Consider the following 140,780-nt stretch of genomic DNA (forward strand, 5'->3'; position numbering starts at 1 on the left):
CTATGCGTCGCACACGCATGCGCGCCGTACAGTGCGCAGTAAAACGTTATTTTACATAGTCGTAATATTCCCAGCGGCCGTAAAGTGGACGCTGGCGCGGACACACTGACATACGCTAGAATATTTTTATATGGTTATGAAGCTTGCATGGTGTATGGTAAGCAGAGCCTTCGAAACCAGTTCTAATTATGAAACAAGAGAATTGTTAATTAATAATAAAGATATGTGTTATGTTTATTTATATCGTCGGCGAGTATCCCTAGTTGCTTGGTACTGCTGTATGGTTTTGAGGACGTGCCTTTTAGGTCCGGGTTATGCAGATCATTTCGATTCCCATCTTAAAGAGAGTCGGTATTACAAATGTGACTCTTTTAATTTTACTGTCTTTAGCTGCCTGTTTAATATCAGTTTGTTTTTTTTTTACGCAAATGTAGGTACTTTACTCAATGATGCATCAAGTGCATGCGATTCGGATATTTGTAATGAATGATCATTTTTCTTTCATTCAAGACGTGATTAAATCTTACAACTTCAAGCAATGTAACTTCACAATAGCAGATTAAAATAATGTTTTAACTACTTTATGAAGTCGTAATAGTCAGTCAAGTTCACCATTACAATTATACATTAGATAGGAATACCGTAAATTTATGAAAACACAAGACTCTCCCACCGCCCTATAACCAGGACCTACACTCAACTAGTAATTCACAAAACCTTTAGCATAGCACTTACATATAACAATCTAAGCAACACTAACCTCGACTTTATCTCTGTAACATATAATAAAACGTATATAAATGACAATTTAACATTACGATAACGGTATGGGCACTAAAACAACACTGGGATGGGTTTTATTTGGACGTATTGTGATGTTTCGATTCCTGCAAATCTAGATGGCGCCAGTTGTGAAAGTAGTTTAATAGTAATGGGAACATAGACTGGCGTTTTTAAGGACTTGTTTGGATGTAATTATGGTGTAATGGATGATTGTATCGCCTGTGGTCCAGAGGTAACTCGACCACCTCGGGTTCCTTGTTAATCTAGAGAGCTTAGTTTTATTGGGAAATTGCATGTGTTTTTGGTGTTGGTTGTTGATGAAAATGAAGTCCGAGGGTCTTCAGCGACCTACCGCTACGTCTTAAATGTGACTTCAGTATTTAGTCTTCAAACAATCAAGCCACATGCACAAAGCCATTAAGACACAATGTAAGCCTTCGTAGATCACACAAACACTTGTCCTATACGGGATACGAACTCGCGACTCATACTTCACTGTCTGTTCAGTGTCACTTTATTGGTTTCATGTAAACCAATAAAATCATTTTTAGTACTATTTTTTGTTTGGAACATAGACCGAAATGAAGGCATCATTTTGCTAGGGTTTAGTGCATTTTGTGTATAACCCCCTCGTAAACCTCGGTTACGATTTCTAAAGACAACATAACCGTGCTTAAACCATCTTCTGAAAGGATGCAATATTGACTGAAGTACTAAAGATCTCAGATTGGGATCGCAGGAATGTTTTCACCTGTGTCTTCCACCTTTTGTACATTGTCAAGCACTGAACTGAGTTCGATGGCTGAAAAACAGCTTTGGCGAGATTCTGGTGACAGAAAAACTTGAAAGAGTCCAAACAATTGCAAGAAACTTCATTTACACGCCCGTCTGCTTCGTGTGTTTCCGGAAACTCTTGGCTATTATCGTAAAAGTGTCATCGTTCTATGTGGGATGACCCCATAAAGTGAGTGATGGCTGGTGGGCGTTTATCCGTCGCGATATTTATACTTTCTATGTTCAGTACTTTCAATGGAATGGTAACTGAAGGAAGTTTTGATACAACTGGGTCATTGTATAAATTGCATTCGATGGTGTCATTTTGTTCCAGCTTCGGAAAAACTACTTTGCGAATGAGGGTTATCGGTTAAAATGGATAGGCGACGATAGTTACCTCAAGGCAAAGGTTTGTTATTTTGGAGTAAGCAGAAACCGCAGAGGGCGTCTTAGGAAGTGGTGTCAAGACACCTGTCCAGTCATTTAGCAAGACTTTTTCAAGGCTTAGCAACCCAACAGAATCAGATCTTATGTTTTTGTGAAATCATTTTTGAACGAAATAATGCAAATAAATATTCAAACTCTACCCACATTTTGACTCGTTATAGCTTATTAAAATACAGTTTTAAAAGAGACACCATAACTCATAAAGATTCTACTATTGGAAGACAAAATATGTGTTAGTGTAACATGAGACTGCTGTAGACCAGAATTAGTTCGAAAACAGCTACTAACAGTAAATTTGTAAGTATTTATCATTTATGGAAATAAAAATGGAAACTTTATTTATAAGTAATAAAGTTTATGAAGAATTGCAGGGTTTTTTGTAATGTTTACATATTCATTTGACCTATAGATATTTATTCCTCTCTTAATGTTAACAATTTTATCGTCCACGAGAAAATTTTCCAGCTTGTTCCAGGGTAAATTGTGTAGCGCAATGATTTTTTAATAATGTTCTACAAATTTTCGTTTTTATAAATTATTTTATTAATTGCTTTGGATTTTAAATTAGGTTTCTGTACCGAAATATGATACCTATTGTAAGAATGTGTAGGACCCCAATTTCAAGGTTGTTTCGTTTTACATTTTTATGATGATGATTTAATGATTTGTAAGTTTCTCCTAACTGCAGATATGCAAACTGAACTAAAAATCACTTTTCATTTAAACAATTAAAAAAAAATAACACTAAGGAATTTAATCTTTGTGTCGCAGGGGCTTTACAAACATACAAATCACATGCACAATGACACCCAGACTCAGATCAAGCATTTGTGGATCACACAAAATAGTCCTACGCGGGAATGGAACCCGCGACACGACACGCACAGTGCCATTGGTGACCTCAACCACTCGGCTATCCGTGCAGTCATATATTTCATACGGTACCCTCACTAATCCTGGCCACTCACACTCCCCTAGTACCTATTAACACCCACGCCCTTCTCCTTAACGGCTAGAACAGTTAACAATGACGTGTTAAACCTATTTATTATGAATTTATGCCAACATTGCCATCTCTACATATTAAATAAATAAAATTGTAACTTTATAAAAACTTAATTTTGACTATAATGCGGACCGCGCCCTTTGTCTTTGTTTTAAACATATTTTATAGAAACGTCAAATATAACATTTATAAGGCCATTGACCTAAACGTTTTTTGATAAAATTTTGTTTATTTAAGGTTTGAGGTAAGTTTAGTACCTTTTTTTTAAAATAATTGGATGCTATTAATTTGAGATTTTGATATATCAGAAAAACTAAGGTAGGAGCCGTCAAATAACTAATGTTGAAAGCTGTTGTCTTAATTAATTATTGATTTGCAACAAAGGAACTATTTTACGAAATGTTTAAAAAAATAAACGCAATGTATAATAATTAATCTACCTATTTAGGTTAATATTTGAGGTAATACCTAAACTTAACTATTAACAGTGATACAACCGCAAAAAATAAAAAGAAAAACATACAATAAAAACATTTCCCAGATACATGAAATTATCTGCATCACAAATATCATCGCATTCACGAGTTCACGAAAATAACTCACCCTATATATAACACTAAAAAACAAAACAGAATCGGGAACACGTAAACCGTGACTTTGGCACCCGTATTTTTGTCGCGCGACAAAAAAAACGCAGCGACATTTTGTCTCAGGCTCGTGTTATGTTTTTGAGATAATATAAAACGGAATGCTGAAGACGCGATTCCGTAGGGATTTTTTTTTCTATAAATGAACACGTCCTGTATTTTGCATACAATGCGCTCGGGTGCAATATGCGGCCGATAATGTTCTGCCTCTAAGAGAGATATATTTTCGTATTTGATGGTTTCTGCTTACGGCGTGATTGTGGATAGGAAATATGGGAAATGGGAGAAATTATATTTCATATTGCATATAAATAAATAATAAAACTAACATAATATATAGTGAAAATGCAAAATGAAATGCTGTGAAATTATTTTTTACGGAAAATTGTACAGTATGAAAAAGATCCGCTACAGATGCAGATTTCGCTGCCTTTCTAATTCTTTGGTAAACAAATCAATAAGTATAAGAAACGCAATTGTTAACATACAAGTGCGCCTATCCCATATCTAACTCTAAACACAGTGAATGCACTTAAAGTGACGGTAAACTCATTCAAAAGCTATTACGAACACGGGTTTGTGAGCTCTCTGCATCAATACCCAACATTTACATGACACAATCAGCTAAATCTTTCCAAAATTTCCTTACAACAAATAAAAAACAAAACTTATGCACCGATACCGAACAACGATACTGAGCTTCTCGACAAAAATGCCGACATTATTTATGTATATAAATATATGTTAAACAGATAAAATGTAACCGATTGAACAATACCCATCGATATTGTCGACTTTTCCCATCACTTTTACCAACATAACCTAACGAAACCTCAAACTTTCGACTACACTTTGTTTTCTACTAAATAGGGTTGATTTTCCATTGTCATTAAAATTTCCAACTACAGAAATATATTTGTAACATCAAAGTCACCTAAAAGCGGTGACCTTTGACCACGAGTCTTGCTACACAAATAATGTCAGGAAAAGATTTTCTCTTAGACAGTTAAATGAACATAAACTGATTTACATCCCGTTTGCATGTTAACGGAGTTTAAAAATGTCAATGGGTCACGACTCGTATGTGCGCTATTGGTAGGAAAGTACTGTCTTACAGTTATTGTAATTTTTGTATTCAATTTACTGAGAAGGAGGGAAAGAGACGGTGAAACGAGGAGTAAAAATATTATGGAGAAAGATTTAAAAATGGCCAAGTCATGGCTAATGCGGCTTGGTTAGAAATCAACATCATAAAGGATGTTGTTGGTTTCTAATGAGCATGGGAAAAAATACATTCAAGAAACATTTTCACCATCCATGATATGCAGAAGGGATTGCGAGCGTTTCTCAATAAAAATTCAATGAAATCTATTTTATATTTATACTGGCTGACCTAGCAAACGTTGTTTTGCCTAATAAATTATTTCTAGCTGTACGGTTTTTTTTAATGCCACATTACAAAAAAAAAACAAAAAAAATATATATTTTTTTAGTGTGATCAACCCTTAACACTTAGGGGTATGAAAAATAGATGTTAGTCGATTCTCAGACCTACTGAATACGCATATAAAATTTGGTAAAAATCGGTTAAGCCGTTTAGGAGGAGTACGGTAACTAACATCGTGACACGGGAATTTTATATATTAGAAGACTAAAAGTCGGTTTTTGTAAAAACATTTATTTCGATTATTCCATCGGTCATACAGATCTTCATTTTTCTGTTCAGACAAAATCAACTAAAAATAAATATTCCAACTCTATGCATGATTTTGCAATTGCTTGCGTCTTTTCACTCTACACATACACAAGAACATCTACTTATGCATGAATGGAGACTACTAAACATCAACGACGACCGACTACTGAGTTTCAAGCTGTGACTTACGATACCTCCAATCTACAGCATCAAGTAGACCACCAAACACATTATACCTCTAACCCCGGTAATCGGTTAAAAACGCACAAATCGCCCACACAATATCTTGCCGTACAAAGCCGTTTGTCCAACGCAAACTACATTATTGAATATTCATGGACTCCGCACGCAATGGCATTCGACAAATTGACATAAAATTTCACACAAACATAAGGAAAAGAGGTTTTTTTTTATATACACAGTGTTCGCTGGCGCCGCAAAGAATTGATTTGGTTAAATTTGAATATTTTTAAGTTATGCGACGGATGAGAGGCGGTTATTTATTCTCTGTATTAATCTTGGTATTATAGGTGTTTCTAGTATGTGAGTATTGCTGCGATTATGTGTAAATGTGTGCTTTTTTAGATGAATAAGACGCGATAAGTAGTACATTAATAAGGTTTTAAATTAATTGCTCGCAATCAATATTGCTTTATCCCTTTATCTGCCTGTAGGCCTGTTCCCTTCTACTTTTCCAATCAGTTGACTTGCTTTTTCTGAAATAACTTTTATGTGTAAAAATGTATGTAAAGCTACTTGATTCCTGGTTTAATTTCATAAAAGAGTAGAAGTTCCATGAAATTAAAAACAAAATATTATTTTCATTTTACAACTTAATACTTTTGTATAGCCAGTTAAGTTGCACCCATCAAATTATCCCATAAACGTAAACGTCACACAAATATAACAAAACACGTCATATCCATCATAGTTATGTCATCAAAATAAGTAAATGGAAATATTAAAGCGATTTTGAACTCTATTGCATTGTCGTAACGCTTGCATTGTAGGTGATAAAACGGTAGCACAGATCCATCATACGATTGTTAAACGACAATTTGTTAAAACGAATCTAATGTTGATGGATCGTTTGGACTTTATTGTAGTCTAAATAGAGTGAAAAAATTGTGAACTGACGTCTAGTTATTTTAGTATCTGATATATTTGCGGAGAGTATTAGCCTTTTAACAGATCTATGGATTTCGTATATGGGTAGGATTTAAGAATTTCATTCGACTATTAAATAGAAAATAAATTTTATAAATGAGGCTATCAGATGCCTCACAATTTGAAGAAGATCCTTTACAACGCTTGGCTATGTGAACCTCCGATTTTATGGCCACTGAACATGAAAAATAACACGAAACAACTAAACTTTTTCCTTTTTAGCCCACCGTGTCCCTCTGCTGGGCGAAGGCCTGGTCCAAATTCTAAGTATGTTCATTTTCCCCTACACTATAGTATCTATTTCTAAGCAAGAGTCTCCCTTAAAACCTTCCTCAAACTATCTATCAAAAGCCAACTAGAACTTTTTCCACGTCAAAAATCATCAGTTTATAGTAATATTTTTTTACCTTCTCGCCGAATACTGTTTCTACATCCCTTATCATAATCCATCAATTTAGTATATTATCAAACAAACATTTCAGCTTAAAAAAAATGAATTTACATTCTTTTCCATCCTTCATCGCTCTCCATGCAATATTTCACTCCCCAAAGGAAAGTCTTTTATAATCAGCGCTACTTTACAAGTATATAGCCTTGGTAATTAGTAGGATGAGCAGTAAATACAGGCCACACACGTTTCTCGAGACTCATCGGCTGCTATGAATCAACTTGACAATACTAGACAATTTATTGATTGAACTACGAGCTTTAGATTGTAGGGAGACTGTTATTTGTGGAAAATTTGGGAAAAGTCTTAGTTCTTATGTTGAATACTGCAATGAAGATGAAGAACAGTATTTTCAAAAAGAAACATTTTCTAACATATTTTGAGATGTTTTCCGTGTTTGACAGAATGTGTGATGGAATCGATGAGGCCGGTTTTAAATACAAACTGAAGCTATATGAACTAATTTGTCTGTAAATAGTGACCGTGTAAGTTACATTACTAACAAAGAAACAGACAATGAGACTTCCGATAATTTTGGTGATTGATAAAATTACTCTATCTAGTAATCTGCTGAAATAATCTGCAGGGTTCTATCAATTTGTATCTGAAAAATAATTATGTTTTGTCGAGGGTTTGCCACATTGCGTGTGTTGTAATGTCAACTAAACAATGGTCACCATACACTTGTCACTTTATACAACACTTCAACAATTTTACGATTCGAATTCCGTTCGAAATTTAATTCGTATTTTTTAACTTTACATCGCAGTAATAGTTCAAAATAGGTCCGTATTAAAAGTGTCCAGTTTATTTATGATTTGGATACAAATGAATCAAGTTTTATTGTTGGTTCAGCGATTTAGAGTGACTTATAGACATTGATGAGCGGGCATTTTATTTACGAGCAACTCTTGATCCCATTTTTTAGTTCGTTACACGTTTTATTCAGTCGTAAAGTTTTCGGGGACGGCGCCACTGAACAATGAGTATAATTTTTAAATCAATTGTGTTAAGGACTCGTTGGGTAGGAAGCAGTAAATCTTGTTGGACATTGATGGCTAGTTTTACGTAAGTTTGTTCCGAATGTCCTCGTAATCTTCGTTAGAGCCTGCTTTATGTTATTGAAGCACCTCTGTAATTAACGTTATGTTAGTTTAAGTGGATCGGTAGTAGGATTCTGATTTGTGGCGCTTATTTTATGTCAGAGTAATAATTTATGATAATAGTTAGCTTAAGTACTCTCTGCGGTCACGTTGAATGATTTCCTAGCAGTTTCACAGTCACAGCCTGTAACTTGTGGTGATTTATATCCTTGTGTCAATTAATTTAGATAAATTGGCATGCGACTACAAATATTATTATTACCTGTTTCAGGAAGATTTCTAAAAAGAATTAGATATTTTTTTGCGTTTTATCAAATTGATGAAAGATTACGAAAATCAAATGTATCAATACCCGTAAAATATATGTAAGTGAGGGTTAATAACGCCACTTGTAAGATTATTTTGTCAACCAGCCAATTGAGGAAGTGGTCAATATTTTGTTTCGGCTCATGAAGGTGCTGCGACAGGATAATAATTTAAATAATCTATTCATTTAATAAATAAATAATAAATTACTTTAAAATGCAATAAAAATGAGTTTTAAATGTATATTGATAACTATTGAGTCGGATGGTTTGATTTTTTCATGACTTCCTATATGTTTTAGGGTTCCACACCCAAAGGTTAAAAATCGTGAGACTATTACCGCGGCTCCGTGACTCGTCTTTAGCCATCACCAGGCTGTATCCACGAACCATGACCATTTTTTAATTTATTTATCATAATACTAATCTGTTAATTTTTAGTCTGATTGTCCGGAATCCTCTGTGTCACGAGTCCGACTCGCACTTGTCAGGATTTATCAACACTGCAACCGATTGAATTAACCGAGTCACGTCCACCATTCATTGTTGAGTCAACCTTTCACCGCCAATATCTGTATCACCTACCATCTCTACCCCATTATTCCCTAGTCTCAACATTTTTCTCTAGTGATTCCCACAGCGCATGCGTCGCAGGTTTACAGGTTATCTGCGAGTAGCGCGTGCGCGTTCGCGGGGCGATGCGCTCGTAAATCCGACGGTTAACGCGCGTGTCGCGACCCGGGTGGTCCAACCCGCCGCGGTACGGACCGACCCGCTCCGTTTTATTTAGCGTGATGATATGCTGCAGCAATGAGCCATGAAATATATAACCTGCTATTCTCGTACATGTTTGAATAGGCGTGGGAACTCTAAGTTACAAGAATTACAGAAACAAAAAAAATATGGTGCGATAAACGGTTGTGACAAGCTCAATTAACTATCTATACGTCACTTTCTTTATAAATTAACTTAAATCAAAGTGTAATGGTTTATTAATGGCTGTCATAAGCTCGATTTGATGTCTCATTTTAATCTTAATAGTTAAATTTACATGAATATTCATTAGTGGTTCCACAATTTACAGGAACTTTCTTATGCCTCATAATTATTAAATAACAAAATATTAATAAACTTTGTGGTATTATCCAAATTGGATACACATACTTTTTTGCTAGAAAATATCTAGATTATATTATAGCTTATACAGGCGCCCCGCAATAGATATACATATATTGAATCTTATATTAGACTATGGCAATTGTAAGGAGTAAGTATAATACTATAATATATTATTATTCTAAACTTTGTTTTTATATCTCTAAATCTGGGAAAAAAATATAATGTCTACTTTGGGCACACAACCTGCAAATATTCTATAGTAAATAGTTAGTTATTTCAAAATTTGTCAGAGCACTTGATGTTTACCCCAATCAAAAAGAGAAAATCGAAAAAGCACTACAAAGCTTCTAATTTATTTTAATAGATCTTTCATAAATATAAACTGTATCATCCCCACATAACATTATCCACATTGACGTGTCATCGCGGGCCCCGGCGGTGCTATAATTCTGCGATATCACATTGTTTAATGCCCCGGCGCTGTCCGAGTGCCATTCCGTTAATCAACACAGGTGCACACACAAACCAACGACTTTGCATATTGTTATAGACTGTACTGTTTATAATGACAGAAATAAAAATGTTTCTATATACTGTTAGTAATTTGATTCTCCCTAGCAACAGTGGAGGGTTATATTTTATGGTTGGTTTTAATTAGTCTCTGTAAGGTCTCAATGATAAGTATAGGCCTCCAGGCCTAGGCCTTTCTATCCTCGCAATTTTCGGCAACGAGAATCCTACATTATTTGACTAAAAGAGAAGAGGAATACGTAATCAAATTAATGATATTGTTTCTTTTTGCACTAGAACGGTGTTTTTGATGTTTTGTTAAAAATAACTCTTTTCTAGCATAATAAGTGCAAGTATTTTTTATTTTAGATAATAGTCAAGTAAAAGATCTCTGAAATTTTATAAACTGTTTTAATAACAAAACATTTCTCGATTCAACAAAACAAATCGATATTTATATCCGTCTCCAAATGGCCGTTTAAATCTCCAAAAAATTCATTACACATATCCTAACTCTACTATTCAAATCGATTCTCTAGTCCCATCTCTATAATTATATCGATAAACCAAGTATAATATTATCAATTTATCCAATCGCAATTACCGACTCAACATCTACTTTACCATAAAGTTAAGCACGCACATTCATAACATTTAAACTGCTCGCTAAATCACCAACAGCGGGTGTCGCGTCACTACTCATTAAAAAATAAACACATAAAATTAATTCTCGATCGTCAACAAATTATCGAAGTCCCGTGATGGTTATCGCGGGATCTCGCCGGGGCACGGTAGCGCGGGATTGCGTATCGGCCGGCTGACATCACTAAATATAAATTTAGTACTGAGTCCGACCTCGGGTTAACAACGTAAGTTGTACCGCACTATTTCTCGCCGATCCCGCGAATCCGTTTATGTAACAGCCTGGTAATGCTAAGGGAAATAAAGGGATCGGTAGTAAATACAACTATTAAAACCGCTGTAAACCCTGCTTACTCCTAATCGTTAAATTAGAGAATTTAAATTATGTATTATGTGTAACGAATAAAATTTACTATCATTTAATTCAAGTTTTAGTATACTGTTAAAATACTTTAAATTTATATTTGTAACGACCTAAGTTGTTAATAGGTTTAAGTTTAGCCTAACCATAAAAAAACGTAATAAAAATATTGCACCGTAAACACTACAAAAAAAAAACGAAAAACTTGATAATACTTTGAAAACCGTTTCTAAGGACCACACAAAAACTACGTCCTTTATCAACAAGCCCAAAAAATCGCAGTCCAGTTTAAAATTCCGATGATAGAACCAATAAAGTAAAGCACAAAACGACCGCAAACAAACCTTGAGTTATTTACTATAACTGGCATTCTAAATCATCACTGCACGCCATTTTTATTGCTAATACTTGTTCGCCACAAAAATGCTGGCGATTTACGATATCGTCGCGGCATTTGTCCTTATATACTGTATATAGCACGAAGCCTGGATACCACGGTCGTAACTTCGATTTTTCGAACCGATCTCTCGATATGTTGACTCGATGTAATTTATATTTTTGATTTTCTCGATATTAATCGATATTTGAGACGGTTCTAAGATACGACTTGAGAGAGGATGATAAGGACTGTCTGCGTGTTACTCGTATTGTGGGCTACGCTTTTGTTTTGTGTACTTTATTGCTTCTGATGTATTAAGTTTTGCTAAAATTAACTTATTACTTTTTAAATACCAGCTTTTGTAAATGGATTATGTAGAACCCTCTATATACAATTTCTTATAATTATAATCAATTATATTATTAAAAAAATATCTACATTTGAATCTAAAACAAATACTTATCAATGATGCCTTTCATTTGATCCTTCAAACAATTTTGCACCAACTCGGTAAGGCTTGAAACGTCTTCCTCAGTACACAGCCTGGTTCACTCACGTATTTATTCGCAAGCAGGAACTTATCTATAAGCCTTAACTAGACATCGAGAAGACACCGAGCTTGTTGTTTTTTTCTCCAACTTAGTATGCGCAGATAAAATCAATTAGGAATCGTAGTGGTGATTTGCTTAGTGGCGAGATCTGTGCGAGCGGACGCGCCCCGTGCGATGTCGTTCCGTTATCATCCCGGGATCGCGTGCGAGCGCCTCACTACAACACAGTGCGTCCTTTTAGTTCATTCCAGGGCTTTTTCCAGGATATATTTTGAAACTCCGATGAACAAACTGCGATGTTGTAAGTTTGATGTGGTTGTATGTTTGTTTGTCGGTCTGTGGTATTAGAGCTCCCGAATGGGTTAGGCGATTCAGATTTAATTTATTTTGTTTTAAACGTGAATTATGTGCGAGTGAGAGTAGTTTCGTTAGAGAAAATCAGGGATTTTTTTACCGAAAGTATTATACTTTCATTGCCGTGTAAATAAAATAATTTTCGATATTTGGATTATGGGATGCCCTATTATTATTTTTACGCCTTGTGTCCAGAAAATTATCATTCATAAAGAAATGAAAGCTAGAGAGACAAAATATCTACTACAAACAAAAACAGTAAATCAAATCTAGACCCGATCACACAGTTAGAAACTACAATAAATCAAAATCCGTGTGAACGAGACTAACGTAAAGTCCGGTGGAAACCAGATCGAACCAATAAGACAATAAAACCGACGATAAATATAAATCTACAAGGAAACCGTTCGCAGACTTCCTATCAATAACAATTCGGTACAACTTGTATGGACACCGATATCACATAACTGACGAACAATTATTTAGACACACATCATAAAGAATAAAAGCTACTTTCCTAAGGCACGCACTTGGTTGGTCAATCGCACTGTTTGAAAAGAAATACATAAATATGAAACAGATAATTTACCACGTATTTGAATATTTAAGTAGAGACTTAGAGATTAGACAAATATTAAACAAAAAACTACATAAACTTACCGCGTTTAAACTCCTAAAAATGTCATAGACCAGAGTACCTGGCACCATGAAATGTGCCAATAAACATAAGATCGATAAGAAAAAAACAAATGGTCAAAAGGAAAATTAAAACTAATTACAAAAATTTTCAGGTTTTCAGAGTCAGGAATTATTTATACGTGAGAAAAAACTTCCGCGTTTATAAAACCTAGTGCGTAAATACGATCTCAATGTTACGAATTCCCAGACAATCGTCCATTCAACGGAATCTCTAATAAAATCATTAAAAAATCATCTATAGAAAATTGTAATCGATTTTAACTGGAGTCTGTCCACGATTCAAATATTCTAGAAAGAACAATTGGGCTGTTCTACATATCTCAATTTGAAACAGATATATCAATTGAAGAATCAACATCGTTCGCTGAATAAATCGATTAAAAAATTATATCGATGGAACGATTAACGATAGAACACATCTGATATCGAATGTAATTGCTAACGATTATTGAAATGATCTATATTTACATATTGTTGCTCTTCCTAGGTTGTAATCTTAGCTGTTTGATTCGATATGGTTATGATTCTTTGTTTATATCCAGTATCTACGACTTATTTTTTAGCTTGTTTTTTTGTGTTCAATGATTTTGGTTACGAAGATATTAATTAGACCACTAATCCAGTTTGAGGAAAAAAGAAATATGTCAATTATTACTTCCACCTCACTTATCTCCAATGTTTTTAATAAAGAAAAATATTATGTGCGTAATTAAATAAAATAAAACAAAAAATACTCCCTTAAATTAAACAAATTTTCCAATCCAATTTCTTCCCGAAATCGAAAATCGTTTTCAAGAAACAAAACGTCGCACCCATATCGGAGTGAGCCTACTATAAACGTATGCGCGACCCGTGATTTACAGACGAGCGGCGGCGATGCGCGATAGCGTTTTACTTATTGTTACACAGCATTGATCGGCTAACGACGCATGCAGATACGAACATCTCGTATTTATGCCCTGTCAGCGACTTTTATTGCGATTAATGCCATTTTTGAGCACCTGTTTTTTGATTTGCTGGTGTAGCAACTCTGTACTTTAGTGATCCTTTACCTTTTGGTCCTTGTGTACGAAGATGCTTAAATTACTGATGTTAGAAAACCTGTCTCGTTTTTCAATTATAAGAAGTATGTAAGTATACTATTTAATAAATATGATATAACGCTCGTAGACGTGTTAAAGTCTGCCTAACTTTCCATGCGTGGGTTTGTTTCTCACGAGGTATTTTAGTTAGAATATTCGTTATCTTAAACAATATGTTTGTAACTTAGTATTATTAAATCAAAGTTAGATAAACAAAACGAAACGATATGAAATCACATATTTCAAGAATGCTCGATTTCAGTTTCTCCAGCAGACCGACATCAAATGAAATAAATACAAACTAAATGTGTAAAATACTATTCGGGACAAAGGACCAATAGCTTTAATTCCCCAGGTTACTGATCTGTTAGGTCATTCCCGTGACCAGGTGTTGTTCCACCTTCGCCATATCAATCAGGCCACTGACTGGGACAAGTCATCAATAGAGCTCGGAGTCACGACCCTCAATAATGAGGCAGCGGAGCAAGAGGAATGCAACAATAGGCTATTACCTGAACCTAATCCTGGAGCTTAGCCTAATGAAGAAAGCCTAATGATAATTGCTGTTTGTTTTCAGTTTGTGTGAGTCCAAAAATTCTTGTTCCTTAAATAAATTAAAACAGAATGTGAAATGTGATGTGTGTGGTAAAGTTATCATTCATTTTAGAACACCTTTTACTTGAGGCACATTCTTTGAATATATGCACTATACCGTCTCTATATTATAAGTAAACCATGAAAAGTATCTACTAATTAAATCCTTGAACCATTATTAACCGTATCGCTCACACCATCAAATCCTTTTTCAATTACCCAGTCCGCTAATTAAACCACAATAAAACAATACACAGAAGCCTATTCTATTTTTTAAATCGGAAACACCGTCGTTTCAAGGCGACGCATAGGCCTCGCGGTAACAAAGATGCATTGTCAGTGCATCGTTCTTTGGAACAAATCCAATATTGTTGACTGTCTCTACTGTTAAGACAATCGCGACCTCCAAATTCCACATTTGAATTTCTGAGACATGACTTAGGACCTAAGGACCATTCTTTGCTGCGTTCAATTTTCGAGTTTCCCTTGTTTGGCTTTAGGTTGGATTTGCTTTGTTCGATGTTTGGATTAAGTGCATCAAATATGCCAATTAGTTTTAAGCATTAAAAGGCCAGGATGGGCAGATCGACGCCATTGTTTCCCGACCTCGACAAAGAAAGGCTTGATGACAAATCCCATGGTCTGGTCTGTCAAGGTTACTCCGCGTTGTTTACGGCTATGTTTGGTCGCTTGTAGTAAATTATGTTTGATTGGTGTCTGATGCGTACGTGGTCCTGTCTGCAGGTAAGACTACACAATATACTACTTAGGGCACAAATTATAATGGCCTTTATGTTATGATTAGTAATTATTGTTTAATATTTTTCCTTCATCCGAAAATATAATATGAACATATTTTGGGAACTCAATAGTAGTAATTCAATTTTCTTGGTTTTACCTGAAACCTCCCGTACAAACCGTCTAAAAAACTCTTTAAAAATTCACACTGTAAGTATGCGATCGACAACAAAAACTTGACATTGACCCAAAGGAAAGTTCTAAATCCGAAGTGACACAAGGCCCCAAGGACCAACAATAGAATCCAAGTTCAAAGTCAAGTCCACACTATAATAAGTGGCACCTCGATATATGAGATTAGCAGTGTCGTTTGTATGACACGACATTACATTGTACGGTACAATCACCCGGGCGTAACAAAGGATTTTACGATGAAATCGAAAGCATATGAGGTGAATTTTAACACCTCCCATTTTGTACCGCGAGTACTACTATAATACAGTCTGTGGTTGAAGATTACTCATGACCTGTCTGGTACATATTTGTATGGAGGATTGTTCGATTCGGTGGATTTAGATGGAGGGGGATGTGATGAGCATGTCAAGAGATTCTTGTTTTATTTTTGATGATTTGGGAGTAAAGCGTGACGATTGTGGCAAAAACCATGAAAACCGATGCGAGAATTTTTCAATAAATATTTTTGACTGATTTACTTAGTCTCGTTTAAAGAGTTTTGTACTCAAGTTTTGCGGATAAGTTTAATAATAGCGGCAATATTTTTTAATAGAAATGAAAACAAGGGACTTAGCTTTCTGAACATAATTTCAACTGAAACAGAAGTAGAACAGAAACCAGTCGAAATCTAAATTCTTATACCATTAATAGAGCAAGAAAATCCGATTTAAAACAAAACCGTCCATTGCAACACTTAGCTCCCACCCACAACAAATGGTTAACCGTAAAGTCCCAGTAGCGAGCAGCGAGCAAATAGATCACAGCAGTGCTCATTACCAAAAGGCGCTACTAGTTGCGCGCGCGCAGATAGCATCGCGGCCGCGCGCGTAAATCACGATAGCTATCGCGCTGTCCCTGCATGAGGACCAGACCTAATTGTAGACGAATTTATAGAGTGGAGAGAGGTTTTGTATATTCTGTTACAGTTTTTCCTTTTAGTAAAATATATTATTTTTTTGCGTTAATGGGGTGTAGGATCATAAAGCCAGATTCTTCAATTTGTTTAATGGTTAAATGGTACAAATACTTTTCTTTGTATATACATTGAAATCCTTATAGGAATAAATACTCAATCTATTTACATAATACAGTTAGATACTACGGCTTAATCGGGCTCAACGAAAAAGAAAGATGCTTTTGTCCATATTCCAAAGAACTAGTAAAACTTATTAACCCACATAATGTTTAACATGATTGTTTGTTCTAAATCTATTTTCTTTTATTCAGCCTGTCAAGATCCACTGCTTGGCATAAGCCTACCCCAAGCTGTGCCACATCACCTCGTTCTCTAGCTCCGGCATCCAATCCGAGTCCGCTACCTTTCTTAGTTCATCGGTTTATCAGACTGGTCCTACAATGCGTTTGCTGATTCGTGGTCTCCACTCAAGAACTCGCCTGCTACAACGGACATCCCTCCATCGACACAATATTTGTTCTTAATATGCTAATATTATTCAAAAAAATAAATGAAGAGCGTTTTAGATAACTCGGAACATTTTTCTGTATGCCAATGTCACGACATCGCGTTTCAAAAAGCAAGCTATTAATCAAGGTATAGTATTAATGTCTGCATCGACCTCCAGTTTCTGATCCTTAACAAGTCAAACATAAGCATTATCGGCATTATTAACTAATAGCTTCAATTATAATACGAAACAACGGACTTTCCCAATATCTAATTTCACAAGAGCACTGTCCACTTGTACACAATCGGTCTGCGATATCCTATCTGATGTGTCAATTTAATGTCAATACATTTATCAAAGGGACAGTCGATTTTTAAAACATTAATTTACTTTCCTTACGCGCAGACCAACTTTCTACAATAAATTTAATTCACACAATATCACAATATTCTTTATCTAATCACAAGAACACTATGTCCAAAAACGATAGATTGATATTTGATTTCCCTGCGCAATAAAACACCTGGTATACACATAAAGAAATGTCATAAATTGATTAACAAATCAATATTTAATGTCCATTCATAGTTTAGACAAAATTAAGTAGACGAATATCAACCTTATGGCGTGTGGTGTAAAGGTGTCATAAATGGGGAAAAAACTGTGTCAGGTTTATGAAATAAATAAAATATTGGTGCGAATATAGAAAGCAATACGGCACGTTTGGTGTTATATGGTGACAAACTTGCTGTCAATCATAAATGGAGGGTACACTAGCAGAAACAGCTTTCTCTGTGAGTTAGCTACCTATATTTGTTTAGCATTAAATCACACTCCTTTGTTTTATACGTCCAGCCATTCTTTTGTTTTTTGATAGAAACTTGTGAAGTCCGAAAAAGCACTAACTTCGGCCTTATTTTAATTTGTGAAAAAAATGTATATGTTTTTCTCGTTTTCCTTAATTATAATATGTTTGTGTGTAGGTATCTTTCTCGTATTTTTTACATTCGAATTTTAATCAGGTTTGAACAATGATTACACTAAAACTAAGTAAATACTTTCAAACACAAAAATCAATAAAAATAGACTTTAATAACCTCTACAGGATCACATAAGATGTACCGTTACTAGTACAAATCGATTTCAAAACATCGATATCATAATCGATACTCCCCATCGATACCACAACCTTTTAAAACAAGGCGTGGAAGAAGCGAGACGCCGACATACACTATATAGAGTGCTTTCTCTCTCCCACAACAGCTAAGGTTACTTAATATGATAATAAGACGATTTAATATCACTAGTTTATGTGTTCCCCGTCACTACCTTTGGCACTTGTGTGGTCTAACCATTCTTTGTTTTTGACCATAACAGTATAGAATTATAATTTATTTAACATCGAGGTTTGGATGACATCTGACAGTGGTTTAAAATGTTATGTCGATGTCAAGTGTAGTTGTGTTGTGTATGTAAATTTTAATGATTCGAAATTAATATAAATCAAGAATATTTACTTTAGTCAATGTTTTAAAGTATGTTTGCTGCGACAGTTTTACAGATTGTATTTTACATGAATGATATAACTTAAGGACAATTTATATTGTTAAATTAATCTGGAATTTTGTGGAAAATTAATTTCACAAATGCGGTAAAATTTAGCTTTATTACTATTTTTTATACGAATATTAAATTACTTTTTACATTAGTTTGAATTTGACAGAAATTAAATACAAATTTAATTCTAAACTTAGCCTGTAGATCTAAGTTTGTGCTCATTTATTACTTTAAAATATATCGTATGGATAACTTTGTTTATCTTTAAGCCCTCGTTGTTTTATATCCCCCGAACTATATTGCTCATGACGATCCCCCACAAATCAAATAAATATAACCCCAGAAAACCAAAACCGATTCAAAACCAATATTCTGTATCTAATTTGTCTGCCTTCCCATCCTTGTGTTCAACGATTAATCTGGACTGATTTCGTAAATACACACCAAATTATCCATACACCTCGAAAATAATAAAAGAGATCCTATTACGTTGTAAATAAGACTGGTTTTGATGTTTCTGGGTGGCATAATAGTTTGTTTAAGTCCCATGAGTGTTGTCAACAGAATATTTTTCAAATGTACGTATATATTTCGGTTTTATAACGTCCATGTTTCGACACGAACGCTAATGGTTGTAATCAATTTGATGCTCTCACACTTGACAGTGGGCTACGAATTGTTTTGATAACATTTGACTTTGGTTCTGTATAATGGGAGTATGAGGTGTGTGTGAAAAATCTTCGAATTATCGGCTGGACGTGGGAATGGTGAGCTTACAAATTAACCGACGCTTAGACGTAGGTGTCGGGCTTAAATAGATGCACGTGCAGCCTGTTGCCACTTTTATGTGTAGGAAATAAATTGAGAATACTACTTTACGAGGATTTTAGCTTAAGCTTGACGTTGATGGCGTTGATGCTTTTGTGGACGGGACTTTATTTCCGCTGATAAACCTGGTACATTATTTAATTTACGTTTTTTTTAATTTAATTGGTAAGTAGTATTTTAAACTTTTGCTGGCCTTGAACGATGATCTTATCCGCCATGTAGTTACCGTAACTTTGACTAGGAGCTGACTGTCACATCTTGATGTAGTATTATTGCAGATTAAGCGAGAGAGGGCACTCCGCAGCGTATAGCACTACCTCTTTTCTACAGCTGCAATAATAATACTTCAACAGGTGGCAGAGCCTCTGAACTTTCATCTCAAAAATTCGAGATTAGCATCAAAATTTGATTGCACCATCTCCACGTGAACAAGGACTTCTTCAATCTTAGATCGTACAAACAAACAATAATTATGTTAAAATATGTTCTCTGCGGGGGTCTGGGTGGAGCATATCGACACCAGCACTAATTGAACCTCTCAATTGAGCGCATTAACCAAAGGGAGGGATTACACGCGACGGATGATGGTAATATATCCAATGTACAACGGTACGGGGAATTTTCCCTTACTATTTGTAGAAATCAGCGATATAACTACTGTTTTCAGTGAAGAAGTGAGAAGCCTCGCGAAATGTAGAGCGTTATCTTTTTTCAACTATGGAAATTATAGAAGCACTGAAGGTTGATGTTATTAGGTCATAGTGTTTGCTCCTTTAATGTGGATGTGGACTAAGGATGAAAGTAAAAATCGCCTAATGCCATCTAATGATAATGACTATAAATTAACAAATATGAGAGACGTTTTTGTCTTGAAAAGAGTTCATGATATCACTATCTAAATTATTTCGGTCGTTTATATTTCGTCGGTACATAGAGCCGAGCTCTACGCCAAATCCTCTGGATGCCACGTCTCCAGGGTCCGAAACCCTCGTAGGCCAAACGATTATGTCCTCCACGAATGCTTGTCTTCAGTGACTTGCATGATTGTGCAACCACCAGGCACCGTACATTAAAAAAGTCAACACTCCCGTTCCTTTGTATCGTGCCGTGCAACAAGGATCTAATGGAGACAAACAGCTACAATCACGCCCACGAGTTGGTTTTTGTATTAATATCTGATAATTGTGATCTCGTGGCTCTTATTAATTGGTCTACAACATGTGGGAATGATGTATATATGTAATTTGATATGTATTACGCATTACTCTGCTATTGACTTGTTTATCTTATTTTTAAAGTATTGTACCAATTTAAAATATAAATATAACTCATAAATCTTAGATTTTTCTAGTTTTTTTTTTATTAATTGTTTTGTGCTTGTTTTGATGCCTAAAATAAATTACACAAGAATTTCTATTTTTTTTTCTATTCAGTGTAGTTTGATTTAGACTTGGCAAATCTAAAACTGTTTAATCTATAATATCAAACCCCGATGGAACTTCGGAGTGATTATTGTTTTTTTTTAATGTTATAGCGGCAACTGCAACAGCGGCAGCGTGAGAAGCAGAATCGAGTCAGCGTCTAAAGTCAGATCTTCAGTAATATCCGTTTTTACCTTTTGGGTACAGAAAATAACAAATCAACTAAATTCGAATAGATATCATCAAACAACTACCCAACAGTGAATGCGAGACCTCTACACAAAAACTCTAATCAGCATCTCATCAAATATTATAATCAAAGTGTGACATTAGGCGAACAATACGATTGCTTAAGATGACATTCGCACATGACCTCCGCGGGGCCTTGCACTAAATCGTAATCATGCTTTAATTATATTACCGAGCGTTATGTCACAGCTTCCCACGAGTGCCGAGGCTGTTGTTAAGCCTTGTCTTATAAGAACAATGAGCTGCTAATGTTTGGGATGCTTGACATTTTCGTTGGTTTGATTTTTTGATTTCTTGGTAATTTAATGACTAGATTTGGTCTAGTCATTAAATCAGTCATTAAACAAGTCAGACTAGGTCTTTTTTAATTTCTGCTCCACAATTTTCCATGTACATTTTCACCATGGACATTTAAAATATTTTCCCTCGTCCCGTACTTTTTTAACTCCCGTTGAAAGGATTTCAGTCTCAGCTCATGATTAAGGACTCCGGTTGGGTCCGAAACTAGATGGGCAATCCCGATAAATACGCGTGAGTAAACCGTTGGATTATTGAATAGTGAATCATCCTCATGAAAGTTACTATTAAAATATAATTAGTATGCCCCTTTTTGATGGCTACTAATTACTTGATACCTTTTGATTAGTAGGTTTTATGTTTGTTATACCTACAAAATTAAATCTTGTTTTCTGAAACGACTCTGAAATTAAAATAATCACTGTATTAAAATACAACCTAATAATAACCTAATTAAGACTCAAAAATATTTCATGCTTACTCAATTAAAATATTTTGGGAACAATTATATCGTTAGCATGTTAAACTGTTTCATACTCATACAATATTCTTACTTCAAATTTGGCATATTCAGGTAATTTTCAAATTATAAGTCGAGGTAATTGATACCAAAAGTACTGACGTAACAAATGATTTTGAAAATTACGTTTTTTATTTATTAGGATTGCTATACATGCTTTGCGCTATCGGGTGATCGAAGAAGGGTCGCAAATGTTAAATGAATGGTTCGCTCACCCTTATCGTGCTTCCCAAGTATATATAAAGTAGAAAATTTATATAAAAGGGAAAACAACTACTTTGGAGTAAATACGGAAAAACTTTGAAATAATTCTACAAAATGTAATAACAATTTAGTGTCTATAGTGTTGTCTCTGGTCAATCTAAATCCAACCAAAACTAAGCTTAATAATAGATAATAATGTTATGTATGTATATCATAAAACGTATGAAAACAGAAGTAGTTGCGTTTAACAGCCCGTATCGGCTCCCACGGTTACCCATTACAATAATAAAGCGAACAAAAACCATGGTTCGCGATCAACCAGATATCTTTATGACCTACATTAGTGTGAACCTTGGAACAGCTCTTATTAAAGCCCAACTAATAATTAATAGACTTTAAAAACTGATTTAAATTAATGTGCAGGTTGTCTTTGCTTTTAGGGCTCGGCAGATAGAATTGTAACGCGTTCTGTACATATTTATGTCAAATTTAAAAAGATGTCGGTAACATGAAAATTTTCACCGTCAGAAAATTGAAAATAAATAATACGTATAAGGAGAGACAAAAAGACATTCCTTTTAATGTTTTTCAATATTATAAGCATAAGTAAATTACAATAAAAAAGTGTTTTCGTTGAATTCGCGTCGCATGTTAGCAGCTGAAGATAGATCTCGATGGCGTGCTATCGGGGAGGCCTATGCCCAGCAATGGACAAATATGATGACACTTTATAATTCTTAAAAGATATATATTCTGCTTATAATATTACATATTACTACGAGACTTTAGAAATAGAGCTTCTTATACAACTACGGGTTCTCAACTTCTCAATAAACCTACACTTGACTGATATTTTTTCGAGTTTCTGAACAAAAATCTTCCTTCAAAATACGTTTGTTTGGGAAAAATGTAGTTCGACCTTCAGCGATCTTATTTACGCGAGCGATCGTAAACTTAGATAAATAATTATGTATATTTTGTGCACGAGTTTGTGTGTAATTATAAAATTGAAACAATAGAATATAAGTTATTTGGCTCCGGATTCGGGTAATAAATATTTTTTTCTCTGACATTTGGTTTAAATTGTTACCTATTATTGTAAACTATCAGTTGATTTGTATGATTTGAATAGTTTAAGTGCACTAATTATTGCTTTAGGAAGATTTATTTAATATCATTTAAGTTTAGTAATTGTGTTTTTTTCGACGCGGACTTGAAAAATGAGCTTGCAGCACGCCGATAATTATTCTGATCCGTAAGGTCGCCCGCGGATGTTGGCTATAGTGGATAAAGCTGGTGTCTTAGATAGCTTAACTTTTTAATTTTAAAACCTTGGAAATCGAGTTAAAAATCTTTTCTGGCGTTCTTTTATTTTTACACCAGAATGTCAATAATGCTTGTGACAATCCAAAACGTTAGTTTGCAGCTAAAAAAGGTAGTTAGCAGCACCTCAAGACGTGAAACAATCAAAATATTAACCGTCAAAACTATGATTATTTCAAATTCATGTCAAAAACCTAAAGAATTGGGTGCTCAAATTAAATGGGTTTTAGAGTAAATTAGTTCAAATGTTAGATTAAACTTCATTGTTATAATCCACGTGTGTGTAAATTTTAATATTTCTCACATACATTAACGTTGTATTTAGAATGCTCGAAATATAGGCTAAAATCTAGCGTAGGTATCTACATTAAATAATACATACAATCAAAATCATTTTATACGAAACTAGGTACTAATATGTATCGAAAGAAGACCCATACAGATAGATACTTAAACGGTGAATCTCACCACCACCCTAAACAGTTAGCTACCGTGGGAAAATCTTTGTTTCAGAGAGCACACGGACTCTGTGATGACAGACACCTTGCCGCTGAGCTTCAACACGTCAAGCAAGTACTGCGAGACAACAAGCTCCAAGTTCCACGGCCCCGTCACAGAAACCGAGTGAAGCCAGCCACGGTTGATCGTTTGCCTGCTGTACTACCATATGTCAAAGGAGTCACTGACAAGATTGGTTACATCCTGAAGCAAGCTTCAATTAAAACATACTTCAAGCCGCCCAAGAAGATTAGCCAGTCCTTACCATCCGTCAAGTGTCACATACCTCTACAAGATGCAGGAGTATACAAACTAGATTGTGACTGCGGCCTCTCTTACATCGGTCAAACCAAACGAAGCATAGGGACCCGCGTTAAAGAACACATAGCTGACGTCAAACACCGCCGCTCAACGAAGTCTGCAGTCGCCGAACATGCTGAAGGTTCCAGCCATTATATTAGATTTGACCAACCACAGATCCTCGCTAAAGAATCCAAATTCCTACCTAGGATGTTTCGCGAGGCTATTGAGATTAAAAAACACCCTAATTTCAATAGAGAAGATGGCTGGAAGATATCACCTACTTGGGATCCAATAATAAATAAACTCAAGGCCAAACCCAAGAGCAGCGATGCAAGACATCAAGACACAGTGAGCTCATACTGCGTAGGTCGGACCACAAATAATTAATTAAAATATGAAGGTAGAACGAGCAACATCTTCTGTCAAGACGAACGCCATCTCAGTCTGCCCGTCACCATGATACCTGCAAAGGTTTCGAAACGTCGGGAACTAAAATCTAAAATTAAACCGCGATATGACAAGTTTCAACTTAAAAAGAAGATTTTAAACATTGTGTGACCTTTAAATTCCAATTTCTTTTAGTACTACTTCATTCAAAACACAATCACGAAAGGAGAAACCTTTTTAAATCAAGAACTTATAACATATTTTCATTTGACTCCAATATTCATTATGTTCTAAAGCTCTCATCAGGCATCTTTAACAGACATACCAAGAGCGTTGTTGTTATTATAGCAAACAGAAGTTACGCGCAATATTCGGTTCCTTCTCACTACCAAATCAGCGAGAGTCCTTTTTCCTACCAAAAAAAGTATCATGGCCTTTCTCCGCCCTGTTGAAAGCGAAGAGGTAAACCAACTCTTTTTTTCACCCTTCCCTTGTACCAAGGACTACAAAATGATAACCGGGAAGTTGACTTTTAGGGAGTGACAACATCAAATTGGCGACAGTTCTCTGCTATGTCCATTACATAGTACAGGCCATGTTCGTCAGTATCTCCTCGTACAATACAAACTGCTACAAAGCTGACACACGTCGCATGTCACTCATGTGTCATACAGGAAGTCTGCACTACTATGTATTTCCATTCGAGTCTGAATAGTTTTATAGTTTTTCTTGCTAACGTCGCTACTGATGCTATGGACTTGGTATTTTGCTTTAGTTGTAAGTAACGGTAGTTGTATGTGTTGTTCCGGGATTTCCTTGAAGTGGTTTCTTAAGTTCATCTATAATTCTGAATACACCACTTATATGTCTAAGAATTTAATGACCTTTTTTTGAAACACCATTGGGCCCACATTCAATATATGAAGGGACTAAAAATCAAAAGATTTTAAAACAGAATTCTTAGAGGACAACACGACACAGTGATCATTCTGTGGACCACCTTATCTAGACTTTCATTTACAATAATTTTGTTGGTTAAGTCGGATTCATCCTAAGTCCACACATACAGTACTACCGTTGCAGTCTACTCGCACTTTCTTAACGCAATAAACCATTTAGTGGGCAAACGTTAAGTCACTGGACTTAACAACGGGACTGAGCTCTTAGTCTTCAACCTCACCTTTAGGATACACCGGATACTAAACTTAGGATAGAATGTAATTATGTAAAACTTTTGTCCATTTCATAACAACATAACAGGTACCTAGATTTTAGGAGCTCAGACTGCTACCGCGGCACAGGGCCCAGTGTACCAGTAGGTATTCGAAGGCGAAGGAAGGAACGTGGGTGTGTTTTAGTCTGTAGAAGTTAGACGATCCCTTCCGTTCAACCCACAGCGGTGATTTTTTAAGCTCATTTGATGATTTCCCATCCTAATTTGAACGTTATTAATATAGATCAAAACCTGCACGGATAGCCGAGTGGTTGAGGTCACAACGCTAAAACCACTGCACGCGTCGTGTCGCGGGTTCGATCCCCGCGTAGGACAAGTATTTGTGGTTTCCACAAATGCTTGTTCTGAGTCTGGGTGTCATTGTGCATGTGAATTGTATGTTTGTGAAACCCCCCGCGACACGAGGATTAAATTCCTTAATGCGGGAGTCGTTATTTAAAAAAAAAACCGCCATAAACATTTATCACGAAACTATTAAAAATCGAGCTTTCCGGACTTTTAAAACTATAACGATTAGGATAGACACTATCTTGACTATAACTCAGTCTCAATTGATAGCATTACGACCGATATTGGTTAGACAGTGCAAGCCCGTCCTAAAACCAACGTTTTTTTTTTTTTTTTTTTTTTTTTTTTTTTTTTTTTTTTTTTTTTTTTAACTTTCACACAACGCCGTCTAGTCTCAAACTAAGCAGAGCTTGTATTATGAGTACTAGACAACTGATAAACATACTTATATATTTCTAATACATACATAATATAGATAAATTACACCCAGACACAGAACAAATGATCGTGCTCATCACACATTCATTTGTCCTGGGTGGGAATCGAACCCACGACCTCCGGTATAGCAGTCAGGGTCACTAACCACTAGACCAACAGGCCAGTCAACGTTTTGTATAGCATGCCATTTAGACCGCTACGAATGTATGAGATGTTAGTTCTAGCAAGTAAATTGTATGTAATTATCTTAGTCAGACGCTTTGTTCGTTCTTCATTCGCTAGATTTTCAATTTGTTGTCTCAAACTAGTTATGATGCAGTTGTAACATTGCGAGCTAGCTTCGCTTTGAAATTAAACCTTTTATGTATGTGACCTGGACTTTGAATGGGTTTGTCAACTAGATAGCGCGGTTTTGCTTATTTTATTTGTTTAAAAATGTTATTGAGAAAAGACCATTTCCAGCCATAATATTTTAATAAACAAACAGAAAATAAAAACTTCGTCTGTTAATACGCGTTAATCGTTTTAACTCTCTTTCTCTTCTTGTTCTTAAATGGGGATTTATTCAGGCCAGCATTCACAGCATTTCGGCCTCAAAACAAATCTTGATCAGAAATTGAAATAGTCTACTAAGACTGCACAGACGAAGTAGCACTTCGTCAAATTAAAATGTGACGGCTCCCATATTCGCCCATCCTTCACCGCTTATTAGTAATTTTGCTGCGACTGAGGAAACAGTGCAACAAACTCCCCAGCAGCACATCTATCGTCGATCAACTTTTTTATACAAACTTTATACTTCTTTAACACATTTTAAAAAACGAAAACTTTTAATCTAGAATTCGAATTCGACCTTGATTTCTCCCAGCGCTCCCACGACCGGCATCAACAAATTTACATTCATTGTTTAATTGACTAAACTGAACACACTAGAAAACTAGTTACGAAACAAAAACAGAATATATTTTCAAAATGTTTATAAATAGACTGCATTGGGTTTAAAAAAACGATAAACTACAATATCTAACGCATGCACCTGTATCTTTGACCCTACCTACCATGATCTCTTAATTCAAGACTGTAAAAACGAGACGGTGCTATACAATACTCGTAGCGATGTCTCACTTTCGTGACGTCAATAGTCCTGGTTTTGTTTTTTAAGTAAGCTTGCAAAGTCTGTGCTATCAAGTGCTCAATCAGATGTTACGCTTGATAATATCTCGCTAACTGCCGGATTTATTTATATCCTGCGCCTAAACAGTTCAACAGCCGATTTTCGACCACACGTATCGATATATAAACTGGTATGAATTCTTCACATAGTGTTTCCCATATTCGTTCTCACGTTAATCAATTTTATAATTCGCAATACTAAATGTAAAACAAATCGGTAAACAAACATTCACACCATCAATCATAGAAGAGTAAAGACAGAAGATTAACTGACAAACGTTTTTGAATCGGTGTAGGTATGGTACTTTTTTCTTATCTTTTGTATACACCGTCCACATAGACTAAGACAAAGGTATAATTTGAAAAGATTTGGAAAAAGTTTCTAGACTCTATTCAAATTACTATTATTGATATAAAAATAATTTAAAGAGGTGGTGTATTAGTACATAAGGAGTGCAAGTCATTTGCTGACAATTTTATTCATGCCGTTTAAAAAGCGAATAAAAAGAACTAATTCTTTATATTTTCTTCTAGATTGTTGAATTCAACACAACCATTTACATTATCATAGCTATCCTTTAACAACCTCACCATCCTATTACAATAGTAGAACTTCTGTATCCCACCTAGCCAGTAACAGAACGTAATCCGCCTTCAGTTTACGAGAGCGGCATGATGGATGCGCGACTTACCGACGCGAGACTAAACGGATTCGCGCGACTTTTTGCCGTCTGCCACCACTATTCAATAATACTGTGACGGTGTTTGTTCGAGTAATTGATACGTCGTAATCTGTTCCTAGTTCTGGTTTACAATCGTATTATAAATTTAATTTAGGGTCGCAGTTGTCGATATAATACTTTATGTACTATGAGTCGTATGAAATTTGACGCTGTTTAATATGAAGAATTAAAACAGGCATAATTTGTCAATTTGTGATATCAAAGAGTAGCGTTGCAGTAAACTTCGTTTATATTCGTTCGTATTATCCTTCGTTTAATGACTTAGTTAAAGTCGATTTTTGTGCATCAAAAGAACACAATAATATGAACTGTCTGAAAACTTAATAATCATATTAATCATTCATGGAAAGAGGTTCATCAACATTTATTGGACCATTAAAAAACTCTGTTGATGCACAAAAATATATATTAATCTGTAAACTTGTTACTTTCAGAAACATCTAATTTATTATAAGATCCAACCGAAATCGGATTATGCCTCAACACATAGAATACTAATAAATAAATAAGATGTACCAACAAAGCCAACCTGGTGATTGATTCAATTTATTTCAACGGATTGATTCAATATATTTTAATTGATTGATTCTTGTCAGTGTTGTATGTATTGCGAGATAATGATTGGTAACAAACAAACATGGAGCATGTTTCATCGATAACCGTATTTATTACGAAGTAACGAGCAATGTCATAATTTCACTGGTTGTGGAAACATAAGGAAGTCTGTTTTGTGCGTGACTGCGCGAGTGTGAATATTCTTAAAACCTGATCAAGGTTAAATACGGTGTTTAAATCACTTGGTAAGGCTAATTGTACCATTAACCAAGAGTGAATCGGTCGATGTAAGGGTATAGCAAAGAATTGAAAAGTCCGTTTAAAACGCAATATGAAAAATAATTTGTCTTAAATAACAACTTTTTACTCGATGAATGAAAGCGCACTGAACTAGAATATTAATGACTTTATCAAGAGAATTCTTAGCTTCGTTTGATTAGTGGGGGGTTTTGTAAATTCTAAATTTTACCTTGTATTTAACCACAATCAGTAGAAGTTAAGCGAAATGCAACATACATTTTAATTCGTAAAATATATAACATGTTTTCAATTTATCTAATCCCATTACACAAATGCGCAACAGACAGCACCCTACATACTATTTCTATATCCCTAAACCACCCCTATTTACGCAAGCCGGGCCCGCCCATTGTCCGCCGCCGTATAACTCAACTAATCGCGTTACCTTTCCACGATCGTAACAAAAAGGTCAACCGTACACAAGGTTCGCGCGTAAGCATCACTAATTGGTCCAAATCAAATACGAATCATCTCACTACACATCTTATTAATCACCAACGAAACTTGACCTCAGAGAAACCAAGTTTACGAACAGTTTTTGGAGCGGAATTAAAAATGCGAGGTCTAGTTTATCTGGTTGTATCGTTCGTTATACAAATTGGTTTTATTTTTTTTATTTGTGTAGGTATTGTGTCGCAGTCGGGTTCCGTCAAAATTGAATCGTCATAGTGAAATATTGAGCGGTTCTAATAAATAGGCGTTGAATGGCGGCGCGTTGAAAGCTTATAATCTCGTTCGTTATGTTCCGATGCGCGTACGCATGTGGCTTGCTAGTCGCTATGAAATAGTAATGTGTTACGAATTAATAAATGACAGATCGTGGTTCTCAATTCTAAAGTAAAAAATATTATTGGTAATCCTTTTTTGGTGATAGATTTCTTTTTAATGTTTAGTTCCTATCCGTATAAATTTAAAACTGATAAATTCATAAAATGAAAAATAATAGATCATTCGTTGTAAAATTTTGAGTAAATTAAACATTTCTTAAAATAATGCAAATTAATTACCAATACATATAAAATTAAAATCACGATTTTTTGAAGCTACAATAATTAAAGTAGATTTATTAGTAGACTGGATAATAGCGTAAACATTTCAAGTCCAATTGTACAGTCAAAATTACCCGACAAAAACAATATTCCATAAACTATTTTACTCCAACTTCAACAACCAATCTTCACAACTTATTTATAAACCAACAACTAATATCCAAGCCACACAAGTTGTTGGAATCTGTACATGCACTAATTTAAGTCAGTAGCCGCGTAGCGCGCCTCAGCTAATTTGTCCGGGTATCGCTATAATTACCTGTGAGTGATCAGCCATCAGCGCGGAGTGCTCACGTAGCTTCATACTTAATCGTAACTTAAGGTACTATTAAGTTATGAGTGGACTTTAAGACATTTTTACGGCTGTCGTGTTAGATTAGTTTAAAGGAAAAAGTTACAATATAAACTCAAAAAAACAAAAAAGGTTACCAAATAGTATTTTTTTCAACGTCTCACAAAACATCTATAGCCAGCACCCTGTATCGACAGTCTGTCTTCGCTACCTAAGTGCTCTAGTTATGGAGAAGAAACGGCGCAACAAACTCCACAGCACAGCACTTTCACAGTTCATTGGGCACCATGGGAAAATATCAAAAGTCGCTCCTTAATTCTCTCAGATCTATTCTTAAATCTGAAAATTTATTTCTACGATCAGCCAGTAATAAGTAAAATTATTTGAGGCTTCCGTACTCAAAGGGAAAAACTTGAACCCTATTACTAAATCTCCGCTATGTTTTCTATAGGCCGCCTGCCCATCCGTCTGATACCAGACAGCATCTCTTAAACCGCGACAGTTAAAATGTTCACTAGTGAAGTGTTTCTGTTGTCACTATAACAACAAAGAATAAACTTGAACATCGAGGTTAATCAACGGGTTTCTCGGTCAGAAATTCGATCAACTTTGCTTGCTGATTATATGTCTTTGTAACCTTCTGTTTCACGAGTTTAAACCACACTTGACCGGTTTCTTGTAATTATATACCTACCAAACAGTAAGAATAGTAAATCGCTGTTCTTATAACAGGCTATTTGATATAAACAGATACCAATCAGAATGAAAACTAAACCCATTACAAACAAAAACACATATTTTTAACCGCCATTTAAAACTGTCATCTTAACATTATCTCGAATCATCCTAAAAGAATAGCAGACCGTTACACTCGTGCCCCTGTCGGGAATCGAACCCGCATCCGATCATATCTGCGATCGTGGTGACGCATAAATATTACACCGAGATACGGCAGAAAAAGTGTCATATGTTCTCTATAGTGTTATTCTAGTGTCACACGATATTATGATCGATATCAAACTCGATATATTTGTTTATGATATTTTATAAATGTATTTCTTGGATTGCTAATACTTTTATCGTAAAGTTCAAAAAGTATTTTTTTAATTTTTACTATATTCTTGTTAAAGAGTTTTGTATTTGATTTCGTTCAATTATTTTAATTGAAGTAATAGCATATCATACGATCAATTACTTACATTACGACTTGCCAAATTAATATATTTTGTGTGAATATGACTCTGTTCGTGATAACCAAAATCATCACGAATACATATCCCATCATACATCTATTAGACACTGTTTATTCATAGCCAAAATATAATCCTCAGAATAGACCCCCATCAAGGTGCGAAACATCATCCAAAAAACGGACGGACAGACAGTTACAGATTATACGCAACCCCTCCTATTATAAACATATTAAGATATTATCACTGTACAAAAACATTCCTTTCAACATTTATAATCCTTTCATTCTTTGCTTTGAGAATTGACACCAGATTTACGTGCACGCGGAAATAGATCTTGTTCCAACGTGTTAAGAGCGCCATATGTTACAAATTAAGACATTAAAGGGTTAGTTTATGTTCATATGAAATTGAACCGTATGTTGATCGGCATAAAGTTTGTATTCCCGTGTTCGTATCAAACGGATTTATAAGTCAAAATCATCTATTTAAGAAATATAAAAAGATGTTTATTCGCATTAAGAACAATAGCGTTTGGTGAAGGGAAGTGACTTGTTAGGGAATATGCGTAGACGCACCGTACACACTGCGGACTGTTGAGAACATTTAACGGAAATTAATCACTGCCTGTATTTTATTATACAAAGGTAGGACAACAGAAATAAGACACGATATTTTTAGATCCATATAAGACCTATCTATTATAGAATACCTACTAACGACACCTGTATATTGGTATTACTGTACTCGTTCCAATATACTATTGTCATATTTGTGTTCAAGAATTTATCACTTGTCCCCATACCTACTAGAGGGAGAGCTCAATAAAACACTTTCTCTCGCACGCTTTGTGTTACGGTTCCAAAAACTGCAGGTTAATGTTGAACCACTTATTAAAAGGAAAACGACACAAATGATGTAGACAAACAATAATTCACGAACTCTCTTACGTGTTCTCGACATCCACCTAAATAAGCATACGGTTTTCTTTTAAATAACATTATTTTGTAAGTTATGATATACACAGATAATGTAAATAATCACCAAAACTTAAGCCTTATTGAAAAGAAACTCTTATTTTTTCTTCTTCTTCTATTTTTGCCTAAATTAACGGGCTGCTGATATTTCTTTTTGATCTATCTATCAATCAACTAATTCAGCCTATTAAGGTGCTGAACATAAGATATTATGACACTATTAGGGGTGACCTATGAGTGCAGTAGATCCCAACTAAGTTGATTAAATATAGGATGAAAGCACGAACTGCATTAAAAAAATTGCATACCAAAAGTCAATATGAACAATTCTATAAAAGCAAACATTGAGCCAAGTCCCAACTACAAGTGTGCAAAAGATCGTTATAGATAATTATTAATCCGGCGCGATAATTGTTACCACAATAATAATTATTATTTGCAGCGAAACAAAGGGTCTTTAGCCTAACGAGATGTTATCTGCGAGCAGCGAGCAAGAAACATGTGGGTAAAAGTGAATTTATATGGAATATGAAACAATTAGCACAATGAGGTAAAGTCGTTTTAATTTAATGATATGAAGTAGGTACTTAGCCGCTTTGAAGGACGTGCCAACAGACGAACGTTCATTGATTGTCGTTTGATAAGATTGCAAAAGTACTACCTACTGTTTTTTGAGGTCCAATACATAAATAACCTAGAACTTCTAGCCTTCACTGCCAGTCCGTCTATTACTAGGCTGTATATTAAGAATAATAATAACAAGATAGTTCATATTTTTACTGTTGATGTATTTCTGTTGCCTTTACAATAACACATTGCTTCTATTCATGAAACGACTTTTACACGAAAATGATCAATTGGAAGAACATGAATTTACAAAATGGTCATCAGCTGATAACTTAGTGTTGGAGAAACAAAATTGCTTTCTTTGAGAAAATATATTCAGTAGCAGCATTTAATAAATAGAACTCCCACACTTTGTTGTAAGACGTTTTGTCCTCTGCTTGGCGTACGTAATTTAATTTTGAAAATAAGGCAAAGACTGGTTGACTGCAGTACAAAATTGTTTTATTCATTGGGTTTCGATAATTATCTCTCCCAATGATATTGTAAATCGCACAATAACAGAGATCAAAAAACCTCACAATGAAAATACAAACTATCAATTTTAATCAATGCAATATTTTAATCATTCATGTCAAAAATGACAAATTAAATGCGGTCAAATTAGACACGGTTACAAAAAGATTCGGAGTAATCAATTTTAATGTGTAATCGAATATTATGAGAAAATATTTGATAAAGGATCAATACACTATGTCTTATTTGTTAAGAACTGTAAATAGGTTTGAATCATTTCATTACAGGCTGTTGTAGGTTTTATAAAGTTAAAGAAAATCTTGATAAGATCTCAACGTACAATAATTTTCTGTATTGGTTCAGGGTTGCTAAGTACCTAGTACTATTACCTAATGAAAATCATGAAAAAAGATCCGAAGGCCGAAAATTCAGATAAACAGCAAATAAAGGTAAAAATAAAAGTAAGTAAATAGAAGTTTTTATTCATCTTAAAGAGAAAAGCATAAAATACTGCAAGCAGTAAACGTGAATTTAGAGCACCCTGATTGATATGCATGGTCAAAAATTGTGCGAACATAACTAGGCCCTCTTTTCGCTAATGAGAACATTTAGGATATCAGTGATAACTTCGTGAGATATTGGGCGTGACAAGACATTAATTATTATGCGGTTTATGCGACTATTGAGTACTAACTTTAGATTTGGAACCACCGAGAGAAAAACATGTAGCAACACTTGACGTGCCTCACGTATTTTACTTTCATTTACTATGAACTATATTTCTCGTGACTTTTTTAGGTTTTGTACAAAACTATTAGCCGCAAACTAGCATCTCAGTTAATGGAAGTACCTGGTTTATTCTAGATATTTTCATACAAAAGGTCAAAGTTTTTACACCTAAGTCTAATTAAAAGACCTCATGCCGAGTTCTTTAGTAATATTCTGGCATTCTACCCTTGAAGTAGTTTTAGTTTATAGTAAAAACTGAGCTAAAGATTGATTAATTCTTTACAATGATAAATCATTTATTCCTCGGACACGTTTAGACCAATTCGTTTTTTGTGTACATAATTATCATAATTTTTAATGTCCGCAAATTAAATAGGTACAATATAAATACGAACTTACTAATTATTGTGCTGGAATATTAAAGCTGCAACATTTCTAAAAGTGTGTTTATCGTGTCTTGAAAATCCTTATCAATTGTTAATCAGTTTCTGACGCGTCACTCCTTGCTAGTATCGATATTCGTGAGAATGAGCAAAGCATTTGTTCTTCATAAGTAACTCATGTCCTTAATATTAGTTATGATAATATTTTCATATCACGCATCTATTGTTTAATTTTAAGTTTCGATTAAAATTATCATTAGTGTGCCAGGTAATGAAAAATTCTACAGCTTATTTATACCCACCCCTTATAACATCTCCAAATAATAAACTTAGCTCCCCGTTTCTAAATCAATGGCGATTTTTTCGTACCGCCACACATGAAAAAAAATGGCAAATCTTTAGTACGAAGTAAAACAATCGCACATACAGACAGACAATCTAAACACTCACACGTCAACGCTCAGCCTTGTGCTCCTTAGCTGAACAATGCGCAGATAAGGCGCAATTACGCTGCGCCCGGGCAACGGCGATTTGGCGTTAAATTCCTTGCGCACGCGCCACTCATCTGGGAATCGTGGACGAGGCAATGGTGTGGGGTGATTATATGTTGGGCATGATCCTGTTACAGCTCATTACCTAATAGCCATGTTAATAAAAACTATATAGCTCAATCATTAAAAACGAGAAGATATGTATAGCAACATGAATCATGTAATCAGGAACTATTTAAATACTTTTTGTATACATTGCAAAGTAAACTAAGCACTATTACGACAAGTTTTCTTTTAACATGTTTTTATTATATTTATTTAGTTATTTTTATTTCGTGAAATGCAGTCATTTTATTCATTCCCCAGGGTGATGATTTGCCACATCCAGATTTCGTGGCTTTGAGGTGGACAAGGGCTAGGTGCTCAGCGATAGCATCGCCGGCGGAACCCGCGGTCATCTCTGATTCGCAGATTCCATTCACGCAGAATTTTAGCCCATGTTTGATTTAACACCAATTATGGACTTCCTTGTTCGAAGTTTTGGTTTTATTGTCGAAGAAAGTCTTTCACTTTAAATTTATGTTTTAAAGGTAAAGGACCCTTTGGATAAGTTATTTGAAAATTAAATGTGGAGTAATGAAGTACACGATGTTAAGATAATAAATGTTATGCCTAACAATAGTTTGCGTGCGAGCTTAAAATAATAATAGTAATGTAGGCACTAAACTAACAATGTGTTGCATAATACACACTTTAGCAATTGTCTATACAATTTATATAGGATATAAATTATACACATCTCATTATTGTGCATTGAAATAATTGTTCAGCTATTGGTAAATTTCAAAAGTAATAAAAGTATAGACAATCGGAACATCAAAAGCATCCAAACAATGCTTAGTAAAAACGCAGCGGTCCTAACATTCAACCTTGAAGCACACCCGTTTCCCAATTCAATATAAAGTCAACAATAATCAATAAAGTGCATATGAAACGTATGTAATCGATTGTCTTGTCCTGAGCCATGCGTGGCCGTGCTATTGTCGTGTTTTTTCCACATTTTCAACAGTGAAGGGACGGTGTGAACTATGGCACTACAAGGTCGCCACTGTCAAAGGCTTTTGATAAATCTTGAACAACATCTTTTTGCTGTAGAAAAGAAAAAAATGGGCTCTATTTTAAGGGCATAAGGTTTGTGTTACTGTAATTCTTAGTCATAGATTCGCAAACTAAGTTCTTTGATTCTTTGTCAACTAAGTTCATTGTTTGTGGTGTATTTTATGCGTCTACGTAAAATCAATTTTACATTACAGATCTTTTTGTTTCTTAGTGTGTATTTTAATGTACAGTTTATGGATATTTAATCTGGTATTTAAACTGAGGTTCTTCAATGATGCTGTCTTGATTATGACGATAGGAATGCGTCATAAACCTAAGCTGTGTAAATTACATTCAAACATCTTTATAATTGAGACTACTAATAACTTCTTTAAAGATCACATTTTTGCATAATTAGTATCATGTTATTATGTCATGTTCAAAGTACCATCGCATTATGCCCATAATTGAGTCATCTATATTACGTGGGAGGATACTCAAATGCATTTCAATATATTAAATTTCCTATCAGATCACCGTACCATTAATAGAAACATAATTGAGTGACTTTCCAAAACTATGAAATTCTACACTAACTCGTTTCCGTAATCGATATGAAATATAACCGATGCATCATAACCGTTAATTAATCATTCGATTATTGAATCGACACACTGGAGCTTAATAAAATTAAAAATATAAATAGAATTGAGAATGTAGAAATTATGGAGGGATGTGACTCGATCGTCGGAGATGTAGTGGGCGTAATGTGGTTGCCGGCATCGATTGCAGTCTATTCGGTATAAATAATCGATTTAAAGTCGTCATATAAGCATCATGTAACTTGACACGGGGTTAGAATGCTGACTGAACTTGTTGGCATTATGAGCACACGCAAAAATGATAGGTACAGTGCGTAACAAAACTGTTTAGATTAGATAAAAAATATATTTTTTTTAAGTTTTTATATTCAAACTAAGCATACGCAATGACATTACGGACTTGTAGAAATGAAAAAAAAATATGTTACTTGAAATACACTGAAAGGAAAAAATACTCGAAGGTAGAGAAAAACACTTAAACTCAGCAATAAATTTGACATCATCAAAGGTCTTCAATTTTCTAAAATGCAATATACCCGTAGCCATTTCAAGTTAATGGTTTCAGGACTTTTATCAAAACTCTTGTGCCCACCAGTTCATCCCAGGATTTTATTACATTCTAGGAAACGAGTGCTAGTCCGGCGACAATTATCAGAGATGGGAACAGTCGCAACATAAAATGCCATCGAGATGCGCCAACATAGGACAACCGATCACTAAATATTATCTTAATATATATAAATCTCGTGTCACAATGTTTGTCCTCAATTGACTCCTAAACCACTTTAGCGATTTTAATAAAATTCGCACACCATGTGCAGTATGATCCAACTTGAGAGATAGGATAGTTTAAATCTCAAGTTATAGTCGCAATTTCTTCTAACCACGCGGACGAAGTCGCGGGCAACATCTAGTACATATTATAATTTAGAGCTGAAATAGAAAAGCAAAATTTCCGGTATCCAGGAATATAACTTTAATGTAAAAATTGTGTGTTTTCGCAAATCAATAAAAAAATGTGAACCGTTTTTCTCAACAAAAATCCCTCCTTAGGATACTTCTAATGTTCTTTAAAAGATAGGGTTACGTTCGTAACCAAAGCACACGATACATGTCCATTGTCATCAAAATAAATAAAATAATTAAATTATAATTAAAGACTTCATGTCCGAGTTCACACGATAAATAAATATTCCAGAAACTAAAACAAAAGTTCAACACAACATTTTCCCATCCCTAGTGAGTATCACATAACACCAGTACGTTACAGCCGCTCATCAATATAAACAAACGGGCAAATCGGTTTGTTTGTCCAGATCACAGATAACGTCTAAATATAACCAGGTCAGGATCCTGATGGCTTCTTGTCGAAGCTAGTTGCATCACTGACACACATAGTCTTGTTAAAATTCTTTACATATTTTCTTCGGTCCATTATTTGTCTGGATTGGATCGTGTTATTTTTTTTTATTGGGTCGTACTTTTCGCTTAGATGCATGTGGGTTATTATTATTTAACAAATCAAAATGAAAACATTTTTTTCCTGAAGGACGTTTTCCAGGCACTTCTGTATGTTATAGTGTTGACACTAGGTGAACGGTTATAAATGTCCTTCCTATAGAAAAGAACCGACAAAAACTTCATAAAAAAATTTAGCACGCTCACGCTGTTTTTTACATTTTTCAGACTAAGTAAAAAGGGAGTTCAGTGGTTTTATTTTCTTAACTATTTTTGAAGACAGCAGAGACGACTAAAAAGTGAATTCATTAGAGAAATCTAAAATAAACACGATGAAACATTGGAAAGAGAAAACTCTATACCTACTGACAAAAATAATAAGGGCGCTATCACATAAGAGTCCTTCTTCAACTAAATGATAATGCACAGACATCATGTAACGTATTACTTCAATCATATAAAACAATACGCTCTATAAAGACCCTATAAACATAGCCTTGGAAACAACCATAGCGTATGACTCAACACCACACAGGCGTCTAACCACATGTAATGTCAACAATACTTAAGAAAAACAGCAATGGTACCGTCGGCGTCGCCTGCGCCTGCGCAGCGGCGATTGTCGGCGCATGTGAACGGGGGCGCGCCTTGACCGTCCGCACAATGGCCCAGCCTTGAGACGCACGAGGATATCCGTATCATTCAAATTCATTCAAGATACTTTTTAAACTAGAAAGATAGGGTATAATACTTTTTGGAAAAATGAGTTCTTTTTCTATTTTTATTTTAATGCGATAGCAATTACGCTTGCTAGCTCCGGAAGTGGAAGTTATTCCATTGCAAAAGTGCAGTGCAGTGGGAAGTCTCGCTTTCAGATTGACAAACACCCTGCTAAGCGTTTGCCGTTTGCGACCTGCATTACACACGCTTAGCTGTGCTGTCTTCCCTTTAATTTACTTACTTGTCTGAAAACTTATACATACATGCTTAATTAGTTAAGTATAGCGGATATATACAATAACACGAGTAAAAAAGGAAATTAGCTTTCTGGATATAGACAAAGTTTAGCCAGTTTCTTGACAGAACAGCATATTTCGATTTTACGTTTCTACATTATTTTAACTGCATTAAGGTTTATTTTCGCATATCATGCTTGCCTCTGTGCGGTCCACAAAACATTAATCTATATCACTCATTCATTTAAAGTAACAGAACAAAATTATAAATGCAACGGACCATATAAATTGTTAGCAATTAAAACTGTAACACTAATAGAAACCCAGGCCTTAATTACATATAATAAAATTAAACTAAACTCATAAAATAACTTCCAACTATCTTCAATAATCGATAAAAGATATTATTAATTATTAATTCAATTATTAAAATAGTAATTAGCGGTAACTTCAAAGACGTTATAAAAGAAATGTTCGTTATTATAATAATGTTATATTAAATGGACTATATGTATGTAAATATGTATGATTGTATGTTTAAGGTTTTAATACATATGAGATTATAATCATCCATCAAGTGGGTGATGTGGTTCTGTGCAGGTAATGAGGCGTGTCGGGTCTTCAAAATGCAATACTTGATGAAGATTTTAAAGTAAAGAACTAGTTTAGTAATTCCATTATAAAAATATAGATTAGGATAAAATAGATCAAAAATGAGTTTTTTTTTACTTTATAGTGATGAACTCTGTCGGTAACTACTCTTTATATGTATATTTTTATGCATCTACTTAAAAAGATAATTTATATTTCTTAAATGTTTTTGTTTCCTTTATTTAAAGATTATCTAACTTATTAAACTACAGTGCTACATCTTAAGAATTTTTAAGATTCTCCCTGACTCCATAAATTAACCATACATTCGCTTGGCTAAACTTTTCAATGAGTATCTTTAATTAATGAGAACTATTTCAAATCATCCTCTGCTTACCATGATATAAGAACCTTGTTATAAATAAGACATTTAAATTAAAGCAGAAAAACATGTTTGATTTTATAAAATAGGAGGTAACGAATTATACGAAATTTTAATTACATGGAGTAAAGAGATATGACTTCCTAAACACATTTATTTTTATCACGCATTTTTCTAAACCAAATTACCTTCATAAACCAAACTTAGCAAACTGGATCTTATCTCTCAATCATTTAATTAAATATTGATATCATAATTCATTTAGAAAATATTTTTGACTATTACCCACGCATGTTATGCTCCAAAACTTATCATAAGGTACAATCTCTCACAAAATCGTTACATAAAGGATGTGAGAACAGCAAAGTTACAAATATCAATCAAAACCGGTTGTGTGAAGATTCTATCTTACAGTCATTGATTAATAACAGCGTATTAAAATCGAACGAATTAAATAGCTAAAAATATACCGAAATAAAGACGTCACGATAATCTTAAGATAAAGTAGCGAACGGGAATTATCTGAGCGATCCGAGGGAACCGCATTCAATCGGACAATTGATAAATTGACAACATTTATCTGTAAGCGATTGTATCAAAATATTTTAGACGATGTACCGGATAAGTGTCACGGCGTTGTGGAGATTAGGCCGGCAGCCTCGGACGAACAAACGTTTCGCAGCTTTATTGTGACCGATCTAATGGGCTTCAATAATAAATGAATAAATAAAATATTATGCTTAAAGGAATTGGAAACATGACAAAAGCCGAAACAGATATATTACGATCACTTTTTTAAGGCTTAAATAGGCTCCGATTTAACGAAAGCTCAGTTCGTTTATGTAAATAGAAGTGCATTATATGTACACACGGTTTTACAATTGCCTATCAAATTCCAAACTTTCATAAATTCCACCGAATTCTTTAATTGAATGCTTTTTAATCATATAATGTGTAATATTTCTTTTTGTTTAAAATAAAACAACATACGCATAACCATTCAACAATATACGCACTTATTATATCGCAGTTAATATTAAAACTATGTTAGATAAATAACATGTATACGTAGAAAAATAATCTTACAATAAAGTATTTTGCTTCAATACATAGGCTATAAGTACAGTCTTTTCAGCTTGTTATGTGATGAGAATTTCTTTGCAGTTAATAATCAGTATTATGAGAATTATTATAATTTTAAAATACAAAAAAACTGTACTGTACTTTGTCTGAATGATGGCTAAATCCTGAATCGTCATTCATTAATCTCTTGCTATCTCTGTTACTCTAAGGTGTGTGGTAGCGACAGATATACTTAATAAACGGGAAGGTAATTTGTCTAACGTTACAAATCCTTAACAAATTGGTATCCAAGAAAGCTTTTCGCAAGTCAACCTCTTAAGGATTAAAATAGTCATGATGACTACACATAAAATCGTAGCTGAAATCATTCATTTGTAGGTAAAGTCGCAATATATGAAGAAGTTATAACCTAACTTAAACCTATATTATACCCGGAGGTCCACACACGACCACACTGGAGTACCAAGAACTTCAAGAAGACCACTCCATGAGAATTCAATAAAACTAACGGCATCCATTATCTAAATGAATAATTTAGTCGGCATGAAGATTTGCGCGCTTACTCATAACCAGGCTATAACTTGGAGGATCTAAGTAGTCGTGTGTTACTTAAGGTCACCGGTTCAAGCGCCGATAAAACGAAGAATCCGTTAAATAAGGAAATTTGTTGTGATAATAGTAAATTTCGAAGGAACTCGCTGTTTAATGCTGAAATATTTGTGTTGGGCACGTTCATCAAGTGTGTTATGGAGTTATGGAAGTATATGAATGTGATTGTTTGTTTTTGGAGTTGTAGTCCAGATACAAATCGTTTACAAATAACAATAAAAATCTTCACATAGAAACGAACAGTTGACCACTTCTTATTAATCACCACGCACTAATTTAAGTATATCAACCGTTACCAATTTCCAGAAATAATACAATTCAGAACGGTAAGATTACTCCGGTAAGATTAAATCCTATTTAATATATCACCAAGAACCCGGTAGCAAATTTAATCGTATTTAAAAAGCAACACCAACAATCATTTAAAATATAAATCTTAATAATCTCATCCAAATAATTTTAGACGGTTTTCTCACGAATTACTTCGAGACAAAACAAAAAACCAAACAGGTTTCTTTCACCCTTTAGAGGATTATAATAAACAAAAGCGAATCGTCACCACGCCATTATTTGTTTTGATCCTGATTAAATGTATCGTTAACAAGAACTGTGGTCACATTAATGCTAAGCTGTTTTTTTTCTGTTCACGTTTAAATCAAATATTTGGGTCAGGTAGAGAACGCGTGCTGTGTTGCCTGAGTTATAAAGGAAGGTTTAATGCAGACCGTCCATCCGGGTTAAGTCAGCGGGGAATTAAAGACAATAACTGTAAAGGGATCTTGAATATTCTCAACTTATATTCAAAGATGAAATTGTCCTGTCCACAATAATTCCAAGTTTTCATTCGCAGTACTGTTTTATAGTCAACTGCTTTTATGACTTGATTTTATCCGCTTAGAATTTGCATAATGTAATTTCATCGTCATTTTTCAGATGCTTTCCTTGATCTGCTTATGTGAAATTAGTAAAATAACTTTGGATATTACTTGCTAATATATTAATAGTAATGACTGGGGATTAAGATAAATCATTTAATCTTCAAATTAGATGCTGAAATATATGTTTTTTACAGAGCAATTTATAGTATGCTTACGCATCATTTTTAGGTATGTCCAATTGTTAACTATAATAACACTAGTAAAATGGACATACTTTTCTGAACACAGAATTCTAACAGCACCCAAATTAACCACTACCACCTAAGAGCTTTTTCTGTAGAAGAAAAAGCGCAACAACCTCCCAGCTCCTCACAATCTTTCCGTTTGCAATATGTAAATAACCAATCACAATATTATTACAAGAACGTAGGTATAAGACAGTCCTATTAAAAATATACTGATCACGACTGAGATCAGTGAGATCAGTCAGACAAGTGATTAACAAACTTTTGTGATGTCATCAGCGGCTGACGAATCCGTCTATTGATCGATATAGCTCATCTCATCAACATCAATTCAGCCTATCGAGGTCCACAGCTGGACATAGACCTCCTCCAAAATACGCCACAACACCCGGTCCTCCGCTTTGCGCGACGAATCTAGTCTGAGCCATCCATTTAGCCATAGATAAATTTATTACATTATTTTGTATAGATACTGTATCTAAATTCTATAACCGATAAACGAAATGATTGAAAAGACACGTAAAATTACATAAAAAACACAAGTCTTGTATGAAATGTATTCTAGTTAAATATATCAAACTCTATGTTGCGGTGTCTTCATTAATCAATGGTTAGTTCATAAATCGCGGCTCCCTAAAGCAGCGTATCGGATTAACAGCCACTAACTGTCGTACGTATCTACACGGAAATGTGTTAATACTTACTGGGAATGCATCTTTAGGGGTCCGTATCACTCTTTTATGAGTGTTTTTAAGAATTTAAATTTGGTAGAGGTTTACTAAAACTAGTTTAAAAATGTTAGGTGTCTTACGAATGGTTTGTAAATAAATTAAATTCGAGTTATGTTTGTGACACAATGAGAGTACTGACTAAAATCATTATTATAATGAAAAAAGACGTTTTATGAAGTGAAGTGAAGTTTTGAAAACTTCATATAGAAATGTTTTCTTTTAGTCGTGAAAAGTGACAGACGCGCGAGCTGACTGCGTTCAGCGGCAAATGTTGAAAAGTAGCAAAAAGAAATTCTCGGCTCATTTCTTTTCGAATACCCATAATGTATAAAACTGATGGACGTATTAATGTTGTCTGATGTAAGTTAGAAACTTTACGGAGTTAGGTTATAGTAAAAAGGTTTTATATCGATTTGCTATCCGCATGCTTGTGTTTATTGCTCAGTAATGCAACCTTTTACACAGCTTTTGTCAAGTTTTATGGCATTAACTTACAGTTTTCTATAAATTCTAGTTTCTCTAGAGATGAGAACGTTTTGTATGAGAAATATTATTATAGAACTTGAGAAAGCATTTTTTTTTATTTAATAAAAAAATGCGGCAATTAAATTAAATTCACGATATACATTATTAAAATTAAATTCATAGAGTTAAATAAAAACTAAAACTTGAATGTAAAAATTTAAAAAGTCGCCTTCATAATTTCGTCTATTTTAATTGAAATAATATAGACGAGATTTAATAAAGCATATGAATTTAATTTTAATAATGAATACAGTAAATTATATTAATGGACTGTTTAAGATGTATTGTATAATGAATACAGCTCCTTACAATTTTTTTTGCTTTACAACCTGACGTCTTTATTCAAAAACGTTTCTTAGACTTCCGTCACACGTGATTTACGATATTATTTTTCCTAATTTAACAGATACGGAATTAAGTCTGCTATATACAACTTAATGTTAATAAAACACTAACATTTTACATAAAATCGACATATTTTTTAATATATTTGTCACTCTGTGTGTGAAATTTGTGATACATTTTATCGGAGTTTTTTTTTGTATGAATATTATTAGATACCCATTAAGATTTCTAGTTCTTTTTATTAGGCTATATAAAACTACATGCGAGTTTTATGAGTTTAATGAATAATTATAGTAGGTACTTACACGGGTACCGTAGTAAAAGTACTGAATCAATGTATTATTATTTTTCATTTTTTCCTAGTACAGTAACATAATTGTTATTGCTTCATATTCAGTTTTAGTGAGTATATTAAGAAGGTTCCCAAAAATCAAATAATTTAAAATATTCATGAGATAAATATTCACCATATGCACACAATTTGCATATACATTCTCAAAAAACAAATTAGAATGATTTGAAATATAATTTAGTTTTTATACTTTGAGATTAAAGAATTTAATTATATTTTATTTTCAATTTTACAGAGTTAAATATTTACAGTACAATCATTTGCTATATACAAAAAAATAGTATAGTATAGTTTTTATACTTTAATATCCACTGAACCACATAAAAGTGAAACAAATACAGTTACCGTTACTTGCGTACAGACATTATCGTCTATAACGACGTATTAGGTACGATGCCATAATAAATATACGTGCTACACCGACACCAATAAATTTATTGTAAAATTGAGACGTATAAAGATCTAATCTCGGCTCGGAGATTTATGTATCGAATAGATTTATTAAAAAAAATGTCGTATTTGTGGGGAAGCCGGGTGAGTTAGTGGTGCGGGCGACGTCCAAACTGGACTAGCTGGGACGTCTTTTTATTTATTTTGTATGTACTTTTTAATGTTTCGTGTATGTTTTTTTAGGTTGTTGCTTTCGTGGAACATATAGGGTGTAAGGATGCAAGTTAAAGTTGGAATATGGAATTACAATTAAAAAACTCTCGAGAAATTCCTCAAATTCCAATCAAACAAACCGTATCTACGGCTCATTCGGATCCGAAAACGACATTAAAGTGCTTCTTGCACGTCGTCTTTCAAAACGCTCTCGTCAACTGTCACCAGGTCCTAACGATCCCTAGACGAGAACGCATCACCGGAATGTAAACCTCAAATACCACAACACAAAACAATACATCTCAGAGTTCTACTTACCCCGTATGGTAAACGGTATGAGTAAGGCAGTGTATCAGAAATCCCCGCGAGTTCGCGGATGCACTCACAATACTGGCGAGATGCCCGCGTTGCCTCCTTAATACATAAAACATTATCAACAAGGAAATTAAATTATGTAGAAAATAATAATATGTCAATGGTATGTTAAATATTGCATTGATAAAGTGAGGTTAGTGGAGGCGCCTAACTAGATTCATTTTTATATTACTTGTCTTGCGTCCTCATACTGAATATTCAAATCATTGATTTAATTTCTGCGGTTTTAGATTCACACCAAAGCTAGTTTTGAGTTGTATGTAATTTGTGAATGTATTTAAAACTTGGTTTGGAATTTCAGGTCGAAATTTAGATTCTTTGTTTTGTGACTGCACGGATAGCCGAGTGGTTGAGGTCCCCACGAAAACACCACTGTGCGAAACGTGCCGCGAGTTGGGTTCCGTTTAGGCATTATGTGATCTTTGAATGCTGAATCTAAGTCTATGTGTTTTGTTCATGTGATTTGAATGTTTGTGAAACCCTAAGCGACATAAATGTTTAACTCCTTATGGCGGGAGTCTAATTTTTTTAAAAGATTCGCCACCCGATTAACCCGATTATTACGATTGTATAGCTTATACAATCGTAATAATCGGGTTTCTTTCATATTTAAAAAGGCCTATATGTAAGATATTTCTGGTCCGATATGATATACTTACTACCATCCATTAAATTCGTATATAACTATGAAGTCAGAAAAGAGAGCTACTTACTATAGTAAATTCAAATTGAAAAGAAAGGGACAGCGCTATTACTTTTCGTTTTTTAAAAGCAAGTGCTTGGAGGGGTATTCGGTGATCGGTGCATCGAGTAGTAAGGAGGTTTTAAACTGAGAGTAACGTTCGCAGAACAAATAACTCTGGCTGTATATATTTATTAAAAAACGGTTTAAGTAAAAACATATGTATTGACGGCTTTTCTTTGTCATTCAACCGATTTGTTCTTGAACACTCGGTGCCACGATTCCGATTCACGGTTACGAGTGCGAAATGTTGTGTTAATAATGTCTAACATGTTTTTAAGCTTTTTAAAATACTTGTAAAATAATTATCACTTCTAAATGGGTCCCACTTATCTTCCCGGCCTATGTAACGCTAACGATAGCAAATTCTAAAGCAAAAAAAAATATTAAACACATAACAAACAGTTTTGGATGCAAACCGATATAAAAAGATGTAACTGATTATCTTTAATACATCTGAACTTGTCGCTGCCGACGCTACTTTAAACCCAAGAGCGGCACAAATTAAAGTTTAATTTTCAATTAATTAACCTCTAGGTTAAATACCCTTTTTATATCCCTGTCCTAATGATCGTCATGGTAACGAACACTACTAGCGGATTAACGAAAATCAAAGAAACCGAATTTTGTAATTATTTGGCTGAAAACTTTCGCTTAAATCATTTAAAGGTCTGTTAAAAGATATTTTTCGTAACAACTGCTCTCGAACTAAGGAGATATATGTTTGTGTCAAAAGCAACAAACAGTGAGGCACGTTTACAAGGCATCCTGACTCAGAACAACCTTTCGTGGATCACTCAAATACTTGTCCTACGTGGAAATCTAACCCGAGACTCTCCCGCCCCGTGGTTTTGGCATGGTGACCACTCGAAATTTTGAGGTATTTATGGACCATAGTCACCGTTACCCGATGTAAATGTATTTGAGGTTAAGCGATAGATGTTGCTTGCATAATGAATTTGTCGACTATCGGAGACTTGCGCTGTTTTATGCACCGAGAGTTAAAAAATATTTTTCGTTAATTCACGGTATAAAATGCTCATAATTTTGCAGGGATTCTAATATTTTTTTAGAGTAATATACTTTCTTAACGTAATATATGTTTTTTTTATAAATATTTTTACGAACTTTTATTAACTATTTTAATTAACCGTCTCACCTTCACATCAAAATCAAAATCAAAATCAAAAATCCAAAAATCCATTCCGATCTTATTAAAATCCAGCTATCGATCGTACAACGAACCCGTTTCCGAACTTCAAAAAAACCTTGTCAAAAAAGCCGTGACGTCAGAGAGGCCCAAACTAACGGACCCATTAACACCGGACTACCCTTGTAATAAAAAGCGTTAACCGTTTGTAAAATAACTGTCCGTAACAGAGAGACTAATAAAACAATTATAAAATTGTCTTTCTTAGTGTTGTGCAAAATTTCTTTTCTGCGAACCGTTTGTCGGCATTTCGCAATGTTTTACTTATATTATTACATCTTTTATTACCGTGTATTTTAGGGTTGCAATTTAAAAATGGATCATCATAGTGTACTTTTTTGCAACGGAACAGTATAAGTCAAGGCCCTATTACTTGTAACAGTTATTGTTAATAACGTTTTGCAAACGATACTGTACTTCTTTCATTTAATTAACCTTTGCTTGAGATCAAGCTAAAAATACTTATTGCTTTGTCATGTTTCTAATGTAAGTAGTTTCTATTTATGAGGTCTATGCAAATTGATGTCTAGATATGCGAAACCGTATTCTGCATAAGTGTGATCGTAAAAATATATATATGTATAATATAGGCTCAAAATATGCTAATTTTTCTAAGTATGCGTGCGGTTAATGACAAATTATATGTTAATGAAAATGGCTAATTAATTACATAATTATACCGATATTTATCAAATTGTCGCGAGTCGCGATTCCGGGATGTTATCAGCTAACAGCATTACACAACATAAATATATTAGCTAGTATAAATTACGTACGTGCATTATGGTAATACTAACATATCGATACTATGATAAATACTAGGTAGAGATCACCTGTTATTTCTAACGTTGATCCTACGTATTCATGTATGCAGAATATTACGATTATTTTCTATGTGCAGGTAACATCAACATATCGAGGATGGCGTCGGGAGGTTACTTAGTGTTAAAAAGGTCACTGATATAAAATATAAATTAGGTTTAAGTAGATATGCTTGTCCAGTTTGCTTTTTGATCGTAAATAGGAGGTCAGAGCGTTGTCAGAGTGGTACAGTTCATTTGATACGTAATACTACGGTGCTCCATCAAGAGTTAATACCTACTAATAAGCGTAATATGCGTAATATGCTTCTTAGGTCAAAATATCAACTAAGAGCTGCAAAAATGCTAACAAAGTTAATTGTGTAAAAAATGTATATGCAAATACTAGACACATTCTAAGAGGGTACGCAGAGCAGGAATTAAATTGGAACGTCTCGAAAATAATAACCTACAACGGTAACTAAAGGTGTTCTTATTTTAGTAAGTAATCGGTTAGTAAAAACAACTGTCTTTCACGCAAACATATGCCAAAAGAAAATGTTATCTCAAATCACACAGTCATGTACGGTCATGAAATATCTTCCGCAGCCCAAAACTACTAACAGCTTCCCTATTATCGAATATTTGCGAAAGAATCACCAAAAAAGTACCAGCAGCGTAAAAACGGGAATGAGAAACGAAAAGTAGATTTTTATCCAAAAAAAACGTCATAATTGCTTCCCCAGTGTTTTAAAGTGAAAAGAAAAGATTTCGCAACAATAAAGCGTTTTGTTTAAAAAACATTATTTACAAAAGAAAGTTTTATTAGGGTGCACGTTAATGGATTGAAGATGAGATTTGGTTCATATTTTAAAACGTTTTGTACCGTTTTGTTTCACTCGTGTTAAATATTTTGTTGGAAATAATTCTTGCGTATTTTTAAGTGATTATGCGTTTTCATTGAAAGTAGCTAGTGATAAATTTTGTTAAATTTAGTTAAATTAATGCCTAATTAATATGTGACAATTTTATCAATTAACACGGCAAACATTTTTTGTCACTTATTAAAATAAATTATTTTCAAGATAACTATTATTTAAATTACAAAAATAAACGTATTTTTCTAAACTTTTCGAAAGCTGCAAAAACACAAGCCTAAGAAATATCAAATAAAAAAATCCGCATACGTTATAAAGGCGACGCATTAACTGTGGAGTTAGGATAATCGCGGCGCGATCTATAACGTCGCGTATCGTTTTATTAATCGGCGCGGGCGCAGTGGCAAAGTTCACGCGATCCCACCAGACCGGTAACGCACCGCCGTTAGAGAGAGAGACAACAACATGTCAAATAAGGAAGGTCAGAGGGAGATGGAATGAGAGATAGATGTTGCGTTAGAAGTTGGCCACGCCCCCTCAGCGCTCGAAGCTCCGAATCCACCTCCGAGAGCATTCGTGCGCGCGCGCCGCAGCAGACACACGCCACCCGTGTTTCATATCATAAATCCTCGGAAATGAAATCGGCCGCGCGATTTCAATCCCATCATATCAAATGCCAGTGTTTTACTCAATTTTAGAACTCATTAAAGACACCAAGAACTGTTAAAATGATGTGCCAATAGACAATAAATATAACAGTGCGGTTGCATAGACGTTTTCAGTTTGCGCTTTCAGTTATACGTTACATGTAAATTGAACGGCGACATTCCGTTTGTTTGTTTTCATCGAAAGTGACTGGACTGTGACATTTGAAATCGATAGTATTCGTAATTGAAGTACCGCGTATGCGGGTCGCTTTAGTGAAATTTTATTGACTTAAAAAATTGAGAGCGAATTTTGTGAAGTGACAGTGGGATTTTTCGGAAAACTTCGGGCTCTAATTGTGCTCACACCAAAGATATTAAGGTAAGCTGTGTTCACTTAAATTATGTCTGCGTTTGTCCAAAAACGATACCAATACTTTTACACCACTATTTTCCATTCAATTTATCTCTATTTAAAATCCGCAGCTCCACATAAAATCTATTTATTTAAGAAAAAAGGAAAATGAAACAATAATTCAAGACTAATTCTTAATTAACTCATGCAATTTATGTGAGCGGTACTTTCCTCCTACTTTCCGCGGAACACAATTGTTCCCTACAAAAGACATCAACGGGTGTCCCAAACACTCCAAAAATAAAAATAAATGAAATTCAATTTATTGTTATTGCATCTAGTTTTATTACAAATATTTGAAATAGTAATCGTGAATTTTAGTGCATACACACACTTTAGACTATAAAATTATAGATAAACATTACATGTAGGTGCAAATAGCCTTTTAGTAGACAGTATGTCATAAATGACATAATATCAAGGCTTTGTGAATTTATATATAAATATTGTATTCAAATATTTGCAATTTCTGATATTCTTAAAGATATTTCTTACAATTAAATATAATACCTACTGAGCAAACAAAATTAAATAAACTGTATTAGATACAGACAAAAATAATAAATAACCACTGAATCTAATGAAAAGAGGCGTAAAGTATAAAATGATATACCTACATGGCGGAACCACCACGCCCACCGGACCAGTGACCATGTTATATATTATTAATAATTTCACCTTTAATTTCTTCAATATCACTATTTAAATCGAACATGTTTAATTTCCAATCAAATAAATACTCGGATTAATATTAAAACTACTTTTAACTCGCGAATGTTCATAAAATCCGGAATCGATGCGTTTATGTCTTTTGAACGGCGAAGAAAGGCACGCGTTTCAGAATGAAATTTACGTTTTCTACCACGTAATGTTTTATTTAAAAGCAACTAATTAAGGTTTATTAAACGTAACCTGATTTGTCTAAATGGCGCTAAGTGTTGCGCGTCTGGCTTTTTAGATGCATCTCTAGAAAAGGCTTTATAGCCATAATCTCGAGTTAAAACCAAGGCTGTATGTACTAAAGACGATCCGATTAACGTAGTGGTTTAGTAAACAAGAAACTGTGGGTTCGATTCCTGTTTAGACAACATTTTATACTAATGAGTGTACGTGTTTTTAAACTTAAATGTGGAGTATTTTGTTAAGGTGCTAATAACATTATTATGAAACTACATGTAGTGTGTTAACTTTAAACTAAAACAAGATTTAAAATTTAGTTACAGTTAGCTTTATAAATTAGTTTTTCTTATCTTGCTTACATATTTTTACCTCTGTCTCTATAATGCATACTTTATCTTTGTAAATGAGGAATATCAATAATTAATAAAAAGATAATTCAATTTTAATTTTCAATATGATATGAGAGCGTTTACTATAGTATCTTACGAAGTGATTGTTTAGTGTGTGATTTCTATTAATTAGAACAGCACAGCGACCGTGCTCATCATGTCTCCATGTATCATCTAAAGTTGTTAATTGGGAGTACCTTCTTTGAAAATTATTTTTTGTGAATGTAATATTTTTATTTGAGAAATTTATATTATAAGCCATAACTTTTACTAAGTTCATGTGTAACAAAAAAACAAATACTTAACTTTACCCGAATCCTTTGCAACTTTCCTAATCGAATCGTAGGTACTACGCCCGCCATCTGTTGGTGGCTATAGTAAACTCAAGTTATGCTAGAAGCTAAGGTACTACCGTAACTACCCTTTTTTATAACTTTAAATAAGTTCATATCAAATGGTATATTATTGTATAGTGTTATAAAAGTTAATGTCTATCAAATTAAATTAGTACTTCATGTACATTATCCGCATGGTACCGCGTCAACATGACTTAAGTCTACAAACTCAGTTTGCGTTTATCTTGCATAGAGGAGAGTATAGTAAAAAATAGTTTTTGTAAGTATTAAAACTAACTTTTCTTCCGGTAATCAGAGACAAATTCAATTTAATAGTTGAAATACATAAAAAATATGTCTTGATAAATTTCTGAAACATTTGTTTTGTATGGTAACACGTATTTAATCTTATCTATTTAAAAGCACTCGTTAAATAAATGTACATAATAAGCTTCATAAATTACAGTATTTAATTAAATCTTTTTATCTCTTTTTTATATCTTTATATCCAAAAGATAAATCCCTCAAGATCTCCAAAACAAAAGCCTATCAAAGCCCAATCAATTGTAAAACAAATCAAACGATTGACAGCAAACAATGCTGTGAACGAGTATCACCAAAACGGCACCCTATCACACCGACCTCGTTCAAAAATCGAAATTCTATTGAACAATTGACCATTATGCTTATAATAAAGTGTTATTAAAAAAATAACGAGTAATGAGTAAAACAATAGGGCGTGGGAACAGGTCCCACGCCGCTATAAGAACATAACTACACACGTAACAGGTTATACAATGGACAATGACAATTGTTTTGATAGTCTATGTGTTGAATCGATTTACAGTTTAATTTGGGTCATTAGTTTCGATGATGTTAAGTTTGGTGTTTTATTTCTATGTAACCTCAGCGTCGGGCACCAGCCGCTGGCGCGTCGCTCCGCCATGGAGGTATACATTTTACATTATTTTTAGTTTTATTTGACATTCATCATTATTTACATCACATTATTTTAATTCGAACTTTTTAACTTTGATAAAAAATATATAGATTCTAAAAATAAAATACTGTCTAAATTCATAAATATATTAATACTGGTAACAACACATTAAAATGGCACTAACTTATATTTTTTCACAAACTTTATTAAATTTATGATCGACTGGACGACATCCATATTCCATATCTACATTTCACTTAGCCCCATCTTATACAAAGGCGTTCTGTTAATAAACTATTCCCTACATACTAAAAACGTTAAAAAATACTAAATACAACTACTTAAAAAATAAATACCCTTTTAAATATTCAGTTCATTGATCTAAAGAGGTCGGTAGTGCGCGGATCGGGAGCGCCGCCGTCGGTAGCGTGCCGACAATTCAAGCTATCAACAATTGTATGCAATACAATTATGAAACAAATCGGCCCATTATCACTCAAACATGCATCTTAAATATTGCATAATTTGCAAGTTTCCCTTCAAAGGATACCCGTTTTTTAATCACTTCAAATACTTCTTATTATTGTAATCGTTAAACGCTATTAACATACGTGATTAGAAATTGATCATTTACGTCGTGTGATCTATAATCGTCAAATTCTTTGAATATTGTCCGGCGAACAAAATCGTATCTTTATAAATAGCTGCTCAACAATAAGTACTAAATAAATCACGAACGTTCGAAGTCCGAAAACGTTACAAATCACATTCTGTAAGACAATTCTGACTCACAAATTATTTACCGTAAACCCGCTAACTTACGAAAACGCAAGTAAATAGAAACGAGAATATGAATCAACAGAATATTGCACGACTCATCGACTCAAAGATATTTACAAGTTTTCCGCAACACTTCGAAAAGAAAAGATCATCCATCATCAATCATTTAAGTCAATCAGTCGTTAAGTATCTGAAAATCAGTGCAAAGCTTAACATTTCGAAAACGTCTCGCGCTAACGACTCGAACTCTTTTCAAATACTAATTACTCAGTCGAATTATTGGTTGGCCAACTACCATTGGTTGCCAGAAGTCGCCGGTTGTCGCAACCTCCGATGTCGCCGGACTCAGTCTGTTTGGAAATTTGAGAGCATTTAAAAACGTATTAACGTCGGAGAAATTGAAGTGGATTTTTGAGATTACTCTTTGTAACTAGAGTAGCTAAGTGCTTGAGTTAATGCGAAAATCATGAGGGTCAGCAATATCACACGTAAACATAAACTTTAACTTGGTAGAGCTTAAGGCTAATACGTCTAGACAACTCATCTTTAATAGCAAAATCAAAAAAGGTTAATTAAAGGAATGACGTTACTTCAGTTACGCCGGCTTCAGCAATGATCAGACACCTAACAACAAGTTTCGTTGCACTTCAAACATTTGCGGCTGGATCTAAAGTTCCGCAGTGCCTGCCTCTGGCGGCCCCCTCGCGCCGCGCCGTGAACATAAGTAAACAGCGAGTGCCGCCACTTGTCCAGGCACTTATTTCACCACAGACGCCGTAGCTGACAAAAAACTGTATAATTAACTGATCTGCTTTCATTCAAGTGCACCGCTTTGCTCATATAAGGCACGTTAATTAAACTGTTCTAGTATTACGAAAAAAATGTCTTTTTACTCCTCTTCGGTTTACGTTTGATCTAAAAATCATTAGCAAGTTATATTAAGTCTTTTGTGCAAGAAAATACAGTTGGTATTTGTTTTGCGAACAATTATTTTAGTTTTTGTGATAATACCTATAGGGAAATGTTTAAATAAAATTTATGACTTTATTTAGTGAAGGCTACCGCCAATTATAAACTATATTCATATTTGGCTATAATTATTAAATTAAAAAATGTCATTTGTTGTCGGTGGGGTGTTGACATTTTTTCTGGATAAGCGTGGATGTTTTTACGTCAATAGTGGTAACTTTGTAAAAGTTTGCGATAGAGGACCCTTTAACGTTTCTTCACCTCACTGAATTACTTATAAGGAGTCTTAAGTCTTCCGACTTTGCTTGTCTTTACAAACTAATTAAAAGAATTAGTGAAGAAAAAGTTAAACAAAACCTTAAGAGTTTTTTCTACATTAAATAACTTGAGCCGATGACATTTAAGACAAGGTAATGAAGAACAGAAGAGTTTAATCTTCCCGACAATCAAAATTTTGTTGTATCACTTATTGCAAATATCACATCTAGTCATGTTATCAGCGTACATTCAAGGTAACAGTCGGGCTGCTATAAGTCTTGGCCTCAGCAGTCCAGTTCCCACGCGGCAGTAATGCCACCTAATGGCAACAGGCATCATAATCGCGGATCTTGAGGACCGTTCACACTTGCCGCCGGATTTAAATAAAACGGGATAACGTTACCGGACTTGAAATGGCTATGATGAGATTTCTCCCTAACTTTTGTTATGATTATGATCTTAATTTACGTGAAGAATGTTGGACAGTTGGACAAAAGCCATAATGTGATTTTCTGGAAACATGAATAGCTTGTGATAAGAAAAAAAAGCGCGCAAAGGAATTCACTCGTGACGTTGAAAAAATATATTTCTTTCCTTCCTACACATCATACGGCTTATATTTTTTATAGCAACATACAATTCATTTCCCGTTAAGCTGTACAATCGAAAACATCACTTTAAATTAGCTATAAATTAATCTAAAACTAATTGCCGTCATTTAAATTTCATTCATTCATTTATCATATTCTGAAAATACAAGCATATGAACGTACGGAAAACATTTAAACACCATTTTACACGGGGTTTGATAACATTTCAATCACTCTCTCAATAATTCTACCGGATCCCCGTTTCCGATCCGTCCGTCGCGTGTACAATCAACTTTACACAACAAAGACTGATACATCGCGTGTGTGATTTACTTTCCGTTTCATATGGAATAGTGCAGCAATTTCATATTATTTTTATGCAATTCTAAGAATGATCGTTCTAACATTACTGTTAGGAACGTATCAAAATAAAATATTTCTTTTAAGAGCAAGAGTTATGAGCTAGATTCTGTTTGTAAGTAGTTTAGTTCTTTAGTTATTTTTGATAGCCACTTAAGTTACTTCTGGTATCTAAAAAATGATAGCATGTTGATTTTTTTCGCAGTAATTTATTTTCAGTCTTAGCAATTAGCCTAAAGTATTAAAAAACCTACCTTAGCAGACGACGCCTATAATTTATTATTATACTTAAATGAGCATTTGTCGCCATCACCTGTCTATGATATATCTTCAGGTCCAAATATAGACATCGATAGGCCATTAACGATCAAAAACCATTTGAATGAGAAACCATCAACGCATGGATAATTATGATAAAAGTCAATTATGATATTCCTCTTAATAATTAGAAAGAGTATGGACGTAATCTTTTGCCATTTAGACAATATGTAATTTAGTTCTTTGGATTATATTTTATTGAGGCTTTTAAACGTTTAAAAAGCCAAGATAATAAAATGCTGAAACAAAATCATCAAAACTCCTTTTTTCTGTTAATGATAAATGTATTAGGAATATAACAGTAACTTTATGACGGATGCTCTATAAATCTATTTGACCATTATCAAAAGACATTCGGAACAGTTCCTCCTATTTCACCAAAACGGAGCAAAACTTTATATCGACGTGTGGCCAGCGCCAATAAATCGCGCGTACCGTTAGCAGCCGCGACACACAAGAACAGACAGACAGACATAGGTACAACTTCATTCGGGCAAAATCGTGAGCGCTCGGAACCACTCGTCCTCGATGTAACATCGCGCGCCGTTTTCGGTACAATCTAGGGATGTTCTCCCTCCGCGGATATATTAAAAATATCCGAAAAATATGTACAAAAAAGATGATTATGAAAATTAAGTAATTAGCACGTTAAAGTATCATAATTTTAACGCTCATATAGAAATGATGATATAGAATTAGCCTTTGAATGTCAGCTTCAATTAGCAAATGAACGGACGTATGTTGCCACACTTGGTAAGTGGGTTGAATATGGTCATATTATAGCTAATAAATGAGTAGGCTTAATTCTTGCTTCACGCCAATCAAATAGTCAATGTGACTGGCACATTGATGTATATTATTAAAAAATAAATGGAACTTTAAATGACACCAAAAACGACAGTAGCTAACAACTTTCGGATACCACAGAGTACATCCCTATTGAGTTTTGTATTGATTGTCGTATTGGCTACAGATGGCGCCCTTGTTTATGAACAGGAAGGTATATTTTATTGGTATTTCGTGATGTATCCGCAATATTCGGATTTGTGTCGATTGTAGCTGACTCTAGGGGAATGTCAAAGAATCACGATCGATTTTCTTTAATACTTTACTTAGTCGCTCTTGATCCGCTGATGTCTATACTTACGGAGTAAATGGAGGAATTACTTAAAGCGATGCTTAAACTGACGGAGTATTTGCTCTACGGGTGGTCATATAATATCGTAAACGTTTTGATGGCCGGCGACAGAATTGCAATACGCAGACGTTTTCTCGTAATGAGGACTTTAGAGTTATTGAAGCAAACGTCATAAAAATAGGATTTTTTTTATTGAGTCCTTTAGATTTCCGTTACATATCCTATAAAGTTATTGTCAATACGAAACAGTAAGATAATTAATTAAATTTCTGTAAAGCAATAAACCATTTAATTATCAAACTATTCTTCTGTCAATTCAATCACATTGTAACGGCTTGTCTTCTAAATGAGATTTAGTTAACAATTAATTGAAAAAATAAGAAACATTAAAAACAAACGGACCTGCCGCTCAGATACCTATTAATATCAGAAACAGTAGTACAACATTCAAAGAAATAAAGTAATTATGACGAACATTAAAATCTGAGTATCAATCGCCACTGTATTCAATTTGGTATTAATTTCACTCATCATGCGTTGTGCCTTAGGGGCACCGCACACAGACGCGCGCTCCCGCCTCCGACCAACGTCACTTAACATGGCTACTTGTTTGACGTAATGAAGCAGTTTGAATAAATTCAGAAAGATATTGTAAAAAGTAATTGTATTTAACAGAGTTATTAAAATAACACTCATAATAAAGCTTAATAATTGCATTCAATTTGCTTGAGGTTATTGATTCTTGTGTATTCAGCTTTAAATTGTTTGATTTATTCTCTGTTTAATGTTAGAAGGATTTCCTATCTTCTGTAATCTCTGCATTCTAGAATCTTTTACTCTTTCAAATATGAAACAAGTATATTTTTACTTGCTTCAGTTGTTTCTACGTCTTGTTACACCTCGTGTTTGACTTTTTCAATGTGCGTTGTGCCTAAAAGGAACATCATTAGTAGCACTCGCCCTCAAGTAGCCTGCAGTGGAAATTTATAAATCATTAATTTACAATACGCTGGTCAGTTAACGATTATTAATTTTAATTAACTGTGAACGAAACTTGGCGGAGTTTGACTTAAGTTGGAGGAGTGAGGCGAGGTGACAAGCGATAGCGGTTTTATGCTGAAAACTCTCTAAATATAAAAGTCACGTAGGAAAAAAAATCTTTCCAAGTATCTAATTTTCTTAACTTTTAAAATTACATTCAAGTTCCCTTTAAACATCTCAACGCCCTTTACTAATAGTCCCGATCTGCTCTAATCAGCCTCTTCAATCGGCATCACGTTTCGCTATAACTGTCTTCACAAAGCGCATTTCTTTCAATAACCATTTGTTTTCTATAAGTTCCATATTGCACCACGCGCCGACGCCCGACGGACCCAAATACCGTTCGCATGACCTCTTACGTCAGAGCTCTCTCTAATTACACTGTGGCAAAAATTCTGACATTACCTATCTTCACTCCTCATATGTTCCACCAAATTTATTTTATCATCTTCATAACTCTTATTTCTTGCGTTCTAAAGATCTTTTTTGTGTGATGCAAGAGTATCATTAAGTTTGTCTTAAATGTTGATATTTAATTTGTCAATGTTATCGATGACAGCCTCATTATTTCTATTCCTTCTATTTGTCGAAAGTGTTTTAAGAATTGGAGTGGTGAAAGACGGTCTCGATTTTTTATGGTTATTAATTACTGGGTTATAATTGTTGTGTTCGTTTCGATATATCACGAACTGAAATTTAATAATTGGCTAATATGAGAATATGAGTTCTGTATAATTAATGTTAGAGGTCTTGGACGTGGAATGAGGAAATGTACATTCTTAAATAACTTAGACAAATGAGTGTGCCGCAAGAGCTGGACGATTTTGTATGTTAAATAGTTATGTTTGCCTGGGGTTTAGTACGACATACGGCATTTGAAGGCTGCTCAAAGATACATGGTAAATTACGTTTTAATCATAAATAAGTCGCGTTCAAATATTTTGTCCAATGTGTTTAGATTGTTCTAGACATCTAAATAGTCTATAACTGAGCTCCATTTTGAAGTCGGTCTTTTAATTTTGTTTAACTACCTTAAAGCCTATTTCCGTCGAAGTCACTGACCATGTTATATGGCAGTACTATCATTCTTCCAAGCAATAGCCGCTTTGTTTCTATAGGACATAAACCTGGAACCTTTCCCCCTCACTCGTGCGTGCATGCTATGGGCGCCATAATGTCTGCCATCTGAAACAGGCTATTTATATTATACGACCTATTCGTCATCATGGACAAATCACTATAATTTAAACTGAGCGTACTTATATGCAAAGATTTAGTTTTATCTGAAATGTCATAAACCTAAATATATTAAATAATTTATATGGGAAAGTTAGTTGTCATGCGCTCCCTACATTTTCTAGAGACTGATGTTTTAAACGTATTCACTTGACAAGTAAGTGAATATAATTTATGTTGAAGCTCATTTCGATCCACACCTAGTTGAATACAATCCTCGCTCAGGCCACCTTCACGAAAGATTTACGCTAATAAGGCGAGTCGACCGCACGTCGCGGGTCGTCTCGCCACCGGGTCGTGCCCACCAAACGTCATCCTCGTAATAAGTAGCCATAACTCGGTGACTACTGCGCGTACACTATAGAATTTCAATTTTACTGCCACAGAGTGTCATCCTGTATATGATTGATATTCACAAATAATAGCCAACCACATTGTACTGTCAATCTTGTATCTATACTCCTAGAGAAATGATGATTTTTATTGAATTATTGCGTATTAGATGTGATTGGGAAACTTGGAGTAATTACTTGAGCGAAAGGCTTTGTCGTCTCAACAGTATCTTTGACACTTTATAATGACACTACCAGAAGCATGCGTGATTGTTAATGTCGCTTCTGTTATTGACTCACGGGTAGCTCGATTTCTAGTCTTTCGTCAAGTGGATGACATCTAATACTCTATATTGATTATTCGACAAAGGCGTGTAATAATTATAAATCGCTTCGTATGAAAGCTCACGATATAAAAGCGTATTTCCTTGGACCTGAACTTGTATACTCGCGTCTGCGTATTACCGCACTTCAGTTCAGCCTCTCATTCACAACATTGAACTAATTAAATCGGAACAATGGCTGACGTCAGGTGCGCACGCGCCGCCGCGGCGTAAACTGGCGCAGTTAATTACGCGACGGTAGCAAGATCAAGGCTGAGCGGTATGACGGCGCAAGGGATGCGCTGGAGCGGGAGGCGACACGTGCCTTAATGATGCGACTATACTGACCTTACAATCCTTACATACAATGTTATGCACTTCTTATCATTAATAGTACTACTAGTAAAAAAGATACAAATTGTATTACTTGTCGTCCAATAAGGTACAATGCCATAACCTCAATATATATCATTACAGGTTTTTAAGAGCCTCGTCGGTACGCAAGGCTCTCGTTATCATGATTGTTGTTAATAACATCATCAGCGACCGCACATTAGTGACCACGTAACACATGTTTTTATGTTTGTCGGCACTTTTTAATTATATGTGTCATTTGCGATTAATGTGTAACGGTCAGACGATTCAATTACAATTTAATGACGATTGGCTCCAGACGCACGATATGTGTGATTGTTATTTTACCACGTAGCCATACTGGCTCTGATTAGACTAACACAGTTTTAATTGTGTTCGTAATGTATAAGTTGTTGTCAAACCTGAAAAGATGCCATTATCAGTAACAATTATATATAACAGTCTGTTTTACACAAACGTTGATTCCTTTTCCTTTTAATTATTCCAAACGAAATTTTCTGTTAAACTAGACATGTTCTGTTTCTGAATTATTCTTCCCACTGCTGGAAAAAAATTCGTACTCCCACAAACCCACGGATTCATACTTTAAAACTCATGCAATTTGCCCTTTTATATAAGAAGTCCTAAATCGCCACCTCTCATAACACATGCGCCGGCGCACACCACGGGCCGCCCCCGTGAGAACTGGAGCGACGTTACTTTTTCACTTTTACCCGCGAACTTGCGCAGACGCCTGTCTGTCCAGCTGTGACTTACTCTTATTTAATTTTATGCTCTGATACAATAATTGTTATTGCATTGATGGATTCAATAATCTGGTTCATACATGTAACTAGGTTCAACTATTATTTAAGGTCACTGATAGGCCAAAACGCTATTCAAAAGACCTCGTAAAAATACCAAATTATTAAAATTATTTCCAAACGTAAACTTCATAACAGACAGTAGCCTAAGCCAGTCTTCATAGCAATTGAGCGGTAAACTTTTAAATAACACGTTACTACAAATCTATGTATATAGGTATGAACATTAACCACACAGTCATACAAGCAACAAAGTATCAGAACATTCATCTCGGCATCACGTAACAGATTCGCGTGATCTAATTACTTCAGAACGTAATCCCATAATAGCCGACGTCTTCACCTCGCAAGTTGCGAAATTAAATAATATCACTCGTGTCGGGTCGCGGGTTCGGCTCCGTTACACAATGCGTTACGATTTTATGGACATTCAAATGACTACTATTGTTTCCATGTTTTACGATGCGCTAGGAATTCGTATATTAAATATGATAATTGCTGGCTTTTACAACCTGACAGTGAGATGAGATAAAACCATTTGTATAATAGGATGGGTAATGCATGTGCTGGCGTCGGCTTGCGGCACCGCTGGCCGTGACGTATTAACCGTCTGATTAGTCAATGCACCTCGAGTTATTACACGATTCAACAAAAGTTTGTATTAAGCTCCGAACATGAATAGAGTGTTTACTGCAATACCTTAGGTCAATACTGTAAAGCAAACAGAGAACAACACACTTAGAGATGTTTCCAGGATGGTTTATATTATTACTTTTGACAGAAAGACTCTAAACAATATTATTGAAAGGTCACAGATCGATATTGCTGCAGTCACATCGAAATCTTCTAACAAAATCGTGAAAGAATGGAAACAGCTTAACAAAAACAACGTCAGTATTAAAGTTGAACTTTAGAGTACATAAATAACTAAGACATGTGGTGTAAGGAATTACAATTATTATGTTCGGAGCGACGATGTTATTGCCACGTTCGAACCGATTTACTTTGAACCCTGGTCGTTGCGAAATGTGGAACGTATGAAGATACGCTGCAAGTCAATTGAGAGACCTATGAAGGATAATATCATACGATAAAGTTCAATATTTTGGTGTCATTTACTGAGAAGTTCACACAAGAATTATTATATGAGTGTCAGTGCTAGGTGTGAAAAAGCATTATATTGCAATTCCACAAAAAATGTTTTGAAAAGTTAACCAACTATTGACTGTAGGACCAAAAGACCAATAGTCCGGTTTGATTGGTCCTAAACACGGCACCGGAGAAATCGTGATCAAAACAACCATCCAAAATATGTTCATTACTAAACAAAGATTAAAATACTAATGCATAAATCAAACAAGGCTGTTTCGAAACTATCATTTAACCTCGAAACATCCCATATCACACCTTCGTTAACGAACGGACAAACTTAATCACGGATTTAACTATTGGTAATGTAAACATCACTGTTTTACACTTATCTCCAATCGTATCCTGAGACAGAAAAGAAACAATCAAAAACCGCTTTTATATCGTACACATTAAGGTCCTAAGAACACGCACAAGAAACTTGGTAATAGATAACTGCAGGAATTAAGTAAGAAAATATTTCGACATTTCATCGGGTTCGAAAAAAACAAAGTTCCATTTTACGTTCGATCTAAGCTACTCGAAGCTTTAACGTCATAGTTATAAAGGTTATTACGCAATGGCATTCGGTTAATAGATGTGTAAATAATCGTGTAAACACCGCATTGATTCATTGGTGTTCAGTTGTGAACGGTAATGAGGTCTAATGAGCAGAGCGAGACGCGTGATTGGTTGTTATGTTAGAGGTTAGGATTTCGGAGATTTCAAGCAAACACGGACAAAAAACGATGAGCTTAATATTAGGGTAAAGCATAAATACGTATTGGTAATGAATAAGCAACACAAACCAACGATAGAGATATTTGGAATTTCTATTTGTGAGCATTTAATATCTCAAACAAAATATTGACTGTACTAGTGTCGATTCTAGACACCGTTGCATATTCAAATGACACACCCAATACACGCAAAAATCTGTCGGAAAAAAGTGTTCGTGTAGTACCTAGCTACTTCAAATGTAAATAGGTAACAGTCTGTACCAGATTTTTCTTCAAGTGACTTATTTAATACTAAAGCCCCTTCCTTGTTAATAATCTTGTTAAATGCAATTTTTTTACGTTTTGTTCTTACTTAATTTATTTGTGTTCTTATATCTTAAAATACCCGCATCATTATAATCTCATAAGCTTCTGTAAGTTTCAGACACTTTTATAGTATTACCAATCGTTAAGCCTTTGAAAAAAGAGATTATTAAGACAGTTTCCCCATCCTAATCCCGGACTAACAGCGTAACATGTTAAGTGGCCACTAAATGCGCATGCGCACATAATTGGTACACATCAGCGTGTTTGTATTAACAACTGTACTAACATTGTTTGTTAAACTCATGTAGAACTGGCTTTACTTATTAAGACATTTTGGATTTCACTTTTTTAGAGGCCTATCTGGAACTGCTTTTTTTCTCTTGGTGTGATTTCAATTCATTTTAAAAAGCACTTGAGAGTTAAAAATGTGTACCCATATTACGATTATTAAAGCAACTACATCATCTAACAGAAAGCAAACGAAACAGATCACCGATACGAAAGGCGCATTAAAAACACTGGATACCGATAGCAAAAACATTTATCTTCAAGCAATAACTTTATCCCTTCGTAACTAATAGCGTGATGATATCGTATCAGGGCGATCGCGTGTACCGACAACATAAAAGTGAATAAAATATCACGCCATGAAATTTAATTTGTGACCAATAATTGTCCATTCCGTGATCAGTGTATGTTTTCTTGATTGCCGCGTGATTTTGAGCTGAATCGATTTATCGATGTTTGAATTCGTAATCGGTTACAAAATCGATCGTATATTTATAAATGTCATGGATTTTACGCTTTGTTGTATGAATAATTGAACTATAAAATGGTTTGATGATAGCTCCATTTTATTTAGCCTCGTAATATTTGTTTTGTTTATTGATTTGAGATTTATTATTTATAACGTTATGCTTGTGAAAAGCGGAGCGCTAAAGTAAGAATCACATTTTTTTTTCGTTAAATCGTTATTTTATGACGATAAGTATTAACGTGGTTATAGTAACAGCATCTTACGATAGTCATAAACTCCGCAAGGGTTAAAAGTTCAAATAATACAGGCGTGGCAAGAAATCTTAGCTTCGTTTTCCTAAGAATAAACTTGATAAATTATTATCCCATTATTTTCTTCACCTCTATAATAACAAACATAAATTAGAACGTTATTTCGTTTGACAATATTGCCGGGACGCGCCGGGCTTGCTAATAACCGCAGCAACAGTGCCAAGACCCCACGGTTTTACTACTAACCTGTACATCACAACTTACCAATAAAATATAATAGAAAATAGAAAATTCATTCATGTCTAAAGACCACACTGACTGTCATATCTTAGACCACATTAATTTATAGTGATATTTGATTCGTTAATCTTAATAAAAAAAAATCATAAATCAATATTTTACTTTCCAACAACCTAAACTATATGAGACACAAAAATATTAATATCAATAAAAAAAATCTTACACATTAAAACATGAATCCATAATTTCTTTTTTTTTACATCCTGTACAATAAAAACATCGGTAGTCATAACACACCTCGACAGTAACACCGTCGCTAGGCTACCGCGAGTTTGCTGTCCGTACTCGGCAATTACAGATCGTTCTACATAACGAAGCGCGTCAATCGCTTCATGAGATTCCCACGACTTATGCCGCGCACTCATATACACTCGTATGACGCTTTTCATATAAAAAGCTCCATAAAATCAAGATTAAGTTGTTAAGGACCAGGTTGACTGAAGGACTCGAATCGGTCTTTTATTTTTTTGAATTGCGTGACTATTTTTTATTAAGTATATGTTTTCATGTTTATACTGACCAAGTATTTAATATTCAATTAACTAATAAAGTCACATGCAAACAATTAGTGACAATTCAATTCGATAAGAGACATTGTAACAAACAAGGAAAAAAGCACGTCTTTCATTTCCTTTATAATAATATGGACAAGGTTTACCTTACTAGCTACGCCAAGTGAATATAACCCGGATCAATAACGAAACTATTACATACAAACATTACGTACAAAGTAATATTTAAATCCCATACTCTGTAAGCTAACAACATTGATATTACTAATCTCATTAGGTCATACACTAACCTTTAAACTTTAACTATAATTATATAAGAGTGTTTACATAAGCAGTACAGCGCACTATCATACACATTAATCTCATACAACCTTTGGTGTGTGAAATTTTGGATGGTATCACACTGATAAAGATAAAAATAATTGGATTAAACAATAACTTGGCGCTCGTTTATTTGGAGGCGGGGATCGCTCGTGTTCCTGTAATGGATTTAATATTGAGATATATTTTTAATTGTTATATAACGACGGATCCAACCAACTCAATTTTTATTTGTTGAACTTAGAATTTGAAACAATTGTATCTAAACACGCGAATGTTAGCCCAAATTCAAACGCGGAACAAACACTCAATTGACTTTCATGTGAGCAGTAGATGTGCTAACAAATGGTCTGGACATCTTGTAATATGGCCCGCTAAACGTTTGTAGGGTGCGCATCATGCCGGCCAAACGAAGACAGGCTCAAAATGTTTCTCGTAAACATATCAAAAAAAGAAATGTCGAAAAAAAAAAATATGTTTTAAACATTAAGTCGCACCTTCTGTTTAAATATTATATACATAAAAAAATAATATATTTTGATTCAAAGCGCTAATTTTAATGTTTCTAGCTTATGAACTGAAATATTGACACTTTTATGGATTGAGACGGTTGACAATAATTCATGTTGGGCCAGTATAACTGTGCCTGGCTATAAATCTTAAATATTCTGACATATTACATGAATAACAGATTTTATAACTGGATCGCGGTTTTAGAGCGCTCATTAATAAATTATGAATTCAAATTTTCTGCTATCCGAGAACAGATTCAATAAAAACAAAACCACAGCTTATCATAATATGTAATAAATATTTACAATAAAATAGTTTAAGATTTGTAATCAGTGCATTAATAAAAATATACAAAGTGCTTAATTACACCAATTTGTTGTTGATTTGCATAATTATCAGTGTATATTTAATAGCGAGCTGTTATTATAAAATGATACAGTTAAGTCCTTCGAATATTTTATTTGCCTTGAAAATACAGTACAAAAAATTATAATAAATACAATTATAATTAATTTATATTGTTATTCGTTCGGCCGATCGTTACAATAAATTGTATGAGATCATTTGAGATATTAATTGCTGGTATAAATATTAGTTATAATGATGACCGAACATGCATTTGGTTAAATCCTCTTTAGCTCTAAAGTTAAAATTATGATTTCGTAATGTTTTATGTTCTTTAAAAGTCAAATGACGTCATTTATTGTTATTGTTTGACATTTTGTGTTATGTATTTAATGACAGAATTTTGTAGTCATTATGACGAAAATAATTACTTATTTGTTTTACCTGTTAAGTACATAGTTGACATTGGTGGTTTTACAAATTAAAGGCACCTCTGCCTTTGATAAAAACCATGTCCAAAAAAACATGCTGCTACAAATAACAAAACAACAAAATAATATTAAACCAAAGCGAAACTACATATTCAAAAAGAAAAAAAAAAAGTTTTTTTTTATATCCGCTATTTTATTGAATCATGGTGTCTCTATACCCCGCTGTAACCCGCTGCGTGCGCGCGTCCGCCAACAAAACCCGCTAATTCGTCCTCTATCAATCGTTCCTCATGTGAACGTGCTAATTTGGAAACTCGACGACTTTCGCTACACTGTTTGTGCGATCATTATCGGCGATAGTACGACACATAATAGTAAGTGTATTGATACCTACCACTGTTTGTTTGTGTTGTTAGTGAAATGTGCTTGTAATGACTTGTAGAATAGGTTTGTGTTAAGTACCGATCTATTTCGAGTGAAATTCTAATTCAATGTAATTGTTGAAAAATATGTGAAATTGTTTATCACATATCATTTTTAAGTAACCTACAAATAGTCGACCAATTTAAAAAGGGTTAAAAAAACAAATCCTAGTTTCGTCATAGCACAAAATTCAACTTTGTTTCATAAATTTCATTAGACTTTTCATTAGATCCCATTCGTTTTCGTCCCATTTTTTTCTGTCCCACCACGGGCTCCGTCCAGTATAAACAGTGACCATCAACTAGACTAGCACTTCCAGTTTCTCGCCACCCATTACCAGCAGGACATGCCTCCGCACGTCTGGTCTATTAACGCAGTCATAACTTGGAAACATCTTTTGTACTATGATTTTTGTGCTAACCGTATTTGAATGCGCGAGCGCATTGTGAGTGTATATTAACACAGCACTTAAGCTGTTAGAGCCTGGTAATAGCGTAGTGTGGGTGTCCGGCGATCTTACTATTATTGTACATGTAGTTGTTTGTTTTTTACATCTATTAGCAAGATTTTTATTAAATTAATTAACATTGTCACATTAACTGAAACGGTATGTACTTCGCTACGATAAGGGAAATTGTAAAAATAATGTTTGCTTTTCTTGTTATACGGAAGGATTTAAAAGCAAAACAATCCTTCCAAAAAGATTATAATAACATCACGATCGTAATAAAAAATAATTATGAATGAATGGGGTATCCCGTATCCCATTCCCAAGAAAGTAAAAAAATAGCAAACATCCCGTTAAACCCTGCGACTGCTACTCAAATAAACCACAAAAGTAAAGCAAGTTGTAAATCAATCAGCCAGTGTCATGAGACTAAGTCGATAATGGGACAAAATACTTTCATTGTTTAACTAAACCGCATCCCGCACGGGAGGGTTAAATAGGATTACCATGTTTTTGTCATTTCTCGGACTTTTTGTCCTAATGAATAGTAAAAAGGAAATATTTTAAAGCTTTGAAAAATCTGGGCTACATTTTTAAATTATTTCATATTCAATCTCTTTATGCATTTTTAATAATGATTTCAATCTTTTTTTCAGGTACGTTATTCGCCTTCGTGTATGGACACCATGGTAAGACGCCTACAATTTTTTTATATTCTTTTATCCTGACATTAATTAACACGTTTTAAGTAAACATTTGGTAATTGTTGTACCTACCGAACAATATTTTTACTCACTATTAGTAACGACACCGACGTAAAAAAAGACATCAATCTTTAAATACGTTACATTACTCACGTCACACATAGCAAATTAAATACCCTACGCAGACGATTGAACTCTAAAGCATATATTTTAACAGCAATAGAACTAATTTCATTTTAAAATCCTTTTAAAAACAGTTATTAGCTGAGCAATTCCTAATAGGGGTGGGCGGGATTCACTCGGCTATTCTCGGGCGCGCTCGGCTCGGCTCGGGGTCACTCGGGTCGCCATAGACGCCGATAGAATTATGCTTCAATTGTTTTACGTTCGCGCCGTGCTCGGCCAGTGTTCTTTTTTCAAAATGAAATATCGAACGACGCATCGGGGAATTTGTAGCAAGTTGTTTTTTATCGATTGTCTGGTGCTTAACGGTCGGGAATCGATATTGTTTTATTGCTGTACAACGAGGTGTGAAGCTATGTCGACACGTTTTGTACATCAATAATCGATTCCTGTTGCGTCATCAGATGCCGTATTCGATTTACGATTCCATCTCTAGGCCGCTCAGTCAATAATTGTTCAGAAACTTATTCGCACGCCTATTAAAAATAGTTAAATCCAAATCGTCCGGTTACACCGCTCCCGTAATTAACAAAAGGTTAAACTGTAATCAAGATGTAATTGTATACAATCACTTATGACCCGAGGCTGGTTGTAATTTAATATCTTTGGTATACTATAAACAAACCACATTAGGGTTGTACTATGGTAACGTACTTGTATTTAATATACATATTAATATTTCTCTTTGATTTTGGAAGTGACAGGTGTCATGTAAGTGTTCGTTTAGTAACGGTTGTCATTCGGGTCACATATCATGGGCAATGAACAGATCATTTGTGTTGTCAAACTGTAGATATTACATTGTTAGAGTCAGTAGAGACAATTTACACGCTTATGTCAAGCAATACTAGTAATTATTGCGTGTCCTTGCCCTTGTGTAGTCTATGTACAAGCCGACAGAAAAACTGCTTAGTTTAAAACTGACTAATGTTAATTACATGTGACAATGTATAAATTAAAAATGTAGTTGCAACTACTTCGTAAAGCAAGCTTTTACACACACCTGAAAGTATGATAGCGTGTTCAAAAAAGACATCAATCAAATAAGATTTAAAAATCCCAATTTTTATTGTAGTATCTGTACATTAAGTGAGGTCTTAATGTTCTCGTTCGGTCTCGATGGCCGTCGATTATAAACCGAGTTTTAATTGTAGGTTAACTGTATGTTGGCACCGGCTCTTAATACTCTATAATATTTGCTTTGAGCGAAAAGCAATCGTTATTAATTTATATCGTTGGAATGATGAATGTTTGTTTCTAATGATTTTATTAAGCTTGGGGTTATTTAATTTTATGTTTCTTAGTTAGAATCCATGGGAATTTCTTTCATCTATTTTATGGTTCGAGGTAAAAGTTGAGAGGAGTTTTAAGAGATTGTGGTTTGGTTATAAGGAATTGAATATTCTATTAACAAGTAAATGTGCAGAAAAAAAACTGACTGAGAGTGATAAATTTAATAGAAATGGCTGGCAAGTAAATATCTGTGACAAAATAATGTGTCTGAATTGTATTATAGATTATGTGCCTACCTAGTCCATTCTCTGACCATGTCTATTACACCCTCTATGCTTCAACTTTCGACCGATTACAATAAGCCTTAATAACCTCATTTTGTTCAACACATAATAAAGCCATGCGTTTGAACACTTCTTGCAAACTACAACTATAACTTTGCCGTCCATAAAAAACTTAAAACAATATTCGACCTCATTGCTCAAAAAATAAAGTTCAAATTTCAAGGATTGAATATTTAAAGACAATTTCAAGTGCATGTAAACAGTAATATCATCATTGCTGCGCAGTGCAGCGCCTGGAGCGATTGGCACGACTATCATCCTGCCCCTTTCGCACTGAGGACAATTCCTATCTCCTTCTCTGTCGTGCAGAGTTCTCTTCTTTGTCATTTTTGTAAATTGACCTATGATCCTGAAATATAGATATTATTTCACAAATGAATTATAAGTTACTTACGGTCCACCTTAATGCGGCGGCCGGCCATGTACAGCGTGGGCCTAGCATTGACGATTTGATATGCAAAGACGTATAAAGACTGTCGATGATATTCCTGCAAAGATTTCATCAACTCTCAACTCTTTTTGACTGAAACGACTTGCTCAAAATTTGGCGTTACGCTCCGCGTTCGACTCGAAGAACCAAGTCAGTTCACATCTCCCCGCGCCGAGCCCACGGCCTATCCTATTGTTTACACTTGTATCGATCGCTATCGCCTCAGATTATCTCCAAATTGAAAGCAATAAGTCTAGTGTTGCATAGGTGTGTGCTCATAATCTTTATTAGGTCGAGGTTAAAGTTTAACATGGGTGGAGATAGTTAATTTACGAACCGTCTTATGCAAACCGAAGATGAAAAATTCAGTGTTAATAACACCATACAAAAGTTTACAATGTGTTAATAACATGGAGTAACAACTGAGGTCTGGCTAACTTAGTACCTACTATATTAAAATGTGGTATTATATTAAAGATATGACTTATAATCCGTATTATCAACATTACAGAAGTCATAAATTGTATTTTAGAGAGTTTTATATTCGAATAATAACAAAATTGATATGCAAACGGTTTCCAATTCGTATTAAATTGACTATAAAAATATTAATTTAATCCACAAAAATGCGTCCAAACATTTTATAATGCTGCGATTTAGATGAACAAATAACTGTTTCCGAATACAAATTCAAAGGGAATCAATCACCAGTTCCATGTAATATTAATACACGTAAGTTTACGTACGTAGTGCCTTAATGAACAAGTTCTCACGGTCTGCCCGCCCACGCCGCCCGCCTAACATATAGCCTTATTTACAACCTTATAATCATACTCTACACATTGCTTTTTAGTTATAGCTTTGAAATTATAATCTAGACTCGTGTTAATATTTCACTTTCCTAAATAAAACACTATTATCACTTGTCTATCGCGTATCTTTGCAATTTTATGTTGTTGTCAATGACTTATTCTATGATTACGTTAACATGAAAATCATTTGAGGTTTTATTAAGAACTTCAAGAATGACAGTAAAATTATCTGGCTTAATTCCAAACGAACACTTATCTTCCAAGTTTAGTGCTGAAACACAAGTTTTATTAGCTTATACTTACAACATGGCATATAAAATGAACTTTAACTAGATATAAACCGATGTATTTATACGCTATTAAACATGAAAAACCAATACCCAATATTTATCTTCATAAAAGCATCCTAATACTTGGTAAGGTGTCTCTGCCCCACCACCAAAAACACGACTAAAATAGTGTATACACAGTATCAAACTACCCCCACCCGCCGATAGTAGAGCCACATTTTTAATTCTATTAAGGACCAGACATCGATTTAATTACGCATGATGATTGTGAGTGTGTGTCGCATTCCCGGCACAATCGCACGACCATACGTCCCGCAAACTGGTCCACTATCTAAACTCTTTATATCTTTATAGAGCTTATCTTGAAATATCATCTGTCTGCAGATAACTAGTGTTTAAAGTTAACTATCCCGTGTATGGTAAATTAATTCTATGTGTGTTACTTGTTGAACCTTTGACTGCCGGAAGCCGTATACTTTAACTTTATGGTAGAGGGTTTGCATTCAAACAGCTTTAATGAATTAAGTAGGAACTTAAACGTATTATAACTTAGTTAAGTATTAAAGCTTCTTCTATCATTACGGTAAGGTCTTGGTATCTGGTCCTCTGGCGCTGAACTCGTTTCAAAGGACCACAAAACGGGTAATTTAACCTTAACTAAATGTTATACTATGATATTTTTGACGAGCTTTTAAATACAGACAACGTTATTAAAGAAGTCAATTGAACGATATAATTTTGCGGTTACTTAAATGCAGAACTTATGACGATATATAAAAACAATGTTCAAATATCAGCATTCAAAGTCTTGTGGTTAATATTGATTGGAATGCACATAAATATCCAGCACTTCACAAATAGACTTGGAATAATATTACGAACAAACCCGAAGGCTTAGTAAAGTGACAAGTAATTGGCTAAAATAATCGTATATTCAATTAGCTATAATTTCGGGTTATAGACTTGATCCCTATTAGCCTTTACAGGTATATCTCATTTATCTCCTAACTTTGTATACATTGTACATAGCTAGTTCATTACTTTATTCCTACCATTCAACTCTTAAACTCATTTACGTGCTGAATGACAAATCACTAAGTATTTTAACCTACGTTTTGACTATGTATAATCTTTCTCTCTAAGTAAAATAAGAAAGAAAAAAATATTCTGTTCGAAAAAAAACATTTGACAGATGAAAAAGCGATCTAAACTCTATAACTCTCCATTTATTGCTTTAAGAAAGGAACGCTTTAATTTAAATCTAGTCCAGCTTGCGTATAAGACGCCACGACACATGAACCTTCCTTTCTTCAAAGCTAGCTGGGAAATTCGTAGCGCCGGTAGCTCGCAGCTATTCGTGGTAGGCTGTAGTAATGGCGCACGACCCTCACACACGACCACTATGGGAAACTCTTTGCAATTGAGACTTCTGTGAGAGTCCGCCAGTGTGTGCGCACTTCACTTGACTTAATGTAACTGTTATTGATGGCTATTTGTTTCGGTGTTTGTTTATGTTCTATGAGAGAGCTGACTCTTGGATTAGGAATGGATTCCGGTGGTTTAGTTTTAGATGGAAACATTTAAGTCGCATTATATGCACATAATTGCAAAAGTTTCAATTAGCAAAAGAAAAAGAGGCTTTTTATCAGCAGTGGGGTAAAACGGCTGCCCGAGTGTAAGAAATATTAATATTTTGTTCTCATTACTTTTAAACCTAGCCTTGTAGACAACTTAGCTAATTAATAGTTTGAAATATTTTTTTAGCATAATATTGGAAGTTTCTCAGCCAGATAAACAATTTGAAAGTTCACGTACTCAGCTTCCATATTCATTGACGCATAAAGTTACAGCGAGATCTTATTCGTCCGATATCGTCAAAACCAGACGTCCACAAGTTAGAACTAAACTAGCCTGCACAGATCGCAATCTGAACCCCGATAAGTAAACCATAGTTTAACGACTGTCACTAACGGTACTACGTAAAGAAAAATATTCGTCGCATGCGCATAGAATATGTTATAGAGATCGAATCTTAACATAAACATGTGATATTATTTGATCGCGGCCCGATCTTAAACGAAGATTACCGATGTTTGCCGATCGGTATCATGATGTTTTTAATTTTATGAGTAGTTCGCTGTGAATATAATGATGTCGGGAATCCTGCGATTGCATCGGGGGTAGGGTTACAGATTACAGATGGCAGATGAGGCATCGCCAGGGTTAGGTTTACACACCACACTCACTGTTCCTTATTACAGATATCCGTTGCCTTATCTCGAGCCTAAGTTATTATAACTCGGAAGTAATTTAAAACCAAAGTCACGGTTTCTAACTATTTACTGTTTGATAAATGCTTAGTTGTTATTATTACTGTAAGTCGCCTAACAAAATGACTCGATTATGTTAGTTATATATTTAAGTCCAGCACATTCCGTTGCAATTTAGCGCGTATTTCTAATATCCATGCCCAACATTCCGCACTCGAAACTTTTTTTCAGACTTAGTTTTTTTTTAAGTAAATACACATTAACATCATATGCAACAAAAATCATCATCTTACTCATCATTCCTATTTGTAGTTCTTGAAAAATAGTCTGAATACTTACAAAACGTAATGTTTTATTGATGACTGTACGCGAGTAAATCATCTATATTCAAATACGGGAATAGTTAAAGCTAGGCATGGGATTGACGTCACAACGGGTTTAGTACATAAGTAGCGCATTTAGCATAGCATTATACATGGGTCACAGCGATTACCATACACATTAGGTTTGGCATTCGGCCAATATACTGTCCTACATTGTTTTTCCGTACCGTGTTGGAAAATCTATCGATTAATTCTATCGATACGATTTGTAAGGCATGATAGGTAGTTTTGAAGCACGTGCACAGATGTAATAATTATGATAGACATACAGTTTTACAAATCCTAGCACGTGCGTCATTTAAAAAGTTATCTCTAGTACTCACGTCATAATTTGGATAAAGAATGGTTATGGAGCTTTTGAAATGAATATTTTTTTTAATTCTTCTGCTTGGTCTCCGAATGCGGATGTAAGTTTTTATAAAAAAAAATGTAAGTTCGGATAGATAAGGATATCAATGTTACTTCTTTATAAAATATTTTTTTTTATTTCAAAGTCTTAATTATAAGATTCGTAGTTCTCGCTTCCCGTCATTGCATTGCGCCAATAGCTCACCAATAATATCTCAATTCCTATACACATCAAGATAATGTGGTGTCAAATATAATTCAAGTTTATGCTAATTATCCACACTTAGGTACTGACAGTTGTAAGCGTCGATTTGTTAATGTATTCATAATCTGATATTTTACGACATTGCAAATTCGGAACTAACCATGACTGATTAGTTTTACTCAATTAATAATAGCTGGTTTGAAATTCGATTACTGATATATGTATTTAACCTTTAAAACATTATGTCTGTAGAAACTTAGATAGGGTATTGGTAGAAGTTTTTTAAAACCAAATTATCAACGCAGGTACCTACTTAAATAAAATACATTAAAAAAATGTAAAACCCTGCAAGCCAGTTTAAGGAGAACCGTCTTCAAATATAGATCATTCACAAGTCAGTCAATAAAAAACTTTATTATAAAAAATCTAGATTTTATGGCACACCCGTACATAGGTACTATTATACAATTCCAGAGATTACATCGAAACATCCAACAGAGCTGGAAATATAAGCGCAGGCGCAGATCCCAGCCGCGATTCCTTGAAGTCCCTCAAAGGGCAGAATGTTACTAAACCAAAAATAAACCTTAACGTTTTCCCGGTAAGGCCCAAAGTTCCTCGCAAGCGGCCCAACCTCCCGCTGCGCGCGTTAGCAGTCCAATTCAAAAAATAAAATATCAATTTTTTAAATAATAAAATCTTAGAGCAGTCACACGAAGTCATAGCGACTAAAATTTATTAATACGTCGTTTAGTTGAAATACACGGTATTATGTGTCTTATCCCCTGGTAATAAGGTTGTTATACAAGTTTGGAATGTCGTAAAATAACTTGGTAACAGTGTAAGGAATCGCATAAATTCGAATAAAAACGTCAAAAATGAATTCTCAAGATCGTAATCGCAATAAACTTAATAATATCGCGATGAAATTTGAAATAAATAAAAATAAACAAATGATGTGTGGCGTCCGCGTCGTGTCGTTCGGGATTAGTGTACAATGCTGTTCAGTTTTATTAAGGAGCCACTTTTTGTGGACCGTTTCATTTAAATAAGGATTGAACGTTGATTAGGTGAGAGAGATAATTGGATTAAGAAGGTCGTCTTGCAAATTATTATCGCGTATTTAAAGTGTCAAGCATCAAAATGTAAATGCAAATGTAAAGCTTCCCCGTAAATACCTTGCAAATGTCGACATGCTTAATTATATTATAATCAGTTGGCCATATTACTTAAACAAAAACCAGCGAATCTATCCACGTTTCGAGCTTCCAAAATAACGTAATTTAAATTCCACGTGTTTTTGTGAGGCATGCGCGAGCGCATACAAGTCCGCCACCTTGTAGGAGCAATTACTCTTACAATCTATTGGAGTGATGCGATTGGACGACGAAATGTTAAATTTGACGATTAGACCTACAACTTTGCCCCGGCGCAAGGTACGAGAAAATAGCGATCTGGTATCATCTATTGGCTGCCGCCAACAACGTTCTTGATCCCAAAGTCTGTAAATTCTAAATAAGTTATACCTACATAGAAAAATCACAAAAGTAAAAGATTCAAAGTTCATGATCAGTAAAATTTCAGTCAAACCGCATCCGTAATAGTTAAAAGTTGTAATGTAGGGAATTGGAGCTGATAAATATTTTTCACGGAATTACTCCCAACGTCACAATAAGATCACTTAGCCCGCTACTCGGTCCTCTCTCACACCGCTCGCGGGTCGTAAACACTTACGTGTCACCGTATTACTGACATCCACGTCCATTACCCCGCACAAAGCGGCCGACGGTGTAAGGAAGTCCTTTAATCGAACGTTACGCGAACGCAAAACATTCAATTTAAATTCAGAGCCCCCATTGGTGCGATCCCTGCCTTAAGTATTGTCGGCTAATTTGATTCCTTCAGTGGTCGATTTATTTTGGCCTTAAGTGTAATCTGTCCCTAATTGTTTTCGTTGTATTCAAATTTAGATTGAATTTATTCGTTGTTATTGAGTTTTTTTTTATTTGTGTCTCCATAAATTGTGCTGGCGATCATAGTACTAACTTATTTTTTATTTGCTCGAGGCGACCGTGGACATAGTATTTTTTTTGTAAAATCTCCAAGCGCCACGTTTTAATGCTAGTATAGTCTATTCTCAAGCAGGTAAGAGGAAGTAACAATAAAGCGCAATCCACAAACTTTATTTCTATCATAAAACTCAAGCAAGATTAAATACGCATAAAATAAAAATAAATAATCGTATTAATAATATTACTTTACTCGTAATAAGCAGATATTTAAATAAAACGGTGTTAGACCAATAAAAAGTGGGTATCATCAAAACCCAGCTTTAAACGAGAATCTAGGAGATAAAATCTTCAGGGGGCCGGTTGGACGGTTACAGCTTCTAATTATGCTTCTTATATTCGAATGGCTGTCCTGGCGAGGCAGGCAGTATACATAAGTAACAGCTAATCATATACCGGAAACACTCCCAGCGGAGCCTGCTCGTGCAAAGATTGGTTTACGAGCAGTTCTCGAAGGTGCTATACTAGGTTCTGATGCAATTCAAATGCGGAGATGCGACGATCAAATGAAATCTTATTTACATTTGCCGTGATTCTGGTAGCAAGGAAATCAGGATGGCTATTTATGTGTGCTCCATGCTTGTTAAAACGATACTTAGCAAGCAAGATTTCCTTCAAATCGGTAAAGATGTTCAAGACAGAGCATTTATAATGTTCAAAATTGTATATGCATAACGACAAGATAGAACATTTCCACAAATCGAGACTAATAAAATATCCCCTGTTGCCTGCTCGCCGCTAAAATATTCACTCTTATAATAAACCAAAGCAGTAAAACATATAGAATTCCGTTTAATCCCAAATCAGTTTTACTATTACTTATTCAACTAGACCCAGTCTGGGGTTACTCGAGTCAGACTTTCTAGTGCAAAATGCAACGCAAACAAACTTCAACTTTACTCCTTTCTTGATAAGACTTAAATTATCCTAATGTGTTGGAGTAGCATCTTCTTTTAGTCGTTACGCAAATGTTGTCTTTATAATTAGATGGGTAAGGTTGGTTTTAGATGTGGGAGCAAGTTTTTCATGGGCCGAAAGTGGCATGGCGGTTTGCGCGAGGGTCGCGGGATGATTCCAACCTTTCACGCGTGGTCGCTTCGCCAGTGGGCACGTATCATTTCATTGTGAATATTATTCGTTGGTGGCGGAAGACTGGTGAGATATTGTGGCCATTGTTGAACAGTTTAACCTTATGGGCGGTGGGTAAAGGTTACCAGTTATGGAAGTTATCACGTAATTGACCGGTTACAGGTGGGTGAATTTCCCGGACCCAAAAATTGCGTGGCATCGATGAAATCGGTACTAAAAAGCATTGTTATAATGTTCTAACATTTTTTTTTAGGTAGATGACATAAAAATCTATCTGTAGCACTAAATATTTTATTAATATAATTAATAGGTTTTCCAAAAAAAAAAGTTAAACCACATAATCTTTCATCGCCGTGTTTGTCCACGACTCACCTTGATGTATTAAAGTCATCATTGATCAAAAATGTATCGTTATTTATATTAAAACTTAGTTTTATTTGGTTCGTGAATAGTTAGAGTATTGACTCGGAATACATTTATTCAAATATTTACACAATACAACGTATGGTTAATAAAAAACCATTTGTCCCAGAACTACCTTTCATCGCCATGTCCTAAACATATTTGAGAATATTGCATATTCTATCGTTTTGCGTCGCTCCCGTTTTGCGTTAAACGTTGCATATAAGTAACGTCGAAAGGCTAGACAAGGAACGACGTGTGTACGTGCCTGCGTTTTCGAGCTATAATTAAAAGTATTCAATTTTTTTGGTACTGGACATTTTTTCTTTCATCGCCGTGGATAGGTCTAACTTCTATTTCAATAAGTTTTTAATCTCGATTGAGCATTCAATACAATGCCATTTATATTTAGCTTATTTGTAAAGTGTTCATTACTGTGAATTATTACCAGTTTTTTAGTAAATTGAATTATACCCCTTGATTTTCATCGCCGTGCTCTCATTTCCGTGGTTTCCGTGGACAAAATTTGCTATGGCAATGAAAAAAAATACACGGGAATGAAAAAAATATCATCGCCGTGCCTTGTAAAACAGTTTCCTTTCATTGCCGTGGCCACGTGTTTCATTTCCGTGACTTATGTTTGTTTCGCCACTAGACAGGAATGTATCTATTTATAGTTATATTATAAAAATAATATCATGTGTGACTGGATTTTTACACATTATATTCTATAGTGGTTTCTTAGGTTTACGCGAATGTTAGACATTGAAATGAAACGACTTTTACGGATTTTATCGCGGTTTAATTTTTGGTTTTAGTTCCCGACGTTTCGACACCTTTGCAGGTATCATGGTCACGGGCAGACTGAGATGGTGTTCGTCTTGACAGAAGATGTTGCTCGTTCTACCTTCATATTTTTAATTAATTATTTATGGTCCGACCTACGCAGTATGAGCTCACTGTGTCGTGATGTCTTGCAGCGCTGCTCTTGGGTTTAGCCTTGAGTTTTTGTATTATTGGGTCCCAAGTAGGTGATATCTTCCAGCCATCTTCTCTATTGAAATTAGGGTGTTTTTTAATCTCAATAGCCTCGCGAAACATCCTTGGTAGGAATTTGGATTCTTTAGCGAGGATCTGTGGTTGATCAAATCTAATATAATGGCTGGAGCCTTCAGCATGTTCGGCGACTGCAGACTTCGTTGAGCGGCGGTGTTTGACGTCAGCTATGTGTTCTTTTACGCGGGTCCCTATGCTTCGTTTAGTTTGACCGATATAAGAGAGGCCGCAGTCACAATCTAGTTTGTATACTCCTGCATCTTGTAGAGGTATGTGACACTTGACAGATGGTAAGGACTGGCTAATCTTCTTGGGCGGCTTGAAGTATGTTTTAATTGAAGCTCGCTTCAGGATGTAACCAATCTTGTCAGTGACTCCTCGGACGTATAGTAGTACAGCAGGCAAACGATCAACTGTGGCTGGCTTCACTCGGTTTCTGTGACGGGGCCGTGGAACTTGGAGCTTGTTGTCTCGCAGTACTTGCTTGACGTGTTGAAGCTCAGCGGCAAGGTGTCTGTCATCACAGAGTCCGTGTGCTCTCTGAAACAAAGATTTTCCCACGGTAGCTAACTGTTTAGGGTGGTGGTGAGATTCACCGTTTAAGTACCTATCTGTATGGGTCTTTTTGCGATACACGGTGTGACTTATGGTCTGATCAGGATTCCGTTTAACTAATATGTCTAGGAAGGCAGATAACAAATCTCTTGCCTAAAAGAACACATAGCTGACGTCAAACACCGCCGCTCAACGAAGTCTGCAGTCGCCGAACATGCTGAAGGCTCCAGCCATTATATTAGATTTGATCAACCACAGATCCTCGCTAAAGAATCCAAATTCCTACCAAGGATGTTTCGCGAGGCTATTGAGATTAAAAAACACCCTAATTTCAATAGAGAAGATGGCTGGAAGATATCACCTACTTGGGACCCAATAATACAAAAACTCAAGGCTAAACCCAAGAGCAGCGCTGCAAGACATCACGACACAGTGAGCTCATACTGCGTAGGTCGGACCATAAATAATTAATTAAAAATATGAAGGTAGAACGAGCAACATCTTCTGTCAAGACGAACACCATCTCAGTCTGCCCGTGACCATGATACCTGCAAAGGTGTCGAAACGTCGGGAACTAAAACCAAAAATTAAACCGCGATAAAATCCGTAAAAGTCGTTTCATTTCAACATTATATTCTATTATTATTGCGTATAAATTAATAGTATTTATTTTTGTTTCAATGATTAACTTTATCATTTAAATATTCTTGTACACTATAATAACATTTCATTGCCATGGACGCCTGTTTCATTGCCGTGCATGCATGTTTCATCGCCGTGGCACGAAATTTTCAATCTTGTATATCTCGTTAGTTTTTTAAGCTATCTGCTAGATATTAAGCAAAACTGCATATCTGATCGAAAACTTGAGAAAACACTATTTTTTATTGTTCTAAAGTTGAAGAATAAAAAATCCACGGAAATGAAGATTTTTTTGGACCTGTTGAAATTCACCCAGGTGATCGTGGTAAGCGTTAGTTTGTGTGCACAATAGTGTCTGGGTAGGAAGATACTTCAAACAACAATATAATTATTACGCAATCGCTTCTGACTTAAACTTTAAACATACATCAAAAAATAAAATAGTACAATATTAAGATGCTTACCTTTCTGACACCAATTTCTAACCATAAGGAAAAACTGATATAAAAAAAATTTGAAAATATATATATGTATATTTTGCGGCCACTGTAGAACGCCGGACTGGCATTCAATACATTTCACTTGATCTGCGTAGTGTTAGTTACTGCCTTCTATTAGGAGACGTAGTCAGATTGTATGCTAATGCTGACCATCTGATATTATTGTGAGGACTGATCGAAGACTCGCCGGGAACAGCTGACAGAAATGTTCTATTCTATGTTGTAAGTCTGTACCTACTTCCCTATAGGGTCAAACTACTTACGTGGACAAAAAACGCAACAAAGCCAAAATTCACTTCAATTTTCGATTTGATTTCGATTCTACAACATACCGTTTATAAGTTCTTGGTAAGTTCGTTAACCATATACTTAACCAAAAAGGTTTGCATTTTTAAATGTTGGAAATCCCATCAAAAGCACTTACACAATACGGTAATGAGAAGATGTAGGTAGTTAAATATATACAATGCCCCACATAAACTTCCTGTTGTCAATCAAATTCTATGCACACGAAAGCCTGGATGCATTTAAAGCTGATCGATGCGTGTAATACACATGTGTCGGAGTGGTCACGGCAGGGTGGGTGCACGTGTTATTGGCACAGTTGCCGCGTCCTCGGCGACACCCGTTTGCCACACATCCGCGGCCAGCCACCGTGACCGGTCGTGCTGTCGCCGTTATACGGGATGATGCTGCTCTGCTGATGTTTGATTTATAGGTTAAGATGATGATACAAATCCTTTGCATAACAAAAATGTCTTGAAAATTAATGAAGTTCACTGAGACATCACATAATTGTTCTGGTATAAGCTAAGATTACGAAAGAACTCGGAATAGGGAAACAATGCCAAAATAAAATAGCTAATTTGGCCTAAAATCTTTACTCTGTCTCCAAAACACTCCAGATATGACTTACAAAAATTTTATTTCATTTGAAAACGCAGATAAAATCGTCTGCATGGAACGTAACAGCCTATACAATGGGTTGACACTGTACTTAACATTTGCGTCACCGTTTCCCGGACGGTTTCCACGGCCGCCGCCGGTCGCACTCCGACACATAAATCGGAAACGGTGCGGTGTCTCAATCACGTCGGACCTAACTATATACATCCTCCGCTATGATTTAATATCTATAATAACGGAATAATGCATAACATGTTGTAAGACTTCATAGATCGGTATTATGTACTGTTTGAAGAAGTAGAAGCGATCACTACGGAAAAGAGGTTTTCCAAATTCTTTGAGGAGGATTCCTTTATGCAAAACGTTAATAATCTATAACTGGACAATAAAAGGACAAAAAGGACCCCTTTCGACCACGGTGTACTTCAGAACATTTCTTGCACATGAACTAACAATCCCACACAGAAATTATACCTCGCACCAATGTCAACGTATGCCAACCAATGTCAAGCCCTCAACTCAATTACTCAAATCCAAAGACAATTTCGCTCGGTACACTTGCGTTCACGCTGAGCGACACACAACATTGATATTATTTATGTGGTAATAAGAGTTTGATGACTCGTTATTAGCCGGCGAAGGTCGCTGCCGGCAACTGTTCCGATGTGACACAAGGTCGCCTAAGTACGGGCTAAACGTCTCCTGACCTCTCATGCGGTATTTCACAAGCTGAGCATTTTTGATGCCTTTGTTTTACAGAAATCGACACTGTAATTTGAATGTAAAGTAGCTTTTTGAGCGATACAAGGACTTTCTTGTATCATTAGTACCGATTGAGCCATTGAAGTGGCTCCTGTTGGCAAAATTATGTTCCTAGGTCAGACGGTAATAACTATTAGGTTTTGTTACACTATCAGCGGAAAACTGCTTTAATAGCTTTAGGCTCTTCTAATGGAAATGGATTCGCACTTACAAAATATTGGACTGAATCGCAAACAGAATTATTTTTTATTTTGTGATAAAAATCAAAGGAAATAATCAATTTTCAAAGTAATATAGATGTCATCTCCGTGTCAATGCTCTCGTATCACGTGTTTAAGAGACCACACAACACTTCAGAACTTTATATTCCACAAATTATTCTATGAGCTATTTGTATGATGTTTATCTCAATAAAATGAGTTAATTAAATTATTTTTATCACGTATTAGAGTTTTTATTCTGAAACAAGTCTTATTTATTGCAATTTTATGTTAATAAATACTAATTTGATTGACTTGCATTACATAAATATTAATTTTATATTGAGTTCCCGTAACCTACTCCGATTTTTTTCGTTACCATGGTTGACCATCATAATTGTCGTACGACGTCAAAATGAACAAAAACATAAACAATAACTAGTGCTTGGTATTTTATTTGCACGACATTGTTCATTTTATATTCATATTAAATACTCTGTGACCCAAATTGAGTTTAGTTCAACGATTTCAATAGCACGACGTGGCTTAAAACGTGCTTATTTCAGAGAAAATTTCTCTTTATTTTTGAGTTATTAAGCACTACTAATATCGTTACACTATTTCATCACATATGTAATCACATGGCAAAATTTGAGTTGGATTTCGTATACTGGCCAGACCAGATGCATAAACATTTATTTGTAAAACGCACCAAGTTTTTCTCTAAGTTACCAGTAAACTCATAACTCATATAAAGCCTCGTCCGCCAACCAGTGGACAAATATAATTTTATAAATGTATTAAATCGGACGTTCTATTTATGAATTCGGATCCGCGGCGCAAGCGCACGGGCTGTGACAGCTGAATGCGCGCGCGCATCCCGGGCGCCCCTCATCCATATTGATCCATCGATCCATCTATGAGTTATTGCGGCGGCACTGTGTGATCTAGATCGCGATATATTCCATACGGCCGTGTTCTCTAATGCATTTTAATATTGGCCACGCGTGGGAAATGGATCATGGAAACGTCAACTTATGGGATATGTCCACTTGTCTTGTTTTTATTAGATGTGTACTGCCGCTTTTGTTTTTGTTCGCGTTTGTCGTTTATTTATTTGATTGACGCTGTAATTAAAAAGCCTTTACAAGCTGGGTGGGATTGTGGAGAAATAAAAGAGGGAAAGCCTTATGCACTGCGTCGACGTAGAAAACAAAGGAGTGAACTGTTTGTTACTGGCATGAGCCAACAGGGTGCTATTCCTTTTGTAAATGAACTTGCTAAGTCTAAAAATACGTTTGAAGACGTCAAATAACCTATAACTTAGTTTTTCCTGTTATGAAAATCTAAGTATTTACTTCGCGACTGCATCTCATACGCAGTACCTACCGCAGAACACCTGTAAAACAATAACTATTCATAAAACCATGAATATACAAATGCCATGCAAATATATATCATGCATTATGTGCCATCGTTTACAGGCATAATTGTGCTAAGTACATATTATTTATATACGCGATATATGCTGTTACATTTATATGCACATGCCTTGCCCCCACTCTGCACCTTGCTAACTTTATGCACCCAACTGGTTCTATAAAGGCTAACACTTGTCATTGTTGAACAACTAACATAGGATTAACATTTTCTCGGTTTTGTATGTATTTATGTTGATATTAATATCTTTGTTTTATGATGCTTCTAATTGCTAAGTTATTATTGAGATCCGTAATGGTTAGTCGACCAAGTATTCATTTAGTTTCGTTTTATATTTTTGCTGTGTTCATAGTTTTGTAAACCAACATCAAATCGGTTGTCTCAGGTATTAGGTTTATTATACAAATATAACTATGCCATGTCTCTTACACAAATAAATGACCACCTCTTGTGATCAATAAAAGTGACCACTCAAAAGTACAAACACATTTAATCGTTGTGATTGATGACGTCACAAACACCTAACCTGTTTTATCAAATTACAAGCCTACCACTCACCCATTAATAGGACATTTAATAGAAGTTACATTAACAACTAATTGTGGAGCACGAGTGAGCTATACCGTGCGTCGCTTGCGCAACGCGAGGCGGGGCGACCCCGACCAATCGTCCGTCAGCGCTGCACGCATGCGCGGCGCGTGCCTCCGATACCTATCTGTCGCTGATCCGGCTTTTTGGGGTGACGTCATCCGTCATACTGATGCCGATATTAAGAGCTATAAGTATGATTGCTCCAATGCTATTTTAAAAGATTTGGTCAGAGTTAAGTTGTAACAGATTACAGAATGTTCTACGCCAGAGAATGTAGTTGTCACGTACTCACGTGATCGATGGCGACGTTTTCGAAGGGCTTGGGAAACAGTTTTCGTTGTTTAACTGTTTGTCTCGTTTAAACAGTGCCTGCTTAAGCCGTTAACCATAAGTAGCGTGATATTGTATGGGTAGTTAGATCTGTGCCGGGGTAAGAACTGGTAGCAATAAAAGCTACATTTTCTCAGCGGCTTTCCGTTAAGCGGTAACTCTAAAGGGCAGTACAATGCTTCGCTAAAGCGTAACTTGTGCAAAATTTCTTTTCTCCGAATAGATCTGTTTTACGACGGCATTTGTTTCGGCGCGCGCGCACTCGCCTTTGTCCTTTCATGTGCCGACACTTGCGTTTTTTTACTCGCACGCCCGGCACAATTACTCATTGTTAAACCTTTTTAGTGCAAATTGTTTTACTATTCGCTAACTTTTAGGTTTATGTTCGGACTGTGGTGATAAGACTTTTTACTATTTCCTCAAGTATTGTTATTGCGAAATTTTTGCATGTTAATTTCTTCTTCTATTTGAAGTAATGAGCTTGTATTGTTAATAAATAGTTAAGGCTGTGTTTAGATATTTGAAGTCGGCCGCCTTCTTGTTGCGTTTCATTGTTTGATGTGTAGTAATGATGCTCATAAATAGTAAAGAGTTGCCAGCACCACGCTGACCGTTTCCTGAGGTGTGTTACGACTTGCGCAAAATGTTCGGCATTTGACTTTACTTTCGTTCTTTGATCTCAATGGAAAATGTTTTATTAGTATAGTAAAAGTTATAGGAAATGCTGAGAATACCTTGTATAATAAGTAAATCTTTTAAATAACCTTTTTGTTTCACCTATACCTGTACCAAAGTGCAAACAACTGAACAGTGTAAGACCGCCAATGAATCTAGAACATCAAAACAATGGGAAAATCTAAGGTTAAATTTACCAAATCGTATTTGCACGTGACCTTTTTCTTGACCTAAAAGCTGATGTTTTAGATCGCGTGGGCGCCGGCGTCATTGTATTCAGATATGAATAAGAATGAAATCAATTCATTGCATCTGTCATTGTATGCGACAATGATACCGTTGACGACTTAATAGTACCTAATGACCTGCGTAGAGCTGGCGACAGTCCTTGAGGAAGTTTTTGTCTTTCAAAAGGTTACCACATTGGTTGTACTGGTTTAAAAACAAAAGGGATACGCGTAGGTACTCGCATTAATCTTAGGCAAAGGGTAGTTCCAAATGCCCTTTGAGATAGAAATATATTTTAAAGAGCTAAATGATTAAAAATCCGCAAAAAATTGTCTCACTTCTCTCAGAGGTAGGTTATTGGTATTTTTAACAGACACGTCATATTTATCTATCCTCATCAATTCTTCGTCTAATTTCTATCCTTGTAAAAACCCCATCTGGGACCACCTTCAACACCTTCCACCGGTTCAGTCTAGCGCCACTTCTCACCCAGACACTGGACTGTATCACTACCGTGATCTATCTCAATCTTGATGCTCCACTAAGATACACCGTCACTTGTCATGGGAAGCGGCCACGTGACTTAGCATTACCGCCAGTTTTGCTTAAAGTGCTGTTCTATTAACGCGATTAATGTAGATTGTAGAAAATGTTGGTGTTTTGGACGGGAATCTATAAATATGAATTACTTCAGTCATCTTCAAAAAAGCTATCATTTATTTCTTTGTGAAACGTCAACTCTTTTGAATTAATTGAAAGCCACAAAAATAAGTAAAGCAGTGAATTTTATAAATACATCATATCATTAACTTCTTTCTCCACTTACAAAAATATACAACATCAAAAAATCGGAAAATATTTAAAATATTAATAATAACATACAAAGATGAACACAATACTTCTTAATCTAACAACACTAAAAGACGGAACCTCAGAACTCCCCCTTAAAGAGCCAAGTGCGAAGTATAACTTACATCAAACAATAGCCGTTACAAAAAAACTAGTCAGGTGAAACCAAAGTACATCATAATACGAATACTCATCGATTTGATTCCGATGTCAGAGGTCAGAGACGGACCCAACAATACTTTAAAAGATGTAGAAAGGTCTAATCCAGTGTATTATTTAAATCCGTATCTAACATAATAGGTTTGTCCGTCTATTGACATTTTTAAGAGACATCTGACGGTTCAATAGAGGTTAATGAATTAATTCTTAGATTTTTCGCTGGTAATCGTCGATGGGAGATAAGGTGTGTAATGTGATTCGGTGCCCGTACATAGCACGTTCATAATGTGTAACCTTCGAGAGCTCTCTGACACTAATTGAGTGAACACTTTTATCGATACAATATCATTAATGCCTGATAAGTGTGTGATGAGTTAGAAATACCTACATCTCAAACATTTCGTATATTTGAAAAAAAAACAGCCTTCTAAAAAGTGTATTTTTAGGAAATGAATGTAGTTTATATCAAAGCCATAAATTTAAAATGCTTTTATTATAAAACTAATAAATATTTGTCATTCTGCACTACTGAGCAGATGTGGACCAAAGATTTCTCTTTTGACAAATTGTTTGCCTTTCAGTTATATCTGCATACAAGTTCCAAGTCATGGAGGTCTCACTAGGCACGTTTCCCTCGACAGTCAATTCTTTAATTCCAAACACAAATTCATTCATTCGAATTCCAAAATTTGAATTTATTGCGCAAAGTCATTCGTCCCTTCGCATTCCATATTCAAGCGATCAATCGCAAATAAAACTTTCCGTTACATTTTGAATTTTATTTTCATGATATAAGAATTATGCTTTTGTTGAAACTTTGATATTATACTATTTGTTCGGATACGTGGGATTGCATATCATAAGGGTTGTTCCAAAATCAATTGACGCAACTGTTGAAATATTTTGTCACAACAATTTGTCACGGGCTGTCAAAAAATCGCGTGTCACGCTGACAAGTCACGTGTTAGACGTCCCGCTGCCAAAAGGGATGAATTATATCAATTAGGATCGATTAATCATACGTTTTTATCGATAATCGATTGCATAACGGACCCATTTAAGATCAGAGGTGAGCCCCTTTTGATATGACAAATAACTGTATGAAAAATCGTTATATTTGTGACCATTTTTTATTGATGACCTTTTTGTTACTTATCTCATTCAGATCTTTATTTCATTCATCATTAACTTTATTATAGGTTATGGTAACATTATACAAGATGAGTTAACAATATTGCGCACTGTCATTTATTGCGAACGTGAGAAAAATAGCTTTAACGCAATATGTCCAAATGTAACTCACATAACACGACTCGATCTAAAAAAAAACGTTAAAAGTCAAACACAGTTTAGTTCACCTTCAATTACAAATCTTTTAATTAAAGACTTAAGCCTAACCTCTAATTAATTTTGCCAATCAACTACAAATCATCGCGTTAGTACAACAAACTGAAACAGTGCGGGAAAATAACACATTAGCGCAAGTATTAATTACAAATTATAATTAATTACTGTAACACGTGCACACAATGAGTGTGCCATGTTCAACAAGAGTGAACGAGAGAGCGAACGAATGAATGAACGAAACGTTTTTGCTTTAGTAATTATAGCGTGTAATCAATTATAGAAGCATAATTAGATCTAGAATATCGTGCGGTTTTTAAGCACTAGATTTATTTAAAAGTCGAAAGTGATTTATGTTGCTTTGAAAAAAAGAGCAGACTGTATGTTTTGTACAGTCGATATTAAAAATCGTTAATCAAATACCAGCGAGCATTTAAAATAACCCACTTGACATTTAAAAAATATTCCCCACTTATCTTAGTAAAGGCATCAGTACAAATAATCTCGATAATTTACATAAACATTTTAGCATAGCTCTCGCTAAACCTAGACCAATTAAAATGGCAATATTAATTGAACTGTTCACCACATGTTATTACACTAATTGAACCTGCGTGTACCGATTGATCAATTTAATTGAACATTTGTACACGTTTGGATGCAGTACCTTTGAACCTTCGGGGTCTTTGAAGTCGCAGCAAAAGATGTTTTACTGATTCACTTGCGGAGATGTTCACATACTCGTTAACAGAACTTATTAAAGAAAAACAGGATTGCGAAATAACCTTCACGAAGCGACGTCAATAAAATACCTTATGAATTAGTATTTAAGTTTTCCAAATAGGAAATATTGGATATTTCTCAGAGTAGAGAATTTCCTATTAGGAAAACTTAATAACTTCATCCCAAATAGGAATCAAAGCAAGCACTCGAGAGCACCGGGAGATCTGAGCAACGCTGACAGCTTCCACTCCTATAAAATTGATGGACGTATAGAATCAAGCAGTAACATTACGGCTCTAATTCGTTCAACATAATAACATAACATCTACTTAAATATATATTAAATTATGCTCTCATAAAAAGCACTGTTTATTCTAAAGAAAATGATGCGTAAATAATATATTCAGATACAATGAGTTCCACCGACAATCAAATCTCGTATAAAAACCTCGTTACCTACAAAAGTAACTCAGCAATTTAGTATAGTTTTCCGAGATGACATACGGACAGACAAACGGACGGCTCATAATAATATTGTTACGGTTAACAGGCGGGACGTGCGTGAACCAAGAGCGTGACAAATTAACACCTATCAAAACGAAATCAAGAGTCGGGAGTAGAGGCGGCCGGGGAGCGCCAGCAGCGCAATGTACAGATCTGGATAATTTAAATAAAATTAATGTTTTACAACATTTAAAGAACTTATATTTTGTCCTTACAATTTAGTGTAAAATAATACCTTACAACAAATTTTCTTTACTTCTTATATGTAAGTAGCATCCAGTTGAATCCAGAATGCATTATCACAGAATCGAACTACTCGTAGCTATGACACCTAAATCACTTACTTTTAAACCGAATTTCTGTAACTTCATACCGAGCACCTTTATAAAGACAATGATAAATACAATTCTTGATAAAAACACACAACTGAAATCAAGTACCTAACTATGCCCCATAAACCCACCTCAGTCCCTCAACCAGGCTCCGTGATGTTTTGTCCTCCGTAGCGGCGGTTCGGTTCCCGCCATTACACATTCGCCGCGCTCATTTATAACTCGCACTTGTCTTTGTGAGAACCTTGCTTCTCCTTAAGCTATGGGAATTGGATGAAAGTATATGGTATCGGCGCCTTTAAGAATTGGGTGAGTATCGATGGTTAGTTGTTATTTCTTTATTGATTGTATGTCAGGTTTAGATATATTTTTTGGTTGATGTCTTTGATTTAAAGCGAATTTTCAGTAGAGGATTTTTTTGGTTATGACTCAGAGAACTTAATGGAAAAAAATATAGCTGCGAAGTTCTACGGAAAGTAGTCAGGGCGACGTCTTTAAATTGGGATTAATTAGAAAATGTAATCCCTCTTTCTTATGTCTAATTCCTGCATATTCTTTGCCTTACACATAATAATCCAACACCAAAAACATGCTGAGATAAATCAGACAAATTACTCTTAGACAGAATGTTCTAAATCCATCAGTCTTACGATCCGGAGGTCATAGTTCTTGAAATCCATACCGAGTGCATATCACTATCAACATTACAGCACTACAACCGTTTGACAGGTGTGACGTGAGCTCGTCTCTACGTGAACTTGTAGAGAAACATATTCACTTCATCTACTCTTGATATATTCCAGTTTATAGTTACGCCATATAATATTAGGCTATTCACAGTTTCAAAGAATATTTTTACGGAATAAGTTCTGTATTCAGTTTTTAAGGTACCTAATTATTTTCTAAGATTTTTTTTTCTCAAAAACTACCAGCAGTTTTATAGTCTGTGCAAAATAACCTGTCAAATATGAAGTTTACAGTTCACTACTTACCTCTTGCAAATTAAATAAGACGATACCAAAACCCATGTAAGAACATGACCTTCTTTCCGTTACGTGCCATAACAGCGCCATCACATCCAACCTCGAACACCAACATTACGGGATCCCATCAGTCAACAAATGCACCTGTTAACCCTAAGAATCCCATAAACCCCATAGATTCCCACGAGGTCGGCGCGCCATCGATAATGGTGGTCACGCCAAATGACAGCCCGCCGCCCGCCGCCCGCCGCCGCGCCTTTCACACGATACAAATAACATGTCTACCGGAACATCGACACTTCTGGACTAAGATATTACTCATTATACAATGGACGGATAACTGATCTCTTAAAAAGCTTGATGGTTGATATTATTGGGGCATTCGTGAGGCAACTACTCCTTGTCGTGTGTGGATAGGAAAATGGAAAAGATCTTAGTATTACGCTAGTATTAGCTTCTCCATTATGTAGAGTAACTACGAAGTGGTTTTTTTTACTCGTAACCTATTTTGTTTAATGTTATTTTAACATATTTATTAACGATTATAGAAGAGCAAACAATATATTATAATTTTGTTGATAAGTCGGCCTTCTGTCAACTTTAAGAATTAATAGCTGCAATGTACTGACATTGCAAGTATCAATTAAAAACCTCTGATGATCGCTTTGCTCAAATGTTTATAGCGCAGAGGTGTGACATTTAAAGTTTAAGGATGAGCACTTGTATGAAATCCTTTACAAACCATTCTCAGAAATTAATTATATGATGCACTTAACCTATTTGCAAAATCTACTATAACAGTTATTATATGAGATACAAATCCGAACGAACTATTCTGAAACGTTTAGTGTGAGTTTCGTTTAAAGGTTTCAATTAAATATTACGACTTATGATGGTCCATATTGATCACCTGATGCTAACGTCGCCGTGACGGGTTAACTGTTAAATAGTTAAATAGTTCTGGTAACCGTAACATCGCCCAGTAAAATAACCATTAAAATCATAATATCAATACATGTCAACAAATCATCTCATTCAAATTGATTTCGATTAAATCAGAACGGATACTTTTATTACATTAAAATTAACTAGTCGTTGTAACTAATCACGTGTGTTTGGATTAAAATCTCGCATCCAACACGAATATAAATCATACAGAAATCTATTTAAATAATATGAGTGTTTTAATCATCAAAATATCAAGCGATTAATATGCTAATTGCATTTCCAGATTACAAACGAGATATATGATTGGAGATGGACTGACGGTGACAGCAATTTCGACTCGGAGCTTTCGCGACTCGAACCTTGTCATGAGCATTCAATTTATTTGCTTGGATAAACATTTATTTCGTTCAAAGCAAAAACAACTATAACAAAACAGTATAAAGTTGCGTTTCCTTTGTGTTATAATATTAAGGAGTGTCCTAAAAAGACGAACGCGTACAAGAAATTAATTAAGTCATGTAGTAAGGGAATCGATCTGTTGCGTCGAGTTACACGGGCGGATATCGAGATTATTCGGCCTGTGTGCGCCGGCGCTGATTTTTTTGCATATATTAGGTCATTGACCTTGAGGTATTACAACTTATTACTTTTTAGAATATCAGATCCGACAGGCCTTATATGGGTTTACGAATTTTAAATTTAGAACGAATATTTGTTACTTTTTTTCATATAGCAAAGGCGAGTAATTTAGTTTGTTCCTTATGAATTAAAATAACAAAAAATGATGTATAATTACTCAAAAGTGATCCAACCTTTATGGTCGCACTGATTGGGTCAATTAGCGGTGATTACGTGTCGTGCGGTGATTATTAAAATGATTCCCTATATGTGCGCAATACTGTGACATCACCATTATTTCTAGATCTCGATACATAAACGTTACAATAATATGCCAATGATAATTATCATTATAATCGTGCGCGCAAATTACCATTATTCAAATCACCATATAATTTATATTAATTAGATAAGAGCTTTTTTTATCTACCTTTTAATTGGCTACTTTGAATACATATATTATCATTAACTTAAGACACTTCTAACCCTTTTTAACACCACAATTTTAACAGGGAGCTTTTGATCAATAGTAATAAATGTCAATCAGCCCGAAAAACTAATACCTATCTAATCACTTACCTTAAGATTGATGTCCTTTCTAGTACTAATTTTATTTAAAAAATGATTAAAATATCCTACATAATATAGTTACTCCTGACTATTGTCTCCACTTCATAACCATTGAACTCTAAATCCATCATGGCCGACATTACCGGAGGTCACAAAATCCTCTAGTAATTTGTTTTACGCGAGCTGTGAGTTAGAGTCCTCTAATTTAGAGCTGCGACAAGCTGAGATAGGCGTCGGGCGCACGCTGCGTGATTTACTGGACTCCGTGCATGCTGATGTAGTTACTACATGTAGGTAGGTAAGGGATAGGACGCCGTGTTATTGTGTGTCGATGTTGGGAAAATAGTTTGATGATATGAGTAAACATATAGTATCTACGGGTTACTTCAAACATTTTTGCGACCAGGAATTTTTTATATTGTTAAGTTGCGATAAATTTCTCTTAAATATTCAATAGTTAAATTCAGGAAATTCAAGAAATTCATCACGAAATTATTATACAAAGGCAGTGAATATCTGTCATGTCTTCTCTTTACATTTTCATTTTACACTCGTCTCCAATTCTGCTACACATAGTTCACAAAAACAACAACATTTCAGAGCCATCCAACCTTTACAAGCACTATGTACGTAACCTTTAGCAAACCTCCGAGCTCCTCCAACAGGCTGCGCGTACGCATCCACCTGCATCTCTGCCGATCCCCGCCCGCTAGATAAACGGATTACTTTGTTGCAACGACAAGCCTTTGTTCGTTTTCTACCCGATTCGAATCTCGGGAATTTTCTTAAAGTTTATTCCCGTGTCTTCGGATAAATCTTGAGATGTTTCGTACGTTTGCAATTGTTAGTAATGTATTTGAAGGTTTCGTTTGAGGGAAAACGGTTTTCGTACAACGGGTATAAGATAGTATTTTGTTTCATCATCATCATCATCATCATCAGCCTATCGCAGTCCACTGCTGGACTTAGGCCTCTCCAAGTGTTTTGTTTACTGATGATAAAATCATACAAGCCTTCTTTTACAAAAACGAGCCATGAAACATGCACTAATCTTGTTAGCAATTTTATGTCACAGTAACACGTACCCTAGAGCGCCATATACACCTTTTTTGTGTAAGATTAACTTAAATCGAGTTAACCCCAAACTGCTTCGTTGACATTCTGCATCGCGATATAATGTCTCCGATCGGTATCACACGGGCTCCATTTTACATTCATACAATATTGCAAATACGTGAAGGGTATAAGTTTTATTAATTAATTACGCATCTTGAAGGGTTCTGTATAAGTTACAATATACTTATTTTAAAGTTAGTAGAAATTTACGTATTTCCAATATTTTTTTCTATTGTTTTGTTTTGCAACTCCAAATCTATAATACATTCTTCGTTTTAACACTCAAGGTATCACTCTGTTACAAGGGTTTTGCGAATGTCAGGAGAACATATTAAAACGTAAATCCCATTTTATGGGTTGACTTCTTATTTAAGTAGGTATGTATATTATACGACTGGCACAAAAATATCTTTAAACAGCATAAAGTGGAATGAAATGATGCAAATGAAATGTTTATAGGGATAAGTGCAAATAAATCATTCGCTACGCTTATGCGTTAAAAAAATGAACACAAATGTGTTTTGAAGGACACATCTCAGTGTCCAAGGATCTCTAACAAAACCCCGATCCATTAAATGGCCTCGAAGCCATCGTTACCTCGCCGTCAGATCATAACTCCACATTTTACTTTAATACTTATACATTTCCAGTGTTAATCACATAATTTCGTTAATAACATGCGCTTCTGTGGATTTACAATGCACATTACATTATATTATGGGCTTATAAGTGTAAAAACCGTTGAAATAACCATTAACATGTGATCCTGACATTATAATAACTCATGGACACACTACTCACAAGTTTATTGTTATTTTTATTCGAAACAGCAGTCGGCTTGTGAAGGAATAAGTTTTATTACATTGACATTCAAGTTTATTTGTATGCAAAAGAGGTTTAATATTTTCCCGTCACTACTGAACCAACAACTCTGCTTCAGGTTTGCTTACCTTAGGAATCACTAATAACACATTACACGATCATATAAATACAACCTCAAAACACACAGTACCAAACAATATTTATTATGTAAACCAATGCCTACAATAAAAAAAATAAACTTTTAAATGGCGCGCAGTAAGTTTCAAATATAGAACGCGTAGAGCGCAACACGTAACGCATATGAAATAATATCGCAACAATTAATATCGTTTAATCGATACATACAAAACGATTTTATCGCATATGCAACCAATAACATGCCCCATGCTCTTCGAAATTAACAACTAAATGACTGATTGGAAAATGGCCGATCTCGGTCACGGCATATTAACAGTGAATTGGGTTTCTGTGGCGGATTTTCAGTTGCATATTCGTTTATGTCGAGCGATAAGAGCAACAATATTGGTTAGTTTTGCGCGCCGCGTGCGTTTATTTTTAAATACTTTTCTTTTTTTGTAATAAATATTGTGTTTGTTTTTTTTTTATCTTTTTGAAGATAATTTTATCTGTTTTTTCACTAATTTAGTCATTATAATTTTGTTACTTATTAGATTTTTTTCCAGTTCCATTGAAATGCTCCCATCGAGTTCTCCATTTGCTCTCAATAGACCACCATTTCCAGACTATAGTTTCCATGACTAACCTATTATCTTTTTGTTTCAGATGAACCAAAAGTGCAAAGTGTGCGGGGAGCCAGCGGCCGGCTTCCACTTCGGCGCATTCACATGTGAAGGATGCAAGGTAAATATCTAACACTAATTCTTATACTCAAAACATCCACTTTATTCTGTAAAAGGACTTTTTTGTGATATTTTTTGGTCGTGTAGCTTTCAGTTATGAATAAGTGAACCCATAGAAAGATAATGAATTCCCATGGCAACTGTCATCTCCAACCTCTTTTTACATGTGTATAAAAATGTGTACTCAAGCGCGTTGCCCAGATAGATCACAGATTTCCAAAAGTGCAAAAAGTATTTACTGTCGAATACAACCGGAAAACTGTTATAATCGAGTCCATATTCATTTCTTAAAGTAATATTATTCGATTCGTTCTAATTATTAGGAAATGAAAACAGATATTCGGAAATGTAAATGTTAACAATTGTATCAAGGTTCGTAGGCGGTTTTACACTGGCGATTAAACCCGATAGAATTACTAAGAAAATCATTTTTTTGTAAGACCTCTTTCACATATAAAAATCATAACATTTATTTGCTGAATAATATATTTATTTCATTTAAGGGTATAAAACAAAATAGAATAAAACTTCAATACCATCATATTTTCGCAGTGAGTTTCCCTACTTACTCTGTAAGACAATATAAAACCTTGAACCTAAATCTGGTCCCTAATGAATGCAGATCTAACCAGAAACCAACAAGAACAATACAAAGGTCTTCAACCTTTTCTCTTTATTAAACATGAACACATAATTAAATCTTCTCGACTGTTACAAAAGCCGATTAATAATCTTCGCGTGACTTCATTAAAATCACTATAAATCGATTGACACCTTATTCGAATATAATTAGTACGACCAACTTAATCGATATGGAACATCTGATTAATGTTTTATTCTAAATTCGTAGCTTGTAAAATCTCTGTGTTCATACATATGGACGACTTCCAAGGATTTTGTGTGTAGCAACTAGAAATGTTCTTGTAAACCATTAATGAAAAGACGGATGTAATATTTATAAGGAATAAGAAGCGATAATGACGATCGTGTTCAAAAAACTTGCTCCGAAAAGTCGGCGCCAAAAAAACACCACTATGAATAAACGTTTGTACAAAATTTCGTGATTGATAATTCATATCGATAATTGCTTTAATTCCGATTCTAACTCGATCCATCCTCGGTATTGCCAAGATATTTGTAGATAGGACGTATCATTTTAAACCTTATATCGTTGGAATAAATGTTGTTTTATATGTACATGTGCACGCTAGAGAATGTCCGGGAGATGCACATCAATAACTCGATCAGCACGCATAATCATCCGTTATAGTTTTTTAGTCGACGCGTACTATATCGGGTCGGTTTTCGGCTGATTTCGCGTGTCTCAGGCTACTAAATATCTAGTGTACTAAGTACATTCCGCTTACGTTTACTACCACTTTCATGGTTATTAAACAAACACACCGTTTATGATTTCTTGTACACTCTAGTGAGCAGCGGCGAGTGATTTTATTAAATCTTTAATTTATCGCTGTAAGCGAGTACGGAGACGGATTACGTACTTAGATTAGGTGCGAAGAAGTTATTAACTTATATAATTATTTCGATAATTGAATTAACAAAAAACAACTTTGTGTATTATAACTTAAATTTAAATTTCGATTAATATATCTTCACTTTTATGCGAATATTTTTGAATTTGAAAAAAATAGCCAAAACAGTTCAAACAAGGGCACCTAACGAAACCCACTAGCCCGTACAAACGACAATTTCCTCCTTGCGCAAGCGCAATTTGTATGAAAGCAAGTGGAACTGAACGACAATGGGTTGTGCAAGGGTGGAAACTGTCTCAGGATGTCTCGTGGTCACCTCCACAAGCGAGCCAAGGTTACGCAATGCTGGATACCTTCAGGTTAACTTTTACGAATTCTCAATCTAAGTATTCATAATATTTTCTCAAAACTAAATGGTATTATAATTTATTCAAACCATAAATTGAGGAAATTTCAGGTAATTGACTACTTGCATAAGTGTCATATGACTTACATGTAAGGTTACACACAACTTTCAAGGAAAGCGTTCCAAGTCCTCAATTTCCCTAAAATCTTTTTTTCTCATTAATTATAAAAACTAACTAAATATGGTCACTACAATCTTAGTCCATACCTACCTTCCAGCCAGTTAAATATTACCGACATTAAGGTTAAAAATAGCAAAACTATTCAATTAAAACATAAAAAGGGTTCTTATCCCGTAAGCTCAGTGGTTAGTGATCGTTAGCGGTCGTCAATTTGTCTCGAGTGTCGTGTAATTAAACGTGGCGTGCGCCCGCGCACCCGTTTGTATGTAAATACATCGCACGCGACTCGAACCCACGGACTGAGCGCTTGATTGTTCACTGTGTGGTATTCTCTTTCATTCAGTCATTTTTTTTTACTTTTACTATCTTGGTTGAGATTTTCTTTGCTGACTAAAATACTTGACTGCATACTCCATTTTTTTCTGTGGGTCATCTCATTTTTTCTAACCAGATTTCGGAAGTTCTTTGTTTAGTGCGAAAAATATTAGGAATCTCTAAGTCCAGATTGTCCAGAAACAGAAATCGGCATCTCAGCAAAAATAGTTAAGTACTTACTTAGATCACTATATATATTTACTATCTAAACTTTGATATCGAGACAAACCAATAAAACAATTTCGCGGCCAAATTAGCAACATAGATCAGTAGTTGCGCCTCAAAATGTATTGTAAATCAGTTTCGATATTTCGTCGGCCATTTTCCGGCTGGTGAACTTAAGTGGCGGCTGGTTGCCCAACGTTACCCACACTATGAACCTTTGGTTGCTCGGATGGTTATCAGCTGGTTGCCGGTTAATGGGCCGTGTACCCGTATTTGGGTCATTGTTGATGAATTGGATTGGATTTGTGGATTAAGCAATCATTGTTATAGATTGTTGCAAATTTGTGGAGATGCTGGTCTAACAAATAGATAGAAATGTAACTTCTTTATCCGAAACAGTTAAAGGATCAATAGCAAAACACTGAGATCGAAGAAAAAATAATTGATCTTATCGTTTCCAGTACTCCAGCTCTCATCTATATCCATGCCAATTATAAAAAAACAACACCATTATTTTCCTTAGACAGGCCAATCACTTGGATCCTGCCGATACAAGTACGCTTAACGATGACCTTAAGTTAGAGCCGTGAACCCCGCGATTAAGGCCCTGCTTACCCCATAAAGCAGGTAGGTAATGACGTTAGAGTTACGCAATAATTGGAGCATGCCATCGCCACTAAGGCGGGTTCACACGTTTTTGCCGACGATCAACATCAATCACCTCTGCCATTACCCGCCGTCTGCGCCGCCGCCGCCGCCGCCGCCGCTGCTCTCAACTATACTGTTGATATCTTTTTTAGTTGGACTTTTAACCTTTCCTCCTTTCGTGTTAAAGATAAAGACAATCGTGGAAGAAATTGTTAGGTTTAAATAGTGTAGTAATATTGTTTTTCTTTTTTTTTTGAGAAATTAATTAATCGACCTAGTTGAACGATCGTAAAATCTAAATTATTGTATTAAGATTTTTTTACTAATTTGAATATAAATATTGTGTGAATTTTCTTCTTTATGACACCATTTATGGGCATAACGTGTTAGATTACTGCTTCACACTAAAAATATAACCAACACCTTTTTCAACACAAGTAGACTAGATACTAATTTCTACCACTTTAATATCATTACAGTAAACAAAGGTCTATCCTATCGGGTAAAAGCAAGAGGCAATACAAAATACAGTGTACAAAAATATATAGATGTAATATTGATATATCATGAAAATAATAAGGTTGTCACTCACTACCACGCTCCTAAACGTTCGCATTCGCACGCTCGCTCGTCGTCCGCTCGCCACAAATTATTTTCGAATTTAGAGCACATTCAAATTGCGGTAACGCACGCGATCGGGAAACACTCAGCGGAAAAGATATTTGACGGTTAGGGCAAGTTCATACGCGGTCAAGTGAATACATCTATAGTACTTATTTAACTAGGTGAACAAATGCTATTTAAAATTTTAGCCTAAAGTATTAGCGGTATTAAATAGGTTTTATAGAAACATTTAATACTTTTGTATCAGTTAAAAATAATGTAATGCATCATGAGAAAACTCGTACAATTCACTCCTTGGAAAATCGTTTTTAAATTGTATTGCAAGACTTAATCGATATTGAAAAAAAAGTTTAAACATATTTGATAAGATTAAATAGTAAAGCAACTATTATTTGCAAATGTTGCGTTTAATATTGTATTTTATTGAGTTAGATCCGTTGAACACGCGCCCTTACCCAAACCACTCAGTTACATTTCGTAACTCGTCTAGTAATAAATCATCGCTTCTAATTTGCTTTTAAAGGTTTTTCTAGAATTATCAGTGTGTGTAATCGTATTGTGCGGAGACAATTGCCGGTCGTCGGTCGCTCGCCGGTCGCCTCGCAGCCACGCCATGAAAGGCACCGCACTAGTAATTTGTCAACTAGGGAACAACACAACAACGCGAAAAGAATAAACGGTAATAGCCTCAACTAATTAATCGGACTATTTTAATTGGCTTTACTGCTTCTGTATGTCTAATTATATTTTTAACGATAATGACCTATATTGCGTTAATTAGTTTTCAATTAGATGTTCAACTATAAAGTGCCGCTTTAATTGAATGACGATTTTAAATGGGATTCGCAATTTGTTTATTTTTTTATCATGTTTGTAGGTGCTTGTATTTCTGGTTTGTAGTCCTATTATAGCACAATCATACAATAGCAATTTTTAAAACAGTTAAGAATGAACTCTATTACTTGCCACCCAAGTGAAATGAGCCAAAGTTTCGCATGAATTACTTATAATGACTTTAAGTATACTCATCATACTGGCTTTTAGATTCATTCTTCATCTTTAACATTCATACGTTAGCACATAACCTCATTTTTTGCTTCAGTTAGCAATAGCAGTCTTACGAGACAATTAAACATAACAACCATTGATATGCCTTATTACAATACGCGATACAAATCGAGTAACGTTTCAATAATGCTATTTATTTAGTGTACAGCCTTGCAATGACAAGGTATCAATTAAAATCGAGATCAAAATAAAACGGTTCATTTGTCGCAACGGCCGTCATACTAGCGACACACCGCCTATTCACTTTGCAATACAGTTCACGGGGTGAATCGATTCGTCTCGATTCCGCAGCGCCCGCAATCGATTCAAATTTGCACTTACTCACTTTTGCGTGTACGGTCTTGTTTTATTTGTATCGATTGGGCTCGATTAGTCACGCGAATTTGAATTTTAAATCATTAATTTCGAGTCGACAATTGATTGGCGGGCCGGTTAATGATTGTCATTGTCTTAGAGAGGTCTTGTGTCGAAATTGTCAACGGACGCAACGCAGTTGGCACACCGATCAACTTATTGGAGCATGGCAATAATTTTTATTCCCGTCACGAAATCTGCAGCGGCGTCCGTCGGACATGTTGTACGATTAGTATTGTTGCATAATTTATACGATTGTGCCGGGTTCAAGGATCTATTGTTGTTAATAAACTCGGCTATTGTGTAACCCGTAACGTATACTCGTGGGTCACTCATTACATGCTAAACGGTGAATTTATATCGGTCAAACTGCCTTAAACAAACCTATTAATTTGATTACTGGCAACATTAAATTATCTATTTAAATTCGCGTGTTTCGTCACTGTAAGAGAATGCGGGATAAAATGTGTTCTAATTCTGAATGTGAACGTTGATTTCCCCGACGAGAGAATTACGAGCGGTATCGATTCAAATTAAACGAATAATCGATTGTATTTGAATGTCAGAGCCAATCAAAACATCGGTGCGGTGCAGGTCAGTGCTTCTGAACGCAAACGCGGGATGACACGCGCTCGCGTTTTCTACCAACATTACTTTGCGGTTGAAAAAACGCTACAGCGATTGGATTGGTACTTGTGGTGTTGCAATAAGGTTGGTAATTGATATTTTGTAATTGATATCAAGTGCAAATCTATATTGGTCCAGGTCACCACAGTAGGAGAAAGGTCAAAATTTGACGTTGTTAATGTTATCTGTTTCGTTCTCACGCTTGTTTCGCGTGCGTGATGCTGCCAACGGTTCATTTGGAAAGTCCACACGGGGTCTTCACTCGATTTGTCACAGTAATTGATAAAAAATCGCATCGAAAATCGATATAACAAAACGATTCATGTGTTAAATTATAATTTGCATTATGATGAGACGGTAGTTACTTTACGTTTTCCTTGTAACACGATTTTAATTGAACAATGGATAGATTTGTTTCAAGGAGCGTTTACAATCTAGCTAGTTTTATGTGATAATTGTGTAGAGATTAATACGGAAACACTTCATCATTATTTATTTATTTAATAATTTATGTACACACAAAAAATAAATAAAAGAAAAACACAAAATTACAAAATAGGATGTACAAGGCTGCTGCTTATTTCTAAAGAAATCTCTACCAGCTGACCCGCGGTAAGAGAAGTGGTTGATATTGGCAGTCAACAGTGTGCAACATAATAAATATCATTATAGTAAGACTTGAGGCAGAATATCCACTAGTCGCTCTTGTAACTAAAATTATAAGGAAATTCATAGTCTCACATTGACCTGTACCTGTCTGTAACAAAGTAAATAGCATGTTGTAGTGGGTCCTTCGCTTCTTAATACTCCATAAACTTCATGTAAATACTTCATTACACTACATTTTGTTGCTCTACGCCTAATAGACTGGACCACAGGCACAAGTGTCTGAAGGTAATTTATTTCATAGATAATTCATGAGACGTTGTAAACTAGGTACTCACTTCTTATAATATTTAGGAAGAAAAGAAAAAATGGATTAATATTAAAAACTTTTCAAAACCTTTCAAGAAAGTATGTGAAGGTTAATGTTCGCTGATTTCATTTTATCTAAAATACTACAAGCTTATATGAACATTGACTAAAATTCCCATCTGGCCGCCATGTTTAATATCTAAAAATCTATTAACGTAAAACTTTACCCAGGTTGCAATTAAAAACAAAGGTAATTTATTGTTGGTTCATTAAATCTCGTCACTTTGTAAGAGTCTATAAATAATAAAATAGACCATAAAGTGAAGTTTAATCTAGTATACTGACCATAAACAACTAACATTATCTTTATAACACTGAAAACATTACAGTGCCATCATGTTCCATATTCGCTGATATAAAATTATCAGTATAGTAGACTTCCCGACATTATACTGCTGTATTTTTCAATTCCATCAAATTCATAATTGAACCTAAAGTACGCGATCAACAGGGCCCCGATTCTGCTATTTACAATGGCCGATGAATGCCTGTTTTAGAACATTAAAAATCAAAATTCATGATCAATTTTCTTTTATTAAAATCTTAGTCCTCGTACTACAATGTGGTTCATCGCTTTACCGTCAACCTCAACTAATAAAAATATAATTTATTAATGTATAAAACAATAGCAGCCTTGACGTGTAGCACTAATAATGGTGCCCTAATGAATGTTATTGATGGTGTCGCTATAACTATACGTACTTAGTATAGTGATCGATTAAATTGCTCTGACTACTATCTACATGTAGTGTAAAGCCCCGTCAATTTAATCGCTACTTTGTACGAAGAGGAGAAGAATAGACAATACTTATTTATTATATATTAAAAGTAATATTTCTTTTTCATACTACTAACGCCATCTGGTATCTTTTTTGGTAACTAAAACTGTACTATTTTAGTATTAGCAATACAATTACAAAACCTATATTAAACTGAGCCTAAGCATCAGCAATAAATCAAAACGCAATCGCACTCGTAAACATTAGGACAGCTTAAATCATAAAACTCTTAAGGCCTAAAGTGACCACAATTCTGAAATAAATCTAGATAAATGTTTAGTACAATCGAAGCTTACAAAAACAATAGTGTTCATGTTTCGTCAGCGGTCCGCGTTGCCTAGCAACGGGTAATTTATTGTTCTCTTACGTTCACCTCTCGCCAGCGATGCGCCCGCGCATCCTTTGCTTTTATGACCGCGAGCTAGCGCTTAGTACACAATTGCGAACTACAATTACAATTTTTAATTTATAAATTATGATTTTAGATTAAATTCAGTTATACATTAAATAATAAAATTGTGTTTTCATATTTAATGTTATCTGCATTAGTATTCAAAGAGGCAGACAAATAAAATAGAAGAAAATCCTTAAGTTCACAGGACGTAATATCCATAAACGTAAACGCGTATATTTGTCGTAACGCAAGAGTAGAGAGATAGATAAGAGATTGCGCTTGCGCAGTGGGTGCACGTGCGTGTGTCAGAGGTGGTCGCCGCCAGGGAGCCCATAACTTGCAGCCGTCAACACATCGCCACCCGGCCCGACAACTGTATCTAGTGCATACAAAACTAAGAGAATAACGCGAAGCTAGAGGCACTGATCTAAATTTCTGAATGCAAACGATCTTTAAGAAGCTTTTACTCAAACAAAACACTTCCAGTTTCCTACACTAATAGAAAAGGATAGTTAAAATTTTAAAAAACATGTTATTGCTACTAAATTCTGAAGCGGCCCAATCGTCTGCATTAAGCCTAAAACCCGAGCCCCCACCTGTGGGCCCGGCGCGCGCGCAGGTCAGAGGTGGCGGCGGCGGGTCGCTCGTAACTTCGGCCGTCGCCCGGCGCCGCCCGTGTCTCTTGCCCAACGCGCCACCAATTTATGCACATACTGATTATTAACTACAAGTAATGTCACATACAGTTGTTTAGGTGCGCGGGAGTCGGGCAATAACACTGTTTGCTTGAGAAATTGTAGATTTAAAGCAAAACTTTAGAATTTTACTGAAAATAAATTACGAAATCACTTTGCCCAAGCCTTATTTTTCTCGTACATCCTTTCAGCTAAGAATTATTTATGGAGCAAAGTTATTTCTAACTTAATCTTTTAATTACCGTGATTAATAATTTCGCTGACAAATACCACCGCATACAGCGAATCCCTAACATGTCTATAGTCACATGTACTCAGCGTTACATATGACGCAATTAATATAACGCATACGTCGGCAGCGACTCCCCACGCTTTTATCTTCTCAATTAATTTAAATATCATATTGAATCATGGCACGACACTTTACTTTAATTGCTTTAAACGTTTTAAATATGGCGGCCGGGAATATCGATTGCAGGATACGAGGAGTGAAGACTCTCCTGGACTGTATTTGTGAATGTTTGTTGAAAGACGATGTGCTTAATAATAGTATCAAACTACTCTGCGTAATAAAGATGGATTTAATTAAGTAATTTCAAGAGCTTGCAATGCGTAGTTCTTGTTTCGTACTGAGGTTTTTGGGAAACTCTCAAAATGTTGTACATTTTACGAGTTATAAATTCAAAAAAATCCAGGTCCGTCCTCTTTTACCTAAAGTACTGGTCGGCTCCGTACAAACAAGTATAATATTGTAGGCACATAACCGCTACCGTTGTATAACAATATAATACAAAGTACTTATAAGTATTTATTATTATCTTTTCTTTTAAATTAGCGATGTCATCACCAAAATAACGCTGAACAAATTACACGAAAAGTACACTTACTCGTTGGACATAGTGCCTAAATTCCCGTGTGCCACCAATATGTAGAATAACCCGGCGCATGCGCAGTAGAATTCACATCACGCACGCAGCACGTTCAAAGATGGCATTGTTTCAGTTTAAATTCTTCATCTATGACGTGATCCTGCAATTGGTCAATTGTAGGGTCACCACACTGAGGCTTTTCATAATTTACCGACCTTTTTGCAAAAATCCTCCAAATATATTGCAGAACAGACTGTTTCACAACTAATAATCATGGTACGTGCTTCAAACTCCTTTGCATATTTTAACTGTCAGTTTTTCAAATGTCTAATTTCGAAATGCAAGGCCGCATTTATGACCATAATAACTGTCTATTAACTTATAGATATAAATTTAAAATACTGTATGTGCTGAATTAATTTACAAGTAACTGATGAGGTAATTTATTGTGAATGCACTTTAAATATTGCGCTAAAATTTTTGTGCACTTGCTGTTTATAATTTGCAATAAATCAATGTAAGCCAATTACTGTAGCACTGACAGTGTATGTGTTATGGCATTATAGTATATAGAAAAATATTTTCCAATATTTTAAAATTCAATTTTAATAAAAATATATTTTCATAGATGTTGAGTAAAAATGAGTGCAATATGTCATTTCAGTGCATTTCAGGAGTGTCCGTGTAATAATAACATTATAGTCACCCTACTAAGTAGCCTGATGATTGACATTCACAGGACGATGTGGCGTTTTGCAACCATTTTGGTAATGTTAACGCGTGTTCGTTTAGTTAACGCTCGTTTTTCATGTCGCTATGTGTAGCGTAACATATTTATATTTTAGTTAGGTAGTGTGTATTATAATATCAAGTAGGTAATCAGTTTTGAGGATTGTACATTGTTGTGACTAGCCCGTTTACGTAGAACGATATCAACTAAATCGAGCACTTAACGCAAACCACCGGTCATCCTCCAAAAAATCAAACAATAGACCACCATTACGTAATAAAATACGCCAAAATCAAGGTCGCATGAAAACAAAACCATAGTTAAACGTGTGTAGCAGACTGGAACCGAACCCGCGGCCCGTGGGCCACATCCTCCAGAAGTGACGTTTACGCCGTGAACGACATTTGTAAGGCAATGTTTTCACTATCGGAGCTACGCGCTCGGGCTGGCGCCAACCAGCCGTGTAAACGCCGCTTTAGGTCAAACCTACGCAACACTGTCCTGATAGCGAGTCTCGTTACGTGTATTGGTGCGCTTGATCACTACTACGAGACTAGAAATCACGATTTAAACTAAGTTTGGTTAATTTAGAGTTTTTCAAGTTTTATTCAGCCCTTAGAGGTTAAAGAGTTTATTCTGTGTGAGAAAATTTTCATGTTCGTCTTATTGAAAAGCGGGCGAGGCGATAATACTTAGTATGCAGTAATTTATAATGATCGAGTAAAACTTGATCGGCTTCGTTACATAGCAAGTTTCTAAGCGAGTGCCGTTTGACCCCACCAACACTGGGAAAATAGATTTTCACATTATAAATCAAATCAAGTACAAGTAGCTGTTAGGATGGTGGAAAGCTAGCTGTCGGTCTCTTCGGTTACAGCTCAGCTAACCAGTCTAGAAGCCATGCTTGATAACTTTACTCCTTTTTCACACGCTCAGGAAACCGGGTGAAGCACTGTTGTCTCCGGGTGACTCTGCAATAGAAACACAACAAGCGCTTTACATTTTCATACATCTATCTATCTACTTCCAAAAAGCACGCAATCAAAACGTATACAAATTGGTTTAAATTATATCTCAGTCCAATTTGTATTGATTTAAATATACAAATATTTGTGTCACCGATGATTGGTTGTCTATTCGAACGTGCATAAAAATAATATAAAATAAACAAAAGCGATACACAAATGGCCTTTCGCTTAATTTATGAGCCGCCATTTAAGCGCTTTACGAAGAGAGTTTCCTACATAATACCGGTATTGAAGCCACAAGGAGCACATATTCCGCGATACTCATATAATCCTATATTTATTAATAACGTTGTCGTCTTAATTGGTAAACCAAGACCAACCTACGACCTTTATACCTCACATAGACTATAACTCGTGAACATCATATCAATTATACATGTTCAATTGAGCCCATTGCATATGCATGCGAGCACCGGCTACCCGTTATGCTGATTAAATTTAATTAAAACTTATAAAGCAATTCCTTTGCAATTGACAATGTTGTTTAGAAACATTCTGATAAAGTATGACAATCAAGTGATATAAATGACAGTTGTCACTAGAATAATTATGGTCAACGTTCGTTGGAATTTATTTAAGGAAATTTATAATTCCAAGTAAATACCAACTTCTTCTTAATTTTATGATGATATTAACGTTCTGTTTTTTTCTCTTTCCAGTCATTCTTCGGCCGCTCCTACAACAACTTAAACTCCATCACGGAGTGCAAGAACAATGGCGAGTGCGTCATCAACAAGAAGAATAGGACGGCGTGCAAGGCGTGCCGCCTGCGCAAGTGCCTCATGGTGGGCATGTCCAAGTCCGGCTCGCGGTACGGCCGCCGCTCCAACTGGTTCAAGATCCACTGCTTGCTCCAAGAGCAGCAGCAAGCGGCGCAGTCGCAGTCGCCACCGCGAGTGCCGCCGTCACCGCACCCACTCGCGCCACCCTTCCCACCCCATCTGTTCCCGGGACTAGCGAGACCAAGAACAAAAGAAGAGCTCGCTCTCCTCGGCTTAGACGACTATAAGCCACCTTGCTCTGCCTCTCCAGATTCACATAAAAGTGGATCATCGCCAAAACTCGACGACAAATCCAGATTGTCGCAGTCGAGACCGCAAGACAGACCTCTGACGCCACCCAGAGATACGTTCGTCCCTCTGCAATTAGCCAACATAGCCTCCTTGCCCCACTTCCCCCACTCGCCCTTCTTACCACCGCCACCGTTCAGCCCGTTCGCACACAATCATCCGTTGCTGTTCCCTCCAGGCTTCCACCCCATCTACTCGAGACATCTCTTAGACCATGCGGCGCTAAGGCAAGCCGCTGAAAACAACAATGACGTCAGAATTGACGACCACAATGAGAGAACTGAATCCTCAAAGCGTTTCTTCTTAGATGAGATCCTTAAACAGCAGCGGTCCACCCAGCCCACTCCCCGGGAGGAGGACGTTATATCTGAAGCTGAGTTCGTGCCGACGCCGCCAGCAGAGAGGAGAACCTCTGAGTCTCCGCTGCAAGAGAACCCCATGGACTTGTCGGTGAAGTCCGACGGCAGATCGAGTTCTGCGCGACGAAGATCAGATGATAGTGAAGTGATAGTGCCGGACAATGACGACGGCGAGTCGGGCAGCGGGGTGGGCTCGGCAAGCGAGGAGGAGGATGTGTCCTACTCACAAATAAAGAGGATCAAGCTCCACCCGCTCGACCTCACCACCAAAGTGTGACGCTCGCCGCGACGCCTCGTGCCGCCTGGTGCCGTTACTGTAGACTGTTGACACGTCAGTGAATGAATTAAGGCCAGTATAGAGGAATGTGATTTTTGTTTAAGCTCAAACACTCGGATGTTGTTTGATTTGTTATCGCTTGAAAGAGTCTATCCAAATACGTATAATAAGTAATGTTTAGGTAATACAATGTTATTGGTACTTAACGAGCCCGGTATAAGGTTATGTACAAAGCAAAATGTAAATAAATAAATTATTCTTTGTATAGTGTAAGTTAGGTTACAATAGATAATGATTATATCACTCTCTTTGAAAATGGAAAAGCCGGGTGTTGCAACATTCCATTCGACTTAAAACAACTTATATATTTTTGTATAAATTTTTATTATAATTTATTTCTAGTAGAATTTCAAAGTGTTGTTTGTGGTTGTAAAGTGTTAACTTCGGGTGCATTGTGAATCCTCTTTTATATTTCTATAAGTCTTCGTATTTCTAAACTGTAGCTAAGTTCTATTATTTAATCACGACTGTCGGCTATACTTTTGTATCCATTTTTGTAAAAACATCTCTCTCTTATTATCTCTTTAAGAACATTCGAGTGTAACTTTTTGCGTTGATTGTTCTTTGTTTTTCATATTGAAAAGAGATGTCAAGAGTCCTAACATTTATACTCGTTGTTACATAAACATTCCTATTTTTGCTCAATATATTGTTGATGTAGATTTTCAACATTTTCATTTACTCAACATAGTGAAATTATTCAAGACATTCATACTCAAATGTAATACTTTGACAAACGTGTTTTTTGTAAATATAAATATAGGTAGAGTGTTTTTTTTTTATTTCGTAAACAAATGTTTGTAATGAATACATTCCACGGAGACGTACAAAATAAACTATTCATGCACTCGACTCTGGTTTTTTCTTTAAAACTACCCCAAATTCTCGGAACGAGACCAGGTTAAACTAACTGAAGAATTTAGAGTTCAACCTTTGAACCCTATTTATACATTGGAAGAGTTTAATTTTAAATAACAAGTGAATAATGCAGACCAACAATGATATCTTCAAATAACACGGAAACTTGAGTCACACACATCTATACCATTAAAATAGACTACTCAAATTACAACATCCTTATATGTACATATATCCAGACAGCTTTCAGAAGAACACTAATATTATACAATCGTTACATTTTTCTGCATAACATTAATAAAAAAGATGACATTCAAACTCAGACAAAAACAAAATCTCAATATAAATTAATAGGACTGCATTTGTTTGCATTAATTGTCAATATAGAGTTGGCATTAGCTCAATCTAAAAGTAACAAAACATCAATTTACCTTCCACGCTAACTAGGGGGACCTTGTCTTGTTCGGATATTCTTCATTTCTTAATAATAATTGATAGATTGCCATGCAAATAAGCAAACAAGGTGCGGCTCAAACAATCAGTGTGTATATAAATCTTAAGATTTGTAACACGAAACACAGACAAAATGTCAGCTAATTTACATAAACGCGGCAAAAATAAAGACTTAAATTACGGAGAACCAGTAATTTGTAGAGACGCCATATTTGTTAATACGTAACCAGATATCGTTTTAAGAATAACTTGTGAATGATATTAATCGTTTTCGGCGGCTTTGTCTGTGACCTATCGCACTGCTGGCTTTTCTTATTAGGAGATTCTGAGATGTAGTATTGTTTGACTATGTGATAATCATAAAAAAGGCTTGGATTTTAGAGGTTGTGTTCTATCTCTTGAATTACTGCATATAGACACAGAAATCTAAGTACTTAGTATATCAAAAGCCTTCTTCTGTCCGTGTACCGATGCTTACTGAAAGCGACACAAATAAGCAATATGAACAATACAATATATATATCTTTAAATTGGTATTCAACATAAGATTAAGATACACATATAATAGCATAACTGCACGTACATAATGGGGGAACAAAAACGCTTGGTTTCGAAACAAAAAATGCGTAATAAATCATTATGGATTATTCAAAATTCACACCTAATAACTACTTAGCAAGCTAAAATATGATTCTAATATAATAACTATATATTTGACGACCTCCGTGGTCGAGTGGCGTACGCACCGGTTTCAAGGTGTCGCTAGCTCTGAGGTCCCGGGTTCGATCCCCGGTCGGGTCAATGTAAAAATTAACATTTCTACATTGTCTCGGGTCTGGGTGTTTGTGGTACCTTCGTTGTATCTGAATTCCATAACACAAGTGCTTTAGCAACTTACTTTGGGTTCAGAACAATGTATGTGATGTTGTCCGCATTTATTTAAAAAAAAAAAAAAAATTTATATAATAATGTGAGTATTTTTCTCGAACTCTGGTCCGATTCTCGAAGAAATGAATCTTAAAGAAGGACGCTGATTATGTTAAGTATGCGTTAGGTAAAGTATTATGAAGACTACGAGAATAGCTTTGAAAACTAACCAGCTGCCAAATCAGTAACCGCAGAAAGTTACGAAATAGACAGCCAGATATAAAGCAAAAAGTTTTTCGTTCATAAAAACATTGACACTGCAGATTCTAGCATTAATATAAATCTCAGAACATTAGCAGTTCACAGTTTACGATATTGATGATACCATCTGAGGCAGACTGGCAAAAACTAGACGAATGTAGACGCGAACAGCTAACGACCTCGCCGGCGCTGAACACACGACCTACCACAATGACACTGCGATGCGGTAACTACTACACTCGGGTATTATTTTTACTGAAATACTACGATGAAGAGCTGACAGGTAAAAATCTCGTAAAGAAGGAAATATGAATTTGTCAAACATAACTTAATAAAGTAAGTTGAAAACATATAAATAATTGAATTGATTGATTGAAAGTGAAGATAGTAAAAAAGAATATGTGGTCATCTAAATCATGAATCTCACAGCCATGAAAACATGTATCTGTTCTATCCTGTTAAATTATTACAAGATAACAATACACAAAATATTTATAAACAAAAACATGTTATACATTTCTAAAAATCACTTTTTTCGTCACGGACCAATCCTCTCAAATTGATAAATATTGAATTGATGCAGGTGAGTGGTAAACTAACGGCTGCCCTTGATAAAAACAACAAATAAAAACTAAACAAAAATCGATATCGTGAAAATCGCATGACCCCGGTAGCGGTAGCGATCAGACCATAAAAATCTAGATATACAATACACATCATACTCAAATATAATAAGGCTGTTAAAAAAATCACCACGAACGAACAAGGAAGCCTGCATGCACTTCCTAAATAATCCATCTTAAAAATAAATTTAAAACAAAAGCCCCAAATGATTAATCACATAAAGTAGCCGCTTAAGAAACTGTCCAAAAACGTTAATGCTCTATAAATTGTTGATTATTAAAGAAAAAACGCGTTAATCCTCGCGTAACAAAGACGAAAGTACCAACGGCGTGATCTATGACGCTTGTCTCCATATATCAACGCCCCGCTGCGCGCGCGCACCGCGTACACTCATTATTTTTAAAACATAGCTCACTTATACGGTGATATTGTTGCAAAAAGTTGGTATATATTGCTGTAAAAAGTCTTCAGTCGCAGGGAAACTTAATGGCGGCCTGTTATACGGGATTCCTTCGGATCGCGCATTCATACCCATTAATACTATTTTCGATTAACTGAATGTGTTATTTTTTATGTAAGGTGTTTATTTCATTCATAAAGTGTGATTAACGTTATAATGTGGACGGGTTTCTGCGGGTGATGTCACTACTAAGGAGATCTATGCTTTATGGCTGGCTCTTGCTGACTTGTTCCTTAACGCTTCTATTTTCGTCGAACACAGAACATGGCAGGTGGATCTCATTCGGTTTTAAGACTACTTTAATCCTTTCCATTTTAAATTCATAAAATAACTGTTTATTGTGTTAATGCGTAACATGTAAAAGGAAAGTTGTAAGTTTAAAGCAAGCTCGCCATTTCATTTTAATACAACATGATTTTTTTTTCACAATAAACCATAAATAGTGCAAGTGAAACATGGACCGGTGTAGAAACAGAACCCCAAAACTTAACCATACCTTGAAATAGGAAAATATATTCTTTAAACTCACTAAAAACTAAATAAAATTCATATTACTATCGTTGTACACCTTTCTCAAGTGAACGTTATGCTGGTCTACCGTTCTGTAGCACAGGAAAGTCAACGCAACTTTTATACCCCCAGGCGCAACATAATTAAAGATCCGTTTAACAGTTACTGATCTCGTAAACCACAATACCAATGCATTTTATTAAATACACAGCTCTTAATAGCTCATCTCTCGAAACTTTATGTCTGGTACTAATGTTTTATTACGCACCTATCCCTACAAACAAATTGATTTCGCAAATGATTTAAACGATTACTGTTGAAATTGAAATCGAGAATCAAAGGGAAGTGTTTACACTGAAATAGATCTGAACTGGTTTTGGAGAGATATTTCTTTTGTAACGGTAAAATGAAGTTAATTTTCATGAGTATAATGGAAATAGGTTTGAAAAGCTCCATGATCCGATTTGTAAAGCAAACTAAAATGACAATTTGTACCACAGCAAACCTTACAAACAACAGGTGGTATTATTATGAATTATAAAAAGCGAACCTCTACCGATTTAAAATAACTACAATAAACATGTGTTCATTTGCAATTCTCAGTCAAGAAACTTCTAATTGTATAAGAAGCAATGCAGCCAGCCTTTCGATAAATTTTTTGATGCTTTATTTTATTTATTATTTTTGGCACTTATTTAAAATGAATCTCGGTTAAAAATTAGTAATATGTAGTTGTATATTTGTCACAGCTTATAGATTAAACAATATTGTATTAAAAACAAATTGTTTGACAAAAAATCTCAACCTAGCGACTTCAACGCCATCTAGTGCTTCAGTAATGAAGTTCCAAACTACAAAGTTTAGTAATATAATATGAGCGAACGAAGTTGTAGGCAACAGGTAATAATGCAGAGAGCAGAAAACTCCAAGGCAATATTATTTTTCGTTTATTTATTACTAGCTTTTCGCCTGCGGCTTCGCTCGCGTTGCGGTCTCTTCAAAAGTCCGGGATAAAAACTATCCTATGTTCTTTCTCAAGTTAAACTCTATCTCTGTACCAAATTTCAATAAAATCAGTTCAGTGGTTTAGACGTGAAAGCGTAACAGACAGACAGGCAGACAGAGTTACTTTCGCTTTATAATATTAGTAGGGATGCACCCGATTCTAATAACTATTCCGCATTTCAATACATGATTGTTTAACTTAATCACCATATTACCACTAAAGCTGAGCAGAAACTGACACTTAATTTAAATTAATTAGTGTAAAACCTTAAGTACAATTGCAAGTCGGTGAAGCTAATTGATTTTATATCCAACCGTTACTTACGTGAAAGTTCAATTACTACTACTTACTATTAAATCGAAATAATTAAATTAAAATAACTATAAAATACTAGTACACTTGGATGTGTCTTTTGTCATAGTATTTATTATTTAAAAAGTCAATCGCTCACATTCGACATCTATAATATTAGGGTGTATTTAAAAATTAATAACTTGGCATTCTGCGGTGGCCGCCATCTTAGATTTGATATTTGTTATAAAATAGTAATATTTATTATTTCTAGAGGTAAAAAAACTCGCCGGAGAAAATTATGAAATGCGGTAAAAAAATATTGATAATGTCATAATGGACCAATTACAATCAAACATAGCTCAACCTTAACACCAGCCAACACTAGCCTAATGAATTCCTGTGAATCTGTACGAGTTATTTATGATTGCCGTTTTAAATATATAATTATGTAAGCGAAATAAATTAAAAAGTACAATGAATGCCAAAATTAAAAAAAAAACTATCACTGATAAATGACCTACATGCAGTATCAAACTATCACTAATTAAAAGGTCAACATGAAAATTATTTCATTTACATAAAAACTACTATCAGGATCACGTTATAAAAATCCGATATAAATAAACAATAGGCACAACATGTAGACCTCAAGGATTTCAAACTTAGAATTCAGTTTGCGCAAACAATGCTGGCACATAAATAATTTACCAAAATTATTTGTGTGATATATACGTCATAATCCTTCAACTAATGACCTCAAACAAATACTCTTTATTGTTCACCAGTCACTGTACAAAACTAACAGACATTAACTGCAGTCATTACGCCTTAATTTATGAGTACTTGTTATTAAATGAAATAATTGGTAAGTACAATAAATTGTCGTAAAGAGTCTAAAATATACTGGCTGGCATTAATAGAACCGGTAAAGCGCCAGTCGGACTCGCGGTGTAGAGGGTTCCGTGCAACAAGCGGTTGAAGAAAAAAAATTTGCAAAAAAATGAAGTCTATTATAATAAAAAAATATATGACCGTACCAACCATTGCTTGACTTATTTTCTATATTCTTTTGTTACAGTGATAAACAAAATACATCCTGTGCAAAAATTTCAAATGCACCACTGTTGCAGTTCAATAGATACAGCCTGATAACAAACACACGTACAGACAGCAGATCCTTACTAATAGGATTCCGTTTTCACCCTTCTCGTACAGAACCCCAAAAACGTCGAGGCCCGTTTACTGCGGGAGGCTAGGTCGGCTAATTATGTATTCAACTACACAAAATGACCTATAACATGGTGCTTATTGTGCGCTTGCGCCGACTTTACTACTGTTACACAAGTGGCTTCAACTTGCGTTAGGTATAGCGGGGACCGAGACCTACGCGTCTGGATGTGGCTGGGAGGATTCAAGTCAGTTCCAGTACGAGGGCAGCGTAGCTTCCTACGTTATATCTAAGTATATAGAGTTATGTTAACTTTTTAGCATGTTGTTTAACTTAGTTTCTGGTAACTTTCGCGATTGATTTATTTACATGGCTTTGAAAATGAGAATCAAAATAACATTCTGATTTCAAACTAGATGATGAAATAATCAGGAATTTCCAATGCATTCTAAAACGTCATTCAGTTTTGTTTCATTATGTCTTGCTCTTTTTTTGACCTACCAGTCTAGTAGGTTTAATTCCCACCCAGGACAAACGTTTGTGTGATGAGCATGATCAATTGTTCTGTGTCAGGCTATACGTAATTTATTTTTCAACATATTGTAAGCATTTATCAGATCTCCAGTTCTTAATAAATACAAGCTTTGCTTGGTTTAGGAATAGATGTGCTGAGTGGTGCTGAGTAAAAGTTGTGGAACATTATTATAATATTTATGATATAAACAAGAATTTGGAACTCGGTTTAAATAGCAAAATCTCCTTCTGCTAAACTTATTCCAATAAAATAGACGCAGTTCGAAATTTTAAAAAAATAACCATTCTGTATATCAATCTGTATATTCCCTTTTTTTTAATTGATATAACACATTTAGAAACATTAGAAGGTTTCCCTTACCGCTTCCAGTGCCAGTAGTTCTGTGTGCGGAGATGTGCCTATGCTCGTGTCTTCGGGTCAAGGCTCGCCCGCTCACATGCGACGGTATTAACTATCAAACGCAACTACGCTATAACTCTTACATTTCAAATGTTCGCAAATGATAATCTATAATATTTTAATTTGAAGTTTGTTGGCCTCATGCGTCCAAATAGGTCTGTCATTAGAATTTTAGCCAAAGATGTGCAAAAAGGATCTAAAATGACCAATTTGTTATAAAAAAATATATTGTTTGACGCACGCTTTTAAAGAGCACCAGAGAAATTTACACTTTTTTGACACTATAGTCGAATTATTTCTATAGGCCAATCAAACATTACACAAGCAAATGCTCTCTGTAACACTGTAGATTAGTAATTATCAAAATAATTAATTTTATTTTTTAAAGTGACTCTTTTTTGCGGCTAATTCTTATTTTGCGATGGTTACACAAACATCCAAATCACATATTCCAAGACACTCAGACTCAGAATAAACATTGGTAGATCACACAAATGCTTGTCCTATGCAGGGATCGAAACCGCGACACGTCGCACAGAGTGGGCTTGTAGTGGTGACCTCAACCACTCGGATATCTGTGCACTCAAACTTCCTGGTATGTTTCATTTAGTTTAATTTCTCTATGAATGAAACTTTTTGATAGAATACCTACACAGTTAGTAAAGACATTTTTACACATGATCCTGTGCTAATAAACGCATTTCATCCGCATCAGCCACAGTTTGTTCCACGTCACGCGAGCAGGTTGTTGGCTTTCATATCAAAAGCAGTGTACAGTCGCCGCCAACAGAGCCGCCACGAACAGTTCCCAAAGTTCCGCGGTCCGTTATAACCAGGTACAGTGAGACTGAGCAATAAAAGTGTACAATAATATCAAATATACAAGAGCCTTTAGTAGGTACAATCAAAAATATTATGGTTAGCATTTTGGAGAGATTTTTTTTCGGATGGTTCATCAAATGCCTTTCCTGCTCTAGGTTGACCGGAGTTTCAGACTAAAACCAATCCCTGTACTTTTTTAATAGTCCAACCGGCCCTGACAGGTATAAGCCCTAAACGGGGCATTGACTGCTTTACTGGGGTTAAAAATACATACTATTTGACTGAAACCTTACTGAGCAGCAATAATCATAAATGTTATTGAACATTTATAGGAGTTCTGCTCATCGAATCTTGTTGCTGACGATACGGCAATGCTACGAAAACATACGAAATTCCAACCCCAGTTTAAATCAATATTACTTATACTCTATCATTTTAGCACGTAAAGTAGAGATAGACAAACACTTAAGAAAGTCTTTAAGCCGATAATATTCTAAGTTTGTGTTAAAGTCGCGTGACCGTCGGCCTCGCGAATCTATAATTACGAGATTTTTATTACGTTACGTTTGTGATTTGATTATTTTACGCTTAATTAGTTATATTGATAGAAAAATGCCTAGACTTGTTAAAATAAAAGTATCTATAAAGGATTTATTTAATAATATTTACTTCACTTCCAAATACCATTACCTAAAGCTAATTTTGCAAAGCTTTACCTATTTACAGATATTTTTCACGAAAAAATTAAGAAACATAGACTGAAAGACAAACAAGGTTAAGTAAATAGAATGCACAGTCATGTAGAAATTGATCCTACATAAGGACTATTTGAACTAAACTAAAGTTTTATTTAAATTACCACAACAAACTTCATTACCGCAGGCAATCTAAAAAGCGCAAACAAAAACGATCAATATTCCTAATTCAACAAGCGAGCGCATCACTACACGGATGTGTGACGTCATTGCGCAAGCGCAGAAACATTGGAAATGGCACGCGACGTAATTAATACCGGCGGGGTCGCGACCCGGGGTCACCCAGCACTTGCCGATTGGATTTTTAGCCGATATAGCCGACTATTGTGAAATGTTTATGATATATTACCGAAGGAATATAATTGCGAATGCCAAAGTATGTTTGTTTATGCAATCGTTTTAATATGAAGGATGGTAGATGGCAAATTCTTCACGAATTGAACGTTATACCATAAACTATCTGTGATGTTTTTATGACCTTAACCTTTTTGGATAATTTGAATTTATGTTATGTTTTGTAAAATACATTATGATAGTCAAAATCGTAGTTATTTATATTAGGTTCTTGTACAATTTGAGTTTGTAATCATATTTTCATGTAGGTATCCATACTTTTCATAACCTGAATATAAAATAACACTTCATTATGGAAGATAAATTTAACCCCTGAGATAAAAATGACAACGCATAAAAAAAAATATTTTGATCAAAACAATTATCCAGACAGTTCTTTTTAATTGCTGATTGCCTACAACTCCATAAAAGGAACACGATCAACGAAAATCAACTAATTAGGTAATTAAATTAACTTAGCTATCAATACGTTTCCCAGATAATTCTGATAACAATCACAGTGCCGCAATTAAAAAACCTGAACTTCCTCGGTACCAAAATATTAAGACGTTTATACGAAACATCAAACACGCTATTTATCGGTAATTTAACTCTAAATGGCAATTATAATATCATATTAATTAAATTATAATTCAAAAGCCATTTAATTTAAAACGTCCGGCTTTCGAAAACAACGTCTCGAGTCGTAAAACTTAAAACTGTGTTGTTTTTATTTAAAACTGCCACTTGTTAATGACCAATGATATGGTATTATAACACGCGTATAAAGTTCGGACATATAAATAATCACTGTGTTCATTGACTAGGTATTCTGCTGCCTAGGGTATCATTGAAGGTCTGAGGTTCGCACTCTGCAGGGCAAAAGAAGAAATGGGTACTACAAGCCTGTTTTGATAAGCTGATGATTTTTCAGCTACTACCGTCCATTTTGAATACAACATAATTGATTGTTACATTTTGTACTTGATCAAAGTTATCGAAGCAATCAAAAAAATACATCGACGCAATTTAATTTACTTACAATTTATGTACAGAACAGGAGAACTATTTAGTTATTAGCTATTCAGTAGTCTTACATGTAATATTGTTTTGATTTTCCAATTTACGAGTTTAAATTTAATGATAATGACAAAAAAATAACAGCAACGGTTAATAATCTAATAAAAAATAAATAATAGCTACAATGTTTTATAATATAGTAAACAGAAATTTGATATTTGGTTAACAGAAGCCAAGCTTTCTCAGTATCCCAAATCTAAGACACAAAAACAAAACACTACTCCATTCACTAATTTGAAATTGTAATTACACAGACTATGACGCTAAATTACATAAATATACACTAGACACTATATAATACTAATATTTTATGTAAATATAACGCTCTTTCTGTTGATATCTTGAATAAGAGTAAATTCCTGACATAGCTAGATCGAGTTTCTACCGGTTTTAATTTGAATGTTATTTTTATAGGTGACGCTTAAGAAAGCGTGTGGTATATATTGTGATATATTGTTATGGTCTAGCTACTACAAAATCATAAGGTATTAATTACATAAGTTTGGAATTGCCGCATTATTCGTAGATAGTATCTCGTCCACCCACGGTTCGACGCCAGAGATATAAACTATTTGTTAATTTTCTTATAATATTCTCGTTAAAATAAATGGCGATCCGTTTGGCCTAGTGGCTGAATTTCAAATTCCAAATGGAATATTTTAAATATGATAAACAAAGTAGGATGTAAAAAAACAGAATATGCAATTTCTTGCGGTTTTAAACTTGTTGGAAACATTATAAAAACACCTGCCCCCTTCATCAAAAGTAATATGAAAGGTAATGACCACCTTATTATTACAATGAATTAAACTTATCCCTAATCGTCCCTATTAAAACAAAAACAACCTTGCTAAAGACCTAATTTACGATAGAATAAAACGAATATCAAAAACAACAACACAGTGTAATTGATAGTCGCAATTCATCAGAGCTGCAGGAGATGTAGAACTTTTAAGTATTGTGTCACAGTACGAGGCAGCACGAATTAGCCCGACTTGCTCCGTGATAGGATTCAGTTCGACATCGGAGGGGCTATTATGGTGTCATACGATATCGATCGAAAAATAGTATTGTTTATTTATAAAAAGAATCCGTTAAAGCGTAAAGTGTTTTTAATGTCAATAATTTGAAAACAATAAATTATCCATTTTACTAATTATAGAAGATATTAAAGTGTCGGGTCTAGCAATAGATCTCAGGTTTCGATGTTAGACCCCAGGTCATTCAAATGTAACTGATCCACACGTAATATTTCACTCATATCCCGTAGCTATTAATACATTAATCAAACAAATGCTAGCGTTTATACTTTCGTCATAATTTTACTAAAACGATCGATTATCTTATGCGACTAAAGGTTTTCCTGCACCTGTGCAGGTGTGATGTATTGCAACATGGATTCGCTCATTATTTACTTAAATGTAGGTTCAACATCCGGATAATTATGACAAAGTCATGAATTAAATTTCAATTAACTGAAGATGAAAAGGATTATCTAAGTAAATGATGAAACAAATTATTCCAAGCAAGAAATATATTTGCTGGGAAAAGCTTCAGAGCATTCACTAAATACTATATGCTGATTGTGCATTCTTCGAGCATTGTACATATGTATATTCTCTGCTCCGATCAATATATATTATACGTATCACACAAACTCAATCGCGACTTAATTTAACAAGCTTCATTTAACAAACAGCCAACTGTCAAACATTACGTAATCACGAAGATGTACGATCAATTACAAAACTCGAAAAAAGAGCTCCAATGTCAGACTTTCAAAAAAATAACGGGTGATGTTGATAATAGGCCCCTGATCGCGAACCAATACGTTACAACTACGATTGTGTTCAATGGAGACATAGGTCACGGGTTCAGGGGGGAACCTTAATGACTTATTCATGATCCTCATCCGAGCACCTGGCTGTATTTAGACGATGAACTCATGTACTTTAGGATCGATAAATCGAAATATTGATTTTTATCGAATCGAGTAATCGACGATCGTTATTGTAATCGGTCCTTTGATGAACGCTTACGGCAATTAATTTGGTTCAAGGATAAGGAGTGTCAGGTATTTGTGAAGCTATTTCACCGGTCACGCTCTCTTCCGCCGCGGGTTGGGCAAATATTTGAAGGCTTTTATTAATAAACTACTCTTGTTGCCCGGGCCCCGGGGTAACATTTGGTGTTTATTAATTAACAAATTGAATTGTTTGATCTTGAAATGAAGTTGTTAAGAATAATTTGTGCACACACAAAATGTTTGATGAACAAGATATACTTTTATTATAGGTGGAAATAGTAATTTTAGCGTAAACGGTTTGAGAATATGATTGGACTATAAAAATCATAGAAACCGTAAACTCATTTGTTAACGAAAACTCCAGTCCTAACAAATAGACCGTATGTTCTTACAGAAAAATTGAGAAAATAAAACTGATAAACTTTTACAACAAAAAAAAATATATTTAACTTCGTAGCAAAACCTTTCTCATTCAATGTTAAGTCTATATGCAATGACCTTGCAAGTAGAGCAATTATAGAATCGAATAATATTTATAATCTGACCATAATCGTTTCTGACAAATGCCCCCAATTTATATCAACCAGGTTTGTTTTGCAATTGGCCTCCCAGTCTATTTAACTTACTAGGCCATATTGTGGTTATTTTGTCATTTATTCATAATCACCGTAAAATGGTTATGAAAACGAATTCATCAATATTGAACATAGTTATCGTAGCATCGTTCACTTTTAATAGAATCCAATCAAGTTGATTTGGCGTTGTAAATGAATTGATTTGTAATTGGCACTCGTTATATTTATTGCAACATCTGACAGTTTTGAATCAGATATAAATGCAGTTCGCTTTGTCAGCCAAAACAAAAAACTGTCAGAAAGTTAAGCAATGATAATTTAGATAAAAAAACAAAAACATTGTCAAAGAAATAAATTTGTATAAGACATTATCCTTATAGTCTAAAACAGCAAAAGGAACGGAAAGCTTCGGCACAGGAAATTGAGTGCAACGTAATAATGTATAGAAGATCTCTGAAAGATCCTGTACTGAGAAATGTCAGCATTTTATATCAAGAAAAATAATATCGAATAACGCATCCAAAAAAATACAAAAATATCCTTATACTCCAAATATGTATGCAAGCCTGGCGCCTCGAAACTGTCAAAGGTAACAGTTGTGACGCTCAGACAGACAAACAAGACAAGAAACATGGAGGGGTCAAGCGCCACATATTATGTAATTAAATTCATAACTACAACTTTCTACGTGAGAACATTTAATAATCTATTCTACTACTGGACTGTTTCTCATGTTCAATTCGCTTAAATACTCGACTAAACTGAAATGATCTATGTATCCTGAATCGTCTCACACACGTTAGATATTCTTAGGATAAAGATAAAAAATCAACTCTACAATCAATCATATGCTTAGATTCTTGTCCTTCAGTCTTCGTTTTACACGCCATTGTCACGTATTGTAGTATTGATTGTTTTGTACGCTCTATACAGGCAACTGTTATTCATAATTGCTTAAAATAATTTGTACGGCCGTCGAATCAATGGATCGACTAATTAGTACAATTTAACCAACTAAACAGTTTAAGTGTATCGAAATTTCTCAACGGTATTAAAAGCCCACCTCACAGAAATCTCGCTCACACAAGTAGTAGGGACCATCAATGTAACCTAAGTATTTAAAAGTGGTAAACAACGCAGTCCATTTGTTTTTATCACTGCAGCGTCCCGCGGCGCGTGCGCCGCTCACGGAGCCATCATAACGACGCTTAGGGCGCGCGCACACGATCGACACTTCACCGACAATCACAACCTCTCGTTTGAATCTAAATTATTACTATAAATTACCACAATTGTTTTGTATTCGAGTCTTTATTTCCTGTATTTTATTAGAAATCAATGGATAATGAGATACAGTGATAATGAATCGAAGGAATACTAAAAAAATTAAAGCTTTTGTTTAAATTTTAAATGCTTTTTGAATTTTAATTGGTTAAAGCAGCTACTCCCACGCTTGTTTCACAATTTGTTGTACATGGACGGGACGATATGAAGATATCTTCGTCAAAGTAATTATGAGTTAAGTTCCCGGGCCGCACCTACATGCTCTGGGCGGAGCGGGACTTGTTAAGGTATCGTTCAAATAGGCATTGGCGGATATTTATGTATATCGGCAATAAATAAGGATGGGTACAACATAATTGATATCACGACGTTTAATTCGATTTAGATCAAGATAATAATAAAAAATATGTGCATAATATTCTCTTTAAATTCGTTAACTGTTAAGAAGATACGTAATTAATAAGATATGTAATTAATTATCAGTAAAGTAATAAAACAACCTTAAATCCTTTAAATTAAAATATAAAGGTTTAAGTTCAATTACTACTTTACTATATATTAAATAAAACAACATTAGGAAATAAAGTTTCTTACAAAATCAACTCACATAGAGCCATAACAGTCTCATGTTTTCCAAAACCAAACAAAGTGCAGTATTCCGATATGAACCCGTCTTTACAAACGTTGTAATGAGCAGACGTTAATGAAAATAGCAAAACCTAGATAAATATTACATTAAAATTAACGGTAACCATTAGTTAAAGGACGATGGTAATGTTATGCTTATGACAGGCCGGAATCCGGCCCAGTTAACTCATGCTAAACAAACAAGATTATTACTAGAAAACACCTTAAGAGCATTAATACAAGATTTTAATCCCTTCGGAGAATAATTCTAGATGTTGCTGGCATTTATTATTTCTTTCCCAAAGCTTCCTTCTGCTGAGTAGTCTTCCCACTGTTCTTGCAAAAGTCTCTCTCATGCGCCGATTCGCCTTGCTGACAATAATTTTATTGATCTCTGTAATTTATTCTATTTGTTTTAGCGCTTCTCAATAACTCTACTATCCGACAAAAAATAAAGCTATTAAATTGTTATTGTTCCTGAGATTTTTTTATTTTATTTATTTAATTATCACACTAATCTACCATTACAGGTCACTTAACCTAATGCGGTAGCTAGGACTAAACAAAGTTCTAAGTATTTATGTGAATTTGACGACCTCCATGGTTCCATTATTAAAAAAAATAACAAAAAAAAAATTATGTGAACTAGGGTTTCAAAGATTGAATTATTATGCACGTAGTTGCAGGTCTGAATTCCAGCAACTGTTTTAATATGTAATTTTCTAGATTATTGTATTCAATCAGCTTTTTTACTTAAATATGGCGTAGCCTTTGATAATTACTCTGCCAGCGTAGATATGAATCAATATCAGCTATCGTAGAAAAAAAAATGTCTTTAAGGTTCATGCTAATCCTTTTGGCCCGTTTCGTTAAATATTGATACGTGATAAGTTTAAGTTTAACTTGATGAAGTTAAACTGTGAGAGAGATACAAATAGATAGACAGACGTAGTTACTTCAGTAATTATAACATTAGCATGGCTTATGACTTATAGTGTCCTCGTAATAATTGCTTCAATACATTTCACAAGTTCTACAAAGCTTTATTGATTTTTCTAATTCTAGGTACGTGATCGTTCAACGGTTAATATGTGGTCATAAGAAATGTGACCAATAACTAGGTAAGACCACAGCTATTTTCGCACAAGTCTTCAACTTGATTCTTATTCGTGTGACTCTAATGCTTTACAAACAATCTTTTAATGATTATCACATTTATTTTGTTTGTAACAAAAAATCTAAGAATTAAAATCATCTGCATCAACAACAAATCAGAAAGACATCACCATCAGAAGCCCGTCTCAGTCCACTTTTGGGCATAGGCCTCTCCTGTGGCTCCCCCTCTCCACTCCCTTATAATTATCATACCTCCACCTGTTTGTCATTTGGCGGATAAATTATTATATCAATTAAATAACTGATAAAATTATTGAAGTTACTCAAATAACAAGGTCTAAGCGCGAGTATATTTAAAGCTGAATACGTCACCAGTTTGAGAAGACGACGTGTCTATATAAAAACGCTCAAAAAAATATTTCGTTAAAGTTATGAAACTCTTTATGCTATCTCTGTACACAAAATACTCTATGATACGCGTCCCTCTTCAAAAAAGGAGATTATAAAACTACGCACCGTTAGTCGCCGCAAACAAACCATATCGCGCTACCAAATCAAATTATTCGCACCTCGCAAAGAAAGTACAAAAGCAAACACGATAATTTCACGTTCAAAGCTACCGACGCTTACACGGATAAGACAGCAACGTAAACAATAATCGCTAATTGTTAGCGGAGAAATAATTAATGGAGGCTCGTTGGTCGGGCGGAGCGCGGCGTATCGCGTGCAGGCTTCAACACGACACGCAGCCGAATTTCGCGCCATAGAAAGTTTTATCACTGAAATCGATTACAACAATGGGAACCTCGCATCGCCACTACTCGATGTTTGTAACAATCCATTCGATTTGCGAGTGTTGTGAGTAAAGAGGCTGTAATTGGCCGCAACAGGTCACTGCTACCTAGCAATGAGCTCGGGAACCGACGCCGTCTCACATTCGTGTGCTGTTATTATTATATTTATGACCACACACGAAACCACACTTGTTGTATACATAACTACTTGTAAACATGAATATTTAAGAAAGTAAAATGAAATTCTTTTTCAGTTCTTTCTCCCACTTATTTATTTAATAGTTGAAGTACACATACAGTAGCAAAAAATAAATAGAACATAAAGAAAGGTGTAATGTGTGTGATATGCTGCTTATTTTCTTTATAATTTTAATTCGATACTTTCAGTTCATAAATCAACATAGTAATCGGATTCTAGTAACTTACAAAACAGTAAACCATTCAAGGAATGGCCCGCATGTCCAAACAGTGTGTAAGCCACGAACACATTGATCTTGGCTTAGCTAACCACTAACCAGTACATTACTCACTTCTATCCGAAATGTTTATCACACTATCGATTTAATGTGTTTTTTATTCATGAGCGCCATAGATTAAGTTATCAACCGAACTTGGTACTACATCATTAATCTGTAAACCGAAATGGCGTAAGTCAAAATGTTTTAAATTTTCTCAGGTTTCGGATGAGGTTGAAATAGTGTGGATCGAGAATGGGGAAATATATACATAACGTATACGTCTGACGTAATATATTCTTTAATATATCCTGTGCTTATGTTTAGTTGAAGATCCGCTGTGTCCAAAAAACATTGATAGAGCCCTAAAAGAACGGCATCGTAAAATAATTGAATCGAATAACTTTAATCGATGTGGTTCCTTTTCTAAAATTCTTAACATAATGCTTTGTTTTTGACATGCTGTGTATAATGTGTTAAACGATAAAACGGTAACCCGTAACAATGTCTTCTTTCAAGACTATACAAATAATTTAGTTTATTATTGAACTTTTGTCTCACAAATTTTCTTTCACTCCACATTCGCAAACAAACGCCGTACGTATAAAAACGTAAACACATTTGTTACACAGCTCACACTTCACATGCACAATTATGTTGAGACGAATCGCGATTCTGTTCGTCGTGGACGGACCGTGATCACTAATTGTTTGAATTTTTAAACAATTAACAGTTATAAATTATTTTGTAAGATTTGTGCATTCATTTTTATGGGTGTCCTGTCTAATGTGTTTAGTACATCGTCATTTATAAAAATAGATTTATCGCAACTGAATACATATGCACATAAAATATGTCTTGGCACTCAATCTTTCGTGTGGCTTACTATATGTAAACGAATGTTCAAAATCTTTGACAAAAGAAACTGTTTAGTGGATCATACAGATTTCCAAAAACACGTCATATTTCTTCTTTCTCGAAAAACAAAAAAAGTGCAGTGATATAAAATCTCGTGAGACGGTACTTACCACTACGCTTTGTACTAGCCCCCACTACTATACATTTCCCCATCTTAAGTGCTTTTTAATCATTCTTACTCTTGAATGAAATATACATATGTAATACAATGAAAAATGGATTTCCAATTCTTTTGGAAAACCTGTCTAACGGACTAGTTAGATTGTTTTAGTCAGATACCCTATTCAGTATTTTCAGGGAACCATACAAAGTCACAATACCTATAGTTAGAGGTTGTATTATATTTACCTCCATATAATATCCATTATGTTAAAGGTGGATGATTCATGACACAGTATGTAGGATTAGGTAGCAAGTGTTGACAACTGGCTACTTGCAAATTAATTCCTACCAAAGCAAAGCAGACTTCAGTAAATCAACGTGGGTAGGCTCCTACATCCACGAAACCTAAACACAATTCCTTTCGCTAATTTGAATAATTATTCCAATGATAATTACACGGTATTTGTGATAATAATGCACGATATATCACCACACTGTGTTGTGGAGGCCACTATATTTAAATCAGTCGACATGAGACAACGCCGCGAGGGAAACGTGTGGTAATAACTTAATTTATGAGTACAGCATCTCTTATACAAACATATTAACTTTGACCCTTGGAATCATCAGCATTTTGCTTGGGTTTTAAGGATTGTAGACAGTCGAGTATTTGCCTAAAACGTACCTCAATGATTTAACTCTGCATGCAAAAAAAATAAATCAAATCGCATAAGACAATCTAGAGATAAAATTGGACAAACAAACAAACATGTTATTTTCATTATACTAGTATAGATAATATATACACGGTGATTTTTTTGTCGTCTTACAAAAGCAGCCCAGTTCATGTATCCGACGTAAAATACCCCTAGGCGCGATTATTATTTTTTTATCATCAACTAAGATAATAAGTACGAAGAAAATTAAACAAGAGAAATCTGAAACATACTCTTAAAAATGATAAAAACACCGCCGCCCGCACCCCTCATCATTGTTACAAGGCTCGGACCGCGCTCGCAACAGAGATGAGTTTCTAAAAAACATCGTAATATTGCATTGCATCATAATATTGAATAAAAATTGCATTTTAAATTTATTCAAATCTCATAAATACCTATTTTTTTATCATGAACGTGTTCTAGTCATAGGATACATGAACTGGGCTGCTTTTGTAAGACGACTAAAAAATCACGGTGTATAGAGAATATAGTATAGAACATCCATTGGGTCGTAGGTCACAGAGGACTTAAGAAATTACCTTTTTATGTGAGTGTCGAAACCCGTGATCTCGTTTCGTATGAGTTATGAGGACCATTTGTCTCGGCGCACGCGCAACCGTTTCTTTACTAATTGGCCTATGACGATGTGTTTATGTTGGACTTAATTTATGATATAGTTAAAGAGAAACTGTTGAGTAGTAACACTGATGAATTGTAAACGTTATTATTTTCGATAGATTGACAAATTAATACGACAGAGGTGGTCCAGTTTAAAGATTGTGAAGCAAAAAAGTAAAGTTAAGTTGCATGGGAATCACTGAAAACAGCCAGAACTAGAACACTGCATTCAAATACCTCGATAACAGAAAACCATTCGTGATTATTGTTTTACCCTGTTCTCATATTTTTTTACCTCAAGGTTAATATGTCATGAACACGAGATCATGTGCTCCAAGAAATCGTCTTCAATCTACCACATATTACAGACAACATACTGATAACAACTTTGTCCCATATAGCCTTAAAGCCGTTAATTTTCTTGCATCGTTACTTCTCCATGCGATCTACTGTAAAACAGCTTAACACAATAAGTTTCAATTTTACATAGAACATCGAACGCTGCCATCCATCAAATATTATGCACAAACTGCCGACAAATTGCATATGTCGAATACTAATCTATCAAATGACGTCACGTGACAAGTGCGATGGGTCCTGCGATTTATCGCCGGTTATAAAGAGATGGATCGCAGGAAACATGTGCCGATCTGAATTGCATAGATAATTGAGTATTGATCCTGTTCGAGAGAAACTTCGACTGTTTTGTTAGGTCATCTTTCTTAGTCAGACTTGACTATTTAAAAAGTGCTTATGAAACAAAATTACCCTGAACACGATTAGACCGTGAGATTGAGATTACTTTAAACGTATCTCTTTTTTTAACAAATGTTGTGGCCGAAATATTGAAATATTCAATCAGATCGAAACTATATCAATACATAATTACAATTTCCATTTTACCTATGTGCTTTTTGAAACAATAGGGATGATGACAATTTTTTTTGTAGTGTCCTTCTTGTAATTTTTTGTATAATAATGGATACGTATTTTTTAATTTGTCAAGCAAACATAAATTGACCCAATTACAGTGAATGAAACTTACGCTTGAGTATAAATTTTACCATATTGTTACGTCACAAGCCCCCTCTCCTAAACTTTAAAGCAGTTAATCTTTGTCAATTCTAGTTTTTTTGAAAAAGGAAAAAATACGTGTCTCATACTTTTCAATTATCTAACTGAGGGACTAATGAGATTTTTTCTTTTTATACCCAGTCATCATCCCTATTCTTTTGCAAAAGCAAACCCAAATTCCAGCTAAATAAATACTCTATGCCATCGTTCTCACGTTCATCACCTCAAATTGTTTCTTTGTTTTTAATCAATAACACGTATTCTAGAATACATTGCCGGAATTGATTTTAAAGGCATGTGTGAAGTCTTTACTCAAACCTGAAAAACCTGTCCTTCCTCAAAATATTCGCAAATTCTGATTCCGTGATTTGATTGCAAAGTGTGAAAATCAACACCGTGAAAATTGATGGTATGTCGTCGCCCTGGGTTATAGTGGAATTAAATAAACAAATATTATATAGAACATACCTTATCTAAAGGATTTAAAGGTTTCTTATTTGACAATGTAATAAGAAAGGCATTTGGAACCCTCACAATCAAATACTTTAGAAGAGAACTTGGCCTAGATATGGCCAAGTTAGTATTTGATCAGCAAGTAACAAAAACTCAGAATTTTAGTAAGCTAGTCCACGCTTAATGGGCTTCACCCAAAACGAGACTAACCAAACGTTCAATATTTTCATTCCATATCATGCTATCTGTTAAGCAGGTTCCATACTACGTATAATCTATCTGTAATTACAATCGTATGTTTGTTCGCATGTCCGTGCATGTCCGCCCTGCGTGTTGTGCTTGCTTCATATAACCGTGAAGATGCATCTCCAATCCTCACACACTTTTAGAAGGTTTTGCATGTACACACGTTTGAAGCTTCCGTCAGCTCCCAGATAATTGCCTTACCAGTTGCGAATGCGTATCTAACTCATAAATACTGAAACTTTTATAATTATCGCCTTTTTTGCGGGTTCATGGATCTTGCTGATGCTAAACGAATTTTTTGTACGATGTCAGCTTGTGGAGTATCGGATATTTTTCCGTGTACCAAACACGTGTTTATTTAGTACTTTCAGATTATCAGCTGTTATAAATTTCTTATAACATTGTGTTTCTTGTTTTTCTTCTTGTCCGCCTTAATGCTCTGCTGTCTGAACACTGTTATCTTTAATCGAATTAAGTCGGCTAGTAAACTATAACAATAAAACCGTTCAATAGCATTCGGCTCACGTCCAGCCGTCAACACTTCTGTTCCATCCATTTCGCCTCTTATCTACATTTCGGCACTTCACAGAACGCTCCAAGTCTCTGATCCCATTACAAGTTGACCTCTTCATTCTGAGGCAAACCATTACCTCAATATTTTCTAAACCATTCCGAAACTATGGTAACAAAAGCGGCGTCTATTAAGGCACTAATGTCGCGTTCGAATGAATCATTATTTTTAGTGGCATCGCCGCCATATTAGGAGGTCAATTTCTCTCGAACAATAGGAGGTCAGGTCGGCTTCGCGCCAAAAACGGACAAAATGTCAACGGCGATCTAGAAAACGAGTCAAGTACGTATTTGTAAGTGAAGGCAATTGCCGCTAAGATGAATTAATCGGTAATTTATAAGATTGCTTTTGTGGAACGAGACAAATTATAGTGGGCTGCGGTGCGCGCCGGTAAATACGCTTCTGCTTTGAATATGGTAGCGTCGAATAATGAGATGATGCGTATTTAGTTGTTTATGATAACTCTATGTATGCTTACACTTTGTAGTATGTAATGATTAATGTTTAATCCAATGCTGTGTCAAGTACCATCTGATACATGAAAATTTATTCGAACGACCTGCGGACGAATAAAGAAAAAAAAATGTTTTCAACATGTCACTCATTCACAAATCTCTTCATAACTTCAAAAGCAGTCCACTTGACCCCTGGCCGCAGTTGACAGGCGAACAAAACGGACGCGGTGCCGCAGGGCTCGCCGCCCCCTCCCTCCCCCCAGCCCCACCCCGCGCTGAGAAAGCCGTGTCCTTTGCGCGCGCGCATTGACGGATCGCTCACATTATTACGTCGGTGCCATCAGCGGGTAATGAGCGGACAGAGTAACACATATACAGGTATTGCAGATTCATATTTAACTGTCAATTCTGAAAATAAAGACGTTTTTCAGTAATATACTAGGACTATGACGTTTTCAGCACTCATCAAGTTCTTTATAAGAAAGTAAATCTGATAATACAGTTAAGTAATAGTGCATTCAAATTGCAGTATTTAATATGCGAAAAAAATAGTTTACAATAATTTCAGTTTTCTTATATGTTTTTTGATTATATTTCCAAGTGCTCATCGATCTCGTAATCAAATAATCTAAATCAGCGAAGTCTCCACAGCTGTGTATACTCCTTTCATTTAAGCCAACAATTTCACAGTCCTAATAATACCATTTCCTGTTGGTATGATAGTTTTATTTTTTTAGTAAAACAACCGTGAAGCTCAAGAGAAAACATAAATACTCTGAACACAAATTGTGGTGATTTTAAAATTCTCCACGCTCCAAGTTTCAGAAATTAATTAAGATCGGTGTTATCAAATTAACAACCGTCTCAGGGATACTTGTAACAAAAAAGTTATACGTTCGTAAAAAAAAAAACTCTTCTATTCGTCAGACATTATTAACGAAAAAATAATTAAAAAATTGATCGCTCTATATTTCGCTACAGTTTTCGCATCTGTCCATTTACACTACTCTACCCGTTTGTCGGTCACATCGCTTATCGGAAAAACGTCTTGCGGCCTGTTATCTTTTATAGTTTGGCCAAATTGTCGAGCGTTATTTATTAAAATGACGCTTTCGACCCGGACCAGTAAAATATGCCTCGCTTAGTGACAGCGCGGCCGTGTCGAGCTCACAAAGAAACAATTGAGATATATCACAAAGTTCCACTAGAGAAAATGTCAGGGAATTAAGAAAATTTGTTCTAAGAGTGATTAATGATCTGAAAACTGACCTAAGTATGATTTAACCTAATTAACAGTTAACGTTAAGCGTATCTGCATATTTAACGTTACGCAAATTTAGTAGCCTCGTTAAGATTTTGATGTAACTAAGAGAGTTGACGAAATTTTTGAGAACCTTTAATAAATCTGATTTTACTTTTTAATTTTTTGAAAATGTTATGGAGGAATGAACAATCATTTTGATATACGATTCAAAAGTTGCAATGTATAAAAGTGTTGTCCCTTAAAATTACTTACCGAAAGACAACAAGCCAACAAATCAAGCGAGTCGTGCCGGCTCTTGGGGACGATCCTTCAACAATTACTTAAAGGTCGTGACCAAAATATACTCATAAATTGTTATCGAAACGAGGGCGAAGCATGCCGATGACAATTATCTGCTATTACACGTCCATCGGCGGTGCACTTTGCGAACTTAATCCCCACTAATGTCTTAATACTTGGAACAACTTTAGAACTCTGATGCACCGATTTAGAATGCTATTTTTCTAACCTTCAGTTTTGAGGACTGCGTGCGTAAGTTCGTTAGTTGTGATTTATGTCACTATGGACGTTTTAGTTTACAATTTTAATGGTAAATAATTAATAAGAAGATAGTTCAGTTTTACTTCCACGCCTAAAATATTTAATTCCAATACTATTTATAACGAGAATTTCTCAAGTGTTTACCTTTAGGTAATTAACATAAAATTATACAAACACCAAAAGAAACAGTTCAAATTTGAAGGTAAAACTAATGCGTAGAGTTTTTAGAATTGCATGTAAAAACCATCGTTTGAGTATTTCACCGTGGACGTTACATGTCGTGTGCCTACAAACTTATGAGCAGCTGTAAACGGATTAAGTTTCGTTCTCATTACTAAATCAACATGGGAACGAACTAAAAACCGATGTGATTCCACTGATTTCCTCCAAGAACTAGTGACAGTTTGTAACATTAATTCATTACGCCGATGCACCATAAGCATATATTTCCTAAATAAACAGTTAATTCATTAATCGATTCGTGGGAAAACTACATTTAAATTTCAGAGTATCGGAGAATCGAAACAAATAGATCAAATTAACAATTTTGACATCACGCAAACGCGTTTCATAATTTAAATAACGAGTAAAGCGCGCGTTTCGAATGCCACAAATTCAATAAGGCGTCAGTTTCTTTTTTTTTAGGCAAAGGATTCCTGTCATTATACCCATATATTATCTTCACGGGGCGCTCGAGTTGAGATAAAATTGTTAGTAACAAATGTTTCACGTAGCGTTTGATAAATTCCACATGATTTTATTTTAGTTTTATTGGAGTATGACACCGTTAATTAAGCAACATATTTTAAGGTTATTTAAGGGTCGTTAAAAATAAAACGATGTTTGTTCAAGTTTTATGCTTGGTGCTACACAGTTATGACACAATTTAACCTAAAATAGTTATGTTAATAATTTCACGTCTTGTAATTAATGAGGGAAATAAAATATTAAACAAATGTATGGAGAACACTTGTCTTTGTTTTTACGGGCATTCGAGAAAAATAATTTAAAAAATGCAGCACATTTTTTTAAATAATGTTACGAAGCCCTCATTCTAATGATAAACGATTCACAATATATGTTCAATGTGACAAATTGCAATACATGTCACATGACATTTAACTTAGGTCCGATTTTCAATCGCCAAATAACTTTTATTCGACGAATATGCTTTACGTTTTGAACGCTTTTGTATAGAAAATATGTCAAACGGCCATTTTTATTCCTCAGATAAAAGTTATCTGACGATTGAAAAATCGGGCCTTAAAGTAATTTTTCTAACTGCACATGTTCCAGTATTACATAGTACAATCAGTGGTATTCCATTTTGTATCATCTAACATTAAAATTAGTGGAAACTTGCGCGGGGCAGGTTGTCGCGTAACTCTTGTCTCATATCTGGTGATCTGTGAAGCGACGGCGGCGTGCCCCGCTGGCCCGCAGGCCGTCCTTAACGGGACAAAATTATTGTTATTGCCACCAAACTAATGTAATTATTTTAACCTATGGAATATGGGAGCGCTGGAGATGATTCCCTTTTTAATAGCTACAGTTTTTGTTCGTTTGAAATAAAACAGTTAACTGCCTCATTAGGATTATTGTTGGCAGGTGAGTTGTGCTGATTTGTAAACATTTATAATCATCTTTTATATGAAAAGTATGTTACATTTAAAACAATCGCTTCAACATGTTGCTGTTTTACCATTTATAGAATTTCATTTACGCTCTAGGCATCAAGTGTGTTAACTTTCAGGGGCTGGAAATTGTAGCTACAGTAGTTAATAATTATAAGTTACTCTTACAGGCTAATATTCTCACCGAGCAGCCAAATATTCATCTCCACAGCCACCGGTTACGCTGCCACTAGCCTATCTACAGCGGTGGTATAATTTATGCCACCGTGCGGCGACGGGCCCGAGCGGCCGCGGCGACCCAGTGGGACACTTGTTACCCCGATTTATGACGATGGGACGATCCGCATTTTATTGTTTCTACCCCGATAATGCCCGCTTTACGAAGCACTTTTATTATTTATTAATTGATTCAAAATGTCTCTTGTCGATTGAATAAAATTTTGTTTATGTCACGATTTCGGGTTGACATTTTTCGTTGTTTATTATCAGATACGGCTTAATAGATATGAGAAATTGGTATAGATGTGGTGAGATGTTTTTACTGATAAAATACTTGAATAAATTAATAACGATTTCGTAATCATAACAGATTCTTGTATTTTTCGTGTTTAGAGTATTTCCACATTCCTTTTCCTCCTTCTGTTCGTCATACCTCCCTTGAGAGAGATTTTCCGCGAGCGGCTGACATCAAAATCACTAACTCCATCTAGCTAGGAGCGCACAAACGCGTTGAAAACATAACTGCAGTATACTTATTTCACCACAAAATTGCTTCTATTTACTCTCGTTTAGGGTTAATCCGTGATTGCACGCCGGTTGCGCAGATGAGAGGTTGCAGTCGGCGGGTTAAAAATAGTGCTCGCTCTAATTGATGACCCTTCACCTTCAACCAAGATACTAACTTACTGGAAGAGACATGAATATTGTTATGTATTAGTATTGTTACGTGGTTCAAGTCAAGTTGTCAAGTTTATAAAGTAAGTAGATATACAAATAAGTTTCCTGTAACTGGAGATTATTAAATAAATAGTTTTATTTCTGAGTAAAATTATCTATGATGATGCATCTCACATAAGATTTAATTCAGTATTTAAATACCTTCTTCATAATCTAGATATTTGAAAGCGATTAAGTAGGTAATGTAAGATAAATACTGATAACTACTGTAACCCTTCCAGTATGTTTTATTTTTATGTCTTTTACTCTATCGTGCTCCAGATGTGAGCTGGTGTGTGTAATGCTAAGTTCGTGATGTACTCTCTCAACTATACCCTCTTTACATGTTTGGCCTCACATATCTGAGTATGTAAACGAAATCAAGTCACTTATGACGTCCAGACGCCACAAATCAACTTAGCGATGTAAAAATGCTTACATTCACTATAGATAGAGAAATCTATTCAGTTTTCCTCAATCCATTAACAGTCTACAACACGATTAAATATCAATTAAACTCACGTCGAAACTTGTATCGACTATAAACAACATCACTAGCGTCGCATTGATTTATTCCCACATTCTTATACATTACCCGATGTAATTCACTCGTATCTCTCCATCGATAGAGATGTGTCTCACACGCGGTGAGACACAACACTTAAAATAACTCAACTCTAAATTAAATGCGAAAACATAATTTATATCGAACCGGCGCGTTATCTATTTATCGATAAAACATCTGAACGAGAAAGGGAGACGTGAAATATCTTGTATGGACAAAAGTTAATTATGAACGCCAGGGCGACAGCGGAAATGTAAAACAGAGTGAAAATATTAACATGTAATAAACAACTGCGCGCGCGCACATAAGTCCAATGGAACATCTCATTTATTCAAAGAGCACTGATTAAATAAACTCCAAACGAATACTCATTAACATCGTGATCACACGATAAGCTAAATCGTACCCATTAAAACATACTGCCCTATACGCATTAGTCGAGTCGAAAAAATCGATACCAAACAACCCGATTCGTCACGCCGTGTGATCGATTATACGTCTACTCCAATTAATCGTTTCTCGATTATGGCTGTATAATTATATAATAATAAATCGTTTTGCATTATAAAGTTATTGATCTAATAAACGCGGTCCGTCTAAGGTTTTGAGGTGTTATTATTGGGGGTAATGTCTTCATTGCCTTTCATGCAAACCGACGCGTGATTGATGGCTGCCATATCGATATAATATCGATAAATTCGTCTACAATATTAAAATATTCAAATAATAAAACCTTGATGAGTAATTTGCGGCGTTGTTAAATTTATTGAGCTCTATACCAAAAACGTAAGGAATATGCAAACACATTTATGATTCGCGATAAACCTTGCAATAACCGCCGGCCGTCCGATGTATCGATACGTTAAGTGACGTGCCTATGGGCTGGTAACAAACCGAGCGCTAATAATAAACTGTGTAATAACTATGATTAAGGCAAGTTTAGCTTTACATTAGCTCGTGCGGTGGACGTTAAGAAGTAACGCCTTTGAAACACATTTTTAGAATGTTCCACTGGAACGTCTCAAACGACGAAATTCACACGGTCGGCCGAGTTTTATCGAGCGTCCCAATCGATAACTTTCACAATCGATTTTCATTACACTTTTAAAACTATAAAACGTTATCGTGGGCCCGATGTAACACAATTGGCCCTAATTTAAACAGCATCGCGGATTTTTCTTGTTAGAACGTAACTTTAACAATTTCCCGATGACCTTTGCTCGCAATCTGCTCTCGCAGTTATCTGATACCAACAAATCGCCGATCGAACAAATTAAAATCATTAACAAAGCAATCCAATCCGTTGCGTTACCATTCACTATAAAGGCCGATAATTAAATATTTATTCGGTTCTATTAGGATCGATAAAACTGTTACACTGAATCGATTCGTCACTGTTGAAATGTTCAAATTGCCGGCTGTAAAAATATATAAAACGCCGTGAAATACATTTGACAGACGAGCGAGAACCAAATCTATATTTGCTCTGTCCATTATTATAAACATTACTATTTCAATGTGCGGTGTTCTGTTTGTTCATATTTAATTCGTGTTACATGTTGGAAGGTTTCAAACTCCCAGTCCACGATTCGCATTAAACTTTTTATACGTAATTACTTAAATCGAAACATTAGAGACACATGTTACCAGAGACAGTAAGACCTTAATATATGTGACGCCAGTAGGTGTTTCAATTACACTTAACGATGCTCAAAGCTTAACATCTGCTGAGTACATAATTTAAATACCTCATTAGAATCGAAATAGTTTTAATAAATCCAGCATATTCATTCAAAATTAAAATATTCACATTTGGGCGGCGACGCCGCGTGTAAACGCTAGTTAATTATAATAGACGATTTATCGATATAATTGAAAACATTTATCTACACTCACACATCGGTATCGGTCCATGTTCCCGTAAACCGTGATAAAAATCGATATATAATCGATATATCGATGGAATTTATTCGTCACGCGATCGTGATCGCATGAGATTACTTAAATGCAACCTTTTGGCCACACGCTTTCTATACAAATAGTTTGAACAGCGTATCAATTACCAAATACACGGTGTTTGGAGATTTGGAAATTGGAGTAGTGATTTGTTGTTTGTTTGGCTCGGACGCACTCATATATTTTTATTGCCATACCTTAGTTTTAGTCAGATAACGTTAGAAGTATGTCGATATATTCTTTTTACATTTCTGTTATGTTCTAAAATGACATGAAAATGGAGTATTACTATCAGATTACCGAAGTTGAGAATTAACGACACGATTCCCGCCTGGCCGTCATCGCGACATACAACAAATATTTATTTTAATCTGTATGTTTGTTTTATGTGTATCTGCAAATGACCGAATACCCTCGATGTGGGGCAACGCTTTAAGTGAAACACGGCGATCACATTAACAGTTTATCGGAGTCGTGTTAATGCACGTATCAAGTCATTTGTTTGATGAAAAAGTGTCGATTTCACACTAAAACAACTTAAAGTTAAGCTTACATTATGTATGTATTGCATTTAGCATGGCTGTGCTTAAGTTCGAATTGGTAAATACGTCAATTAACGATGGGATTGGCACGGTGGCTGGGTGGTGCGCGTTACGTACGTAAGTACAAAGGATTATGGAGTTATGTATATTTTTGTCCGCGATTACTTTTAAAAAACATTAACGTAAAACTTTATATTTTTTACTAATTATTGGTAGTCCATCATTTTCGTGGCCTGTAGCTATAGCCATCCCCGATGTAATGGTAATGATCATTCAATCAGACCAGCAGTTTTTAAGATAAGGGCTTCCAATTATTAAACTATTCAGCAAGAGAACATATCCAAACTCTTCGAATACATTTAAAAATGTATATAAATTCTTTTTTATGAAAGAAATATTTCTGCCTCCGTATTTCAATCACAGTTTGTCATACTCAATTTGACATTCGTCGTGTATTTTGCAAAACAAATAAGAGTGTGTTCCTCACTCGGTAGTTACACGGTACTGACGACTTAACAGACACTTGTCACGAATGATACAGTAGTTAACGAGGACACTCGCTTGTTTGATTTGCTTTCCTTTGGAATTTAATAGGAAGATGTGACTTATTTGTTATGTAGAAAAGTTGAACATTCACTTGTAAAATAGCTTCAAG

General features: G+C 35.1%; 1 protein-coding gene across 5 annotated transcripts; it reads left to right on the forward strand.

The window, feature by feature from the left end:
* The first annotated feature begins 50,321 nt into the window (after nt 1-50,321).
* LOC113497985 (knirps-related protein-like) lies at nt 50,322-110,741 on the forward strand. Of its 5 annotated transcripts, XM_026877860.1 has the most exons (5): nt 50,322-51,043; nt 53,611-53,650; nt 69,295-69,327; nt 97,037-97,114; nt 109,124-110,741. In XM_026877860.1, exons 2-5 carry the CDS (start codon nt 53,645-53,647, stop codon nt 110,168-110,170), a joined length of 1,164 nt encoding a protein of 387 aa, XP_026733661.1. In that variant the 5' UTR covers nt 50,322-51,043; nt 53,611-53,644; the 3' UTR covers nt 110,171-110,741. The 5 variants fall into 5 exon arrangements, with proteins under 5 accessions (XP_026733661.1, XP_026733678.1, XP_026733669.1 ...); XM_026877877.1 differs by lacking the exon at nt 69,295-69,327; XM_026877868.1 differs by lacking the exon at nt 53,611-53,650.
* The last annotated feature ends 30,039 nt before the right edge of the window (nt 110,742-140,780 follow it).

The sequence above is a fragment of the Trichoplusia ni genome, chromosome 1 (assembly GCF_003590095.1).
Source record: "Trichoplusia ni isolate ovarian cell line Hi5 chromosome 1, tn1, whole genome shotgun sequence".
NCBI lineage: Eukaryota > Metazoa > Arthropoda > Insecta > Lepidoptera > Noctuidae > Trichoplusia > Trichoplusia ni.

Coding starts and splice junctions, on each gene's coding strand:
- LOC113497985 (XM_026877845.1), top strand. CDS start 53,498: ATGGACAATGACAATTGTTTTGATAGTCTATGTGTTGAATCGATTTAC. Junction 53,651..69,294: donor CGCGTCGCTCCGCCATGGAG/GTATACATTTTA, acceptor TCTTTTTTTCAG/GTACGTTATTCGCCTTCGTG. Junction 69,328..97,036: donor CTTCGTGTATGGACACCATG/GTAAGACGCCTA, acceptor TTTTTGTTTCAG/ATGAACCAAAAGTGCAAAGT.